The following is a 116,869-nucleotide window of genomic DNA, read 5'->3' as shown; positions in this document are numbered from 1 at the left end:
ATTGCCAGATGTTGTCTTCTGACCTCCACACACCAGCTTTGGCACTCACAGGAACGCCTACCCCCCTCCCCACCATGATAAATATTTTTAAATTTACAATGACTTATGAAATTAATTTTAGTAGATACAGAATTTGGGCAGTAAAAGCTGGGCTTGGTGGAGCCCACCTTTAATCCCAACACTCAAGAGGCAGAGGCAGGTGGGTTGCAGTGAGTTCCAGGACAGCGAGGGCTACACAGAGAAACCCTGTCTAGAAAACAAATAAACAAATGAAGCATTAACAAAAGGACAAAATAGAAAGTATCACATGTAGTAAAGTGAGTCCTTCATTTGGAACAGTGTATGTAACATCTGCGTGGGCATACTTTGTATATCTTGGTATGTGTTGCAGGAAGGGGGCCTGAGCGCCTCCTGTTTCATCTGTCAAGTACAGCTCTGCTTTCCTAGCCAGTGCAGGTAGAAATGTGTGCATCTTTGGGAAACTGTACTCTGTCCGGGGTGTGCTTTATCCACGGTATCTGATTTAGCTTCCACACGAGCTATTTTACAACTCCGTAAATTGCAGATTGTGGGGCGTTTACCCACCACCCCCACAGCTTCCCAGAGTTTTCTTGAGTGCGATCAGCAGGAAATATTAGATAGAAGGATTTATAGCGGAGAATCTTGCGGAGATAAACAGATAGAAAATAAAGGATAGCCTCGAGAGGGCCTGGAACCTATTTCAACGGGCCCCAACTGTCTCTGGTCCAGGGTTTTTATAGAGACGCCAAGGGGTGGAGCAAAAGACCTCCTCCCCCAGCACAGCCAAGTGCAGACCATCTCAGACACCTGCACTCAGGCCCGTGGTCCTGATCATCCTCTATTCGGACCTGCTGGGTAAAGCCACGAGGAACCCCAGAACGGGCTCCCACAGCAGATCACTGATAACTTTGCAGAATAATTCTTGTCTGCAGACATGCAGATCCTGCCCCTTGTGGCACAGTGGCCATCGGCTGCCCCCTGTGGAAGACACCGGTTTTGCCCTTTTGTGTACATTCACTTCAGTATTTCTGACGGTCAATGAGTCTGTTCTTTGGCTCTTCCTTGAATCAGTTATAGTATCTGCCTAGTTCCCTCATTGACTGAGTTAAATCAATTTTCAGACATGTTCATTTAAATCTGTATGAGTTGAGTTTTTTTTTTTTAATTCCCTTTTAACACAGATGGTGGTGGAGTGTTCCAGCATTAGGTGGTAGTGTCTGTTCAGACTTAGGTCAAGTGTAATGAAACAGGGCCCTCCACATAAAGGCAAGCTTAGGTGTTAGCAAGCCTGAAGGGCTTCTCTCTGGGTCAACTTTCTGCTGCTGCTTGTTAAGGAATCAAAAGGAGGGAAGGATGTCATTGGATAATGATTTGAATTCCTGTTCCATGACAGATCTTTGCTTCTATGACACCGGCGAGTACATATCTCCCTTTTACTACAGTTCAGAAAAATCTGAAGATAGAAACATCAACCACATAAATTAAAAGTACACATTCTCAGCCACAGCAAGAAAGAGTACTGACCTGAGGATCAGAACCTTAAGTGTGGACCCAGCTCGATCCCTAATTGTCAGGACCACCTTCACCAAGTCACTTGGTATCTCTGGGCTCAGATTCTTTTCCTTTACCTTTACCTCAAGTCAAGAGCCTTCTTTCTCTCTCTCTTTTAAAAGAAAGCATGCACACAGTCCCAATTTGCAAAGGAAGTCAGCCACTCCGGTCTCGTGAGGCATCTGCTTGGTTTCCACCCTCCCCACTAAGGTGGCCTCCAATTATAAGGACCCCTCGGAATTCTGACGATTCCATGTGCCACAGCTTGAGAGGCACAGAACCCTCAGCACTACGGCCTCCTCCTGACGTTATGATGTTACAGTCAGGCCTCCTCTTGATGTTATGATGTGACAGTCAATTATTTTGTTTCTGGGTTAAGCGTCTTTAAAGAGAAAAGTACTTTCCAGTTACACTGAGGCAGGGGGATTTCATGCTCAAGGTAAACCTGGGCTATACAATAAGATCCTGGCTCGTAAATTCAACGCCCCCCCCCAAAAAAAAGCAAGCAAGACATCCTTTCCCCTCTCCCAGCTGGTCCATCCTTTCTCCCTGGCCTCTCTCCACCCTGCAGGCTATCTCTATTCATCTCTGATCTTCAGAGTCCTTGTCTACCCTGGGTTCCCTCAATTTCTGTGATTCACAGGATAGCTTCAGTGCAAATATATCCACCGTATTCTAATAATCTAATTATCCGTTTTCTAACAAGGCTGAATATCCTGAGACAGAGGGTTTCATCCCGTCACGGCCTTTGCTCTCTGGGTCTAACGCAGCTCTGCTGGTCCTTTCTGAGCTCAGGACACTCTGCGTGGATTCTCTCCTCCATCCTTCCCCGCTCTGCCCTACTCCGACCTCTGGAACTTCGGGCTCACACCACACAGTCACTCGCCAGACAGTGCTACCCTGGGTACCTCACAGGCTCTTCAACATCAACAGGTCGGAAACCCAAGCCAGTCATCCTCACTCCTTCCTTGCGACGTCTCAATTTATCTGCTGCCAAGACAGAAATCCCTGATGCTTCTCTTGGCCCTATTTCCACTTCAGCCAGTCATCGCATCCTTTTAATTCTGCTTCTGACAATCCCTGACTCCGTCTACGGTTTTCCATTTCTGTAACTGTTGCTCAACTTCAGATCACATGGATGACATCATTCCGACAGCGCCCCTGGCATGCCAAGTGCTGTGAAAACACAGCAAAGCCCTCTGCCCACTGGCTCCTCTGGCGCTCACACCTGCTCTGGTTCTGACCCTAGCAATTCTGTTAGTTACCCCGTTCACGGTTAGAGGAGCTGAAGTTTAGAGAGAGCTTGCCCAGGCTGGCCAGCCTCGGAGCTGACATTTAGCCTGTCTCTCTCTACTGACAATATGGTAGCTCTTAACGTGGCATCACCCTGGGGACATTAACCAGGACTGCGTCCTTCCATCAGCCTTTACTTTTGACCCCTTTCTGCATATGACACCCGGGATTTTTTTTTTTTTAATTAAAGTCTTATTGTGTAATGTCCACTTAAAACTCTTCATTATGTTTCCTTTGCTTGGTGATCTAGTGCAAGCTTGCGACGGGGTCCCTCAGCCTTCCGTAACCTTCACAGCATTAAGCCTCTCTTTTCTTGCCACAGCCACCCTTAGCTTCATTATGCAATTTGAGGGCGGCACCTTCGTAGCATCCATCTAGACTTCGATTTGTCCTTTTCCCTCTGCCCAGGGGGACCCTTTCCCTCACCTCTTCCCCTAGCCAGTGCCTAGTCACACTTCAGTTCTCACCTCCAAGGAGCGAGCACACAGTGAACGGCTCCCATCCCAGAGCACAGTGTGCCTTCCTGCAGTCTGAGCCACTCTTGCTGGACACTGTAAATCCCTGTGGGCTTGTCTCTCTCTATTCCAGAAAAGCCTCAGGGAGGAGGAGGCTGCCTGACTGATTCAGCAGTGCCTTGGGGATACTCAGCAGTGATTTATTAGGGGGACACTCGCAGACAGAGTGAGTAGAAGTAAGGGATACAGGAATGGGCAAGGGTCCAGCCCCATCCTCATCCCAGGAGGGGCTCTCAAGCTCAAATCATCCTAAATGTGACCTAGTTGAAGTCAGAGGAATGAGATTTTGTTTCCTCCAGTTCCAACCATCGGTCACTGGCCTGGCTGCAGGGTGACCTGACAGAGTGTCTGTGGCGAGAGAGGGAACACAAGTGTCACTTCAGTGGGGACTCAAGAGTTCTTATCTTCAGCAAGCTTCTATGAAAGGGAGCTGTTGTAGAATATTGTTTTAAGCTGTTACTTTTGTTTATGCTGCATTTGTTTAACTCTGTGAAATTGTGTTACTGTTCCTGTCTAAAACACCTGATGGTTTAATAAAGAACTGAACAGCCAATAGCAAGGCAGGAAAAAGGATAGGCGGGGCTGGCAGGCAGAGAGAATGTGTGTGTGTGTGTGTGTGTGTGTGTGTGTGTGTGTGTGTGTGTGTGTGTAAATTTGGGAGATCAAGGAAAGAAGGAGCCAGAGAAGGAAGAGGACTCTAGGGACCAGCCACCCAACTACACAGGTAAGCCACAGAGTAAGAGTAAGATTTACAGAAGTAAGAGAATGGGGAAAGCCCAGAGGCAAAAGGTAGATGGGATAATTTAAGATAAGAAAAGCTGGCAAGAAACAAGCCAAGCTAAGGCCAGGCATTTATAATTAAGAATAAGCTTCCATGTGTGATTTATTTGGGAGTTTGGTGGCAGGCCCCCCAAAAGAGCAAAAACAACCAACAACATGGAGCAGCTTAGTGTTCTTAGCAGGCGGAATGGGTGCTGCCAGGTAATGGGAATGATCTACACATTGGCAGCCAGAATGCTTTTTGCCACATCACCCTCAATAGATGCCAAAGGAACAGAGCATGCATTCTTCATCCACACTCCAGCTCTCCTTTATGCCCAGCTTAACGATTTCTCTAGTCGATCAAATTCCCTCATTTTCCCAATCTTGACTTTTTTGGGGGCCTTTTGATTTTCTTCAACCTTCCCAAACTCTAAACACTTTTGAGGGTTTCCAATCAAGGTGACTCTAACTTCTTATCTTGTGTTTTGCTGAGAACTAGACAAAGCTGGGCAGTGGTGATGCACGCCTTTAATCCCAGTACTCTGGAGACAGAGGCAGGTGGATCTCTGAGTCCAAGGCCAGCCTGGTCAACAAAGCAAGTTCCAGGACAGCCAGGGCTACAGAGAGAAATCCTGTCTCAACCCCACCCTCAGCCCCACCAAAAAAAAAAAAAAAAAAAAAAAAAAAAAAAAAAAAAAAAAAAAACTAGATTAATGTGACCATGGTTATTAGCATTTCTACAACTTAATTCATTTTTTTAAAGATTATTACTACTTTTTATTTGCGTGTGTGTCAATCTGTATATGCATGAGTGTATGCCCTTGGAGTTTGGAAAGGGGTATTAGATCCTTTGGAGCTGGGGTTACAAGTGATTGTGAGCCACCCAACAGTTGAACTCTGGTCCTTTGGGAGAGCAGGAAATACTCTTGACTGCTGAGCCATCTCTCCAGCCCCAACTCAATTCAGTTAAAGATCTGACTGGTCCCAAGTCAGAACATTTGCAGCTTCTCAGAGAGAGTGAGATTGCTGGGGGCCAATTCATCATTATTATTATTATTGTTATTATTATTATTATTATTATTAGTGTGTGTGTGTGTGTGTGTGTGTGCGTGCGTGTGCATGTGGATGTGGGTGCATGTGTGTCACAGTTTGAGTGAGGAGGTCTGAGGACAACTTGTGAGATCCACTTCTCTCCTTCCACCATGTGGATTCTGGGGCTTAAACTCAGGTCATCAGACACAGTACCAAGTCTCTTTACAACTGGTCCCAGTTGAATCTTTCAAACCATTTGACTAGAACAGAATTACTCCACAAAAATCTCCATACACTTGGGTCCACACTAAGATATCTTTCAATTCTTCGTTAATTTGAGATCCAGGTGTCCTTATTCATGGATTCAACTACTGGTGACTCAGATGTATTCGGAAAAATAACTCTCAGTGCTGAACATGCACAGACTTCCATCAGTATTCCGTAAATAATGCAGCAGAGCATCAACTTGCGTGGCATCTACTTCGTATTGGGTGTTACAAATAATCTCGAGACGAATCAACAAATAGAACAGGGTGTGCATACTTCACACGCAAATACTATGCTCTTATGTAAGGGCCTTCAAAGACGCTGGCGTTGGAAGGGAGTTCCAGAAGCAACTTCCCTGTTCTGCTTCACATGGACTGTCCACAGGATGTAGAATCTCCTAAAGCACAAACTTCTATTAGCACATCTGTGAGGGCATGACTAGGTTGAATCAATGCCAGGGGGAAGACCCACCCGAAATGCGAGTGGCACCATTCCACGGACTGGCGAAAGCGAGCTGAGCAGCAGCATCCATTTCTCTGCCTCCCATCTGCAGGTGCCATGTGACCAGCGGCCTCACACAACTTCCTCTCCACCACAGACCTGAGCCAAAATAAACCTTTCTTTTTTTTTAAAAGTAGCTTTTGTGGGGTATCTTGCTGCAACAGTGAGGAAAAGTAGCAATTAGCTTGTACCCCTCCAACACTCAGCAAGCACTGAATACACTTTCCCTTGTCAAATGCTTGCCTGGAAGGGTTGGGAAGCTCCACGGAGCCACGTGGAGCGAAAGAAAGGATTTCACAAGAAGGATCTCTCCTCCAGTGAGCTTGTGCTCTCCGCTTACTTGTTTCTGTCTTTTGTTTTCTGAGACAGAGCTTCGGGTATCTCAGGCTGAAGTCAAGCTTCCTATGTAGCAGAGAATGGCCTTGAACTCCAGATCGTACCTCCGGAGTGCTGGGGTTACAGGTGTGCATCATCTACCTGGCTTATTCAGTGCCAGCATTTGATCTCAGGTCTTCCTGGCTGCTAGGCAAGCAATCTGCCAAGTTAGCTCCATCCTCAGCTTATTCCCCAGTGGCGTTGTCTTTCTGGGGAAAATCCAGATCAACCAGACTCAGTCAACTGTTGAGCCCCTGGGATTGGTTAAGAGCACGTTCTGCTCCTCCAGAGGACCAGAGGACCAGCTAAGGCCGCTCACAACTGCCTGGGACTCCAGCTTCTGAAGAACTGAGGCTCTCTTCTGGCCCCCGTGGACACCCCATACACACACACACACACACACACACACACACACACACACGCACACGCACACGCACACGCACACGCACATGCACACACAGAGAGACAGAGAGAGAGAAATCTTTTTTTTTTTTTTTTAATTATTTTTTGGAGTTGAAGTTGTAAGGTAGTTGTTGGGTCTTGTTCATCTTTATATAAAACTAGTAATATCTCACACTTAACTGTCACAAGTGTTTTCACATACAATATCTCATTTGAATCATGTGTGTGCACACATACCCTTTTTTTAAAGTGGAAACTGAATTCCTGTTCTCATTTTACAGAGAAGGAAACAGTTGTCTGGAGATCAAGGAACTCCCCTAGGGCTAAATAGCTGACAAATGGCAGGGCCATCACTCGAACCCAGGATTTCTGATGCCACATAGGAAGGTGTTCTAGAGAGCCCTGATGTGTAGCACAAGACTGTCACGCCATAAGTGTTCATTATCTTTTTGTTGAGTTGAATTGCCCATGCCTTGTGTTACTCATGGCCAGTGCTCCTCTTCTTCAGTGTACAAGAGGTAGAGGCTGTGTGAGCTAATGCATTGTTTCAGTGAGCTCAGAGACATTGCTTTAGTTCCCCCAAAAAAGTTGCTTTTGTCTCTGGTACCAAGTTTGGTTCTATGACCCAGGCCACCATCTTAATAGCCAGGATAAAGATTGGGGATTGGGCCAAAAAATTTGGAAGGAGCAGGGGAAATGCATCTCCAATTGTTAGGGAAAGGAAAAGAAAATCCTTTTATTGTTGTCTAGGAGAATTAACCTCAGGAGGCCCTAGGTGGACATTTGTGGAACTGAACTCCCAGAGTTAAGTGGATCTGGCCCAGAAAGACTTTCTTTCTCTTTCTTTCTTTCTTTCTTTCTTTCTTTCTTTCTTTCTTTCTTTCTTTCTTTCTTTCTTTCTTTCTTCCTTCCTTCCTTCCTTTCTTTCTTTCTTTGTTTCTTTCTTTCTCTCTTTTCCTCTTTCTCTCTCTTTCTTCCTTCCCTTTCTTTCTCTTTCTTCCTTTCTCTTTCTTCCTTTCTCTTTTTTCTTTCTCTCTTTCTCTTTCTTTCTTTCTCTCTTTCTTTCTTTCTATTCCTTCCTTCCTTCCTTCTCCTGCTGGAGAAGGTAAAGCCTGGAAAGACAGGAATGTGCCACACCTCTATCAGCCAAGTTCACATTCAGGACCCCAAACCAAACGCTCTACCGAGTTCTCATCTCCTTTGGCCTGTGGTCCTGATGCAGATGTAGACACTTGAAGACCAAAGAACTCTTCTCGTCACTGAGAATGTTGGTGCCACTCAACTTGGTGAGGGCCGAGTGACACGCCTGCTCTGCATCCTCTCATCTAAATGGCACTGGGTGCCGTTCATGACTGGGAGTCACGGGAAGCTCACATCTGTGTGGTATTGGGACAATCCACTGAGGACAAAACTTCTAATCTTCTCAGACATCTGACAAGTCCTAGGCCTAGGACTGGAAAGGGTGGCATGGAGAGGGAGAGAGGTGGAGAGAGGGGAGGGAGGGAGGTAGAAAGGAGGGAGAGGGAAGAGGAGAGACCAGAGAGATACAGACAAAGATGGACAGGGCATCTTTAGCCTGCCTTGTGGTGATATATTGTGTACCCTAATAAAATTTGCCTAAAGATCAGAGGACAGAATAAGCCATTAGATTAAACACAGAGCCCAGGCAGTGGTGGCACACACCTTCAATCCTAGCACTCGGGAGGCAGAGATCCATCTGGATCTCTGTGAGTTCAAAGCTATCCTGGACTACATGAGATTGACTCAGTCTAGGAGAGAAAACAGAGCCAGGCAGTGGTGGCCCACACCTTTAATCCCAGTATTTGGGAAGCACACAAGCCATTAATCCCAGCACTAGGAAGGAAGTGAGGTCTGGCAGAGAAAGGTATATAAGGGTGAGGAGACAGGAACTGAAGGCTGTTTAGGCTGAGGAGTCCTAGAGGTAAGATGTGCAGTCAGTGGCTTGTTCCTTTGTCTCTCTGGTCTCCCAGCATTTACCCCAATATCTGGCTCAGGGTTTTTTATTATAAGACCATTTTAGCAATTCATGTTACACTGCCTTCCACAGTTTGTGGGCCTCTTGTCCACAACTGCCTTTTCAAGTCCCAATCCTAGTATTGGGTGAGGGATCCACTGCTGACAGCCAAGCTAGACAGACCACCCAACCCCGTCCTGTCTTCCCCAAATGCGCCACTAAGAAGGGCAAGCAGCCACCTGGCTTGATCCTGCCCACAGGACTATTTCTGAACACAGACCTGGTTGAGTTTCATGCCACGCAAGTGAGATGTGCTCACAAGAACCTTGGGGGTTTCTACGGCAACCACAGGGCGATGGGCTTGAGGAAAACTGTGCGCTGAATGCGGAAGGGAGCCAGGCCACTGAACTTGGAGAAAAAGAGAGGTGTGCAAGACATACCTCAGGCCACTGACGGGAGCAGTGCGTGAGAGATGAAGGTAAGACAGAATTTCCCTTGTGAGAAAATGAAGGCCTTGAATATGGAGAAGGGAAGGAAGAGGAGGGAGAGAAAGGGAGGGTAACTCAGCAGTTCAGGGGGGTTTTAAAAAGTGCTCAGTGGGGCTGCAGAGACGGCTCCGTGTCTGGGAGCACTGTCTGCTCTCCCAGAGGACCCAGGTTCAGTTCCCAGCACCCACATGGCAGCTCACCACTGTCTGTAACTCCAGTTCCAGGGGATTTGACACCCTCACACAGACATGAATGTAGACAGAACACCACATAAAAAATGCACATAATTTTTTTTAAGTGCGCAGTTAGCCTGGAAGTGATGGAACACACCTTTAATCCTAGCACCTGGCTGGTAGAGGCAGGCAGATCTCTGTGAGTTCAAGGCCAGCCTGGTCTACAGAGTGAGTTCCAGAACAGCCAAGGCTACACAGAGAGACCTTGTTTCAAAAAAACACAGATAGATAGATAGATAGATAGATAGATAGATAGATAGATAGATAGATAGATAGATAGATGATGGATGGATAAATAGATGATGGATAGATAAAATAAAAAATTTTAAAGTGCTCAGTCATTCAAAACTTGGTTAAGCAAACCCCTGGGTCGATGGTGGTAGGCTTGTTCCTCTTGGCAAATTTTCTGGTCCTGAATGTCCTTCTCAAAGTGCAGAGGTGGCACTGGAAAAGAGAAAGGATAGAGGACATGGGAAAGATGAAGTGATGAATGCCATCAGTAATGCTAGGCAGACTCTCACATCAGCACAATTCCCAATTCCTGCCTCGAGGGTTCTCACACCTCCCCCAGGGCCTGTCTTCACAGACAGTAGAGATTTGAGATTCAGAACATGGGCTTTGGAATATCAGAACCAAGGGGCCCTGAGCCACTGTTTATGCGCTGGCCAATTCCTGTCGGACTAGCACTTTCCTTCTCTCCATCCTCAGTTTCCTCAGAACTAGAACTGAATACCGTGAAGGCAAGAGCTTCGTCTATCTGTGGATAAATCAATACATGTATAAACTCAGGATGGTACTCTCACTACTCCAAAGGCAAAGAGTTACAGTGCGGAAGAGCGTGGACCCTGGAACCTGACTGGCCTGGGACTCCTTGTGTTAAAGTGGGATCCAGGGACTGTGAGATGGCTCAGTGGTTAAAAGCACTTGCTTGTATCGGCATAACACGTGAGTTCAGTCCCTGTCACCTGCAGTGGAAGAGGAGACTCAGATCCCCCAAACTGCTCCCTTACCTCCACATATACCATGGCACAAGGGAGCCTATACTCACACACATATACAGTATGTTAAATTAAAAAAATTAAAAGCCAGGGTTCAGTCACTCCTTGTCTCTTTTACAGGTTAGATAGTCTGTTTCCTCATTGGTAACATGAGGACCATGGCAGCTCACCAAGAGTGCTGTGTTGAGGTTTAAGACACTCTACTATAAATAAAATGCATAAAACCATTATGTCAGCGGGGCTGACTGTCCTGAGAAGCAAGGCAGGCAGATCGCTGTGAGTTCAAGGCCAGCCTGATCTGCGCAGAGAGTTCCAGGCCAGTCAGGGCTACACAGTTAAGACCCTGTCTCAAAACAGCAGCAAGAACAAAGAATAAAAAATTAAAAAAAAAAAATCTGGAGCAGAGAGATGACTCAGAAGTTAAGAGCACCTGAAGCTTTTGCAGAGGGTCTGGCTTTAATTCCCAGCATCACGTGGTGGATCATAACCCTCAGTCCCAGGAGGTCCAATGCCCTCTTCTGGCCCTTGCGGGAACAAGGCATACATGATACACAGGCATGCATGCAGGCAAAATACTTACATACATAAAAATATGTACCTGGCTGTGTATTTTAGCTACTGTTGCTGTTATAAGGGACAAAACCCCAGAGAACTGCTCCCTGTCTCATGTTTAATCCCAGTCTTCTCAGCTATTACAGTGTCTCCCACTCTGGTAAACTGTAACCGAGGATTATTCGTTTCCAATAGAGAGAATACTTTTCAGCAGCCACCTCATGACCTGCCACATGCCAGCGCCCACTAAATGCAAGCCATCGCCATGACGTGTGAAGTCATTGTGACCTTAGCAGCCCTGAAAGATGATGGCAAAGCCAGAGGTTTGCCATCCATCCGTCCAGCTCAGCTCGGCGCAGGAGCAGGCAATGGGGGCGGAGGGAAGGAAGGATCCCCGGGAAAACTGCTGCTGGCGTGAACTGAATGAGCCGAGAGGGAGCCGAGCTGACTGTCATGTTCAGCTTAGCCGCAGGCTATAGAAACAGACTTGAGTAAGAGCAAACAGGAGAAAAAGCAGTACTGGGAGGCAGCACACCCTGGCTAGAACTGGTTGTTGATACACCAGACCAATTTCTTCTAGACAGTCACTTCTGCTCCTGGTCAGAGGGGCAGGTGCCATTCTTCAAGAAGATTTACGCTTCTGCTTCGGTGTTTTTTGTTTTTTTTTTTTTTTCTTTTTCTTTTCAGCACTAGCGTGAGGGGTGTGGGAAAAGGGAGAGCAGGATGCTGCTCTTGTTCTTGGGCTCACGGCCTCTTGCTGAGAGAATTCATTAGATACTAAGGCAAGACTGTTTATGATGATATCCTCAAACAGCTAACTGCAGCCAGCGATCAGTTAAGGCAGAGGAGACATCACTTCATTTGTTCATCCTTATATACATTCATTTACAGACTTGTGTGTGCACATGTATGTGTGTGTGTTTGTGCGCATACGCGCGTGCACGTGTGTGTGTGTGTGTGTGTATGCGTGTGTGTGTGTGTGTGTGTGTGCGTGTGCGCGTGTGCGTGTGCGTGTGCGTGTGCGTGTGTACTACAGAGCAAACCCAGGGCCTTGCACCACTGTCTTAGTCAGGGTTCCTATTGCTTCAATGAAACACTGTAACCAAAAAGCAAGTTGGGGAGGAAGGGGTTTATTTTGTCTTACACTTGCACATCACTCTTCATCACTGAAGGAAGTCAGGACAGGAACTCAAACAGGGCAGGAACCTGGAGGCAGGAGCTGATGCAGAGGCCATGGAGGGGTGCTGCTTACTGGCTTGCTTCCCCTGGCTTGCTCAGCCTGCTTTCTTATAGAACCCAGGACCACCAGCCCAGGGATGGCGCCACCCACAGCGTGCTGGGCCCTCCCCCACTGATCACGAAACTGAGAAAATGCTTTACAGCTGCATCTCATGGAGGCATCAACTGAGGCTCCTTCCTCTCTGATGACTCTAGCTTGTGTCAAGTTGACTCACAAAACCAGCCAGGATACCCACTCTTTGTGGTTTCATTTTGTGAAGGCCAGCCTTGAATTTGCCGTGTATCTCCGAGTGGCTTTGAATTCACAATCCCCCTGCCTCCACCTCCCAATTGCACAGATCACAATTCTGCACACCACACCTGAATTAAAAAAAAAAAAAAATCCTCACTTAATTACTTGAGCTAAGTAGTGGGGCAGGCCTGAGGAGCAGAGTGCTGCATTCCTGCCCTTTAGGAACCTGCGTCTCCCTGACATCCAGTGAGTCATTCCATGTGAGAACAGCTGCAACGTGGAGCAGCACGTGATCATGCTCTGTGAGGCCAGAGGTCTGTTTGATGTTCACATTCGGAGAGTGTCTGTCTGGGGAGCATCTCACTATGTATCCCCAGCTGGCCTGGAACTCACCTCGTAGACCAGGCTGCATTGGACTCACAGCATCCTCCTGCCTCGGCCTCTGAGAGTTGGGAATAAAGGCAAATGCCACTAGGCCCGGCTTGCGTTTTCTTAACTAATGGCCGAAGTGAGAGCACTCAGCCCACTGTGGGTGATGTCATTCCTGGGCTGGTGGTGCTGGGCTGTTAAAAAAGGTAGGTTGAGCAAGCCACACAGGGGACAAGCCAGTGAGCAGCGCTCCTCCTTGGTCTCTGCCTCAGTTCCTGCTTGGGTTCCTGTCCTGACTTCCCTTCGTGGTGGACCACTCACCGGAAGATAAACTTGAGTTTTTATGTTGTGGGATAAACTCCCTTCCTAGGCTGCTTTAGTTACTGTTTCTCACAGCTGTGGGGAGCAATCTAACACAACATGCCACTTGGAGAACAATGACAGAGGATGAAAGAAGCCCGAGAAAGTGAGCGGGGGCTGGGGGTAGGAGTTAACGTCCCACCAAACGCCACCCTGCCATTAATAGAGATCGTGTTTGGAGAACACTGCTAAACAGTGTTTAATAAGGTCTGGTGGCCTCCAAAGAGGACAGTAGAGCAGGGACACCCATCCAGACACTTCTGTAGTGGTAGCACAGTGTACACACGACAGTAGTACCCACAATGCACTGCTCCTTTGGTCCGCTGCAGCACGGGTCTATTGTGCCCATTTTACAGGTTTGGCAGCCCAGAGAACTTAGCAAACGCTAACATAAGAGATCACCCTGAAAACTTGGGTCTTTGCACCCCAAAGCTTCTAAGAGAGAAAAGAATGCCTTCTGCGCGTGTGTTCATACCCTCCCCCATCCCGCAGAGGGAGATGCTGCTCAGGGAATAAGGTGCTCGTAACATCAGAGCCCACAGGTGCAGGGAAGGCTGTCTTCAGAGGAGATTCCACGGGGAGACAGGGCTGCACCATCTGAAAGGATTCCTCTGGGCTTTGGAAGGGACTTCCCACCGAGAGCCGTTTCCAGGCACACCACCACACTGTCTTCCTTCCACCGGGTCCCCTGTAACTTCACTGTCGGGTGCCACATAAAGCCTGCTCCAAAAAAAAAACATCCTCTGATTCATGCTGAATGAATTCCTGGCATACATTGTCAGAACGTAAAAGGCAGGTGTAGCTCCCCTGATGCTTTGAGTAGGTACTTGTTCAAATCGTGTAGGCTCTCTAGGAACAGTTTCTCAAAGGAGTAGCGCGTAATTTCTCCTCTGTAGCAGTGGTGAGGGGGTGGATTCTGAGGAGGAAATACTGATGGAGGAGGCAGGGGGAAAGATGCCATCCTGGATCAGATCTGGGGAGATCAAAGGATAGGGGTGAGCCTCACTTCTGGAGATGGTAGGCTGGGGGTGGAGGGGTGGAGGTGGAAGGGTGGGGTGGGGTGGAAGCCTGTGAGGGGAGAGGAGAGAAAGGAATCAGAAGTGTGTGGGGAGAAGAAGCAGTTACAGATTCCCCAGGAGATAGCGGGAGTCCAGGCTTCCTGGCCCCCCATCATCCTCTTCAGGGAGCTCCATGTCTGTGGGGCTGCTCCTCTAAGCCCTCATCCCCCCATCTCCAGCCCTGCAGCACCCCTGACTTTTACCCTTCAGGTAGCAAATGCCTTCCAGCCTCTGTGCTGGTTTAGTCTCTGGGTTACCTTCCCGCCTCCTTTGTTCCGCCTCACAGATCTTCGCAATCAAATGCAAGTAAGTGCCAAATGCCCCAGCAGCCCTGACCTCCAGCGCCAACCCCCATCCCCCCATCCTCGGCATCCTTACTGCCTACAAAGGTAGACCTCAGACTCAACCATGCACCAGAATCCCTGGCAGGACACAATGCTTGTTTGTTTGTGTAGAGACAGGATCTCCTGTGGCCCAGGCTAGCTTCAAACTCACCTAGTAACCAAGGATGACCTTGAACTCCTGATCCTCCTGTCTCCACTTCCCCAGTGCTGGGATTACAGGCCTGTACCACCAAGTCCAGCTTATGCAGTGCCGCAGATGAAGCCCAAGGCTTCCTGCCTGTTAGGCACGCACTCTACCAACTGAGCTACACCCACAGCCCAGCGGAGGGCATCTTAAAAGAGCTGGGAAGTCCTCGGGGAATTTACAGGGCCGGTAGATACCCAGGTGATGCTCATGATCTGAAGACGCTAGCATTCACTGTCCGTTCACCCTTAGTCATGCTCTGGCCGATGCTGAGACCGCAGCTGAGGGTTTATGTGACACTGTGAGCAGGTTGAAGAAATGACGGGTCCTAGACCGTGTCCTCCACAGTACCTAGCTTATTCAGACCGGGCGCCCAAATCCCACCGGATGTGTCAAATCGCACGACGGGTTCATATTGATTTTTAGGCGCCGTTTGTGGCGCAAGGCAGTCTGCCTTCAGGAACCTTCCACCTTCTGTTCTGCCCTCCAGACCTCAACCAACTTCTAGGCTGTTGGTCTTTCCTTTTCAATGAACATATGCCTTCCTCAAATCCTAAGACTTCCCCCATCTGTCTATCAACGTTTATAAGTAATTCTTATAAGAAGTTTGGCAGAGGAGAGAGGCAGGGTAATCAGTCCCTGCAGAAGAAGGGTGGAAGGCCCCAGAAGGCCTAGCATTGTGTTGAATTAAGAAGAGAAAGATTTGAGCTCATTTAAATATCCATGGAGAGAAGCCAGGAAGGATGCTAATGTGGGAAAGAGAGACGGAGGCCCCTGAGGCGAGGGAAAGTGGGATCCAGAGTGGGGGGGGGGGCAGCTGCCAGGGCAGAGGCACATTGTCCCACTGCAGGTGTAAAAAGAAAAAGATGGGCTTAGATGCGGGAATAATGAGGCTGTAGACTGCAGGTGACTCCCAGCTCTAAGTCCCCGGAATTAAATTGCCATGGTGTCACTGGCTTAATATGTCACCTCTGCTTGGCAGAGCTCTAAGCCCCAAGAAATGAATCTTCCGTAAGAATCTCTCAGGCTGGAAGATGCCTGCCCGGTAGAACGGTGAGGACTTCCCAGTGGCACACAGTAGAGATGGGAAAGGAAGGATAAATACAGCCAGTGGTGACAGCGGAAGGACCAGAGCAGGGTCACGGAGCTAATAAGTGCTGGGGCCAGATTTAGAGTCTTGCTCAGCTTAACCCTCAAACTCATCCATCTGGCCCATCCATTTACACTCTCTGACCACCTGAAATCGCAGGGAACAGGCGGAAGGCAGGATTGAGAACAATCTTTCCTAACCCTCGGAATGCGAACTTGGAGTGCCGTGGCCCACCCCATCCACAGACAGTCCAGCCTGTCTCTGGGGGCACCTGAAAGTGACAAGGATAATAAGAGCTTTAACAATTTGCCAGATGCCTTCTTACCTGAACGGGCATGCAAAGTGCTGGGAGGAGGGCATGAGAACCCTGATCACAAGTGTCGACCCTCCTCTTCCTCCACTCCTCCTCACAAAATCATTGTCTTTATTGGGTGCCAGGGACCATTCTGTCTAATAGATATTTAATTTTAATTTTTATATGGTTGTCCTGACTCTAAAAGTAACAGATGGTCAGTATTCAAAAAGAAAAGACTCTAAAAAGAAGCACCTTCCTGTAGTGGGAAGTTTCTCAGGTCCCGCCTGCCCCGAGGTCTGGACAAATCTCTCACCTGAGATCCCTCAGCCGCTTATAAAATAATCACTCAGAGGCTTATATTAATTACGAGCTGTATAGCTATTAGCTGCAGCTTCCTGCTAGCTAGCTCTTTCATCTTAAACCAATCCATTCCTAGTCATCTATATGTCCCCACGTGGCCACAGCATTACCTGCCAGTCTGCTGGCATCTTGTTGCTCCTTTGGTGGCGGCTGGCTCTCTTCACCCTTCTTCTCTCTGTATCTCTGCTTGCATTTCCTGCCTGGCTGTAAGCTTTCTTGCTATAGGCCCAAACAGCTTTATTTATTATCCAATGGGAGCCACACATATTCACAGCATACAGAAAGAAATCCCTCAGCACAGTCCTAACCTAAGCTAAATGTGATGTGCAGAAGGAGGGAAAACACCACACTCAGAACTGGTTGGCATTCTGGCTCTCCTGACCGTAATTGTGTGGTCTTGGACACACAGGGTTCCCGTTCCTCTGTTTCCCTGTTGCTAAATGAAGACCATAGTGGCTTTTTTCTTTTCTTTTCTTTTTTTTAAAGATTTATTTATTTATTATGTATACAGTGAATGTTCAGCCTGCAGGCCAGAAGAGGGCACCAGATCTCATTACAATCTACAGATGGTTGTGAGCCACCATGTGGTTGCTGGAATTGAACTCAGGACCTCTGGAAGAACAGCCAGTGCTCTTAACCTCTGAGCCATCTCTCCAGCCCGGCTTTTTTCTTTTTAAAGACTTATTTTTATTTTCAAGTTACATGCATGAGTGTGTGTCTGTGCTTAGGGTCTATGTGCCCTGGAGTGCAGGTTCCTGAGGACTCTAGAAGAAGGAGTCACATCCCCTGGAGCTGAAATTACAGACAGTTGTGAGCTGCCCAACTTAGGAAATGAACTTGGGTTCTCTGCAATGGGAATAACAGTTCTCGGAAATTTTAAGTACGATGAGCTACATAAATTCCTGGGAACGGCACTTTGCACATGGTCAGGAATCAACACAGAATGGTCACTATTGCTATCATTGCGGATATTTCACACTGTTCTACATAGCCCGAATCTCAGCAGTAAGTAACCAATGGTAAAAGCTCATGGCACACTTTTTTCAGACCACGTGCTAGTTAGTTTTATATGACCTTGACACAAGCTACAGTTATCTGAAAGGGGGAAAACGCCATTGAGAAAATGGCCTCCATAGATAAGGCTGTAGGACATTTTCCTAATTAGTGATTGTTGGGAAAGAGCCCAGCCCATTGTGGGTGGTGCCATCCCTGGGCAGGTGGTCCTTGGGTTCAATAAGAAAGCAGGCTGAACAAGCCATGAGTGGGCAAGCCAGTAAGCAGCACTCCTCTATGGCCTCTGCATCAGCTCCTGCCTCCAGGTTCCTGCTGTGTTGAGGTTCCTGTCTTGACTTCCTTTGATGATGAACTATGACCTGGAAGCATAAGCTGAATAAACCCTTTCCTCCCTATGTCTCTTTGGTTATGGTATTTCATCAGAGCAATAGCCCTAAGACAGACTAGACTATATGTACACACACACACACACACACACACACACACACACACACACAAGTATTCACTTACCAAACATTATGGATTACTCTCAAAATGGTCCCATGGGACTGAGGGTATAGCTCTGTGGTACAGTGTTTACCTAGAATGTGCAAGAACCTAAACTCTGTCCACAAGTATGGGAGATTAAATAGGTAATCCTAGAAATACAGACATGCCATTCTGTCTTTGCCATACCTGAGATGGCCGCATCGTCACATCACAAATATTTAAAGGGGACCGCTAAAGGCTGCTAAAGTGTAGAGTGTGGATCAGCAGCTTTTTTTCTGTAAAAGACCAGTCAGGAAGAGTTGGGGCTATGCAGACCGTATGGTCTCTGTTGCAACTACATACCTGTGTGGTTGGCGCTGAAAGACAACCAGAAACACACTCAGACGAAAGAAAGCAGAGGCATTCCCATCAAACCTTATTTTTGGAGACTGAAATTTGGATGTCATGTAACTCTCCCATCACGAAACATCATTCCTTTGACTTTTTTTTTTTTTTCTTTTACAACCACCACTTAACAATGTATAAAATCTCTTTAGTTTTTAGGCTGTACTGTGCAATAGGCATCAGGGTGGATTTGGCCTGTGGGTCACAGGGAGCAAAAAACCTGGTTGAGGATCAGAGGAGCAAAGAAGACTCTCTACCTCCTCAGTGGGGAGCGCAGGGTCCCCACCTCCTACAAGAGCTGTTGAAACCCCCTGACTCAATTTCCACACCCAACACCGTAACCTCTGTGAAGGGTTTCTGAAACTTCTCTGATGAATTAAAAGCTAGTTTCTCCCCATTTCTCTGCACTTCTTTTCTGGTGCTAGAAACAATTGTTCTCCCAAATTCCTACCAGGCCACGGGCTCTACATGGTACTTGGCTTGGCCACCACCAAACCTCACTCTGGGTGCAAGAGAAAAGATCAAGAGAATCAGACAGAGAGTGAGTGGGGAGGAAGGAGGACTGTCTTAAGGAACCTCTCTCTCTCTCTCTCTCTCTCTCTCTCTCTCTCTCTCTCTCTCTCTCTCCTTTCTGCCCTTTATCTTCCCTTCCTTCTCCCTCCCTCCCTCTCTCTTCCCCCCTCCCCTCTCTAGGACACTCCCTTAGAACAAAGACACACTACCTTACTCATGGTAGCTCTGGCAGCAGTCCTGGTATAATGATTTCGAATAAGAGGGAATGGCAACCATTCAACGAATTAAATTCAAAACAATGCCTTTGGTTCAACTTTTAATGTATCTTTCATCTTTATGAATGATACACATTTCATTGCTGGGCAAAGGATGTGATGTCAAAGATAAATGTCCTTTTCCTGGCTTCAGACCCCTTTCTATTCTTATTAAACTGTCTTTCACGGAGATAATTGATGATTTCCATTTTGGGTGTCCTGAGGTCGAACAACCCCAGGTCCAGGGGAACTAGGAACACAGTTAGAATACTTTGGGAGTTTTTATTTCCTTGCTGTTTTGTAGGGCAGAGCGACATGAACCCTTGAGCCAGGCTGGGAGGAAATCCTCCTGTAAGTACCCATCTCAGAATGATGTTAGGCTGAACTCAGGACTTTGGCAGACCACTTAGGTGGAGCTCGTGGTCTGGGTAGCTGTATCCAAACAACCCTGAGAGACCTGAAGGGCCCAGATCATTCTGCAGTCCCTGTCCAGAGCTACTGTGAGTTCATGCCCACGGTGGCGCAGATCGACCAAGAGCTCTGTTCTGGCTGTCTCGTAGAACTGCTGGCGAGTTCCCTCCACGGTTCTTATACCTCCTCTCCTCGGGCTCCCTTGGGGAAGTCGCTTTGTTTACCAAAACCAGTCGCTCCCTCTGGTAGCTCTGCCACACCTTTCTGCTCCACTGAGCTGTGAGCCACCCACAGAAGCCGGTCTCAGGGAAAGAGCCTTACACACCCAGCCCATGGCGAAGGTGCTGTGCTCTGGATTGTGCCTGCCTTGCCTCAGCTAACAGCGGTAACCCTTCCTCGGGCGTTCTCCACGCTTCTTTTTACAGCAGAGAGAAAAGAACAAAATGGCTTTTCTGACCCACCAAAAAGCCCGTGGTATTATTTATCGTACATAATAAAGCGTTAAGAGCTTCACATTGAGCTACTTCAGACTGTACAACTGGGTCCGGTCTTCCTCGGCGGAGGAGCGTGGGTATGAAAGCATGCACCTGTCTGGTGATGAAATTTGCAAAACTCCAGATTGCTATTAGTTCGCCTGCTCAAATAGCGTTGCCAGCATGTGTCAACTTCACGTGGCTCTGGCAGATCTCTGTCCTTTATCTTTAGTAGGAATTAGAACTTAGCCAGAGCCTAGTTGCCCAGAAAGACAGCAAGATAGTAACTGCTTAGAGAAAAAATGATGTATCTAACTCTTAGGCTGGCGAATATTTTCCTTTTTGTCTGTCTGTTAACCGTGGTTCTCTGTCTCTTAGCAATCAGGAAGAGGCACACTGCAGCTCGGGTACCCAGGCACCTGGTTCTTCTACCTTCTACACTGCCACTTAGGATGCTCTTCACTGATGCGTAGCTTAACTGGGAAGAGAAGGCGAAGTAATACTTTGCAAGCCTAGAACATGAGTTTGAGCCTGGCGGTGGCAGTAGCGGCCTTTAATCCCAGCACTCAGGAGGCAGAGGCAGGCGGATCTCTGAGTTCAAGCCCAGCTTGCTCTACAGAGCGAGTTCTGGGACAGCCAGAACTACACAGAGAAACCCTATGTCGATAAAACAGACAAACGAACAAAAAGCAAAACACACCATGAGTTTGGCACCATGCATTTCCCAGACACTTGAAGTCTGAGGGGCCTTCCTGGGCCTTTGCACAGAATGTTGTTGAATACTGGCGTCCTTCCTCTAAGACACTCAACACAGAAAGTATTCTCCTTGAATATTTACTTGGCAGACTAGAATTCAAGGCAGGAGCTGAGGTCTCTCCAATCACCTGTGGTCACAGAAATCAATGACAACGTAAACAAGATGAAAAAGCAGTAGAGATCAGGGGGTTGGGTTCACACAGAGCCAAGTGTGAGTCCCTTGTATTTGTGAACTGTATGACCTTGGTCTAAGCACTGACAACATCTAACATTTGCTGATTACTTTGCATGTGCTGGGCACTGAGCTAAATCTGTCAGATGCATTCATTATCTCCTTTCATCCTTAAAATAATCCCATAAGGAAAGTGATATTCATTTCTTCATTTCACAAATGAAAAACTCAAAGCTCAGAAAGGTTGGGCAGTTACTCCAAAATCACAGACACCGAGTTTCAGAAACAAAATAGTAGACTATCCTTGTTGGTAGCACTCCTCTTAGAAGGGAGGCTTGCAGGCTGGAGAGATGGCTCAGAGGTTAAGAGCACTGACTGATCTTCCAGAGGTCTTGAGTTCAATTCCCAGCACCCACGTGGTGGCTCACAACCATCTGTAATGAGATCTGATGCCCTCTTCTGGCCTGCAGGCAGAACACTGTATTCATAATAAATAAATAAATCTAAAAAAAAAGGGGGGGGGGAGTTGCAGGGATTAAATGAGATATTGTGTAAAAAGAATTTGTCTATATACAGTTGGTGCCTATACCTATTACATAGTGTTCACTTTTGTTTATTTGTTTAAGACAGAGTCTCACTGTGTAACCCTGGCTGACTTGGAACTTGCTCTGTAGACTAGGCTGGCCCCAAACTCACAGAAATCCACCTGCCTCTGTCTCCCAGTTCTGGGATTAAAGGACTGCACCGCCATGCCAGGACTTAGATAGCATTCTTATTTTATACTATCTGCTAGCATTTGTACAGAGATTTACCATTTATAAAGACCATTTGTACAGTCAATCACTAGAAACTGGCTTAGAAACGGGAAAACACACACACACACACACACACACACACACACACACACACACACACGGAGATGGCTCAGTAGATGAAGGCACATGACACAAAAATACATAGTGGATCACACCTTTGGTCCGAGCACTCAGGAGGCAGAGGCAAACAGATCTACATGAGTTTGGGGCCAGCCTGGTCTACGAAGCGCGTTCCAGGACTGCCAGGCAGGACTACACAGTGTCTGTGTTTCTAAAAACAAACAAACAAAAACAAGAAGGCTGGAGACCTGAGTTCTGTCCCCCAAACCCACCCACTTAACCGCTGAAGGAGAGGGCCACCTCCACCAAGTTGTCCCCTAACTTTCACACTTGCTGTGGCAGGCATGGCCCCACGAGGACGTCATGTGCATGCATACACTCAAACAGGCACACACTAATAATAAACAAATAACTTTAAACTATAGCTTGGGTCATTTAGTTTGTAAATACTCTTTTAGTTCAGAACGCAGCAACCATGTCCAGTTTTCAATCAGCGTGTATATGTGTGTGTAGGGGGGTGGCTGTTTCTGTATAATATATCCCATTTATTACGAGGAGACATGGCTATTTTCTTATTATGTGGACTCTAGTCCTGTCCGCCTCTAAATTGCTTCCTTAGCCTGGGAAATCTGGAGAGTGTCTGTTGTTAGTTTTCTGCATGTTTCTCTCCTTTTTGTGAGATAGTTCTCCCTCCAGCGATGAGGGGGAGAAGGAAGCCTCGTGTGTCTGACACCCACATTCCTTTCCACGGCTAAATATATGCAGGGAGGTAGGTGTCGAATTATGAGTGGGCTTTTTTTATTTTTAAAGGTTAATTTATAAGCTGGGTGTTTGGAAATCTGAGGATTTCCCTGTGTTTTAAGTGGGACTCCAGTCCCACAGTAATCCTGGAGGAACCCATCCTCTATACCAGATGCCAAAATAGGAAACCCAATATGGAGGAAGATAAAGCTGGGACTCCCTGCTTCCTGTCAATCAAGGCCTCAGGGCTGAGCAAAGCTTACTGAGCCCGCACCAGGCACTGGGTTCAATCATCAGCACTGGGGGTGGAGATGGGATGACCCTAAGTTCAAGGTCAGGGTGCCATCTCTACAGAGTGAGTTCCAAGAGATCCCCCCTGCCCTACCTGCCCCCACCTTTTCGGTCTAGGTTTGTTGCAAATAAAAGATTGTCTTTACTTTCCGTAGCTCCTCAAAATTTGTTGCATTTCATAGTGTTCTTTCTCTCTCAATTATTTTGAGCAACCCCCACGTCAGACCTAGTTTTACACCAGAGGCTTCTAAACTTCCAAACTTCTGCTTGCTTTCCTGTTCTGTTCCTCTAATCTGAATGGCTATTTGTAGGAAAGTAATGAAATAATTCACACTCAAGTATGAATGGCTGGTTGGCTTCACTTTCTTCACAGGTATTTGCATTTTAAAAAGACTGTTTCCAATGCAAATGAATTTGTAATTGGTGAGAATCCTCTCTGGTGAAACACAACAAAGTTGCCAATGCCCATTAGGCAGAATGCATTTGTGGATAAAGCGAGCTGGGTAGAGCAGCTGACCGGCCACAGGGCACTAGCATCCTGTTCTCCTGCCCAAGAGTCTAGGGCCTTCGCTTTTGTAGGATGCTTAGCATTCAGAGATCTTGTGAAATACGCTTAGGAACATTCGTGCGTTGACCTGTCCCTGTACCCTCTGGGGTTCCCTTTCTCTCTTTGGAGTTGGCAGGGGAAGCCATCGGAGCTGGAGGCACTGACGCTTTGACCTAGTGCCTCCACCAACCAGTTCAGACCGGAGACTCAGCACACTCCGTCCTCTGCCAGGAGGGACTGTGGAAGAAATGGACAATTAGGGTTTTCCAGGGGTCCTGAAAAATCGCTGCAGGATGTAAAAGGACCCAAATATTAGGGTCATGATGGGTCTTCTCTCCTGCTCAGCATTTTGGTTTTCACTCCCTGTAGCTGAAGTCCAGTGGGGAGACAGCGGTACTCAAAAGATTGCCTGAGCAGCATCTCGGCCACCACTTCCTCGTCCAGTGACCTTAACAAGTTACAGAGCCTCCATGCCTCCGCCTCTTCATGCCAAAAACAAGCAATGAGAGTTCATACCTCATGGAGCTGTTTCCTGTGTGTGCATGAGTGTCTACGGGTATGTGTACTATGGTTGTACATGTATGCATGTGTGGATGTGCATGCTCATGTGTATGATGTGTGTATATGTGTGTGTGTTATGTGTATTGTGTGAATATGTATATATCTATGTACGTGTGTTCATGTGTACGCATTATGTGTGTGAACATGTTTGTGTTGCACGTGTGTGTGTTTATAGTGTGTGTGCGTGTACATGTGTGTGCGTGTATATGTGAGTGTGTTACCCTGTGTTATCACCACTCTTGCAGGCATTTTTTACTTTGTTTTTAATTTTGAAGATACTTTTTTGTTGTTGTTTAAAAACGGGAAGCTTTCCTGGTCTTAGGTGCCTCTCTCCATTGCAGGGCAGTCTGCAAATGGTCAGTCGCTGAAGGTTAAGGTGACCCTCTGTGCGATTGTTGTCTGGGAGGCGGGCAGTGAGTCATTGCCACTCTGACGGGCAGGGTGACTCAGTAGCCTGGTGGGGAAAGGTCAGAAGTTCCCCTGGATTCAAGTTAGAGGATCCAAACCCACGGTCCACAAAGAAACAGCATGCTTGTGTGCACAGCCAGTAGGCTTGGAGTGCCTGGATGTGAGGTACCCAGGGGCCTGAGGGCTCCTCCAGTGGGAGGACACGGTGTGGCAGGAGTGCTCGGCCTTCAGAGTCTCGGATAGCTCGGTTTGAGTTCCGTTCCTGCTTTACTCTGGGGCCTCAGACAGTCTTCACATTCTTTAAGTCTTACTTTAAAACGTACTTATTTTTATTATTTAAAATAATGTAATATATGTAGGGGGTGATTTGTATATGTGTGCATGTACCCAAGGAGTCCACAAGAGGGCATCAGATCCCCTGGAACTGGAGTTACAGACAGTCGTGAGTTGCCATGCCGGTGCTGAGAATAGAACCTTGGTCCTCTGGATGAGCAGCTCTCTCTCTCTCTCTCTCTCTCTCTCTCTCTCTCTCTCTCTCTCTCTCTCTCTCTCTCTCTCTCTCTGTGTGTGTGTGTAAATGTACATATATGTTGCCTGGCACGGTATTACCAACACACAGGAGTCAGAGACAGGTGGATCTTTGTGAGTTTGAGCCTTGCCTGGTCTGTAAAGCAAGTTCCAGGCTAGCCAGAGCTACATAGTAAGACTGTCTTAAACAAAAACAAACATATCTGTGAGTGGAAATGGTCTTAGTAAAGATGACCTCATGATCTAAATGCTTGGGAAAATGTTGAGAATCAGGCTAATTATCATTACTACCGCCATCCATCGTGGTTGCAAGTTGGAATTCAAATACACAGTTCCCAGGACTGGTGATAACAGGACCAAGCCCAGGGGGGCAGTGACAGACACGAATGTCTTTGTCACTGTTTCAGGCGGTGACAAAGCCATTTAGCTAGGGTTAAGTGTGTAAAAAGTCATGGTTATTTTCTTACTGCGTGTCTGTCAAGGGAGTAGTGTGGTTTGTGTCCACACAATTTCCATTTTGGAGAGGATTCTGGGGAAAGAATACAAGTGACCTTCATGTAAAAACGGAGCTCAGGCTTAGCATTTGTCGGGGCTGAACCTCCATTTGGGTCCTGGCTCACCGGGACGGCCATGCAGGCTGCACTCCATGAGACACCGAAGCTTGCTGGAGATATGGAAGTCCTGTAATCAGCTTGTCCCCTTCCGCTGTCCCCCAGCCCTCCTGAGCTCATGATTTCTATGTCCTTTGTTGTCCTCTCTGCTCAGTTTGGACCTTTCTTCCTCTGCCATATCGGTTACTCTGTGTTTCAGCCTATGGACTTCCTTTTTTTTTTTCCTTTTTCTTCTTTTAATTTTTGAATCAGTCTCTCTCTGTCTCTCTCTCTCTCTGTGTGTCTATGTCTCTCTCTGTCTCTGTCTCTCTCTCTCTTTCTCTCCCTCCCTCCTTCCTTCCTTCCCTCCCTCCCACCTCCTCCCTCCACACCAATCACATTCCTGTTTCCTTCTAGCCTAGTTCATTATCCTCCCTGGGTCCCCTTCATTCCTGGAAAACAGCTCACCCAGACTGCCCCTCTCCCTCCAGCTCATGCCCACCTTCCATACATCCCAGCAGCCTGGCACCAACTTCAGCATCCCACCTCACAGCTCCCAGAGGTCGCACTATGGACTCTGCTCCTTGCTGCTGCTCTCAAGGGTTTGGGTTGGGGGCAGGGGCTTAGTTTAAAAAAAAAAATATTATGGGCACAAGTTGAACCTACAGTTAAGTTTACTCCCACATTTCATGGTTTTATTTTAATCAGTGACTTGGATCTACGCTCTGTTACATGGCGAGAGACCACTAGATCCTTCAGGAAATAATAGGGAAGAAGCAGAAAGAAAAACAAAAAAACCAAAAAACAACAAAAAAGGAAAGACCTCCCCAGGGTCCACCCACCACATCTCCCCACTCTCCCAACTCCAAGGCCACGGGCCTTGGTTTTCCCCCTTGCTGGGTCGTTTATTCCACTCTTCCTGAGCTCAGACGGCCTCCGAGTCTGTGTGTGTGCACACTTGTGTGGCCACTGCTGGCCTTCCATGGGGCTCACCTCTCTACTGCCATTTTGCTGGGGCACCGGAGGCAGCTCCGTGGGGTCTTACTCCCCCTCTCTTTCTCCCTGCCCCCAACTCAGCCTGGGCTTTTTCCTGTCTCTTAACTCCACCAGTGCAGGAGCAACTAGCCGAGCTGCTGGCGTGTGAGTGAGCGAGTGTGAGTGTGAGTGTGTGAGTGTGTGTGTGTGTGAGTGTGTGTGTGTGCTCAGCTAGGCCAAGCCTGCAAGCCTGCCTGGCACTGGAGAGTTTTAGTTTGCATTCAGAAGAAAGGAGGAGGGGAGACAAGAGGGAAGGAGGAAAAGGTGGAGGGGGGGAGGAGTGGGGGGGGGGTGCGGAGAAGGGAGGGAGAATGTCTTGTTTGTGGCTTGTCAGCAATTGCTTGAGACAAGCTTCCATGTGTGAAAGCTACTTGGCATGAATGCCTGGGCCGTACCAAGTGTCACCGCAGCAAGAGGGGGAGACAGAAGAAAAACAGATCAGACCAGAGCAGACAATAGGCCCCTAAAGTGTTCCCCCTAAGTTGCTTTGATGTTGTCCTGGTGTCTTGATACCAGGAGGCCAGGGATTGCTGGAAAAGGGTCTTTTTTGTCTTCATCCACTTCCCTCCAGTTTCTGCAATGATTCTCCAGAATCTCTGCTCATGAAAAAGGTAAGCTACTCTAAGGATTCCTTCTTCTGTGGCAAGCTTGCTCGCCTGTGCCTGGAAGTGGGGGTCTCATTCCTGCGCTGCTCAGGAGGAGCGCTTGGGTCCTGCGATTGGAGCTGCTTCTGCGCCCCTGAAGTCTTTGCTAGCCGCTTAGGGCTGGGGATGGCCCCTCTTTCCAGGGAACCCCAGTAACACGATCAGTGCCTCTGGGTTGGTTGGGGGGGGGGGAGAAGGGGTGGAAGGAGAGGGGTGGGAGGAGGATGGGAGGGGGGAGGGTGGGAGGGAAAAAGGAGAGAGGGAGAGAAGCCGGGAAGAGAGGAAGAGAAGGGCAGAGCCCTGTTTCAGAGAAGCCCCAGCCCTGAGCCCAAGGAGGCCTTGCGAGCTCTGCGCTGTGCGTTCGCAGGCTGAGCGAGGCTGGCTGGAGCTGTGCTGAGCGACTGCAGAGATTGCATGGCGCTTTGTGTGTGCGAGTCTGCCTGTGGGTCTGGGTGTGTGTGTGGACCTCCCACACACTGCCCTGGAGTGCCTTGTAGCGAAGGGGAGGCACCCCAGTCCTTATCACCCAGCCCCGACTCGGAGGAAGAGAGCGGCATGGCCGGCCAGAAGGGTGAGCGAGAGGACTGCCCCGAGACATCCACAAACTTTTCTAGTTTCGGGGAATTCTCTGCTCCGAGACGCTGTAAGGGAGTTGTTGGGTGCCTCGGGGCCTCAGTTTACCCCATCTGTGAAAGCGGGAGAGCTGGTTGGGGATGCTGCACGCCTCCCTGGGGTGAAGCCAAACAGAGCAGCCCACTCCATGTAACTGTGTGGCGAAATCTTCAGGCTGGCCATGCTGTGGAATCACAAAGTGGAAGTGTGACCATTATTCCTGATTATCAGCGTCGTGATGATAAAACCGTCGTTAAAGACACCCTGAGACAAACAGACCCGCGAGCACAGATCAAGTGTCTGACCATTTCTAAATGGAACAAAACCCCCTTTCCACCTGTTGGCTTTCCTCCTTGCTCTGTGTCTTTTCCTTAGATTTATTGGCCGATTTGTACAGAGAATAGGGTGGGAGGGGCTGGGTTTCCCCTCTCCTCCTCCTCCGTACATACATACATTTATATTTTTAAAAGGTCAGTATAAGATTCTCAGAGGGAAAACGTGCCTCTTGTTAAAACCCTTTATTCAAGACCTTGTGTTTTCTGGCGCTGGCAGGGTGTGCGTGCTCATTTGTAAACTACCTTGGAGGTTAAAGATTTTTATTGTGGCTTTTAGAGATTAAATGAGATTTATTTACAATTGCCATTTATCAGAGAGTAAATATCAGCGTGGAGGGGTAAGAATGTGATGGCTGTTTATTCTCTGGTGGTTTGGTGGCTAAAACCTTTTGCTTTTTGAAGTGGTGTCTGGAGAACTGGGAGGAGAGAAGACTGAGATCGGTACCTAATATCCATCCTTCACATGTTTGTTTGAAAGAAAAAAAAAATGTCTGCTTATGTTTTTCAATTGTGGATTGCTTCTGCCTTTGCACAGTGATGGTATCAAAGCTCGCTGCTGCAGCCCTCTTGAAATTGGGGGGGGGGGGCGGTGCCTTACCTGGTTTTAGGGGTTTTTTTGTGACTCTGTCTTACTGCTTGTCAGAAGAAAAAAAAAATCTATAGAAGTCTGGGCGACTATGACTCCTTCCATCCTAACTCACATGTTTCTCAGACAGACTGTGATAGCCCGAGATGGAAGCAAGGAGCCACCCCTGGCTAAGAGCATTTATGTTCTTCCCACAGAGGCCTGGAAACGTAGTTGCTGGGTGTGGGAGAGGGAGAGAGAAAGGCATTAGGGGCCTCCATCTGGCAGGAAGGTCCCAGAACTTCTTTATTCTATTTTAATGTTTTACATCTTAAGACTTAATCGTCATCTGCTGTGAAGGCTGGAGAGCTTGCTATGATTTGTCTCTGGCAAGCTTCTGGGTCCAGACATCTTTTTTAAATGTGAGCATTTCAGAACGGGGAGGGGGAAGAAAGGTTGCTTGTCATGTTTTAGATGAGGGAGCTTGGGGGGGGGGGTGACCGAACCACAGGGTCCCAAGCCCCGTGAAGGTTGACGTGCCATCCACTCCAACCTCGTCTCCACACTCGATCTTGCACACTCATGAGTAGACATCTTTTCCAGTGCCACCCAATGCTCTGGGTTCAAGCAGCAGCACCCGGTGCCAGGTTCATGTCACAAGAAGACACAGACACAGGGGTCATCCATTGCGCCGTTGGTTTGCATCAGGCACTGTATTGCGGATGAAGGAAAAGCAAGGTGCCCATGCTCAGGCAGGGTCCAGTCTTGTTAGTATGGTCCACAGAAACCACAGAGTCATACAAACCACCATGTGGCCATTACAATGCATCGTAAAACTGTGTACATTTTCAGCCTCAACTCTACAACCAAATACAAACTGTCATTTTGTCTTCATGGTCGAGGTCCTGTCCCAGTCTCACAGAGCCCAAGGATTCTAATGACTGAAGGAAAGGCTCCCCAGCCCCCACACCCCATACACCCAGTACAGCAGAGACACCCAGAACATCTGCTAACCCTTACACTCGTGCTATTAAATAACTTCACACTTGTTGTGAGCCAGCCTATATAGCAGTCATTATCTGGGTAATTCACATTGGCTGTAGTCTGTTTGTGCTGGAGGACTGGAGTTAGCGAGGCCCTTGCCTCCCTTGACTTCTTCCATGGTTCCTGGGCTGCTACTAAAAAAGATTTAGCTGCAGGAAACTCCACGATTATCACTGTCATTTTGGAATCCCAAAGACAATATTGCAATCAAATGGTCTTTTCCACCCCCACGTGCCCCCCCTCCCTGCCCCCCTAAGAGCCAGCTTATCTAACTACAAGGCAACGTATTATCAAAAACCAGTTGAGCCAATCCCATTTGGGGTCAGGTTATTAAACTCCTACTGATTTGGTGGTTTGAGAAGTACCCCCATTCCTTGTTGCAGTCTGCCTCAGAGAGAACGCACACCCGTGACGCCAGTCACTTCCAAGGAGGAACTTAGCGCTCTTACTAGCAAGTCTTCTGCGTCATCTCTCTCTCTCTAGTACTCAGGGGAGTGTTGTCTTTGGTACTGTCAATCTTCTCCTGCTTTTTAAAGAGTAACTTAATGGTGTAAAAAGAAGACAGACGTGCCCCCACACACCTAAATCACAGGTTCGGTGCCTACACGCCAGGAACCCCCACACATTGTGTGGTTAAGTCACATCGTGGGCAAAACGAGAGTCATTTCAATGCACGCAGCCTTGTTACGCAGTGACGTGCTCAAGCCCACGTCGCAGCAACAACCTAAGTCAGGAGCTTGTCATGTCTGCCTTTGGAACCTGTGGCTTAGACCTTCTCTCCTCAGCAGGATGCTGTTGAGTCGATGTCTCTGATCATTTCCGGACACACGCTCCCTAGATGTGTCACTGGCTGTGGCGGTCCCTGTGGGGGAGGCAGCCTGAGCTGGCACTGGATAGAGTCACCCAAAGACAGTAGGGAGTTGAAGGATGAAGTAAATCTAGGTGGGAGAACGATCTAACGGGAAGCCAGAAAGCAGAGATACAGGTCGTCCCTAAGTCCAGGAGAATAAAAGTGAAGGCTCTTGGGACATTTTAAAAGGTCCTGGGTATAGATTCCTGTACACGCTCCTCTAGTCCCACTACAGGCAAACCCACACGGGGCGCAGAGCATCCCCTGAACTCACGAGCCGCAAATGTTGTTTCTGCATGTAGTTTCATAGAAGGAAATTCGTGGTTTTTCTCCCCACAAGAGATGTGATGTAAGCTATGAAGTGGCAACTTTCTTCGTTTCTGTTTCTTTTCAGCTCTGACATCGTAATGCACACTAAGACCACGGCTTAGTTCTCTCCTTTAGCAGCCCTCGGAGTTAAGTACTATTGTTAACCTCAGGTTCTAGTTAAGTAAGGTTCTTGACTCATCCAAGGACTCACAAGGCAACCCAGGGTAAGGTGCCCAGCCAATGAATTGTCCCTGTTAGGCCCGTGGGTCGTGACCCCTTTGGGGGTTCTAACGAACCTTTCACAGGGGTCATCTAAGACGGTTGGAAAACACAGATATTTACATTCTGAGTCATAAGAGCAGCAACATTACAGCTATGAAGGAGCAATGAAAACAGCCTTATGGTTGGGGGTCACCACAGCAGGAGGAAGTGTGTTGAAGGATTGAAGCGTAGGAAGGTTGAGAACCACTGTGTTAGTAGGAAGGTTGAGAACCACTGTGTTAGGCTATCTCTTCAGGAGACGAGAAACAGAGGACCACACCGTTCAGATGGGAGGCTCTGTGGTGACAGGGCAGAAGTAGCCTTAATTTGAGCATCCCCCTCCTTGACTTTATTATTATTATTTTTTTCTTTAAACAAAACAAAATTCTAGAGATTTTTAAAAGACGGTTTTAGATCGTTGGTCAGAGAAAGGGATTTCCAGCTCCGACTTAATAGTGACATGCTTTCTGTAAAGGACGTTGCACCAGCTTTTGGCTTTGTTTTGACGGAATCCCCATTCCCCCGTTCTGGATCCCTGTTGGAGTGAAGGATTTGGAACAAGTCATCTTTAAGGTTCCTTTCAGCTTTGCTAGCCGGTTGTTTTTCTGATTCTGTAAGAGGCTGACGTGACGGTCTAGTCATTTACATGATGCCCAATTCAAGAGCTAATGTCACCAAATAAGAAATACAGTGGGCTGTGTGGGTATCTAAGGTAAACCCACACCCGCATGTACATACAGACAAACTGTATTGACATTTCCAAGTGAAAGCACGTTAGGAAAGAGTGGGATTTTAATTTATGGATTGCAAGAGAATTTGCCAGTCAGCATGCAGGCACATGTGCAGGAGACTGAAGAACCATTTTCAAAAGAATAAGCTGTGTTGAATGCTCGTCTTCCTGTATAATAAGTATGAATTTAAAATGGACGGGCCCTGGGTGCATCTCTTAGCTTCACTGTTCTCACACGCTTTCTTGTGGTAACCGCGCTGTTCCCTTTTTGTATTGTGTTCACATGTTGTGTGGAGGATGCAAACGACCAGTTTAGGCAACTGTAGTACTGACGATCCCTGCCAGGCATTTCCACACTCTGCTCTTGGGCAGGCCTCTTGACAGCCTTTATCAGAAGGCAACTCTCACAAAAGGTCTTGTGGGGGACTTGCGGCTAAGTGACAGGTAGATTGTGTGTGTGCCTGCGTAAACTCTGTACCTAGCTTAGGGTATGAGTAACAAACGGTGTGGTGACTGAGATCCAGACAGAAAGGCTGGAGAACAAATGATGTGTCCATTCATCATGTCACCTCTGTGGGTCCTTCCGAGCACTACCCATTTAGAGTTGGATAAACCTTTGAAAGATATCATTTAGAATTTTTACATGTTAGCTCCTAATGCAATTTTTAGAACCCCAGAGTAAATTCTTCTGCCGTGCTTTAGGAATATCGTCTTGCTTGTAGCAGAGGAGCCTGTTTCAAGCCTGTGTTGACAGTTAGTAAACCAATGACTCTTTTAATTGGTCTTAATTTTTTTTAATCTGAAAAAAAATTAGTGTATAAGCTATAATTACTTTCTAACTCAGAAAGGGGGTTTTGAAGACCATGTATAATTATGTTTTACTTACTCTTTTATTCTACGATGTTTAAAATTCGTAACATTGGGTCTCTTGTTTATTTCATAATCATCCTAAAACATACATTATGACAGAAATGTATTAGTGACTTCAGAGGTAAGGAAGCTGGAATGGATTTATCAGCAAGCGTTTTAGGCAGTCTGATCGTGCTCTGTAGACATGTATAGCATGTTTAGTTGTTGACGGATGCTAATATGGTAATAAACAAAAAGGACTGTGTATCATTGTTGCTCAGCCTCTTTCTGATGAGCCAAGTAGTTACCAAGTGTTTTTATGTTACTCACTTGATAATTAAAAATACCTTGAAGTTTAAAGCTTTGGGAAGCTTTTATAGTTCCACAGAAAAAACATAATCACTGTTTTTCCCGAAAAAGAACCCAAACTGCCACGAATGGCATTTGGAAGGAGCCGCGTCATCACCAGCTAAGAAGGAATGCTTCTGCCCCCTGAGGTAGCTATCATGCTGTCTAGGCAAGCTCGACTTTGTAATGGGTGTTGGCTTGTGCAGCTAGGAGAGAGGTGTTCCCGGGGATCTGTGGACACAGGACAAGCTGAATGAATGGTGAACTTGCTTGCTCTCACAATGCCTGTTTGGTGGTTTCTGTCTATGTATGCAATGTACTCAAGTGTCTAAAGACTCAGGACTTGAACTCACATGTCAGGGCCCAGGATCTCTCTGCCTGGACTGTCTTCTGCTTTATCTTTGGCAGACTAGCTCCTGAATCATCATCAGGACTTCTCCTGGCATTTCTTCTAGCAAAGTTCCTAGACCCAAGCTGCTGCCTCCTGGCTGTACTACCGACGGTGGGCATGTACTCAGGCAGCCCCGAACTGGATTCACCCGCCTGCTCCTTTAGTCTGTTGTATCCTCAAGAGCTGGGACTATGTTCAGTCCCTGTACCGTAAAGCCCAGGGCAGGGCGGAACAGAAGAGGCCGCAAATCAATGCCGTTGAATGAACAAACAATTTGCATTGGAAGCAGCTTACTATGGCACCCAGGAGATGGATCCGTGGGAAAAATGCTTGCTGTGAAAGCATGAGAAGCAAAGGACCTGAGTTCAGATCCCCATCCCCAACCTGAAAAGCCAGACATTGTGACATGTGTCTGTGACTCTAGCACTGGGCTGCGGTGTGGGTGGGAGGGGTGGGGTGTGTGGAGACAGGTAGATCTCATAGGTTCGCTGGCCCAGCAAACTCCGGGTTCATTTTCAGGTTCTGTGTGAGACCCTGCCTCAAAAACTAGGTGGGGAGTGATAAAGGAAGACCCTTGACATCCACTTCTAGCCTCTACATGCGTATACATGTACCCTCCCACACGGGTGCATATACACATTCACACGAGAAAGGAAAAGAAAAAAGCTTATTAATAACTTAACTAGCTCAGTGTGGTGGCGCACACCTTTAATCCCAGTCCTGGAGAGGCAGAGCAGGTGGATCTCTGTGAGTTCAAGACCAGCTAGGACTGCAGAGTGAGACCCTGTCTCAAAAAAATAAAATAAAATAAAAAAGAAAGGAAGGAAGAAATTAATAATTTAAACAAATAAAAAAGTGATGGAAAAGATATAAAACCATGCAATCTTGTGTATACCACATTAAAAAGGGAAACGTTTCATGTGGTATCCATTCTTTTGTAAAAGAATGTTGCAAAGAATGAATTGCTCATTCATCCTGAAGTATTGGAAATGCCCCCAAATCTTTCTTTGTCTTATGCCAGGCTGTTTCTCATTCTTGAGCCTTATAATTCCTACTAAGAGTTTATTCTTTAAGTTATCAAAGAATCACAAACCACAAAGTGTGGTTACCTTTGCCTGCCTAACTCTTTGTAGGATCATTTATTGACATTCAGGCATAGCTAAAGAAGAGATGTTTCCCAAGAAAAGCTGGACAATCAGAAAAAAAAAAAATAAGGTGAATACCTGGCTTCCAGACACCTGGACCATCAGAATGAAGAAGGAATTGTGTGCTTTAATTTTCTAAACATGGATGTAAGTGCAGAACCCTCTGGACAGGGGCTTTTAGCTGCAAAGAACTGACTCACTCACGTCTCCTCAAGCAAAAGGGCATTCATGGTGAAGATGCTCACAGACAGGTGGGCATCAGAAGTGATGCCTTTCCAGGATGGTGCCAGCTCCAGGGACAGCCACCCGCCGTTCCCAGTGACCCTGTCGCTTTTCTGTCTCCTTTGGCCCCCTGTGGCATTAGCCTTTTGGCTTTATTACAGGGGCATCTTCTGATTTCGTAGCTTTTTGCTGACACCTAACTGTTGCTTGTTAGACTGGCCTACACTCCCATGTCCAGCTTCTGCTTGCCCCCTCCATGGTGTCTTGGTTCATAGTCTTCCCTTGTACGTTTCCTGATGGCTGCTTTATTCTCTCAGAGTTCTTTTTCCCTAGTGCACATTCCTGAGAATCCAGTTCGTCCCTTTCATCTTTTCTTTGGCACTCTGATAACCCTTGGTTGAGCTGTGCTTGTAGCTGTGCAGGGGTTCAAAGTTCTCCATAGTGTATGGAGGGGGGGGGGAGCAAAGCTGTTTCTGTTTGCTGTAAGCACAGAGGCCTTGTGGTGGAAACCATGGAAGGGCTCCCTTCCTTCCCATGTAGCTGGCAACAACACACTTGACATCTAAGTCCATTATGAGAGTCTAAGTTAAGAATAACCAGGTTATTAAAAATTAAAATGTTTCATCAGTGATAATTAGTGTAACTGTGATAAGAAGGTCATGGGACGAATAGCAGATTCATACCCAAGAATGAAACTGGGAGACAGAAGTGAGTTAGAGCTAGCTGGGGCTTAGATGAGTGATGTCATTGTTGTGTGCTTGTTCAACAACATGAGTAGGTGAGTAGTGAGCAAGAACATATGTTGACATGGATCCCAGAGGCTAGTTTGCAAAGCAAGCAGAACCCTGGAATTGAAGACCAGGGAAACAGAGGAATATTAAACTCCAGAGGGAGTTTGGGCCTGGGATTTCCTCCTGTGTGTTTTCTCCTACCCTCCCCTGGCCCTTCCCTTCATCCTTCTTGATCTGAAGTTCTGAACAACCTGAACTGGACTGGTCATGTGATCTTGGACTGTTTATTCTCTCTCCAACTCACTTTATTCCCTTGTCAAATAGGGACAATAATAATTATCTCAGTACCTTGTAATATGAATTAAATTAGATGGCACCATATATTTAAAGTGAGTAATATATTACCTGGCATTAATAGGTTCGCATTTGATTGTAGCAATTACTCTAATACCCAGAAAGGAAGGAAACGTTGATGAGATAATATGCTGAGTAAAATTTCACTTGTTACATCATTGATTCCTTAGAGCAATCCTGAGGGACTTGTGCTTCTCTTTATGAATGATAAAACAATAACAGTGTTGCTGGGAATGTAGCCTAGTGACAGAGCATTTGTCTAGCATATACAAAGCCCTGAGTTTGACCCTTGGCACCTCATCCCCAAATCACAAAATATAGTATCAGCAAAAGCTCCAAGAGTGAAAGATTATGCAAATTGAATGTTTATCATGTGCCAAATGGACTCATCTAAACCATCTCATCGTTGAGGATGCTGAGGTCCTGGACTGTAACTTGTCCAAGGTCCTAAACTAGGTGAATGATAGTCAGAGCTTCAGTGCATATCTATTTAAACCCAGGCACTCTGACTCCAGAAGTTTCCAGAGTTATGCATAACTGAGTCAAGGTACAGGCCTTATTAAGAGTGCTAGTTCAATTCAGACTCCCAGAGATGTCTGCTGACTGAATGGTAGACTGTGGTAGGCACCCCCTGAGTGTACGCCTGAATCTGAGTGCTGTGATACAAAGACAAGGACAGCTTTTGGAATGGGTACAGACTATTTTTAAAAATAATTTAAATATGTCAAAAATAAGGTCTCTAAGATCTGAAGAAATGATTTAACAAACATGTGAAGAATATCTATTGTACCAGGCCCCCCAAAAAATGAGTGTGACATTGTAAGGAATTCAAGACAAGTGGGTCTCGATTCCCCCACCCTTCAGGTACTTTCATCCTGGTGGAGGGAGACAGATAATCACACAACTAATTATAAACCACATAGCAATGGATCAAAGAGCTGCAGCAGTCAGGGGAGAGAAAGATTAATTTGGCGGTGATGAACGTGGTAGAGGAACTGGGGAAGGCTTCGTGCAGGAGATGACATTTGCAATTGTCCTTTGGGGACAACTGTGGAAGTACCAGAAGCTCCTAGAGTTGCCTTCTCCTTCACACTAGTGACTTTCTAAAGACAGTCTCCACTGGCTAACTTTATATCACAATACAGTAAGCACATAATATGCATGTAGCGTTTTCAAAGAGTAGGTTCTTTGAGGGAAAATGGAGAAATATCTACTCTTAATAACCAAATGACCGTAGTGGTGTTTCCCTGGTCTGCACTTACGCAGATATTTATTAGTGGGGTCAGAAAATGGAATTTTCCCTTCTTTGCTTTCAAGTGTGGGGCTCCAAAGCTGTGTGACAGCTGCCCAGGGCCCAAATGGTGTGTCAACCTGTTCTCCATGGCACTAAGGAAGTCCTGGAGAAATCTGGCAGGTCATTTATCTCTCCCTTCTCCTCCTCCTCCCCCTTCTTTTTCTCCTCCTCCTCCTCCTCTTCTTCTTTTAAGGTTTATTTGTGAGTGTTGTGCTTGCATGCGTGTCTGTGTGCTGTATGTCTGCCTGGTCCCCTTGGAGGTGAGAGGAGAGTTTTGGATTCTCTGAAACTGGCACTATGGGTGTTGGTGAGCTGCCGTGCCGTGTTGGTGCCAGGAATCAAACCCGGTTCTTCTTCAAGAGCAAGTGCTCTTAACCATTGAGCCATTGCTCCAGGCCCCTATTAATCTGTTCTTTGATTAGAGATTTTAGTCTGTAGTTAGAAATTTTCAATTTTCATCACATTTAACCCCAGTTTTTCTGGATTTTTTTAAAAGATAATACTAATTTAAGATATTCTGTATTGTCTCTCTAAGTATACTTGTGATGGCCGAACTGTGTGCTCTGCTTGTTTTAGGTTGTTGACAGAACTGAGTTGCTACATCTTAATCTAGTTCAAAGCAGCCACCATGTAGACATCTGCTGCATTCGGTCTCAGTCCACTGGCATATTCAGCCTTGCACTGTAAGACAGAAATTCAAGGGAGAGCTCCTGATTGGGTTGGTGGGTCCTCTGTTCGAGTCTCCTCTCCCTGAACTTTTGTTGATGATGTCCAAAGACCCAACTCAAGTGCCGTTTTTTCTCAATTCCTAGAGATAGAGGAGTTGTGGTACCAGGACACCCATGACATCTTCTACTCTCCTTCGAGTGACCGTAATAGCTCCGTGTGTTTACTACTACAGGTCACTCGGGGACAGCATAGAAGGGCTGGTGTGCTGGTTAGTTCTTGTCAACGTGACACAGCTCCAGGAAGAAGGAAACTCAACTGAGAAGATGCCTCCATTGAGTTGTCTATAGACAAATCTGGGGGGCATTTTCTTGATTAATGATTGGTGCAGGAAGATATTATGGGCAGTGCCATTCCTGGGCAGGTGGTCATGGGTTGCATAAGAAAGCCAACTGCTCAAGTCATGGGGAGCAAGCCATTAAGCAGTGGTCCTCCAGGCTTCCGACTCAGTTCCTACCTCCAGGTTCTTGCCCTGAGTTCCCTCAGTGATGGACTGTGACCCAGGATATGGATGATAAATAAGCCCTTTCTTCCCCAAGTTGCTTTTTGGTCATAGTGTTTATTGCAGCAATAGAAAACACAGAAGGATTTTAGGGTCTGTCCCCCTGTGTATCCCACAGACCATTAAAGGATAGCCCTGACTAGCAAATGATGCTCAAAATTGCTTATTGAGCTCAACCAAATTGAATTTTTTGCCTTTGTGGGCTTGGTTTGGGCACTGTAACCTGGATGTCTGGGCTTCAGTTCTCTTTTAGGGGAAGGAATATTTTAAGCCAGGCATAGTAGCTCATGCCTCTATTACCAGCACTTGGAAGCTAAGGCAGGGAAGTTACCATGAATTTGAAGCCAACCTGGGATACATAACAAGTACCAGGCCACCCTGGGCTACAGAGTGAGACCCTAGTTACAAAGAAACAAACGAAAAGAGTCAGTGATTTTAGGATAAAAGAGATAACACGCTGTAACCATTCGCTGTAGTGATTAATAAGCATCAGTAAAACAGCATGGACTTGGTGAAATTGCTTCCTTTGCTTGCTTTTGCAGGCAGAGTGGGAAGGCTTGATAAACTAACTGGCCCCTTCCATCTTTAATATCTGTGATTCTTTGAAATTTGATGTAGACAAGTGCAAGCTAATGTGCACCGGAAGGGACAATTGGAACAGCTCACACTCACTGATGGGCTCTGAATTACTCTACTTGTAAGTGCTCAGGAAAAAGATCTCAGATTCATTGTGGATTGCTCAATGGAGACATCTGCTCGCTGTGCAGCAGCAGTCAGAAGAATGAATGAGATATAATAGGCCGTATTAACTTTGAGAATGGAATAAAGAAGAATGCAGAAAATAATATAGTGCACATAATTTGGCATTGACTATTTCTGTAATTACAATAAAACATTTTAATGATATACACTGATGTTATGACTTCACCTTAGAATCAGAATTCAGCATTGGGTCCTTTCATTTCAAAGAAAACAAAGCAGAATTACAAAGGACCCAGAGAAAAACAACAGGCAATCTCCAAGACGTGCCAGGGAGTCTCCTGCGATGAGAAACAGAAAAGACAAGGACATTGTAATTTGGGTAAAGAGGGTGGGGTGGGGGGTGACATTGTATAAATTTATTTAAAATTAATGAAAGTTTCAGAAAATTGCTAGAGCTGGCTTCTGATTATCCTTGGTAATGGAGGTCAGAGACAGGCAGGATAATTGAAATCCCCGATTATCTCCAACCTTCATTTCGGCCATTAGTGATAGCATCCTGGACTAGCACAGTCTTAGCAAATGAACAAATGGAAGGCCCAACAGCCCAGGGGTTGTGAAGTAGACAGCCCTGAGAAAGACAGCCTGAGGTAGCAGGCTACCTGTGCACTATACCAACAGGAAGCCTGAATTCTGATCCCTGCTCTCTGTCCATCATCTGCACAACCTTGAGTGATGTGCTGAATGTTCATCCCCATGCCTAGGCTTGTTGAAAGAACTAAATGAGCTGGTTGGAAATGCTGGTGAGCTATACCACTCTGTGTTGAGGATGGCTGTGCCAGCTTCTAATTCGGTGTGTCAGCCTCAGGAGCTGGCATAGTTCCTAGCTCCTAGGTTTTACACTCCATAGCCCCATTCATTCAATGTCTTGCTTCTTATGCCCTTGGAAGGAGATTTCAAAAGATGAGTGAAAAATGCCCTTCATCTTCAGAAGCATCCTCCAAATTCCTATTCTCTGGATCCTGGGGAACCTGGAGAGAATTTTGCATATGTTTTCCTTTTATTTTAAGGTCATCTCACATAATCTTCCCAACAACCCAAGGCAGGGATCACTATTCTCCTCATCTTTCAAATACAGACACCAAGGTCTAGGTGACTTACATTAAAACGGATAGCAGTTACAGAATAAAGAGGACACCTATGCTGCTGGCCTCTGGGTTGACTTACAGAGTTTAGCACATGGGGTTATGTGACTCTGACTTCCCTGCTGAAGTCATAGTTTCATAGTTTCCTAGACTCTCCTGCTTTGTTCCCCAGTGCAGGACTCACCCTCCTCAAGCCCTGAGCCTTCTCCTCCCTAAAAGACCAGCATGTCTGCCTAGGCACCCCTAGTTGTAGTTCTTAACATATTATGTTCCTAAGTGTAGACAGAAGCTTTCTTGTCCCTCAGCACTTCTATATAAACACACCGAGGCTTATATTAATTATAAATGCTCAGCTGATAGCTCAGGCTTGTTACTAGTTAACTCTTACACTTAAATTAACCCATATTTCTATCTATACTTTGCCACATGGCTAACGGCTAGTTACCTCATTTTTTACATGTCCTGCTTTGCTAGGCAGTTGGCTGACATCTCTCCCAACTCTCCTGACTCCACCTTTTCCTCCTCCCATCATTCTGCCTGTGTCAGGCTGTCCCACACAATCTCTTTTTGCCCTGCTATCAGCCAATCAGTTTTTTTTTAATTAACAATGAGCATAATCCACAGCAGTATAGAAGTCCCTAAACCCAATTCAAATAATAGTTAGTGATTTACTTATACAAGTTAGTTAAACCTGGAGTCATACAAGACAATGGAACCATTCCTTAAGTCTTTATTTTAACTTAAAACATCCCTTGGGGTTTTGATGTAGGCCAAGGCTTTGTCTTTAGGGAGAACCCTAATTCTTAATCCTTGTGTAAGTCACAAGAATTGTTTTCTCAATCTTTTTTTATTTCTTTCTTGTTGTCTTCAAAGTGGAGTAATATCTAAAAGACATTTGAGAAACAATCAAGTTTTTCCAGATGTAATGATGTTTTACAGCTGGCTTTCCCACACTACTGACAGCACACCATTTATTTTTAATTGTGTGTGTGTGTGTGTGTGTGTGTGTGTGTATGTGTGTGTGTGTGTGTGTGATGTGTTGGGAGGGGTGTGCACATCAGTACAGGTGTCCCAGGAGGCCAGAGACATCAGATGCCCTGGAGCTGGAGTTTCAGGTGGTTGTGAATCATGTACCTTGGGTACCGGGAACTGAACTCTGGTCCTCTGTAGAGTAGGATGCCCTCTTAACCATTCTTCCACCATGCCAGCCCCTTAGCAACTCACTCTAAATGCCTGCCTCATACTTAAGAGTTGAAGACCTGCTTTCTTTTTTGCGCCTATATTTCATTATTTCAAATACATTTAATTAAATCATATAGCTACCATAATGCAAAGAACCAATGCAAATAGTCTGTAAACATGGGCTCTTGGTGAGCAGACAGCTCCTGCCAAGGACAGGTGTCCCAGGGTAGCCTATTACTAGCAGAGGTGGCTATTCACTGAAAGAGGCAATGGAGGCTACAGATGAATCAGTCACGTGTTATCACTTGAGAGTGCCCCTGCTCAGTATGGCTTCTGTTTCATGTTTCTACCCTGGAAGCTGAATTCCTTGCAGGTCTAACTTTCATCCCTGTAGAAGTTCCCAGAACCCAGCACCAGTGATGGGTATGTAGTGGGCCCTACCTGAACACGGACTAACCTACGAGCTAATGGGCCAAACCCCAACTCAATTTGGCCACTACATACCCTCTGGTAGGGATCCCAAGCTTCACACTGCTGTGCAGAAAGAGCTAGCAAATGGATTGCTAATGTTGCTGCAGGATTAGCTCGCATATATTTTTAGATAGCTAACTAATGTAAAGCAGATATTAAGGAGTGGATTCTGTGTAATATGTAATTAACCTAGGTAACTCACCAATATAAAATAACAGCGAGACAACACTTGGTAACATTTTATAAGGGATTAGGTATGTTCTTACGTGGGGGAAAAATCTGTACTTACAACACAGTGACTGGCTACAAAAAGCCTCTCTGATGATTATGTTCAGGGCCAGCCAGGTCAAGGAAAAAAAAATCTCCCCTACGGATGCATCCTTGCAGCATCCAGTTTATTATATGCTTCTGTGGCAAAGTGAAGCATCATGAATTGAGCGCAGGAGAGAAAAGTCAGACCTGAAGGATATTAAACCCGACAAAGACATTCTGTGGTACGTGATTGGTCGGTGTTGGTGATGGCAGACAGAGCCTGTTTCCCAAAATAAAACCAGATAACACATTTAGGCTTGTATTCAACAAATGAGTTTTAATTTGCACCAAAATATACTGAGCGAGCACAGTTGGAACATTCCAGAATGTTTACATGACCATAGGAAAAATGAGATGAGAAAGCATATACATAGTACATCTAAGTGTGCACACACACACACACACACACACACACACACACACACACACACACATGCCCATGCGTGCAGAACAGAATAGAAATGCTTGTAAGATAGATGGATGTGACCTTTCTCATCAGTTTTCCATACTAGGGATCTGCAGGCCAGTTTCACTGATTAGTTCTGGAGGACCTGTCTTTCCTTCAACAGGTTGTGAGATGGTGAAATTAGCATTGTACTGAGCACTCCTTGGGTGCCAGTCGGTATGTTTAACAAGTGGTAGCATATTCCTTTGAATATAAATTGCCATCTTTTTTTTTTTTTTTTTTTTTTTTTTTTTTTTTTTTTTTTGAGACAAGGTCTTTCTATGTAGCTGTGCCTGTCCTGGAACTCACTATGTAGACCAGGCTGGCCTTGAACTCACAGAGATCCACCTGGTTCTGCCTCCCAAGTGCTGAGGTTAGAGGTGTGTACCACCATGCCTGCTGCCACTGAGTTTTTTTTTTATAAGACCTACTGAGTGTGCTCTTGTGAAAGAAGACCACTACCGACTCAATTACACATGTGTTGTACACACTGTCCATATTAAAATGTGTGATTTTAAGTATTAAAATGTTGATTTCAGAGCTACTAAAATGTGAAAAATATGCATGTTAAAATAAATGAAATATGATATTTCATTTAATCCTCCCAACAACTGTAAAGTAGGGATGTATGTGGAGGAAGAAAGGGAGACTCAGAGACGTCCAGTAGTTTAAAGTCAAACATCAGAGCAGACATCAGAGCCACGCTGTGATTGAATCTGTCTCCATGGCCAGTTCTTTTTCACAGCCCCATGTCACTGACGGAACCACTCTCTTCCCAGAGCTCAGAGATATAACAACAACAACAAAAACACCCCCGTATTCCGCCAAGAGCATTTCCTTCTGGATCTAGCTCCCAAATATCTTTCCTCTGAGGAAGACTGAGCGACACCTGAGTCCGCCAGTGCTGTCGAAGGCTAGACGGGATTCTGAGTTCCTGGGGTCTCTTCTCCTGAGCTTGAACTCCTGATAATAACCGGGAGCCCTACAGAGTCTGTGAAAGGACCAGCAGGGACAGAGCCGCTTGGGCAGCTCCGTGCCCCTTCCGCAGGCTTTATTTTCATCTGTCCTTTGGTCCTGGTTCTGTTTGCGAGACACACGGTCAGTTTCATCCGTATTAATAATGCCTGGCCCTTCCCATGTTTGGATATGGGTGTGGGGGTCTCCTTATCACTCTCTGGGTGGTGCTCTTGAAGTTCCTCATAGACTGTTTTGCTGTCTATATTCCTTGTAAAAAGAGGCGTCAACATTGATGGCTGTGCTTCGCTGGAATAGAGCACTGTCCCTCACTTCCTTTAGGTACCGATTCTTCCCTTGGTGCAGCTGGAGAGGATGCTTGTTTTTCCAGCCTCTCCCCGGTGTGAGCTCTCTCTCTCTCTCTCTCTCTCTCTCTCTCTCTCTCTCTCTCTCTCTCTCTCTCTCTCTCTCTCCATATGCCACTATGTAGGCCATTTGGACTTTAGTCATTTATTTGTTAGATTGAAGTTGTTTCTGCTCTTTTCAATTTTTGAAATTAATTTTGTTAGAATTGACGTTTTATTTATTTTTAATTGTGTCTGCATGCACATTGAGTGCAGATGCCTGAAGAGGCTAGAGGATTATGATCTCCTGGAGCTGGAATTACAGGTGATTGTAACTTTTGTGTGGGTTCTGGGAATCAAATTCAGGCCCTCTGTAAGAGTCATATGCTCTCTTAACTTACACTGACCCTAGATTTGACATTTTGAGAGTCATTTGTTTGGGTTTTGCTTGCTTGCTTTTAATAGCCATTCTTCCAATTTTGTAGAGTTCTTTAAAAACATTTTTGCAAAGTCGGGTGGTGGTGGTGCACATCTTTAATCCCAGCACTCAGGAGGCAGAGACAGGTAGATCTCCATGAGTTCAAGGCCAGCCTGGGCTACAGAGTGAGTTCCAGGAGAGCCAAGGCTACACGGAGAAACCCTGTCTTGAAAAACCAAGACATACATATAGTTTATTTTTATTTTATGTGTATGAGTGTTTTGTCTGCATATATATGTGTGTACCATATGTGAGCCTGGTCCCCATGGAAACCAGAAGAGGGTGTCAGATCCCCTGGAACTGGAGTTACAGACAGTTCATGAGCCACCATGCAGTCCTGGGAATCAAACCCAGGTCCTCTGGAAGAGCAGCCAGTGCTCTTAACTACTGAGCCATCTCTCCAGCCCCCGGTTTTACAGCGCTCTTAAATGAGAATTTTCTAAAAATTCTGTCAACAGCTTAAGTGTCAGCTTGGTGATGTGATGCTTAGCCAAAGACCCTCCCCGATTTTCATCCTCTTATGACCTACCCAAACATGTCTTTTATAGCTTTAACCAAATCATTGCTATTTAAATGGAGCAGGGTGGGCTTGGGAAATAAGAAGAATCTTGTAGGTGTTAACTGACCGGATCACCGGATTCCACTGCCACCCTCACATCCTCTAGCCAGTTTGAAAGAACAATGGGTACCTTGTATCTCTGGTGCCACCATAGCCTGCTGAAGCCAGCGTGCATCAGGGGTGCCTTCTGACGTAGCTCGTGACAGCTCTCTCAGGACGCTGATAGCACCTCTGACCCCAGTACTCGCCTTCCTGCTGATCTCTCTGAGACACAAAAATAGCAAAACAGTTCTTGAAAAAGATTATTGTGGGGACTTACTGGGCTATGGAACTATAGTTGGGTCTGTAAAACCAGGAATTAGGTCAGGTGTGGTGGCGCACTCCTTTAGTCCCAGCACTTGGGAGGCAGAGGCAGGCAGATCTCTGTGAGTTCAAGGCCAGCCTGGGCTACATAGTGAATTCCAGGACAGCCAGTGCTACATAGTGAGACCCTATCTCAAAAAAAAAAAAAAAAAAAAAAAGACAGTAATTAGGACCCAGAGACGAACCTGGTAGAAAGCTGGTTACTAAACTCTTGGAAATAAATACATGCTCACATACATATTCAGCGGAACCTTCTAGAAATCAGTCAGGAAGGGTATCTGTAGTTGGATTTTTTGTTTTGTTTTTTACTCTTTGGGGGTCCATCAACTAGCTCCCAAATAAATACACAGAGACTTATTCTTACTCATGAATGCCTGGCCTTAGCTTAGCTTATTTCTAGCCAGCTTTTTTTTTTTTTTTTTTTTTTTTTTAGTTTTTCAAGACAGAGTTTCTCAGTGTATTTTTGGTGCCTGTCCTGGATCTTCCTCTGTAGACCAGGCTGGCCTTGAACTCACAGAGATCCACCTGGCTCTGCCTCCCGAGTGCTGGGATTAAAGGTGTGTGCCACCGCCTCCTGGCCTAGCCAGCTTTTCTTTTTTTTTTTTTTTTTTTTTTTTTTCTTTCTTATGGAACGCTTCACGAATTTGCGTGTCATCCTTGCGCAGGGGCCATGCTAATCTTCTCTGTATCGTTCCAATTTTAGTATATGTGCTGCCGAAGCGAGCACCTAGCCAGCTTTTCTTAAATTCTCCCATCTACGTTTTGCCTCTGGGCTTTTACCTTTCTCTGCGCTATATACTTTTCTTTCTTTCTTATTCGTGGCAGGTTGTGTGGCTGGGAGGCCTGGCCCCTGGAGTCCTCTCTCCTTCTCCTTTTCTTGCTCCTCCCTCTTTCTTATTCTCTCTGCCTGCCAGCCCCGCCTATCCTTTCTCCTGCCTTGCAATTGACCGTTCAGCTCTTTATTAGGCCAATGGTTGTTTTAGACAGGCACAGTAACACAGCTTTACAGAGTTAAACAAATGCAACACAAAAGAATGCAACACATCTTTGCATCATTAAAGAAATATTCCTCAGCATAAACAAATGTAACATATCCTAAACTAATATTCCACAAGGGGCATCCTTCACTAAGTCATGCTGGTTGAACTGCAAATTTCAGAATAAGTCACCGGTGTGAAATTGGAGAAGGGAAAATGAATGTAAGCACATAAACATCATCTATTTAAACAAGCTTATTGGTAGGCAAGAGAGATGTAGCATTAGATGGGAGTCCAAGGTAAGACATCTCACACCCAGGAAGCGTCAGACTATCATGGATCTTCTGGGCTGGGTATTTTAAGCTATTAAAAAGGAATAATAACAAGGAAGTCTTCGTTGGTTCTTTATTATGATTCTCAGACATAATTAATAACAGATGGCTTGCAACTAAACAATGTGCTAGAAGTATGTGTGATTCAATAGCAACAGGGGTATGGAGCTCCTGTCTTGCTCAGAAAAGGAGTCCAGATCTTTGTACAAAGGAGGGAAGCAAGCCTTGTTACTTCCCGAGGGGATGCCCACCCATCTTCTGCGGAAAGAGAAGTCTTTGCTCCGTGAAGCTCATCGGCACCTTTCTTCCCAAGCAAAGTCACTTAAGACAAATGAACCCTGCGCTCCATTGATTGAGGTAAACCCCAACACACTAATTCAGTCTTTCAGGGATGCTAATACAAGACTGAAGAGTCGGGGAATTAGCCGAAACTTTTATCCTTTTCTTTTCCTGAAAAGGATCTGCTCAACTCAAAATTAATTGCTGAGGAAAATGGTTTTACATTATTTCCCATAAACCCACCGAATTAGGATCGAGGGACCATGAGTAGCAGGAGCCACAGACACCGGAATCTGTGTCCTAGGGCACTGTGGGCACAGTGTGTAATTCTCTGCTACTCCCAGGTGGCCTTTTCTGACATCCACTCCGTGGAAAACAACGGAGAACTATTTCCATGCTTATTTGTGTCTCACCAGAGCTCTGAAAACACCACTGCACAGATTAAAAGGTTAGCCCTTCTCATTCCCTTTTATGATTATTCACAACTTTCTAAGATCTTCGAATTGAGCCAAGCGGCCCGAAGATGAATTCTAGGATCTCTTTGTCTATTCGTTCAGTTGTTCGAGGTTCATTCAGCCCGTGTTTATCAGGCACCTCCTGCATGCCACGCTCTGCTAGGTACTGACAGGCAGAAAGAGTGACCAAGATTCTGTCCCCGTCCTCAATAAACTGACTTAGGAGGAGAGTAAGACATGCACACAGACAACTCTAACACGAGGAAGAAGACAATAAATGCTTTAAGTAGGTTCAGGTAAAGTCCTGCAGGAGGTCCACATGTGATCAGCAAGAGCGGAGACAGCATCCAGGAGAGAAGGTGTCACTGGACTCTGGGGAATGCAGAGCATAGGATGCCGACAGATGGAACTGGGGAGTGTCAGGGCCGAGCTGAAAACCGCTCAAGTGCCAACAAGCCATGCTGAAGAAGGCCAAGTCACTACAGGATGCATGCCGAGGAAAGTGGACGAACTGATTTTGGATCTTCTCGGTGGAGGGTTAGAGAATTGCGTGCGGTTTTGGTTTCCTGGCTGCTGGAGAGCCATTTTAAGTTCTTGAGCAGGAGAGAGAACTGGAGCAATCCTTTATTCAAGGGCCGGCATCGGGGTGTTGGCCGCACAGAGGGAAGGCTGCACTCTGGACGCACTGTTGAGATACAGCAACAGATTGCCCAGGGGAGGGGTGGGGTGAGGTGGGGTGAGGTGGGGTGAGGCGGGGTGAGGTGGGAGTGGGGAGGCACAGGCAGGTAACTAGCAGCTTGGGGATGCTCTCAGGAGAATCCAGCCGAGCACTTGTGCATGCACATGAGTCCGGACAGAGGGTGGCTGGATTAAGAATAAGCTTTTTAAAAGGCAGAGTAGATCTCATTGTTCTCCCGCTTAACGTCCAAATGGCCCTCACTGCATTTAGAACAAAATCCAAACTCCTTCCTGTGGCCTAGCATAGACCCCGCACAGCCTGGCCGGGCTCTGCTCTCACCTCTTCTGTTAACCCCCAGTGCTCCAACGTCATCCACTCAAGCCTTTTCAGTCCCTCAGACGCTCCACGTTCACTTCTGCCTCGGGGCCTTTGCGTGTCTTATGCTGTCCGTGTCCATAGCCTTCCGCCCTCAGATCTTCATAGGGCTGGCTCTTCCTAGTCAGGTCTCCACTGTCACCTCTTCACGGAGGCCTTTCCTAAGGCATCATCTGTCACTCAAGGACGCTCCGCCTCATCAGTTCCCTTTCTATTATTCTTCACGGAACTTATCCTACACAATCTGCAGTAGGTCAGCATTTAAGAGCACTGACTGCTGTTTCAGAGGACTCAGGTTCGATTCCCAGTACCCACGTGGTGGCTTACAACTATCTGTGATTCCAGTCCCAAGGAGATCTCACACCCTCTTCTGGCTTCCACAGGCAATGCGTGCACGTGATGGATGGACAGACATGCAGCGAAACACTCAGAAACATAAAATGAAAATAAATGCAAAAAACAAAAAAACCCATCAAGCGTAGCACACACCAGATACTTGATAGCTGATCAATGGCTGAGCAAGAAGGAGCTAGCTGTGTGTCAGGGAGCCTGGCTCGGCATCCGGGTCTAAGGAATATTCAGGGAAACTAGGCAAAAAATACTTGCATCCCAGGGCTAGAACTTGGGGGGAGGGGGAACAAAGTTTGACACCATTGCACAGGAAGATGAAAAGTCAAGAAAAAGCCACCCACCTGCCCCAGGCAGCGATCCTACCAGCAACCGTTTAGAACCTGCAGGGCATCCATCCACTTTCACCTTCGATATCCAAGCCAAAGCCCTTTGTCTTGCGGGATCTTTTCCATACTACCTTGTCTGAAAGTAGCTTCTGCAGGTCCCATTTTAGAATCCACAAGAATCTGCAGTGCCTAGATGGTGTAAAATATTAATAACCACCACTCACAAACACAGTATCTCTCCATTAATGCGTCCCATGACCATCTGAGACGGAAGAGAAATGATCCCCTGCTCTTGCACTGGAGGAAACTAAGACTCGGACGTACTAAATCCTTCCAAGAGCGGCAGGTCTGATGTTCAAGTTCAGCCCCTGGTGGCCCCAGAGCCGTGTGCTTACGCCCTGCGCAGCATGCTCAGTGCGGAGGGGGACAGACTTTCCCTTTTGATGAGACTGTGACTTTTGGAAACAGTCAGAAGCCTTGGGACACAATCTGGTTCTGTGATCTCTCTCACGGGAGTCACTGGCTCAGCAGCCAGACCAAAGGACGCAGGGAATGCTGGCGTTTCCACGAACAGCTGTGCGTAGTGCATGGTGAGGACTTAGTTTTCACATCTCCTCTCACAAGAGACAAAAACAATTCTTGATTTCTTCAGGCTTCAGTCATCTGTCAGAGGGCTCTCTTGTCCCTTGCCTTTCCTCGTGTTTCCCGTTCTTATATTTAAGCATATTTTATAATGTGTTTCCACGAAGAAAGGCGGGGGGGGGGGGGGGCGGTTTGGGGGCGGGGCTTGGAAGTCACCTTCTCTGTGAAAGAAAGTAGAGAAAAATGAAGTCTAGAGCTTGGTTCAAAATATTCCTTTCACACTCTTTGAAGTCTGTGGCCACAGGCAAATATGCGAGTCTAGATTTCCCCGTCTGTAAAATGAGAGACTGTTACTTGTTTTCTGCAGCACGGAGCTATGTTGAGGCTCAAGCCACACCCCAAGGAAGACCTCCGCAGGGCATAAAGTTCTGTATATTTGCAAAGAACCTATCACCCCTGTCTTCATCACAAAATGTGAGTGTCTTCTTTAGAAGGCCTGAAACAGTAACTGTGCTCTGTTTGTAAACTACCTAAATCAAACCCATCCCTGCCTACATTCTTTGCTCCAAAACCATTCTCAGCCCTTTACCGTCTTCTTGGAGCTTCGTTCCTGGCCACCTGGCTTAAATAAAGTTGATGTTTGCCCTGTCTAGTATGGTGGACCACATAGAGCCATTTAAATGGAAAATAATTAGGATGAAATTAGATATTAAAAATCAGTATCTTAGTCACATTGCCTTTATTTTAAATATTGATATAGCCTAATGTAGTCCGTGACTACCGTATTGGACAGTACATGCAGGAAATATGTCCACATTTGTGAAAAATTATATTAAATAGACCTTTGGGGATTTTTTTCAAATACCTTTTTTCAGGACCTTATACCTATAGGGAAATTCAACACACTTGTTACTCAGTTGACAAATACCTTCCGTTTACTCCTAATTAGCCACTTTTTCTCACAAAATCCTGAATAAAAGCAGCTTAAGGAAGGGCTGTTTGAGGGGATAAAGTCCACAAGAGCAGGAAGATATGGCGGCAGGAGAGGCTAGTACAGTAAGTACCTGGGCAGTGAGTGCTGGTCACAGTACATGGGCAGTGAGGAACAGACACGTGAGTGCTGGTCACAGTACATCCGCAGGAAGGAGACACATAAGTGCTTGTGTGGGCTCCTTTCTCCTTTTGGTTCTTTCTGGGACCTCAAGGATGGTATCACCCACATTCAGGGTGGGTCTCCCTTTCAATTACCGGCACACCCAGAGAAGTACTCTTCTAGCCGACTCTAAGTCCAGTGGAATTAACAGTCATAATCAACCATCAGGACTTCTTTGGCTTTTTTAATTTATTGATTTTTATTTTATGTACATCGGTGTTTGAACTGCATGGATGTCTGTGTGAGGGCATCAGATCCCCTGGAACTGGAGTTACAGATAGCTGTGAGCTGCCATGTGGGTGCTGGGAACGGAACCTGAGTCCTGGAAGAGTAATCAGTGCTCTCAACGGCTGAGCCACCTCTCCAGCCCCAACCATCAGAACGTCTTAAGAAAAACAAGTTTTTCTACAGTAACAAGAGTTGGAAGGGCCTTAGCTATTGTCTCTTCCAACATCCTAACGTTTTAACACGAGAAAACTTAAGCCTAAAGTGATGAGCTTGCCCGCTCCATCCCATACACCTCTTCACTGGATCCCACTACTGTTTTGGGTGTCACTGTGAGTGGCAGAGGTTTCTGTCCTTCTTACTGGACTCCTAATACCATCTGCTAAGGAAGAAACATTGCCTGAGACAGCTCAGGCTGCCTGCTTTGCCGGCGGACATTCTTCCTCACGCCTGGCCACTACGGCTGCTGAGCTCATGCTGGAAGGCGAATATGCACCCCCTTGGCATTGGTGCCTCCGGATTCATATATGCCTTGGAAGGCTGGCTGCTTAGGGACTGGAGTATTCGGTGACTCAGACCTGGGATTAAGTTCCCAGACCCAGCTCCATCCCCTGGGATTGGCCTTGCTCCCTTCCACACAGAAGTTTAAATCATAAACTAGGGAGTCTTGACACAAACTGCCAGGACGTTTGGGGTGGGGTTGCTGTCCCTCGGGAACACAGGTAGCGTGGCTGTAAAAGGCTTTTGTACATAGATCTTGGCACATAGTAGGTGCCTGGTGGATTTCATTCTTTTCTCTCTGGCTGCAGCTACCTCCGCCGGGATCCTCACCAACTGCCTGTCATTCCAGGGTGACCAACACAACACTTAAAATTGGTTTTAGTGGCTAAAATCCCAAATTACTGTTTCTTAAAATTCTTATCCATTAAAGTAATCTCCACTGAGAATCCACAATCAAATGACCGGTGTACTAATAGCAGTAAAGATGTGAGAGCCAGGCATGGTGGCTCTTAAGAGACGGAAATGGGCAGATCTCATTGGGTTTAGGGGTAGTCGGGTTTATACAGTGAGCTCCAGAACTACATAGAGATGACTTGACTCAAAATAAACAAACAAAAATAAAATGAAATTCAAGTTTATCCTGAAGACTTCCAGTGTCTTGATATAAAAACACATCAGGAGAGAGAAAGCGCAGTATGTTAAGTAATAAATACGCTGGAAACATCACTGTGTGGTTCCTCTAACCTTCCAACAGCCATCTGGACCCAATACCCGTAGGGCCCATCCTTCGGGTGAAATGGATGCTGGGACCTGAGGGAAAGTGACTGGTTACTTGAGGGTGGAATATACGTACACACAGGGCAGAGTCCAGGCTTGGGAGAGCTGGTTTATTCAGTTGGGAGAGGGGGCTCCTGAAGAGTCAAGCTTCTTGAGGTGGCGTTCCTCAGAAGGAGCCCACGGAGGTGACAGGCTCTGGAGCTTAAGGGCCACTGGTTATTGTCATTTCTACACAAGCCCAGCTGTGAGCTTCGTGTTTAAAATGGGGATGGTGTGCGTGTGTGCTGATTTGGGGGGAATCCACAACACACGGAGGGGTTTTGGATACCCGAGACTATTGCATCAGATGCCCTATTACCTCATCTTCTACCGATGCTGGTGTGTGTGGGGGGGGGGTGGGGGGGGGTGTTAAATTAGGCCCTGTGGGAAATAGAGGCTGTGGGGTTGGGAAGGCCCAGAAGGGGCCAAGAACCTCTTCCTGTGTGGGAAGGATTCCCACTTCTGAGCTGATTGTGCTCACGTCACAAAGGAGTATCATATTCTGGTTTTCCTCCTTTTAACTAAGAATATTTAAAAATCTTACTTTTAAATTGTATGTGTAGAGGGGGTATGTGCACATGAATGCACATGCCCCAGTGATGAGCTGCAGGATGCAGGTGCTGGGAACCAAACTCTGGTCCTCGGCAGGAGGCCACCCCCTGAGCCACCTCTCCACCCCCTCATCCCATTTTTCTCTCATTTTTTTTTTTTTTACAAAAAGCCAACTGTTCCTAGCCTTCCCTCTCTTGAACCCCACTAACTCCAACAAGTGGATTTTTCCAAACCCACTGGCTGTGTTCTTATAAAGGTGAATTCATAGACAATATGAAATTTAGAAAATAAGCCGGGCGGTGGTGGCGCACGCCTTTAATCCCAGCACTCGGGAGGCAGAGCCAGGTGGATCTCTGTGAGTTCGAGGCCAGCCTGGGCTACCAAGTGAGTTCCAGGAAAGGCGCAAAGCTACACAGAGAAACCCTGTCTCGAAAAACCAAAAAAAAAAAAAAAGAAAAAAAAATTTGTTTTTTGCAGAGAAGTTTTGCTGTTGTTTCATTTCCTTAACCAAACCAAAGATTATCATTAATGCTCCTACTGCAATAGCAGTAACATCTGCAGGTTTAGGAAGAGGCCTCTACCCTCGCCTGCGTTTCACAAGCATAGATAACTTCCAACATACCCTAATTGAGCTGACATTTCACACATATTTGGTCTATGCCTAAGGGAAATTTAGGAGGGAGAGACAAAATGGAATCCATTCATTTATTTCTAAGTCAAGTCAAAGCCATGTGAAAAATATTTCACTTGGAAAAAAAAAAAAAGATCTGCTCAACAATTAATGGTATACAAGTCTTTTTTTTTTTTTAAGCAACAAGCTTGTCAAATAACTGATCCTCGTATTAATGCCTAACTCTGGGGAAGAAGGAAAGTGTGTAGGGAAATAATGAGACCAGACATGAAAGCAGGCAGTGTTCCTCCACAATGAAGCCTCCAGCACTTCTTGCCCTGGGAGCCCCTACCGCACCTCACCCCCCTCCCAGCCACCCCCGCAATCTCAGGAGCCAATCTCTTCCCTCCTCTGAACGCAGAGGCCCCTTATCTGAGAAGGTGGTGTTGCTGGTGACCCAGCAGGTCTGTCTGCCTTTCTGCTCAGCCGCTGGCTATCTGTCTCAAATGGAAGGGTCCACCGCAGCCGACAACCACACTTTGAAGGTGTGTGCAACCCACAGCCGCCCAGAACCATCAGTGGCCTAATGTGCGCTCCTCTCCGAGGCAGGGCCGGCTGGCCCTTTCCTAAGAAAGCGTTTGCGGATCAAGCTTTAGATATGCTAATGAGTCCACCTCCCTGGCCAGTGCCTTATCTTTGCAGAGAGTCCAGGTTGTTTTCTTAAGGCCTTGTTATTTCTCTAACAGACCTAGGACGGCGGTGCTTAAGGGCAGAGCACTGTGGTCAGATCATCTCCCGGAGACGTGTAGCCTCCAGAAGCGTAAGACCCAGGAGAGTCAATTCCCCCTAATAACTGTCTTTCTCTGTTGGGGGAAATTAAAGAAGGACCAGGCATGAAGACGATTCCTTTTCATGAATGTGAAGACTCCGTGACATCCTGGCGATGATGGCTGGTGGAGCCTGTGGCTGGAAAAACCCAACCAGGGCTCAGTTTCAGCAGACCTTCAGCGCTTTTTATGTCAGGTGTTCTGTTCAAGGTGTTCTGTCTGGCTGGAGAGACCAACTTGAGAGCCATCATGGTGAGCAGCTCCGCAAATCACCCACAGAGAGCATGTTGAGTGAGAAGAGAAGTCTTAGGGTGGAATTTGGGGGAACCCGTGATATTTCATTTAAAAGGCAGAAGCTGAGAAAAAGATGAAAGAGGGGAGAAGTATAAAAAGACAGTGTCCCTGGAGTTCTGGCCAGAGGCACCGGGAAGTCTGTGGTGCCAGCCTTGCAGAGGAAGCAGGCAAGACGCAGGCTGGAAGGGACCTCGTAGGCTGGCCCATCTGAAGCCATTTGTGACTTTGGCCAGAGCGGTTTCTACAGAGTTCAGTGGGTGCGCTTTTGCCTGGTCATCTTTCAGGTACAGGGACTACATTTTCCAATTCTTATGTGTGACACCCCTGGTTGCCTAGTGGTTAGGACTCAGGGCTCTCAAATTCTTCCGTGTGCAACTACACTTTGCTCCCTTTCCTCATCCTGGCTCTCTGCCTCATCCACATCCTCCGTGAACTCATTCCACACTGATTTCTAATCCGTGACTCCTTGGCTTCCCCACAGGTTTCCCATAGCTTTCACCACTGCCCCATTTCCCTAACGCCTTCATGCCTCGTGTGAGTTCCAGACCCCTGACAGTTATCCACGGGCACCTCAACCTTGATCTCCCACGGGCATCTTCAGCAAAAAATAAACAAGCCAAACAAAACCATGAAAAGACGCCTCCTTCACTTTATTTTAGGCGGAGAGAATCGCCACCTGCACTCCCTTCCCGGTTAATTAATCACAGCAGCCCTCACGCAGTCCCCCAAGGTAAAACCCTTCACTAGCCGAGTTCTTCCCCCCCCCCCCTGATTTCTACATCCAAATACTCTTGAGAAGCTGCTGAATTCATTTACCTGAGAAACACCTCCCAGCTCATCGTGTTCTTTCTCTGTCTAGCACTGCGCGCCTCTTGGAGGACATACTCCACCTTCCTTTTGATCTGTGTGTAATCCTAGGACTGTGCCTGGCATCCTTATCAAAAGCTCATCACAGGTCGGCTGAAGGAATGCGGAGACCTTTGGCTGTTTGGCGTTCCCTTTCCTTACTGTCCTCTACTTGTGTCTCTGTCATTCTGCTCCCTGATCTGCCTGCCACCTAGCTCCTTCACATTCCCGTCGTGGGTGACGTGCGACCTTTGCCGGAAGAAGATTAAATGCATTGAACTAACTACTTCCGAATTTTCTCTTCCTTCGTCCTCCAGCAGAGAAAAAAATAAACACTTCTCCGATAAGAATGACACACAACCTACTCTTCAGGGGGGGTGGAGGTGGGGGACAATCCTGGGAGGGACGTCACTCCTTGGCCAGCTGATCATATTCCCAAGGTCCAGCCAAATGGAGCTCAGAATAGCCTGGCGTCAGCTGAACAAACGCATAAACGCGTAAGCAAGTGTGTAGATGCCGAGGAGAGTTTGAAAAAGACCCTGTGTCAAAGAACCAGTGGCCCACCGTCACTGAGGACACTGTTTAGGAAGACCCATTTCAACATTGAACCTTCGGTTAAAGCTTTTTAGTAGGGAGAGCCCAGCCTATCGGTCCTCAGATGGCTGTAGATCCTTACTTAAATAATACTGAATCATACTTAATATGGAGATCATACTTAAATAATAGTGGATGATAGTTCTGGGACAGACATGAAGAAACCAAGAAACCTGCCCCCTTTGAGACTGGCCACATGAGGGGGGGGGATAGAACAGCCAGGACCTGGTTAAGTTAACCAAAAATTCTCCCTTAGGCATGATATGCTGTGTTTCCGAGTATTTCCCCAGCCACCGAGGCCCTCTGCTCCCTGGCAGGTTTTCATGGTATGAGAAGCCAAAGACCTTAGCTATATTAAGGAATCAAAAATGGTACATTAAGCCTCTGTCTATGCACCAGAGAAACGAGAGCTGGGAGGATGGCTTGATGATTCATCTTATAAAAGGTTTCCTAATTTGCCAAAGGAGTTATTTATTTATTTTTTTCATGCTCTTTAATTAATCACCTAGTATATTTTAAGGCCAGTTCCTGAGACAGCTTCCTGCCCTCTTTCCGGATTCCTTAAAAGCATGCTTTTCTAATAAGACAACCCAGGGTGCTCTGCGCCCAGGTACCTCACTTGTCACCTCTGTCTGAAGGATGTGGAACCAACCTTTGTGGAGAGCAAAAAAAAAAGTGGGGGGTAAAAATCCTTAGTTCCCATTGGTCTTCACTTGTACAAATCCATTCCTAAGGGGGGAAAAAACCCTCCAGAGGTCAAGAAGTTACTAAGAACAGCATCGTCCCCCACGGAACCATGCAGCAAAGATTATATATGTGGGATGTGTGTGCATGTGAGTGCAGGCACACGTGTGTACCTGTGTATCTGTGGGAGTCTGGTGCTAGGACTGGTATGTCCGGCTGTTTGTATTGAGGGAGCGTGCTGTTCTCCATAGACTGGAGCATGTATCAGACACACAACGAAGACTTCATACCTGATAAATAATGCAGGCTTTACCAAGAGCAAAACTTAAATCCCGTCAGCTACAGGTAGGGATGAGGGCAATCCCTGGCGATGGTGACCTGGAGAATATGCTATGAGTGAGGTTCTGCCCCTGGACCTGGCATTTAGGAGCAGTGGAGGCTGTATTTATTTTTAAGGTATTTATTGAGGTCTCAGCTTTCTTACCTTGAATGGGGAGTATTGTAAAGATGAAGTTTTGAAAGTTCAGGTAGAACAGTCGGTCAAGTATGTGACTTCTTCAAGTTGTGCAGCTGCTTAGGGAGCAACCTAAAAAAGCAGCCAGACTCCAGAACTCAGTGCCACGTGCCTTTTGCTCTAGGCCAGAGCTCTGGGCCAGAAAAGAATGCAGAACACCATTCAAGCGGAATTTAGTTCAGAACTGGGTATTATTGTGCCCTTGAAAGGGAAGCTAAAAAATTGTTACTCATTGATAAGTACCATGCACCAAGCATTACCCTCCACTCCATGCCGGAGGTGTTATTCATCCCTTGCCCTGGAAATGCCCCCGGGATACTATTATTATCCCTGTCTTATAGAGGGAAAGTAAGGGTTAGGTAGCCAAAGAAATGTGTACAGACCTCAGTTTGTCTGGCCGAGCACAAGCCCGTGTGTACTCTGCCCTGTGGGGGACAGAGAAGGAATGTTGACACCGATCGCCTAGAACTGCAGGTAAACCGGAGCCAGAACAAGGCTGCGTCAAATAGCCCTTTGCCACAGGCAATCTCTCGGTGGCTGCTGTTTTCAACACATTTGTGGAGGCAGATAGTATGCCTGGAGCGGATAGAGCTGGTTTCCCTGGGTAGGGGAAGCTGGGATGATAAATGAAGAACCTGTCACCATCTCACCCAGAATTCCACAGGACAAACTCGGAATGCACCTTGATGTCAAGCAAAGGTGCTTCGTTTTCCAGAATGGAGAGCCAAATAGTCCAGGAACGATAAGATCACCCTAGTTTTTCTTATGAACTCCTAGAAGTCATCTTTGTTGGTATAAATGAGATCATTTAGCCTAATTAGTTCCAAGCTTAATTAGCAGTAATTATCCCAACATGGGAGTAATATCCGAGCAGGAAGTGCCGAGTCCTCCATTAGATAGATCTCTAATTGGTGTTACAATATTGTAATTAAAGCGTGTTTGTACGCCTGTGCCGCAGCACGCGATTTGTTTCATGTCTGATTAAACAGGGAGGAGCCGCAGCCTTTGAAGGGGCCAGAATTTTAGATCTGATTCATGGAACATATTAACCCTGTGACTAAAGCGATTTGGGGACCTGCTTTTGTGGTCAAGGTGAGCGTCCCTCACAGGCCAAGGGCAGGGTGAGGGGAGGATGATTCTCCCATGGTCTGCTCAGCCCTCTCTCCCATGATGCAAGTGCAGGAAAACGGAAGTATTCGCTTGGAGGGTCACTTTGTGAGTGTTGCGAGTTTTTTAGAGAAGATTCTCAATATAACTCAAAGAAGGCTGTGCAAAAGTGGTAAGGACAGCTGTCATTTACTGAGTATTTACGACAAGCCAGAAGCTGTGCTGACTGCTTTTTCAACACTCACTAAATCTTCGGAGGGACCTGCCCCCCCCCCCCCAGATAGCTTATTATAATCCCCAATTCAAAACAAGGACCGACCTGAAAAGGAGGAAGTAGCTTTCCCAGGTGAATTCTGGGTTATCCCCAGGAAGGGATAACCCTTCAGGCTACTTCTGACTCCCAGACCACATTATCTCCCCAATATAGACCAGGTTACCTCACCCATGTAGACCAGGTTAGCTCTCAAATACAGACCAGGTTAGCTCCCTGATACAGAACAGGTTAGCTCACCTATGCAGACCAGATTAGCTCCCCGATACAGACCAAGTTAGTTACTCCATACAAACCAGGTGAATTCCTCCATACAGACCAGTTTAGCTCATCCATGTAAACCAGGCTAGGTCCCCAATACAGACTAGGTTAGCTAATGCATGCAAGGTAGGGTTAGGTAGGGTTTTTACTGCTATGAAGAGATGCCATGACCACAACAACTCTTATAAGGAAAACATTTAATCTAGATGGTGGCTTATAGTTCAGTTGCAGTCCATTAGCATCATGGTGGAGAGCATGGTGGTATGCAGGTAGACATGGTGCTGGAGCTGAGAGTCCTACATCCTGCAGACAACAGGAAGTGAACTGAAACACCGGCTGGTATCCTGAACATATATGAGAGCTCAAAGCTCAGCCCCACAGTGACACACTTCCTCCAACAAGGCTATCTACTCCAAATAGCCACACCTCCTAATAGCCACTCTCTATGAGATGATGGGAGTCAATTACATTCAAACTACCGTACCAGGTTAGCTCCTGCATGCAGGTCCTTGCAATTCGTTTACACTCTTTTTTTTTTTTTTTAACTTCTCTATTTTCCCCCACAAAACCATGGCATTTCTGCCCCATTCCTTCCTCTGTGTCCAGAACCTAACAATGTGCTAGCAATATAGTGATTATTGAAAATATGAAAGCCAAATTCATGGTCTGTCTCCCCACCCCCCACATACTAGTCACCTGCCTTATTAGGTTCAAACCCAGGTGACTGGTGGTTTTCTGGTCTGGTTTCCATGCTTCCTTTTGTGGGAAACAAATCTAAGGTGGTATTTCTGGGTAATGCAAGTATAATAAATATACATCTGGGGCATGGGTGGGAGAGTGGAAGTCTCACCTTTGCAAAATGCCGTCTTATAATCTTTTAGTAGATCCCTTAACTCCTCATTTATGTTTATCTGCTTAATGCTTCAACTTTATGCTACAATTTAGGGACGTTTTTTTAAACCCATATCTAATAATTGGTAATTGAATCTAATAGCCCTGAGAGAATTGGAATAAACCAGATAGAATTGATGTGTCTTTGCACATCCCTGGAGTCGGCAGATTCTTTAAATGTACCTAGCACTCCAAACCCATACTTCAGGCGTCCATAACAATGGTTCTGACACATTTCAAGAGTGTTTGGTTATTATGATCAGTGAAAAAAAATTCTCAAGCATTTTTTCTACATAATTTTGCTAACTATTTAAATAAATATGTTACCTGATGCATTGTGGAGGAGTAAGAGTCAGGCTGGATCAAGATGGAGGCAACTGGCTTTAGCGTTTGGAAGTCACTGCTCTTAATTTTTTTTTTAATTATTTAGTTCGTGTGTGTGTGTGTGTGTGTGTGTGTGTGTGTGTGTGTGTGTGTGCAAGTGCCCATGTGCCATGGCGTGTGAGTGAAGGTGGAGGACAACTTGCAGGAGCTGGCTCTTGCTTTCTCCTTGCTGAGTCGAATCTCTCCTCTCTCTGCTGCTGGGCTGTGTATCCCAGGCTAGCTGGCCATGAGTTTCCATCTCCATCTCCCATCAGCTCTGACATCTCCATCCTCCCCCATCTCACTACAGAGACACTGGGGTTATGGAGGAGGAACTTCGACCACATCCAGCCTTTTAGGTGGATCCTGGGACCACATTCAGGCTGTTAGGCTCAAGAGTGAGCACCTCTACCTTCTATGCTGGCTCCCTGACTCCAAATCATTGCTGTTTAATTTTGGTCCCCACTGAAATGTAGGGACGAGGAAGCTCAATGATAGTTTTTGTTTATTTAAAACATTTTATTTATTTGTTTTATTATGTGTTGCTCAGGATGCTCCCAATCTAACCAAACAATTTTGCTTCAGATTTTCAGGTAAATGGGACTATACTTGTGCACTACTATGCCCATCTAGAACTACATTTTACAAACAATGTATAATGAAATCTGGTGTATACATAAAATGGAATGCTATCCAGCTCCAAGGAAAAATTAAATCACAAAATTTTCAGAAATACTGATAGACTTAAAATGTGCAATATTAAGCAAGGCCACATTAGCTCAGAAAGGAAAAAAATCGTGCATGTTCTCCCTCATTACGTGAGTCCTAACCTATATTATACACATGTGTATAAGTAAACATATAGGTAGCTGTAATACAACATTTAGGAAGGAAGACAAGAAAGAATAATTTTTAAAAAGACAGGAATTGGAGAGCTGGCTCAGCAGTTAAGAGCACTGGCTGCTCTTCCAGAGAACTGGGGTTAAATTCCCAGCACGCACATGGTAGCTCACCAAGGTCAGTAACATCAGTTCTAGGAGATCTGATGCCCTCTGCTGGCCTCTGCGGGCACTGCATGCTCCTACTACACATACACGTAGGTGAACACTTCTACAATCAAATCAACAACAACAACAAAAAAAGACAAAATGCTTAGTAATGAACTCACATATGCAGTGTACTTCCTGCAGGTCACTTGAATGCTCTCTACAGGTATACTACATTGTCACTGCAAAATGCCTCCATAAACAGTGACGCCCACCTATGATTCCATGAGGGGCTGTCCCCCTGCTGGGAGACCTGGCTTTTCAATCATACTTCACACTGACTATTCCTGCAGGATGCAGTTCTTTGTGAGCACTACAAAACTTACTGCATTTTATTCTTTAAACGTAGATTTTAGCTATTCAAACTATAGCGGGGAAAGACTGTCATAAGTATGCTTAAAATATGTTTGAAAACTCCGAGACGATCCGGGAATGCTGATAGTCAGAGAGTAGCATGCCAGGAATCTGAAAACACCAAGAAACTTTTTGTTTTCACTGAACAGTATGATTCTGAGTTGTGTCGTTGTTGATGAATAAGCATACTTTTAAATTAAAAAAAAAAACACACTTAAATATATAAAGATTAACATCTTCGTAGAGTTCTGGAGAGATGGCTCAGCAGTTAAGAGCACTGACTGCTCTTCCCGAGGATCTGAATTCAATTCCTGGCAACCATATGGCGGCTCACAACCATCTGTAATGAGATCTGGTGCCCTCTTCCGGCATGAAGTTGTACATGCAGATAGAGCACTCGTGTGTGTGTGTGTGTGTGTGTGTGTGTGTGTGTGTGTGTGTGTGTGTGTGTGTATACTTATATGTGTGTATATATACATTTATATAAATTATAAATATATTATATATAATAAATCTTTTTAAAAATATTTTAAAAACCATCTTAGTAGATATATACTTGCCCAAAGTATTAAACTCACAAGCAAAGTAAAAACCCCTTCCTCCATTACATAAGCAGCTCCCTATAATCTGTATGAATGCTGATACATGTTTTGGTCAGGGGCAGTATAGGGTACTGAGCCCTGGGTTTCTCACAGGCAAGCCCTTAAGCACTAGCTCACATCCCCAGCCAAATCTAAAGGTATTAGCTTAGCTGGGTAAGGAGCCCAGGGCCGCTGCCTGCTAGATACGTACTGGGTCACTGAGCCACAGCCCCTGACTTTAGATGAAGCATCATGGTTCACACTGAACGTAGAGGTAAATTAACTCACTCTCTAGTCTGGGCAAAAACAGAGAGTGAGAATGAGAAACTCATTGTATAGAAACCAAAATCACAAAAGCGCCTAAAGACAATTTTCTTGCATCACGATCCTGAACCATGGTGGCGACACTTGGTTTCTAGGGGTGCGTTTAGATCCAGCACTAATGAGTAAGAGGTGCTGCTGCATTGTGACCGTGGCGTCATCCAGGGCGGGCTCTGGATCTGCCTGGGGTTTGTTTTGACTAACGTCGTTGAGATGATGTTTCTCTCAATACCAGCAGTCATGAGGCTGAGGCGAAAGGGGGGGATCAATGTTGTCACTTCACTGTCTCCTGGTCCCTTGTCGTTGGAGGAGTGAGGTGAGAAACTGAGGACGGATCTCACAAACTGTTATGACAGAAGAAAAGTGTCTTATTTACACAGAGGGCCTCATCATTGCTTCATTTTATGGGGCCAGCACTTGATGGGTCCGTAAGAAGCCCAGAAGTATGCACCAAGCTTCCTGTGACAATTACATGAAAATTCGATTGTTTTTTGTTTTGTTTTGTTTTGTTTTGTTTTGTTTTGTTTTGTTTTGTTTTTGGCTCCTGAATAACCATGACAGTAAAACAATTAGATTTGCATTTTGACAAGTGACAAAGTGGGCTAAAGTCATGGCAATGTGAGCATCTCATGACACCCAGGCAGCACACTAGCCAAGGTCGTTGTTGGCTTCTTGTAGTTGTATTTAGGATTTACTGAGCCCTGCAGAGGCTAGCCTTGTAGAAAGCTGGTGTGGTCTGGTGGTCCTAAGTTATTTCTATCTCGCTTTATTTATCAAATACCCTACCTGCTATCTCTGTGGCTTTTTGTCTCACCTGTGGCTCTCCGTGGATGGAATTTGACTCTACAGTCTGATATTTCTATTGTAACTACGGAAGACTCTCACAACTGGGGGGGGGGGTGAATGCAGCAGAATGTTCTGGAAGCCTTATTGCAGTGACAATGTAGTATACCTGTAGAGGGCATTCAAATGACTCAGATATTTTAAATATTCTGTTCCAGTGTGTGCACAAGTTTATTTTGTGTCTTAATTTTGGGCTTGGACGATACAACTGAAGACTGGAATAGAGTGGTACTGGTTTCAGCTATACACTCTGTTTTTCAAAAAGGCCAAGTTTTTGCTTTGTTATGCAGACCTTGATTTCTGTTTTTGTTTTACTGAGACAGGGTTTCTCTGTGTAGCCCTGACTGTCCTGGAACTCGCTCTGTAGACCAGGCTGGCCTTGAACTCAGAGATCCGCCTGCCTCTGCCTCTTGAGTCCAGTCCTGAGATTAAAGGCGTGCGCCACCACTCCTGGCTCTAGATCTTGAACTGCTGTCCTAATGCTACTTTTGGAGTTTTCTGAGTCTAGCATCTGAGCTTTTTAAAGATATATGTACTGTGTGTGCTGTGTATGTGTGTTTAAATGTCTTCCTGACTCCAGTTCTAAATATGACTACAACCAATACAATGAATAAAATCTTAATATCTGTAGGGAGGGACTGTATTGGTCAGAATTCTGAGAGAGCACATATGCATGTCAAATGGGGGCTTATTAGATTGGCTCACGTATGTAGTTCCAGGAATGGCTGCCTCACACTGGAGAGGTCGAGGATCCAGGAGTTGCTCAGTCTACAAGGCTGGGTGACTCAGCAGTCCAGATCAGGTGTTAAAGGCCTGGAGGATTGTTGCTCTTCTGTCTGTACTTCTGTCTGTACTAACTTCTGTCTGAATCCTGAAGAAGTTAATTCTAACATGGGTGATGGAGTACTGTGGCCTCAGGATAGATGAATTTGTCGGTAAGAGTGAGGGAGAATAGGCAAAATACAGTTTCCTTCTTCCATGACCTTTCACATAAGCTGCCGTCAGTGGCCACTGCCTGAATTTAGGGTGGGTCTTCATGGTTTCAAACACACCGATCAAGAAAAATCCCTCCTGGGAGTGAGTGACCAGCCACTTGTTTTGTCGGTAATTCCAGATGCAGTCAAGTTGACAGCCAGTATCAGCCCCCACAGCCAAGCATTTTAAAAATGTAAGTTGGTTCCCCCACATCACACACACCCCACTTTCACTCAAATTAAATTTAAAAAACTTCCCCCTCCGAGGACTTAATACAGTGGTTCTCAACCTTTCTAATGCTGCGACCCATTAATACAGTTCCACTCCCAACCATAAAATGATCTCGGTGCTACTTCATAACTGTGACTTTGCTACTGTTATGAGTCATAATGAAAATATCTGATATGCAAACCCTGTTGGGGGCAGTGACCTACGAGTTGAGAACTGCCACCTTAATGCCATTTGTATTCTTTCTTTAGATTAGTTTATTAATTATGTATATACAGTGTTCTGCCTGCCCGTATGCCTTCACACCAGAAAAAGGTGCCGGATCTCACTATAGATGGTTATGAGCCACCATGTGGTTGCTGGGAATTGAACTCAGGACCTCTGGAAAAGTAGTCGGTGCTCTCAACCACTGAGCCATCTCTCCAGCCCACTGTTGGTATTCTTTCTCTCAAGTTATATTCCCTCAACATTCCTAGGCAGTAGTAGTTGTTGTTGTTGAACAGAGCCTCTAGGTAGCCCTGGTTGGCCTGGAACTAAGAGATCTGCCTGCCTCTGCCGTCTGAGTTCTGGGATTAAAGGTGTGCACTCTGGGTTTCAGCTCCAACTCTGACTCTGGCTCCGGCTCCGGCTCCAGCTGGATTTCTCTGCTGTCAGCTTTTCCCTCATGCTGGCTAATGGTTAGTTACTCCTGTAGCTGATAAATTTGGACAGCTGTCTTTAGAGCAGGGCCTGGCCATGAGGTTCCCTGGCCTTCCTCCCCTCTGCGTCATATGCTTTGGGTATATTAGGCATTCCAAAGATGGCTCTTGAATTGAAGAGAGTGTCTGACAATCCATACACATCAGTTTCTCGGGCTTCCGGCTGAGGAAATCTTTCTGGAAAGAGCTCACTAAGACTTCACATTCAGCTATGTTTCTGAGCCCCTGGTTTGTGTCATACTGCAAACATAACTTATTTTCTTGTTTGTTCGACTTACTCCTTCTAAAGTATAAGGAAAGGACCAAGACCTGAAATTGGGAAATATGGTTCCATCTCTGCTAAGTTACTGTGAGTCAGGGGATGGTCACTCAACTCCATTAGGTTTTAAATTTTAAAGTTTTAATCGGAAAGACAGAAGGAGAGGCAGGGCCGGGAAGGACCAATATGTCTAAGGTCCTCTCTAGACTTGAAAATTCTGATTTTTAGTTCAATCCCTAGTACGGCTGGAGGGAAAGTTCTGATTTAGGATATATTGGTTGCCTGAAGGGGTCATAAACCTCTCAGAAGCAGACTTCTTTTTCTGCCAGTTGAAAGAGAAATGCTCTTGACATAGATGATGCTTAGCAGATTCCTCAGATCTGACTGCCGACCTACCCCTCTAGGAAGGAAGTTACACCAGAGGATGGGCCTCTTACGGGCGGGCCCTGCTATCCCAAAGGGCCTCTCAGATCCAGTCTGGGGAAATGCCAGGCGGCGGGGGCCACCTCCGTGTGACTCACACGCAGGGGCACACCTAAGAGCGGTGCCTTTCTAAGTAGTTGTGTTTATGGTTTGTGCTGCCTTCCCCAGTAAGATCATTACCTGGCAAGTAATGAGAGCTGTGTGTGATATGGTTGAAATCCTGTCCCTCGCCTGAGATGGAGAACTCACGTGATGCTGAGTGGGGCCCATTATCCCAACAGCACACGCAGGAATGCTAAGTCTGGCAGATATTAACCGGAGAACGGCGGCAGCCGGCAGGAGACAGGCTTGCCACCTTGTCACGTTGGGGCGTTTTCTGGTTTTCCTTTCCTTGGCTTGAGCATTGGATTCACTTCTTTCATGCATCCTTCTTGCTCTTAGGAAGCAAACACAGCCCGGCCCGTTTCCTCCATGCGTCTCTACCTAGAAATCCTGATGTTCTCATTCATTTCAGAGCAGAATGTGTTTCCTCTTTTCACTAAATGATGCACAATCCGCTTATTCATCCTCTTGCCACTGCGCCCCCGGCCTGGGTATTGAAATCACTCCGAAGAAGACGCTCCTGCAGGCAGCTGTGCATAAAATAGATGAGCCAGGAGAACTGCTCAAAACCGCCGCTGTGTGCTGGAGAAGCTTTCCTGGGAGGACCAGACGCGGAGGACCGCCTCCGTACGGTGGGGGAAGCAAGGGGCAGTCGAGAGGGAAGAAAGCCCAGCTCACATCTCAATGTATAAAAAGCAAACGCTGGGAGGGGCTGTGGTTGAGGTTTAAACCGCAAAGGAAATGAAGGACGTGACCACTTTACAGACTGTCCTCTGGCCACCTCCGGGGCTCTGTGAGATCCGGGCTGCCTCTAGGAAAAGCTGCTCACCCCTTCCCAGCTCCACAAGCACCACCTACAGCCGTCTGTGGTCTTACAAAGTTTAGACTTGAATTTAAAGGGTAAACACGCTATAAAGTACATCCGTTTCCATACCTGTTGTCCTAAAAGAGAAAAGGAAAGCCTTGGAAGACTCTGGGAATGAAGGGGGAGGAAAGTCCTCTTCCCCGTGACCTCACAGTCGCCCCTCTTCATGTCAACTCTCCCTTGTGACTGTTTTGACTTAGCAAAGGTTATTAGTAGTTCTGGTCCTTTTACTGAGGGTCTATTGTGTGCTGTGAGTTTTTTGTTGTTGTTTTGTTTTTTTTGTTTTGTTTTGTTTTTTTCTTGTATTACTTCTGAGTAGAAGGTGTTATTACTGCTCCTGTTTTTTTATATGTGAGAAATTGAAGTGGAAGAAAGAAAAGAAGGGAGGAAGGGAGGAAGGGAGGAAGGAAGGAAGGAAGGAAGGAAGGAAGGAAGGAAGGAAGGAAGGAAGGAAGGAAGGAAGGAAAAAAAATCCAGTAAGTCATCCTATGACCTTGAACTTTGTGCTCCAGGTGTATCTGATGGTAACACAGTGCTCTACGTTGCCACATTCAAATCTAGTTTTAGAAGTATTTCGGGCATCAGCATCACATCCTTGAAATTCAGCTTTCAAATCTGGATTACAAAAATGACTGCCTGGTGTGACAACCCCTTAGTCCTCTTCATCGGAGACTTTCAGAGCTGAATGAAGTAGTAGATGCACACGCATCCTGTCGCCTGGTGTGTAGTGAACTCCCCCAAACGATCGATACCCAAACCTTCCCTGCGCGTGTTCCCCTTCTGAACGAGTCTGTGAAATGCTAAATTGCTTAGGAGAGCCCTCCACTCCCTAAACTGCCCTCCCCCCTCCCCGCTCCTCTCCCTCTTGAGAAAAAGGGACACACATCAAGGTCTAGAGGACTGTTAACCGCGGGAAGAGAGAAGCCATGCTTCTCTACAGCGAAACAGAAGAGTTGGCTGTTGGATTCCATCCCTCTGAAGTCTGAAAGGGGGGTTATTTGGGTTCTATTGTTCCGGTGTAGGAGGAGTAGGAAAAAGAGGCTTCCAAGTCCCCCAGCCTCCCTGTGCTCCGGACCCTGGACCCTCAGGAAGCCCTTGGTTCAGGTCGCTTGTTCTGGATGCCTTCACTGAAGGGCCGCTTGCAGATTCCAGGCCTCAGCTGCTTTTGATCAGGGCCACTACCCAACCCCCGCCACCACTACTTCTGTGGTGATTTTGCATGAATTTTAGACCCTGGTGACTTTCAGTTGCCTGGGTCTGGTTTTCATTGCAGTTTTATCAGGATTGTACATCTAGGTTGAATTTGAAAAGCTTTTCTTTTTTTTTTCTCCCCGAAATATTCTATACCAACTTCTAAATCTGGATGTTTCTCCAGATCTTTTTTTTTTTTTTTAAGATATAATATTGGTATGTTTTCCTGATCACAAAAGTAGAAGCCATGTACAGTAGAGAATCAGAACCGTAAATAAGTAAGTAAATTGAATTTGAAAAGAACTTTTTAAAAAGAACTCCTGAAAAGACTAAAAATACAAATAACTTGAATTGAAAAGGAGACGGAAGAAAACGACCTCTCCGAGTATGTTTGCAAACTGGCATAGAGAGGTAAATATATTTTTCTGTCCTGACTTTTTTTCAGGTGGTTTTGTCCCGAGCATTTTCTTGCGTACCATAAAGATTCATATCTGTATAATATTTCATCGTATGAATGTACTGAGGTTTAATGGTTCGAGATGCCTGTGCATAACATTCTGACTGCATTTCCTATTTCCTTTTGCCTTGTAAATTTTCCCCAGAAAAAAAAAGAATTATTGCAGCAATTAGGACAAGGAAGATGAACTTGAACTTTTTATTTTAAAGGATGTTTGTACCCGGTTGCTTCATTGCCAACAAGCCTGCGAATGGCCTTTTTAAAGCCTCTCTTGTAGATATGGCCAACTGTAAGGGCTCAGGCGGCTGCTTGGGTACAGGGGTTGTCAAAAGAAGGCCCGAGGAGCAGATCTGTCCCGTTTGTGCGTGTACAGCGCCTGAGCTACAGACATTTTTTCACCTGTTTACATGCTTAGCAAAATACGAAGGGAAAGTAACATTCCAGAACATAAAAGTGGTGTGAATTTCACGTCAGAATGTCCACGAGTGCAGGGTATTTGAAGCTCAGCCATATTTCTTTGTTTACATACCATCTTTGGTTGTTTTTGCTACAAAGACTGTGTGACCTGCAAGCCCCAAAAATAATCACTACCAGCCCTTTACAGAAACCAGTTTACTGATTTGTGCCCAGGTCTGCAATCTTCAGCACCGCATTTGAAAATGTCCATTCGATAACACGCGCATTAGGTAGAGTGCTGGCCTTGAATGTGTGCAGCCCTGGACTCGAACCCTCAGCACTGTATAAACTGAGTGTGGAGTCTTTTGCTCCAGTCTTGGTGCTCTGGGGGGAGAGAAGTAGAGATCGAGTGTTCGGCATCATCTTCAGGTAGACGCTGTGTTTGAGGCCATTCATTCCTGCACTACCTGAGACGGTGTCTGAAGAACAAACAAAAATTTACCATGTGTTCACCACGTGCCAAGCCCTCATGGGAAATAAAACATGGGGATATTTTCTTGGTTATTAGTTACACGCTTTTTCATAAGTTAAAGTGATATTTTTCTCGGTTAACATTCTGTATGAAATGTTAAAATTAGACTCAGGCCATTTGTCTTTCATTTGTATTTTTCATCTTTTTCGGAATTCTTTTCTTAAGACTTTAAAAGTTACGTGTATTTATTTATTTATTTCTGTGTAGGTGTGCATCCCCACGTGTATGTGGGTGCACACATGCCATGGTGTACACGTGGAGGACAGAGGGCAACTCTTGAAACCTTTAAAACGCGAGCTTCAGAGCGGAAACTCAGGTGGCAGCAGGTGCTTCTATACGCCGGGCCATCTCACCAGCCCAAGAGTTCTTTATAGACTAAGACGTTAATTAATTTTCAGTCACGCTTCTTAGAAATGCTTTGTTCCCATCAGGTTCTCTGCCTTTTAATTTTGTGATATTTTCACGTACAGAATTTCATATGAAATAAAATCCAATTTTTTTTTCCTTTGAGTTTATTCTAAGAATCTCCATCTATCCCTGTGGCCAAGTTTATATAAATATGTACCTATATCCTCTTCCTTTTATTTTAATGGATTCATTTCCATTACATACTTAAGTCTTCAGGTGTGGAATTTGTGTTGTATGAGATCTTAAATTTGCTCCTGAACAGGAGAGCAATTGTTCCAATATTATTGTTGAGTAAAATGTCACCTCTGCTAAATTCTTATTGTCCTGTGGTATGTTTCGGTTCCACATTCCAATGATTGTCAAGTGTGTAAATGTGTGTGTACATAGTCATTGCTAATTCCTTGTGACAGCCACTTTATTTTTCTTCCTTAGGTCTATACAAGACAGAGGCTCTGGCTAGAACTTGGGATTTATGTTTAGTTTTTCCATTCCTCCCATGTGGGAGTGTGGATGTTGATTCTGATTCGTCCATTGTGATTGTGAGTTTTGGCAGCGACATCCTCTCTCTTGGTCAGTAAGTCAGGAATGTAGTATCAGTTTATCTCTGAAAAGTACACAGACTATCAGGAGCAGTCCTCCCAACCCAGAGAGAGAGCAAGGACCAGATCCCCACATACTTGAACCAGGAGCCGCAGGCCTCCTTCCTAACCACTCCAGGCGATAAAGGCTTATGCTTCGTAACCTCACAGGTTAGAGGTTTTCTGGCCCAATAGTATCAACCAGCATAAAAAGAGCAAGTCTCAGGAAGAGGCTCCCAGAAGAGCCGTTACATGGTGCAGAGCCCCTAACCTTCTGTTAGCGGCTCACCCCAACCTGCCCTTGCTTCGCAGTGGAGTTATTTCATTTACCAGGTGTGAAAATTGGATTTTACCACAGAGAAGGGGAGTTATTACCTACCAGGTCTGCTCTTCAGGGAAGCGGAGCTTGTGGTGGGATTTATTAGAAGAGCTTTGCTATGCGTGGAACTTATAATTAGAGATGTGTTCCTTCCTTTAAAACTGGATTTGCTGTCTTTGCCATGATAGTCGTGGATCCTTTTTGGTTTGTGTTTTTTCCTTTCCCTGCGTTTCTGTCTGACAGCCGTCTCCCCTTGTAGCCTGCACGCACTCTACCTAGGGTCTGAATATTTTATATGACACCATTCTGCCAAGAGACGGACCTCAGGGGCGTGACAAAGAGCGCGGCGTGGAGGTGGGGACTGCCTACTGTGTGTCTGTTGACATTAGTGGTACTGAAAAAGGAAAGGGATGATAAAGTAATGTCCATGTTAATTAATTGCTATATAGTCTAGGACTCAGTTTGATGAAGGTATTAGGGTCACTCTGAGACCCTCTAATGAGAGAACTCAAATCAGGAGTTTAGATTTAATTACCTGTTGTTAGAGTCTATATAACTCAAAGTTAGTACCTGGTTAACTACATTTGCTCTTTAAAAAGACACCTTGTTTACAATCTTGGTGAAGGGGTGGCTGGATTTATTATTGTTTAGCATTTCTAGCACACTTCGTTCTTGCTGAGAGCTTTAAACTTATTTATGTGTGCGTATCAGTTGCTCTCTGCAGCATTCCCAAGAGATGAGTGGGTGATACGCTTTTTATCATTGCCGGGTTTTTACAACAAGAAAACAGACCAGGCGCTCTTGGGAAGAAAAGGGGCAACTTGCCTGAGTTGACAGCCCTCAGCTCCTGCCTGCCCTCTTGTTAGGGGACCCTTGACAAAATGGTAATAAGTCCAGCCTGTGTCCACTGTCCTTGTACCACCTGCGCCCCGTCCTGCATCCCACTCATTACAGTGGGATGCTCACCCCAAGTCAAAATTATGGCTTAGGGTGTTCTCTGTGGTGAACACTTCCTGCCTAACATACATCATCTCCCCCCCCCCCACCTTACTCCCCTGCTTTCCTCATAGAAGCCCCAGGTATTCCCAACACCCATCTCAACTCTCTGACGTTACCTGTGACTCAGCTTCCCTTCGCGCTTCATTGCCCAGTGAGGCATGGAAAGCTCGTCAGCCTGCTGTCATCCTTCCCTTCCTCTGTTTCCACAATGTAGCCCCCATTATCCTTACGTGGGTTCGTGGGTCCCCACACACTGCATCCTAAATTGGCCAGCTCCCTTAAGTCCTGTTCTGGCCGTGGTCCTTCTGCCCCGCCCCCGCCCCGCCCCCGCCCCCGCCCCGCCCCCGCGGTGTGTTATAAGTGCATCCTTCCTGTTCAGCCCACCTTTCTTTTCAACACAGAGCAACGAGAACACCAGTGGAGTTAGGCAAGCCCACTTTGCCCACAGAGGGTCTGACTCAACAGATCTACTCTGCCGCCGCCCCGCCCTCCCATTTCCCCAGTCACGAAACTTTCAGGTGGACCACCCCATCTGTGTTTTGGGGACCCCCACAGTGCTCTGGTTCAGTTGATACCTCATCTCATCAAGCCCGGACACTCTGCTCCCAGCCCTGTCCCAACTTGTTGAAATTTTTCCCATGCTAAATGTAAGGACAAATCATTTATCTCCTGCTCCCGTAAGAGCCTTCTGATTGTCTGGAAAGGGAAGGATACGAAGCACTCCACGTTGGTGTCGGTACAGAGCAGTCCCATCTCTTGTCCAGCTCCCCACTAACCGGAAAACCCCAGCTTCCTCAGGATAGGCCCCTTAGCATGCCTTCAGGGACTCGACTGGATCCAGCTCACTTCTTTGACACATTCACCTCTTCTCTTTCCCGGAATCTCGAAGTCACTCCCCCTGTGTTTCCTGTTCATCCTCAACCCTGGGCAGTGAATTTGGAAGGCTTGCATTCTGAGGACCTAGCACAGGCCTAGCACGGAGTCCAGACTCAGCCCTTCTAGAACACAAACGGAAATGCTTGCCTTGTCTTCCCAGCCATCTCCCGCAGAGCTGACTTTGCTCTTTGCAAGTCTGGGAAAGCAGGTTTTTCTGCTCTGTCTCTTTTGAACCTGTTTTATTTCCCCTGCTAGACTGCAAACACCCTTGAGGGGAGGAACAGAGGAGGATCGATGGGCTCCCTATCCCCAAGCCTGGATCCTTCCCCGTGGCCGCAGGTCAATAAACGCTTGTTTAATTGAATTGTAGGATGCTGCGCTCAGCTAGCTGCTAAACAACCCCATTTAAGGGGTTAACTAATAACACTCAGAGAAGTTCTTCTCCTTCGGGGGCATTTGCATTTTAATGGGAATCTTAAAAACCCAAAGGGAATGTTCTCTAATGGTGGGATCTCAGGCGTTGGGAAAGGCTTTTTTTTGGTAGTAGTTTAGGATGGGAACCAGGAAAGGTCCCTCTACCCCAGGGTCATTGAGGGCGTATGTGCAATGGGACCCCAGTCTTGTAAAGCATATGAAAAGAATTCTTTTAAGCGCATATAATTAAACACATACAATTAAAAACTAGTTATAATGAAATACAATGGTCTAAATAGACAAACAAAATTTGCAATATAATAATATTTATGCTTCTTATTAAGGCATTAATAAAGTCTATGGGCAGGTCCAATAACTACTGTAATATTGTCATAGTGATAACTAGTTATGGTATTTGGATTTTCTGTGATTTTATTGGATAAAAAAAAAAAAACCTAGACTGTTCATACTACCTTGGTCTGTTGTTATTCATCTGGGGTGAGGGTGGGGGTTGCTGGGAATCCAACCTACAGCCTCATGCATGCTTAGCAAGCCCTCTGCAGCCCCAGCTCAGTTACATCTCCATGACCGAAGGAAGGGAGTTGCCCAATTCACCTCAAAGTCTCCGAGTTCCTTCTGGCTTCAGAGTTCAGCGCTGGGACAAACAGCTGAATCCCAGGGTGGTACAGCAGGCAGCCATCTTGGTGATTGAAGGCTGAGGGGGGCCTATCATTCCATGGCTGAGGGGACACTCTCAAATGCTGGCGTGATTACTAGTTTGAGTCTAAGTGTTTGTATAGTTCTGTTTTTAACACCAAAACACAGAGAAAGGTTTTCAATCCATTCCAAGTTACCCTGTATAATTGAGAAGTCCAGGCAAATACCAAGACAGGCTCCTAGTTAAGAACTAGGACTCAGTTCTTGCCTCTTGAAACAAGGGGAACGGCATATACTAGGCCTGGGCGGACCTCCCCTCCCTCAGGTGATAACCAAATAAGGACAAAGCCTGGGACTTGTCCAGATTCACCCAAGAATGGAAAAGCTATAGCCTTAGCCCACTCCTGCTAGCCCTAACCAATTAGAAACGTACTAATATGATTGGCACTTGCGTAAGCCAATCCTAGATAGAACGAGCTCATTGCTTTTAGAGTTCGCTTAGTTGTGTATAAAATAGCCTGCAAGCTTTTCTTGGGGCGGGGGGCGGGGTGGTCACCATTTTTGCCTTTGTGTTGAATGTGTGGTCCCAGCATGCTGGTACCTTTATTCTCGTGATAGCAAACGCTCTTGCTGATTGCAGGGTGTCTGGTGGTCTTTTACAGGACTTCTCGAAGACCCTAACAGTGGGTCTATAAAATAGTCGTACCTCTCAAACATTTACTGACAATTTATCATAAAAATATATTTTAAAACAGTTCTTTGATATGCATATAATTTTACCATTTATTAAAGATGAAAGCAAATTTGCATACTAATGAGATGGATGTGCTTGCTTATTTTTATATGGAGAATTAAATCCTGATTGAATATTTGATACTGCAGGATGCAGAGCCTCTCTAGTGCTTTTCAGTGTTGGTCAATATGTTTGATTTTATGATTGTCAATGTTGAGAACGTCACATCCTTAAATATTTAGTATATAATGGCAGAAATAGGTTTAAGGCCATTTTCGAAATTCTGTCCTAGTCCCAAACCCAAATTCATTTAACGGCTTTTAGAAAACTCAAGCCACTCAGACAGGAGGTTTTTTAGAGAGTGACATACTTGGAGCCCAATGCACAGCGGAAGCAAACCTGGCAGTGGTTCTCTTCAGTTTTACCAGGCGCCCTGACAAGTACTGTGCTGTTTAGGAAGAAACCACATGAGTTACTAAACCGCTACCAGACAGATTACCAAAGAAGACAATCAACTAGAGCACATTTTTTTCCAAGTTATCGTCCCAAGAAAACAGCAAAATACACTTTTCAAAGTCTGACAGATTTAGTTACTCAAATTAGCCTTTAATCTAATCCCAGCACGAAGGAGGCAGAGGCAGGAGGATCTCTGAGTTTGAGGCCAGCCTGGTCTACAAAGCGAGTTCCAGGACACACAACAACAAAAAGTTATTAAAACTAAAATCTTGAGAGTATAACAGACCCCAAAACAGAATGAAAACACTGTGAACATTCACGTCTTTGTATTATACATAAATGGCTTTCTCTAAATGTTTCCGTATAAAAGCAACAGATAATCTGTACAGTTCTATCTCTCATGCAAGCAAAACAGATAATATGATTTTACTAAATACGTGTGAAATTAAGGGCATGGACTAAGGGAAAACATGGAGTTTCTTAAACCAAATACACTAATACAATAGGGCTCCAAGTGACGCTAATTTGGTATTTACACGCTGAAGAATGTCAGTAGGAAAATATGAAAAGTCTTTGCTTTCCACAGACCATTATGTTCCTACAAGATCAGAAATCTTTGTGTGTGCAAGACAACCCATTGAAGTTCATAGCATACGATTGTCTCGTCAGCTGAGTTATTTCAAGCACCTTTTAGTGGTGTGCTGTGATATGGGCAGGGCAGACTGAGCATGTGTTGTGCTCACTTGGGCTTCTTACGCATTTGATTTTTGAAGTACTGTTGATTGTTGTCCATTTAGAAATCTTTCACTATTGCCAACGTTTTTGTGATACCCCTCCTCCCCCAACTTCCAGCTGTGCCACAGCAGGCCACAGCCCACAGTTCAATCATCCCGGGCTTAACGGATACAAGTAAAATTTAATAGGAGCTGGGTACATTGTTAGTAAGATGTTGACACTGTCTTCTTAAAACTCTGTTGTTATTTATTTATTTATTTACTTGTCATCATGTGCATGACTATGTGTCTCTGTTTGGTATATGTGTACATGTGTGTACAGTTGCATGTGCCTGTGTATTCGTACAGAGACTAGAAGAGGCCATTGAGTGTCCTCCTCTGTCACTCACCAGCTATTCCTTTGAGGCAGGGTCTCTCCCTGAACCTGGAGCTCGGGTTTCCTCAGCTAGGCTGGAAGACAGCACACCCACTACAGACCTGAGGTTAGAGGCAGCACAGACAACCAGCACACTGGCTTGTCATGTGGACGCTAGGATCTGGACTCAGGTCCTCATGCTCGGGCAGCCAAGTGCTCTTACCTACTGAACCATCATCTCCCAGCCCTTAAATCGTCTTACAGGTGGCGGCAGTGAGGTGTTACCTGTGGCGTCTTCTTGATCTCTTGCGTGCCTTCCCTTCTGGGGAGCTCATCCAGATGTCACCTCTGGTCTCCAGCTTCTGCTATCACCTCCCAGGGGGTTCTTTTCTTCCATGTCCAATAGTCACTCGTAATTCTAAATTTTAACTCTCTTTCTTCCTTCCTAAATCACCTGTGCTTTCCTAAAAGAGGCCAGTTCCTTGTGCTGTCATTTATATTCTTCCATCAAGTAGCCACCCACCACCGTCATCATGTGGCTCTAGGACCTTTGCTTCCTATGATCTCTGTAGGTAGGGGACAGTTCAGTAGATGACTGCATGCCTAGCACACAGGCCAGGGTTTCATCCCCACACTATCCCCCTCCAGATTCCTGTTGTGGTCAGTCCTCATTCCCCCCACACTAAATCACTTTCTGTATGAATTCTTTTCTAGGCATTTCATGTAAGTGAAATCAAGTAACATGCAGGGTTTGGTTTGGGTACCTCACATCTTTCGTTTAGCACAGTAGTTTTGAGATACATTTATACTCTAGTGTGTCAGTGATTCATTTTTTTAATGTACAGATATACCACACTTGGTTTATCCATACATCAACTGAGCATTTAGTTTGTTTCTTCTTTTTTACTGAGAATAATGCTGCTGTGACTGCTCACAGGCAAGTTTATAGTATGTATTTTTACTTCTCCTAGGTAGAAACCTAGAAGTAGAATTGTTGGGGCACGTGGAAAACATGGATTTAACTTTTTTTTTTCCCAAGACAGGATTTCTCTGTATATAGCGCTGGCTGTCCTGGAACTCACTCTGTAGACTAAGCTAGCTTCGAAGTCAGAGATGTGTGCCACCACCACCCAGCCAGGTTTAATTTTTTAAGAAACAAGTGAACTATATTCAAAGGTGGCTGCGTTATTTTACATTCCTATACAGAAGAAGGAGAGAGAGAGAGAGAGAGAGAGAGAGAGAGAGAGAGAGAGAGAGAGAGAGAGAGAGAGATGTTTTTACCAACACTTGGAATTGTCTGCTTTTCATTGTAACCACCCCTAGTTGGTATGTGGTGGCATCTCACTGCAGATTGGAGAATTTTTCAGCCCTTCTTTTCCTGACCCCAGCGCCCCTGTTCTCCCAGTTTCTAAGCTAGAAATACAGTTTATGCTCGTCCTGCCCCTCGTGCCGTCCCCACTGATGAGAGCTGCTATCTCTTTGCTCTCGGCCAGCTCCAAAATGTCCTCCCCTCCCTCTCGCGGTCGGCATCCTTTCATACCCAGGTATCTCACCCTAGATATATATCTTGGCGGCTTTCCTTGCCAGTTGACCACTCTGCAAACCTCCCTTCCCAAAGCGGCAGCTTAATAGTTAGAATAGCAACAAGCCAAGAAAGGGCAGGTATGGGTGTGACACCAGGGAACTGTGCGCATGCTCAGCCGCAACCCTCCAGCGTCACGTAAGCTAGTCCTGTAACTTCTCAAAGCCCAGTGCTTTCATTAACCTCCCTGAGCCCCCATTTTCTCCTGAGCAAAGTGAGCTAATAATAGAAGCTGAGATATAGAGTTGTTCTCTAATAGAATTAGCTCAGAAAGCCCTTAGCATGATACCAGGTACAAGGAGAGCACTCAAATCGGCATTGGCTTAGAGTGCTAATGACTGTCTTCTTAGTGCTTCTTAGGAGCTAGCCATCTCCTGGTCCTGGCACATGCTTTGCATCAGGATCACACGTGTACACGGGTTTCCCTTGCTCAAGGGGAGGCAGCTACAACACGGGTCTTGCCACTAGCCTCACATTTGAGTCTGGACCTCTGTGCTATTTAGCAGCTGTGAGCCCTGAGCAAGTTATTTACCCTCTCCAGACTGGTTTGTTCATCTGTAAAATGGGTACACAATTATAAGTCACAGCCAGAAGGAAGCTATAAGGAGGCTGTTGCACAGTGTTGAGTCAACTGTGACCTTTTCATTTCTTTTTTTTTATTAACAATGTATCTTTTTTATATGCTTTCCCTAGATTGTTTCTTTTAATTAATTCTCACTATATCTTTAAAGAGTTTTATTTTTTTTTTCTTTTATGGGTATGTGTATAGTCTTTGAGGATGCATGCCCTTGTGTGCAGGTGCCCTTGGTGGCCAGAAGAATGCATAAGATCTCCTGAAGCTAGAGTTGCAAGTGGTTGTGAACCACCTGAAATGGATGCTGAGAACCAAACCTGGGTCCTCTCTCTGCAGCAAATGCTCCTAACTGCTGAGCCACCTCTGCGGCCCCAATTCCCGTTATATTTACCCAACTGCACTCCCCAGTGACCCCACCACGTGTCCAGACAGAGGCCACAGTGCGGATAGAGCTGGCTCTGCCTCAAACCGACTGGTTTGAACCTCAGCTCCACGCTTCAGCTTCAGGCTTTAGGACTGCCACTTACCTTTCTAAGAAAGGTCCGTCTCCCACAAAGCAGTTCTGTGTACTAAGTAAGATCATGTAAACTGTTTAGGCTTGGGCTTGGCCCGTGTGACTGCTCTGTGAATGGCAGCTGCCACTCTGATCATTTCTAATGCACTCTGCCATTCCTATTTTATGATTCACAGCTACTGTGAGTTTCCAGTGTCTGACATGCCCCTTGTCTGTCCCTCCTGGCCATCCTTTCCTCCTGCGTCCACCAAGTCAGATTCTTACAAGGCCACTTTAACCTCTGGCCCTTCAGGAAACTGTCACTCCTTCCCCGGACTCTTGACCCATGGTTTGTTTTTCTTGTCTCTGGAAGCCTGTGGTTTTCAGCATGCTTGTGATTCAATTAAGGTCTTAACTGTTATTAAACATTTTTTATTGTTGCTTCCTCAATTGGGCGATAAGATTTCTTCAGCTTCTCTTGTACTCTCCCCCACTCCTGCTTAATTTAACACAAATGATCAATGATAAAAGATCAAGCACGTAAAGTAATAAAAAATTTAACACAAGGTCATTGGTCATCTGCATAGTGCCCTCAATTCCTATGAATCAACACTGATCCTGCCCAAAATTGCTTATTCTCAAACAGCACAACGTGGAGAAAGGGGGTTGATGAAGTCTCCCCAAATCAAGGTCAGAGCTGTTTGAGTTGGCAAAGCCTGCCTTTTTGGGCACCAAAGATCTTGTTTTTATTTTCCTCTGACTTTTTGGTGTCTCTCTGTAATTTCAACCCCTTCCTCCAATCCCAGAAAGGCTACCCTCGAAAAGCCCTCGGAGCATTTGCCTGACTTCAATTTCTGAGGAAGGACCTCTTGGTTCCAGAGCTAACCTTTTCTTTCTTCCCGTAATATTCCTTTGGTGCAGTCTGCAGCTACGGAGGATATGACTATGGCCAGATAATTTCTTAGAATACAGCAGGGTTAACCCTGTATTGTGTTTCCCTCAAAGGCTTGGGGGAGTGATAGCTTATATCCAAAGGTATGAATTTCTAATGGCAGAATTAAAGGAATGTGCCAGGAGCATTAAGGAGATCTCAATGAGTGAGATTGTGTACAAGCATAAAGGGAACATTGTGGGGGATTTCTTGGTGACCCTAAAATCTCTCCCTCTAGCTCATCCCACTTTGGACAATCTGGAGATAACCAAACATAGCAATAACTGGCATCTATTGGGTAGTTATTTTGTCTTGGGCACTGTTTGTATGCAGCCACTCATAATCATTTAGTCCCACAGCGCTGGAGGAGGAAAAATATCGTTACTCCATGCCACGAGGCCTGGCCTAGTCAAGTTCTTTTTCTAAGGCCCCAGCTTACCGATGGCAGATTACTGGGGTTCAAATTCAGGCGGTCTGACAAGAGGCTCTCCACCCAGAAGCAGCTCTCACCAGACAAGCACTGGGGAAAGCCGAGGAGCACACTCTATGAGGAGAACCTAGAGGCCGTCATAGCAGACAAGGTGCTGTCCCTCTGCTGTGCCGGACAGTGCATGGAGCGAGGTGCTGGGTCAGCTGCCGGTCTGAACCAACCTGACCTTCAGTTTGCCCCAGATGCCTCCACCTCAATGAAGCAGGGTGGACTTAGCCCTTCTGCCGTCAAATAGCGGATCTTTTCCAATTGCCATTTTGCTTCTTTGCCTCTGCACTGCTGTTTATTCATCATCCATCCCCTCTCTTGCTTTGTGGCTATTTATATACATTGTCACACAGCTGAGCCCTTGCCCACTACCGCATCCTCTGCTGCGCTGACTCCTACGCATTCCTTAAGATTCTGCGTGGATATTTTTGCATTAAGTCTCCTGTCTACCTAGATACATCTCTTCTGCATGCACCCAGCAACCCAGTATTTATCCGTATCAGTTATTATAATTGATCGTAAGTGTTTATTTATCAGTATTCCTAGGTAGGTAGACTCCCAGTTCCCAACATCAGGAATAAAAATGCCTCATATTTCCTTTTTGATTTTGATTCTTTAGTATTTTGCACGAGGCACACAATGGGCACTTACTCAACATTTTAATTTTTAAATGAATGAATTCCCCAAGTCTGATGAGCCTCAAACACAGGATTGCACATCTAAATCTTTTTTTTTTTTTGTATGTGTGATATCTGAGTATGCCCTGCATCTAGTAGATGCTTGATAAATATAGCAATGATAAATGATTCAAAAACAAAATAGGCATACGAGTCTGCTCTGAGGTTTGGGGGTGGGGAAAAGGGATGTACAGTAAGAGGTTGGTGTTATTCAAGGTTGCATATTTAGGTGTTTTCAAATTGGTGATATAAAGACCTGAAATGAGTGAGGAAAAGGGGGGGGGGAGGTTACCTGAAGTTTCTTGGCTAAAAAGTGTAGTTTAATATTCAGTATTCAGGTTCTCATAGCTATAAAGTTAGTGTTATTGCTGTTACACCATATTGTTAGGCTCTTAGAGTAGGTGGGCACCAAAGAACCAAGGTGACCTCAGCAGTGAGACTTGACTAGAGTCTGTATGGACATCTTTAGAAAGTTCTGTGGGGAAAGAGTATGTAACTAATTGACAAAGGGGGAAACTGGAACCAGGATATCTGTCCAACAGTCCCGACTTGTAAAGAGAAAAAAAAAAAAACAACAATAAATTGGTTACAGGAGGAGTTTATGAACACTGGTGACTAGGAATATATGGAATAGGAGGGGTAGAGTCAGAATTATTCCCAAGGTTTGGAGCCCACATGAAAATACAGGGAATTGAGAAGGGTGCCAATTTTGAAAGATGGTGAATTCTGGTTTGACTCTTCACGGAGACAAGCTGAGCAGCTAGAAATCCAGCATCAAATTCAAGCGAGGCCTGAACTAGACCTTGGTTTGCTGATCCTATGCAAAGAGGGGATGGCCAAGCTGGGGAGAGCAGGAGAGGGAAGAAGACCGAAGAACCAAGGACCAGAGGAAGTAACCGCCATGGGGGGCGTGCAGAAGAGCCAAAATCAGTAAAGATGCAAACCCAGAAGAGCAGCCCCTTGGGAGGTGCAAACAGGAGGAAAGGGCCGGGGTGGGGAAATCGGTGGTGGTGGTCGATTTGGCAGCTGGGTTAGGCTGTAGCAGGAGGCTATTTCAGTGACCTGGCTGGAGAATTTACAAATAAGGAAACTACTTGTCTTTTGAATGGCTTTGGAGGAAAAGAAAGGGGAAGAGGGTATCACTTTAAGATGTTACTGAAGCCGGGTGGTGGTGGCAGCGGCGGCGGCGGCGGCGGCAGCGGCGGCGGCGGCGGCGGCGCCCGCCTTTAATCCCAGCACTCGGGAGGCAGAGCCAGGCAGATCACTGTGAGTTCGAGGCCAGCCTGGGCTACAGAGCAAGATCCAGGACAGACACCAAAACTACACAGAGAAACCCTGCCTCAAAAAAACAAACAAACAAACAACAACAACAACAACAACAACAAAAAAGATGTTACTGAAGAAAGAGACAAAAACCAAACAAAAGGCAAAATCTTTGCATGGTTCTCCCAAGCAGCGTAGGAGCAGTACAGTTGAAGATCGGAATCCTTTCTTGGGAAATGACGCCGACAGCGGTGAGAACATATGAAGGGTAATGGGTAATAAGTGATGACGTTCCGTTAGTGTTTTGCTGTCCCAATTTCACCTGGGATCCGCTTTCTGCCTTAAGAGTGTGCCGGTGCTGTCTGGCAGCCCAACTGGAGAAACGAAGGACAGACACACACAGGCAGTAGTCACTTCCACTGCTGGGATGGTGGGTGGTCAAGGGTTCGAGGGAGGCTGCTTGGCTAAGGCCAGCAACCTGCATACAAACCACGGTAGTTTCGCCAAGCCGAAACAGTGGGGCAACAATTCCAGAGAAACGGAAAAGAGGTTGTTGGTGTGAAATGGGAAGGGCCCAAGAGCAAAAACTAAACATGCGTAGATAAAGGACAAGATCCCTAAGAAAATGTCTGGAAGGTAATCAAATGAAGTAGTAGAAGCGTCCAGAATCGCTGCTTGGGGAAGCAGTTAAAAACAAAAAAGTGGAATAACAAACTAGTGGGAATTGACAAGGAGAGGACGTGGGACTCTGAGGACAGGCTTGAGGAACTGGTATGAAAACCAAGGTTGTAGTTCTGTGGTAGAGCACCCACTTGGCATGCGTTAGTGCCTAAGTTTAAAACTCAGCAACGCAGGGATGGCTCAGCAGTTAAGAGCACTGCTGTGCTTCCAAAAGACCCGGGTTCAATTCCCAGCACCCACACGTTGGCTTAAGATCATATTTAATTCAAGTTCCAGGGGATCCAACTCTCTCTTCCGGCCTCTGAGGGCACCAGGCACACACATGGTGCCTAGACACACGTGCAGGCTAAATATCCACACACACAGTTGTTGCTGCTGCTGTTGTTGTTATGTATGAAGATGAGGGGCTTTGGGAAGAAGCGGTTGAAGCACATGGCACTCAGGTTGCCCCTTGTCAGGCTGTGTAGACTACAGTCAGATTGGAAGAGGTGAGGGGGACCATCAGCACCGCGCCGGCCACTTAGAGCTTTGGAACATGGCAGGCTGAATGCCACACAGCTGAGATTGCAGGGAGTAGGATGATGAGGCCGTACGGGTTGGTGCACGGAATAAAGCAGGGTGTTACTTTCTCGGGGGATCTGCAAGTCACCTCCGAGAGAGCTTGCGGTTAGGATGATTCGATGCCCACTCTCTGCAGAGTGCTGGTGGCTGCCTGGGAAGGTGCAGGGGGGAAGGGGTTGGGGACACAGACTCCTGCTTCATGAAAAAAAGACAGTTAGCCCTTCACTTTTCAGGCAGGGAGAACGCTCTGAGATTCTTCCGTGGACTTTCTTGGAGAGCTGCTTCTCCTTCATGGCAGTCTGAAAAGTGGTATCTGGACTACCTCACCATAACACTGGGCAAGTGACAAGATGCCACTCCAGTCACCCTGCATTTTCTGCCGCCATGGCCCTCAGCGGCATTCCCTCAGCATCGGAATTCACTGATTTGGAACAGTGAGGAGGACGGATTGGTCCTGATCAAGCCCTAGCAATAAACCTATGGGTATGCTAAGGGCCTTGACCATGGCAAGAGCTTAGGAACTCCTGGAACCCTGACACCAGCTGGCTGAGTGCCTCAGGCGTTCATAGTTTTAATTCCAGGACTCCTAAGGTAACTAACTGCCTGCTCTCTCCTACAGTCACTTGTAAATACTGCTGGGAACGAGCAGTTCCTAGTAGCTAGGACAGTGCTGTGGGACACTGGGTTCAAACCTTAGCCCCTCATAGTCAGTGCAATCTTGGCAAAGCATTACATTTCCACATCAAAACTGTTATCTGAGAGGCTGGAGAGATGGCTCGGTAGTTAAGAGCACTGCCTTGTTCTCCCAGAGGACCTGGGTTCAATCTCTAGCACTCACATGTTGGCTCACAGTCTTTCATGACTCTGGTTCCACAGGATCTGACAGACACCCTCTTCTGGCCTCTGTAGGTACTGCACACACGTGATGCACAGACATACAGGCAAGTAAAATACCCACACATATACAAAAAAATAAATTTAAAAAATATTATTAAAATAACTTGTCATCTGAGAAACAAGATGGATTCTTCTCAGTTACAGGATCTAGGCTTGCGTATTAAAAACTGGGGAAACAAGAGCATTTGTCCCTCTAACTTGAAAATAGGTGTCTATGGCTGGGCAATGGTGGCACATGCCTTTAATACCAGCACTCAGGAGGCAGAGGCAGATGGATCTCTGAGTTCAAGGTCAGCCTGGTCTACAGAGTGAGTTCCGGGACAGAGAAACCCTGTCTTGAAAAACAAAAAACAACAACATCAAGAAACAGAGAGAGAGAGAGAGAGAGAGAGAGAGAGAGAGAGAGAGAGAGTTCAGAAAGCCTGGAGACAAACTTAAATAAGACCGCAAATGCGTGATCCGTTGAAGAACTAAGAAGTCCCACTTGCATCATCCGGGCATGGAGGCCACTGCATGTTTATCGTCCTCATGAGAAGAAGCAAGACTCAGTGAGAAATTTCAAACCTGGGTTCTGAGACGCTGTTATTTCTAGCAGTTTTACCACTTGGAGGAAGGAGGCTTTCTGAGAGTTGCTGGAGTAGCAGAACCACCATGAGACTTCTGTTTACAAGAAGCTTGTAGAAGGATTCTCCAGTATCCGTTAGCGTTTATGCATATAGAGTGTGTCAGGCCCTTCCACACCAAAGGCAGGTCTTTGTCCAGTGAGAGGAGACGTGTGGAGGTTAGGAATCTCAGAGAGCAGATACTCCAGTGAAAGAAACTATTGAGCGGAATAAATTATATTTTAAGACCACATTTCTGTTCTGTGTGCAATACAGCTGAACTACTATTACTGTGATGCTAACCTTTACATTTCCTGCTTTTTAGCCTGCTTAAGGCATTGATGCTACTGCTTTTATCCCAGTGTTGTGTCTGTGACCATCTTCATTTTACTTCCGAGTCAGTAAATAGTTGTGAACTTTAACTCATGGCTGCCTAGCAAAAAGCAGTTAAGGCTCTTTTTCTTTTTTCAAGTACATTATTGTCATTGTTTCTTGTTTAGCTGCTGACTAGTAGTGACCTGAACTGGAATACCCTAGTTGGGCTGGCTAGTTTTGGGTCAACTTGACACAAGCTAGAGTTATCTTAAAGGAAGAAAAACTACGTTTGAGATAATGCCGCAGTAAGATCTGCTGTGGGGCATTTTCTTAGTCAGTGATTGATGGGAGAGAGCCCAGCCCATTGTGGGCGGGGCCATCCCTGCTACTGGTGGTCCTGGGTTCTACAAGAATGTAGGCTGAGCAAGCCAGTAAGCGGCACCCCTCCATGGCCTCTGCATCAGTTTCTGCCTCTATGTTCCTGCCCAGTTAGAGTTCCTGACTTCCTTCAATGAACGGTGATGTGGAAGTGTAAGCTGAATAAACCCTTTCTTCCCCAGGGTGCTTTGGTCGTGTGTTTCATTACAGCAGTAGTAACCCTAACTAGGAAAGTATTTTCTTTTTAGGGATACAGTCTGTATGGTCTGAGAACCTTTTACTTACATTGGCAACCCCAAATGTCTCTTGCACATTTCTGGTTTGGTTGTCTTTTCTCATATTTATACCCGACCTTCCCTCATGCCTCTTAGCTATGTTGAATCTTATGTCTAAAGCCAGATGTTGACAGCTCCCCCACCCCCATGTTTTTTTAATTTTTATTTCTTATTTGGACTCCTTCGTTTGCTCTCAGGTTTATATTATTTAGATCTACCTGACTCTTTAAAATGTATAAACTCGGTCTCAATAGAACAAAAAGAGAAAAAAACCTTGCCACAGTTGTTCAGATTCTAAGCCAGGGAGAAACTATGGAAACCCACAGGGCCAGAACTTCGTTCTTTTAGGGCCCTCTGTCTGTCTGTCTGTCTGTCTGTCTGTCTGTCTGTCTGTCTCTCTCTCTCTCTCTCTCTCTCTCTCTCGGTTTTTGGTTTGATTTTTTTTCTTTTTTCTTTTTTTTGGTTTTTGGAGACAGGGTTTCTCTGTGTAGCTTTGCGCCTTTCCTGGAACTCACTCTGTAGACCAGGCTGGCCTGGAACTCACAGAGATCTGCCTGGCTCTGCCTCCCAAGTGCTGGGATTAAAGGCGTGCGCCGCCACCACCCGGCTTGTAGGTCTCTCTCTCTCTCTCTCTCTCTCTCTCTCTCTCTCTCTCTCTCTCTCTCTCTCTGTTTTTGGTTTGGTTTGGGGTTTTTTTGTTGTTGTTGTTTTGGCTTTGTTTTTTTTCTTTTTTATTTCTTTTTTTCTTTTTCTTTCTTTCTTTTTTTTTTTTTTTTTTTTTTTGGTTTTTTGAGACAGGGTTTCTCTGTGTAGCTTTGGAGCCTGTCCTGGATCTCACTCTGTAGACCAGGATGGCCTCGAACTCACAGAGATCCGCCTGGTTCAGCCTCCCAAGTGCTGGGATTAAAGGTGTGCGCCACCGCCGCCCAGCTTTTAGGGTTCTCTTATACCACCCTTTACAATAGCACTGCTCCTTAAAGGGACACCACAAGGAAAGTTCCCTATTTTATAGACAGAAAAACTGAGGCCCAAATGGCCGTCCTGGTTAAATCCACAGGCAACAGAAGAACAGATCTATGTAAGTCTTTTGGCTGTGTTGCTTGCATCCACTTGCGGGGAGATTATGTACCTTCTCAGATAGACAGAATTCATTCAACTGTGTTAGAAAAGCTCTGGACCAGTGCACACACAGTTGCAGAAACATCTTTAAGATAGACTCCGCAAAGTACAAATTCGAAGATTAGTGGGGTTCCGTGGGGGCGGGCAGACAGTAACGGCGGCTGGTCACGGTAGTAAAACCAGCCCCACAAAATAGGACTAGCCGGCCTCTGAGCGTTAAAGCACGATGTGAAAAAGTGTCATCTAATGAGCTCACACTCACTTCACTGGGGATAGTGCTGAGCGTACCGGCTTCGAATTCTCTGCAACAAAGCTCTTCGGAAACGTGAAGGGAGTAATCCTGTGGGTGGGAGAAAAGCTGGGGGCCAGGGCCAGGAGGTGCCTGCCCTCTGGGGACCCTAGGTCGTGGTGGCCAGGCGGGGCGGGGCGGGGCAGGGCCCGAGGTGTGAAGGAGACCTTGCACTAGCCACTGCGCCTGCAGGACCCCAGAGAGTCTGCTCTGCCCAGCAGGAGGAGAGTGCAAGCCGAGGGGGCCCTGCCCTCCAGAGGGAAGAAAGCCTGCCCTGGCCAAGGGAGAGCCACCGAGCGGCGGCTGGGAGGGCTGGTGGAGCCAGGGCGGAATCGCAGCACAGAGGTGGCGTGAGGAGGTGGCAGGAAGACCGGGGACTAGGCCCGGACCGGAGCGGCGGGAGAGAGGGAGCGAAGACCGGTTCCTGCGGCGGCTCCAATTAGTTTCTGTCAAAGATGGCCAAATCCCACTCTGCCCTTCCCCCTTCCGCGCCTTTTCTCGTCCCCTCGGGTGGCTCCCGGGACTGCGGGAGGCCGTGGGGAGCCCGGGTGAGTGAGCGTCGGGAGGAGGGCGAGGGAAGGAAGGGAGCCTCCCCGCCGCACCGCCGGCCCCGCGGGTCCTGCGGGAGGATCTTGTAGTTGAGAAAGAGGGTTCTGCGGCTTTAAAGCGGGGGAGTGGGCGTCACCGCGGGGGGACCCGGTGACTAGCTGGGGCGGGGCGGGGCGGGGCGGGGCGGGGTTATGCAAAGCAGGAGGCGGTGCCGACAGGGCGGGCCCTCGTGTAGCGCCGGGGCGGGGCTCCGGGTGGGCGGGGCGAGGGCGGCTTCTCTCGGGCCAGGCCGGGGAGGGGGGCGGTGGAGGCCGCGGCGGGCTGGTACCATCGAGCGCCTTCGGGGAGGGGGACGGGTTGCCATTCCCCCCCCCCGGAGGGGGCGGGCCCTGGCGGCGGCGGCGGCGGGGCCAGGGCCCCATTCCCCGCCGGGCGGGCCGGGGGAGGGGCGCGCCTCCGCTCGCGTCCGAGGCGGGGCCCGCGGTACCTTTCGTGGCGCGGTGCGGCTCGGGGTGGGGGGGGGGAGGGCCGAGGGGAGGGGGAAGGGGCGGGCCCGGGAGGGGGGAGCCGGAAAGGGGGAGGCGCCGGCGGACAATGGAGCCTATGTGTGCCTGCGGGAGTGGGACGGTGCCGCCGCCGCCACCGCCGCCGCCTGGGGGAGACGCTGCGCCGCCGCTGCCGCTGGCCCCGGCCCCGGCCCCCCGGGGCTGAGAGCAGCCCGGGACCGCAGCCCCCGCCCGCGCCCGCCCCCTCCCCGGCTCCGGCCCCCGGTAAGTGGCCCCGGGGAGGGGGGAGGGGCGGGCCGGCGCGGCGGGGGCCGGGTCCGCGTGCGCGTGTGGCCGGGGCGGCCTCCGGGGGGTCGGGGCGCTGGCTTGGCGAGTTGAGTCTGGAGGAACCTGTTGGGGGAGGCAGGGGAGCCTCCGGGAGCTGTGGGAGAGAACCCGGGGCATCTCTCGGGGTTTTAGAGGTTGCGTCCCAAAGCTGTGCTTGGGAGAGGTTACCTGAGGCGAGAAGACCGTCTCGGGGGTCCTGGGATGGAGGGGCGATGGAAAGGAGAAGGAGCGCGAAATTAGGGGTTTCTGGTTGAGTGTGGTGGGGTCTGTAAGACCCCGGAGATGCGTAGGGGTAAAAGGGACTCCGCAAGCCAGTGACTTGTTGAGGGGTTGGGGGAGGTGAAAGCCTAGAGGAATGTCTGAGTTGTAAAGGGTTCCAGCAGGTGAGTTGGCCATGTCTAGGTCACTGAGTCATTGTGGGGGTCGTAGAACACACCAGTGATTTTCAGAGTGGAGCCCTAGACGCTGGCTGGCCTTTGAAAGTTGCAAAGACTATTAAGATGTCACTGGTAAGTGTTGGGTGAGCTTGGTGAAATGGGGATACCCTAGGAGTTGGTTGTTAGTCCAGAGGGAAGGAAGGACAAGGCCCGTAATAGTATTGCTGGGGACCTTATGTTAAGGTTGCCAAGGATAAGAAAGAAGTCTTGGATTCTGTCCTCCAAGAGCTTTGGTCTGCTGTGGGAGGTGAGGAAGAGCGTTCTTGTAAGTGTTAAGAGTGATTCCGAGGCTAAACTTGGAGTCGGGTGGGGACTTAATAAAGTCATTACCACAGGGTAGAGAAATGGACGAAAATATGTGTCTGTGGAGGAAGTCTCCAAGGCAGAATGCAATTGATGCAAAGTTAGACTTTAGTTAAGGCAAACACAAGTCAACCCCTGGCAGTGACTTCAGTGGGAAAATGATGGAGTGGCCGTGTAAAAAGTCAGTCTGATGTAGTATTTGTTAGCATTTGATGTATTATGGAATTAAATGCTTGTTGGGGTGACAGAGGTTTGGGCTCTTGTGTAGGAACACAGAGTGCTGACTTAGTTAATAGCAGGTAACAAGGGTAAGTAAAATAGTTGAGAAGTGGAACCAAGCGGTGTGGGAGGGTAAAACAGTGTGTGGAACCTGTGACTGGAGATTGTTCAGTATGGTTGTCTTGTTGATTTGAAAGTTTTTGACTGGACGATAGCCATCGGGAAGTTTAGCATTGAAGAAATTTTTGTGTGCAGCTCTGAGAGTCCTGGGGACCAGTAACAAAGTCCTCTTTCTTCTGTGGATAGAGATGGAGTAACAAGAGGGTCTGTTAGTCAGGTGTTACAGACATGCTTTGAGGAATGAGGGCTCCATTAACGGTGGGTTTGGATAAGTAGAAGAAATGTGGAGGTGTATGTATGGCACTTGAGAGTTTTGTGACCTAGAGGTTTGGTATTGAGCCATGAAAGTCTTTGTAATCAATGTGCTGAGTATAATAGTTTCAAAATATATGATAGATGGATAGGAAAGTCATTGGCCTGAAGATGGAAGCAGAAAGTCTGTATAGCTTTCTATTTATAGAGGCGCGTACCATGGAACTGGTTCTTGAGCAAAAGGAATGTTTTGTTCTGGATTCTAGTTAACCAAGACACGCAAAAAAGGACTTATATGCATTGGAATTTTTTTTTTCCTATGGGTTATTTCCCCTTGACCTTCAGAAATGTCTGCTGCTGTAAACCAAAGAAAAATGCTCTACAGTGTGTAGGGGAGAGACCCAGAGCTTTCACGAACATTGTTAACTGGCTGAATATTGGATCGCGGTGACCTGGTACCGTGGTAAAAATCCTTGAACTAGGGATCAAGATGTTAGCTCTCTGGTTGACTGACTTTCAACTTTGAACAGATCTCTGGTTTTCTTGCTTTCCTGCCTGTGGCAATGGTGATGCTGCCTCTCTAACCACGCGGAGCTACCTTTCAGCCTAGCAAGTTAATGCCTGTCCGAAAAGTTCTTTGAACACCTCTGGATGAGAGATTATGTAGCACAAGTTTTTTTGTTTTTTTTTTATCCTATTTTTAACTGTCTCACTAACAGACCAAATTCAATTTTTGTGTAATTATGGTAATATGTTTAATCAAAGAACAAAAGGGGATGTTTTGGTCGGTTGTGTGAATTTAGGGTTTTATATTAATTTTGAAAGAGAATACCTCCTTTTAGTGTGCAGTGGCAAGACAGTACTTTTGATGGTACTTGTAAATGTGGGAGCGAAAGTCAGCATGCCGAGTGAGAAAGTAGATGCTCTGGGGTTGGACTGGGCTACAGGAGCCTTGTGTTGTGGCCTAAGGCATATTCCTTGGTTTCTTGGCTAGGCCTCTTCAGCCATGAGATAGTGTGGGTAAAATGCCTTCCCTCTGTGCCCTCAGGAATAGGATGAGAGAGAGAGTAGGCTTCTTAGTGTTTCTGTATCCCAGTACCCTGGCACTCGAGTGATATAGGGTCCCACCTGAGAATGTTTCTTAAATGCATGAAATAAAACACATAGAAGTACAAAATGAGTTGTCAAAATGTTCGAGGTGATATGGTAATGTGTCTGCTGCTTTGTAACATACTGAATAATGTCTAATGAGACTGTGATTTTGAGTAGTGATAAGGGAAAAGTATGTGTCATTATGTCAACGTATCTTCAACAACTAATGTGACGTGAAAAATGTGCGGTGGTACTTACTGTTGGTGGCACAGTCACAGCATTGCTAATCTTACACCCACTGCTGAAGGCTGTGCTAACTTCATTACTTAGAGATTAGTCAAAATGATGATCTGTGTTATCTATCCCCTGAAGACTCCAAGCCACTCTCCTGTCCCAGGTCTGTGGACAGACTCCTCGGGAGCCATGAATGGTGGAGTTAAGAACTACCCTAGACCAACTGATTCTGATTTTTTTTTTTTTTTAAGCTCGTGATTTTTGAAAGTTAGCTTAAGGCTGCTTATATTTTGGGTTTTGTGATATTTTTGAGTATCTCCATCGTGTTAAGAACAGGGACATAGAGACCACATGAAAAGCCAGAGACCATTTTGCAGTCTGTAATGGCCATTCTTGGTTGTCGAAAAGGTTAGAAACAAGAATTGAAAGGACGCTTTTGTGCCTGGTAGATTTTCCTTTTCCACGTTCCCTGGCTGCCATTAGCACAGGTAGTTCCCCTGTGGGGTAGATTGGCAGTCCCTTTCTCTGACTTGGGTCTAAAGTTTTGTTGAGTTTGCCTTCTTGCCCCATTGCATTCTTACCATTTCTTCTTCCAGGTGTCCATTTGGCCTCGGCCCGCTGGGGAATGGGTAGTTTTCCTTGGAATCCGTGTGAATTTGAAATGAACTTTTCCTTCCTTCTTATCGTAGGACTGCATGTGGGACTAACTGGTGTCACTTGGCTTTGACCTAAACACTCCTGTGTGGTGGGGTGACAGTTCTCCTCCTCTGTCCATCCCTCCCTGCCCCAATGTAGAAGACAGGGCAGAGCGGACAACTTGAAAGGTAAAAACCTCATCATACACTGGAACTTCTGTGAATATGTTGGATTTTTTGTCTCTCTGGGGTTTCTTGTAATGTAAAACTGGACTGCTATCTATTCTAGAAGTTTCGCAAAATGAAAGTCATCAAGTCAGATGCAAGTCAAAACTACAGATGCCATTGCCCTGGGTGATCTGGGGCCTTTTGCTTGACTCACCTCGGAAAGCCGAGGAGCAAGGCAGACAGTGAGACATAGTATTTATCATGTCCCCTTGGGTTTGCGTGACTATGAGCTAGGAGTGGCAAGCTCACTGTAATACGTCCATCAGCCCTCCGTTGTTGGTCTTTGGCTGGGTACCAGGTGTTGAGATGATGATTGACACTGTCCTCGGGGAGTTCCCTGTCTAACCATAGCAGTGATAACTGTTTTCAAAGTGTTAAATGGAGGGAGTAGAGTTCCAGGGGTCCTGGGTGACATGTATGGGGAGCTGACAATCGAAGAAAATTTCACAGAAAAGGGATATAGGTGGCCATTATTCTTAAGGATGATAGTTAGAATTGACTTTGAACACTTGAATTTTGTCAGAATTCTTTAACTTGATAAGAATTTCTGTTTTCTTAAACGTTAGTAGCCACTGGAGGACAGTAGATGCATTATGCCCCATGAGTACTAAAAGACACGATACTGTCTCGTGTGAACTGAGGTTTTCTGCGTGTGCCCACTGAACCATTTGGCTCTCTCTCCGTGCTGGAGAGAGATCGGCTCTCCCTTTTGTGTGCTAGAAGAAGCTGTTGTGTTGTTGGCAGCCAGAAGTTGAGAATGAGCTAGGAATGGAATCCTAAGGCCTTCAGTTCCACGTTCTAAGCATGACACCACGCCTTTTATGGAGTAGTGGTCATAGCATAGAAATGAAATTTGTTAAACATGACATAGTTCTAATAAACTCGACTTTGCAGAGCAGGGGCAGTGGGAAAGCGTCATGGGGAGAATTGAGGTTGGAATTTTGATTCTGAGCTCAGTCGGATTAATTTGTGAGTTGACTTGGAACTTTGCTAATCCCGTAGCGTGCACTTTCAGAGATCCCTAAATAATTTGGCTCTACAGCCTGCTGGAACTCTGCTCCCCTTGCCGTCAGAACACTGTGGCTTCTGCAGTGAGGTGGTTCAGCCAGGAAGACACCTGTGCCAAGTCGGATAGTTTGAGTTGAAGCAACAAGACCAGAACCCCTATGGTGGAAGGCGAGGACTGATTCCCACACCTTTTCCTTGCACCTCCACCCGTGGCCCATGCACACATGTCCCAAATAGATAAATAAGTGTAATTTCTTTAAACTACACATTTTTGGTAAAGCGTTATCATTCTCAGCTGCCGAGGTTGACGTTGGAAATCGTTCACGTAGCCAGCTTTCCAGGTCGGCATATCACTTTGCACACACACACACACACACACAGTAGGCATTGAATGAAAGCGAGTTGGTTCAGTCCTAAGCTCCTACCGAAGTTTGGAGATCCATTTTCTTGCCAGCCTTTGCCACACAGAGTTGCGGGTGTGCAGAGAGAGTAGCTACAAGTGACCCTCAGATGGTAACTTGAGAAGCACCCTTGGCGTGTTGTCTCGGCGCACTTCGCGGTTAACCTGTAATCTCTATACTGGTGGGAAGTGGTAGAAGCAGAAAACGTGAGCTTTCTTTTTCTTCCATGAAATGCCTGGAAATTTCAAAGGAGAAAAGTTGATTTTATCTGCACTCGGTATCACTCCAGCCACTGGAAACAGAATGTGTAGTCGGGAAGGAAAGAAAGCCGCAAGGGCCTTGAACTATCTACCAGTTCTACATACATCCTAGACAGTCGGAAGTCGCTTCTGTTTACATGGGAGATGGCGCCCTCCTCTTTGAAATCCTAGAGGAAATGGGAAGCTTGTTTTTCTCTTGTTATTCCACGACTGTCACATCGATACCGTTGACGTTTTCAGGTCTATTTAGGAACGCTCACCCACTTGATTCTCTTCTAGGTGAGGGTCACCTTTGAGGAAGGGACTCCCGACTCCTCACCCCCAGGATGAACTCTGCAGTGTCGTGACCCTTGGGGTTTGGGTGAGTACCCTTGGCTGGTAGCGTGAAAACGTGTGCCTGGCTTGGGAATGTGATCTTTGTAAAAACCTTTAGCTTTCTCTCAATAGTTGATGTTTTTTCCTTCTATCATTCAGCTCTGTCCTCCCTCCCCCTCATCTCTGGCAACTGCGTTTCCCTTACCTATTTCTGAGTTCAACTTGTTAAATGTGTGTGAAATCATATAGTATTTGCCTTCCTGCGCCTGGCTTATTTTATATGTCCTCCAAATTCATCTGTGTTATATATAACAGGGTTACAATGTTTGTTAAGGCCAAATAGTCCCAGTGGGGAAGAGGGGTTCCTCATCGTTTTCGAATCTATTCGGCCATTGAGAGCTGCTTAGATAGATTCGGTGTCTTAGCTATCGTTAAGAATCGTGCAGTGAGGACTGGATGTGGTGGCTCACGAATTTATTCCCAGCACTGGGGAGGCAGAGGCAGGTTGATCTCTCTGAGTTCAGACTATATTCTATATAATAGAGAGTTTCAGGCCAGCCAGAGCTACATAGTAATACCCCATTCTCAAAAATAAAAATAAATAATAAAAATAAAAAAAGAATTCTGCTGTGGTAATACCTCTTGGACATATTCATTTCCTTTTCTCTAATAGTAGTTTTTGAACCAATACCTAATACTCTGAGCGTCATAGTAAGTGGTAGGAATGGAAGGATGAGGAATGTCAGTCTTGGTCCCGACCTTCATGGAGCTTATAGTCTGGTGGGAAAGATGACTGTTTCACGGTGATCACATAATGACCTCTACAATTAGGGAACATGGAGGGAATTCTGTGCGGCAAACCCAAGGGTGGTTTTAAGGCAGTGGTTCTCGACCCCTTTAATACAGTTCCTTGTGTTGTGTTGACCCCCCACAACCATAAAATTATTTTGCTACTTTCTAACTAATTTTGCTACTGTTATAAAACATAATGTAAATATCTGTGTTTTCTGGTGGTCTTAGGTGACCCCTGTGAAAAGGTCATTGACTGCCCCTAAGGAGTCATGACCCAGATGTTGATAACCACTGTTTCAGGGGTCCTTCTCGGAAAAAGAAATGTTTAACCTGTGACTTCATGTGAGGTGAATGGAAGAGAGATGAGGAAACCAGAAGGGAAATAGTTTTGGAAGGAAGACTAAACGGAGGTGGATAATTCGTGTTCGTTGCTGTCGGTTTTGAGACGTCCGGGGAAGCGTCAAGTAGCCGTGGTGCTTGCAGAGTCCAGGCCGAGCCAGCTGAGTGAGTCTGGGAGCTGTTGGCACGGCAGGAGAGCTCACTGAAGGAGAGAAGAGAACCCAGCACAGAGTCCTGTGGGACTCGGCGCCTTAGAGCTGGTTGAGAAGGGCCTCCGGGGACGCTACATAGGAGGAGTAGCCGGAGAGAGCGAGAGAAAGTGCAGCTTCGAGAAGGAAGGAATTGCTCACGGAACGAGCTGGGTGCAGCTTCGAGAAGGAAGGAATTGCTCACGGAACGAGCTGGGGTGTCCAGCCTGTGGCGTCAGGTTGACGGTGGCATCGTCTGTAGAGTCCGAGCTTGAGAACCAGAGTGGAGGGGTTTCCGATTGAACAAAGAAAGTCATGTCACGTTTTCAGTAAGGTTTTCGTTTTTGTATTGGGCCACATTTACAGCAACCGTGTACATGCCTGATAGATGATGGAGTGAGGTGTCAGACCAGTGGCCGGGATGACCCCCACAGAAACAGTGGTCCTGTGATCTGGAGATGGAAGTTAATTCCATATGGTGAGCGGTAAATGGCAAGAGAACATTGTGTCTCATGTCACGTTCATAGAGAAACTTGACTCTAAGGGGAGAAGACTAGATTGGTGTTGGGTGTGCTTTATTTATTTTTGTACATTTTCTCTCTGGTCTGTGTGTGGCTACATGTAGCTGCGTGTGTGCCATGGCTCATCTGTGGACAACCCTTGGGAGTTGCGAGTTGGTTCTCTCCTTCCATCTCACTGGCCCTTCTTTTTTTTGGGGGGGCGCGTTGGAAGGATACTACAGTGGGTTTGAATGGTAATTGGCAATATCTGATGGACATGGGAAGTAGAAGGGATGGCCAGAGAACAGAATAAGAGCCCTCAGCAGGCAGAGTGACCCTAGGCATGAGCCAGACCACCTGTTGGTGGACTGAGCTTTGAGGAAAAGTAGTTGGGTTGTGTTATTTGTTTTGAATATAATAAAGCAAAAAGGGATGAGTAGTACTGGGAAAGAGATTTGCAGGTTTAGTGATTGTGATGTCATACTTGGTAAAATGTCTTCTTCCTATTAAGTACTAGCCAAGACCACAGACAAGAATCACAGCACTCAGGCCATGGGGGCAGGAGCCACAGACAGGGATCCCAGCACTCAGGCCGTAGGGGCAGGAGCCACAAACAGGGAGGAATCCCAGCACTCAGGCCGTGGGGGCGGGAGCCACAGACAAGGATCCCAGCACTCAGGCCATGGGGGCAGGAGCCATAGACAGGGATCCCAGCACTCAGGCCGTGGGGGCGGGAGCCACAGACAGGGAGGAATCCCAGCACTCAGGCCATGGGGGCAGGAGCCACAAACAGGGATCCCAGCACTCAGGCCATGGGGGCAGGAGCCACAAACAGGGATCCCAGCACTCAGGCCATGGGGGCAGGAACCATAGACAGGGATCCCAGCACTCAGGCCATGGGGGCAGGAGCCACAGGGATCCCAGCACTCAGGCCATAGGGGCAGGAGCCACAGGGATCCCAGCACTCAGGCCATGGGGGCAGGAGCCACAGGGATCCCAGCACTCAGGCCATGGGGGCAGGAACCACAGACAGGGATCCCAGCACTCAGGCCATGGGGGCAGGAACCACAGACAGGGATCCCAGCACTCAGGCCATGGGGGCAGAAGCCATAGACAGGGATCCCAGCACTCAGGCCATGGGGGCAGAAGCCATAGACAGGGATCCCAGCACTCAGGCCATGGGGGCAGAAGCCATAGACAGGGATCCCAGCACTCAGGCCGTGGGGGCAGGAGCCACAGACAGGGATCCCAGCACTCAGGCCGTGGGGGCAGGAACCACAGACAGGGATCCCAGCACTCAGGCCATGGGGCAGGAAGATTCCTGCAAGTTCTAGGCCAACCAGAGCGACAGAGTGAGACACTATATTAAAGCGAAACAAACAAACAAACAAAACAGTAACCCACAAACTAGGGCTAAGGGGAGAGGACGATAGAAGGTAGACAGCATATGGAGAGCATATGAGGTGGAACCCGCAGAAGGAGCGGTGAGCTGGCTGCAGAGCGGTCCTAGTCAGAGCGAGTTGGTGAAGCGCTGTGACGGACTGACTCCCCTTGCCTGCACACGGCACTGCAGTGGGAAGAACACCCACCCCAGCGGCGTGGGTCAGACACCAGCTCCACCACTAATGGAGCGAACAGCGAGTCTTCATTGTTGAGATAGGGTAGTAATAGCCGTCTTGTGGGGTTGCTGTGAATGAGCTGGTACGTGTATGAAGTGCTTAGAACAATGCCTGGGGCTTAGTAAACAAAAAATGTCGGGTTTCTGAAGAAGAGGAGGGAGAAGCATGGAAGTAGACCTGAGGAGTCTTCCTTTTAGAGGGAAGTCTGTCTCAGGGTGTGAGGATTCTGTGCAAGATCCCTTCCAGTCCGTCACCTGTTGGAGAGTCTCGTTCTTTGTGGCTGTCCTAAGACATTTGATGGGCTTTGCTCAGGGTTTGTACTCTCAGAGGCAGGCTAAAGCTAGGCATGACGTCTTTGAACGCCTCTCTTCTTCGGTTAGGAATTAGACGCCTAGACTCCATTCTCAACCCTTCCATGAGGCCTCGTGTTCCTTTCAACCCTGTTCTGTCTGTCCATCCACAAACTAAGGTTAAGGGAAGTGCTTCAGAAAGGAGAGCTGGGGTCTGAGAGCACTGATTGGCTAGAGAAGCCATTTGTGCCTGTGAGCTCTGGTTCATTCGGGTAGAAAATACCTGTCGATCAAGGTCGGGCAAATTGTGAGAGTTAGAAATTGTATGTAGAAGTACTTTGAGAATAAAAATGTTTTATGTTCATGGCATCATTATTAGAAATAATCTTTGCTACCAGCTCATCATAAATGCCTGGCGGATTAATGAGGCAATTTGCTATTTGTGATGTATTTTGCATTTCTTGGGAAGAAATGCGCAGCACAAAGGCCAGGTGCTTATTTATATTTTCTGAGGAGCTGCAAAGTCACAGAGGACCCAAACTCTATCCTTGGAACACCATGCTGAGTAGTACAGAGAAACCAGAGAACTTACAAGAAGGTTCTCGTCTGCAAAGAACACAGTCTTCACAGGGAGGAGATCTACACAAAGCATTGTCAGTGCCGGGGGCTGAGCACTGGAGTGTGATGCAGACAGGAAGCACCCGAAGTTACACTCGGGTTAGAGAGCTGATAACTGCTTTCCTTTCCTTCGGCCTTGCCCGCCCAGGATTCACTTGCTGCTTCTACTTTACCGATAGTTACGATTTTTGAAAAAGGATGTAAAAAATGGTTTATGATCTTAACTCATCACATTTGACAGCCGTAGTCCATCCTATGGTTTAAACTGTAAAAGAAAAAAGAAGGTATTAGGGGATAGGAATACGACCTTAAATGTAATTAAGATCAACGTGGTCTTTAGAATTCTGCTTCTTGAGGCCAACATAGAGCCACTCCAGAGTATCTTTCCTAGTTCTCCTTCCTGCCTCCTTACTAAAACCGGAAAAGATTCGTGTCTGTACTCAAAACGTCATACATTTTCCTCACTGGCCCAGGTAAAATAGTTGGGACTATTGGAAATGCCTAACTGAAGGGATTGTGCACTTGGTGTTACCATACCACCATGACTTAATTATAACTAAGGCACCTCCTGACTTTAGTCAGGTCTCTGAGAATCTCAAAATCCGTGTAAGGTGTAACCCCTGAGCTGTCTCTAGCTCCTTTGACTTCTATGGCCGCTAATCCTTCACCGGACACTCCCTCCTTCAGCCCCACACTTGGTCAGCAGGAGAGCAGCCTGTAGAGGAGAGGGAAGAGCAGGTCACGGGGGTTACAAAAAGATGCTTGTGGAACTCTGGGGGGACCCGTGACGTAGAGTGTATACCATGGTTCCCTCCCCCACTGTCTGGGCTTCCCTGAATAAAGGGCTTCTTCATTTGTTCCATAGCTCGGTTTGGGAATATTGTGTTGACCTTTCCGCTTCAAATTAGCCTTGCAAATTGGCTCAAAAAATACCTTAGCCTTCAAAGGTGCTCTTTTGCCTTCAAACCTGTGGCTCATTGCCATGCTTGCCCATGTCCCTGTCACTGAGGTGAGAACACAGGTACAAAGTCTGCATAATTTAATAGAAGGATCATGGAAATCGGGGGCAGAACTGATAGTATTGGTATTAGCTTAATGTTTGTTTCCAGAAGTGTCTCCTTCAGTGCCCGTCACCCTCAAGCCCGCTGAGTAAAAGCATCGATAATTTGCTATGTGGTTTGAAGTTGGGGTGGGTTTGTTATACATCTCTTCCATTGTTGGCCACCACAGCCCAAACACCAGAGGTCAGCGCCCTCTGGTTTGAAGGCATGATTTCAAAGCATGATTTGGAGGAGGAGGAGGAGGAGGAGGAGGAGGAGGAGGAGGAGGAGGAGGAGGAAGACAACCCAAACCCATTGAGACTTTTATATTCAGAAATAAACACAAGGGAGAATAAATGGCTAAAAATGAAATCCTTTTCTGTCCTTCAGACAAAGGCTGCTTGGATGGGAGCCCCGTGTGCTGATCAGAAATTCTTGGTCCCCTCCCTCCAGTTGCTTGAGCACGAGAGCTGGTGGCTGTGACATGGCTGTCCCCCTTCCCCTTGATCCAGTGGGAGCTGCAGCACAGCCCAGATGTCTCTCGTCGTGTTGATCCTGTCGAAAGGCTTGTTCGGTCTTTGTCTTTCTCTCACCTTTTTCCTTGTGTGGTCTTTTCTTTCCTGTAGTGTGCCCTGGAGATGCGAGATTTTCCTTTGGCAGCAGGAGGCACACACCCAGAGGATGCTGGAACTTCAGGGAGGAAGGACCCACTTCCACAGCAGAGAAAAACAAAGAGGAAAAAGGCGAAGCGGCAGCCAGCACTAAGGGACGTACCAGGCAGGCAGTGGGCAGCGGCCTCTGCTCCCAGCAGCTACTTCTGCTGTAGCCCGAGAGGAACTCGGGGAGCCCGTCCCAATTAGTGACCGAAAGCTCAGGATTTCAATCAATGCATTCCAGTAACCCTAAAGTGAGGAGCTCTCCATCAGGAAACACACAGAGGTAAGGGCCTGTGCCTCGCTGCATCTCTCAGGGGTGGCACATGGACACCACACACACCTCTCGGTGGATCAGTGTGGGGTGAGAAGCAGAATAGTCCCAAGTGGAAAGAAAGAGGCAATGTAATGGCGTACTAACAGCTGCTAGCCAGCCCCGAGGCTGCCATTTCTCCGGGTTGCTCTCTCAGCCACCATCCCCGCGTCTCCCACCTTTACCGCTTCCCCACCCCTTGCAAAGCACAGCCACAAGGACCTTAAAGTCCAGCCAGCACCATCTGAGGAAACTGAGGCAGAGTGATGAGGTCTTAGAACTAGCCCACCCAGAGCCTCTGCTGTGTCTCTTAGTTCGCAGGCTCTTATCTAAAAGGATGTTTTCCGTCTTCCCTGGGGGCGGTGGTTGGCTCACCCTTCTTTGGTGCTGTGCTGCTGCGGGGAAGGGTCTGGATGCTGGAGGACTTCCCTGACCTGGTGACACCCACGGGTTTTCCTTCTGCCCTCCTGGGCCTGCTTGCTTGTTCTAGCAGGGGAGCTAGGCTTTCATTACAGCTGTTCCTCGTCGTCAGCCTGGGGGTGGTAGTATTTTGATCTTAACGATGTCTGTTTGTTTACTCTGAGCTAGTCTTAGAGTGAGAGTCACTTTTCTATGTACATAGAAACGGTTGTCCTTTATTGACAGAAGCCCTAGAGATAGGTCCCCATGTGACTCTAGTGTTCCTGAGCCCTGGAGGCCATTCTGTTTGATCTGTGGATAGCTCCAGGATGGGGGCCAGAGTGGCGTGGGCAAGGTGCAGTGTGGGGTGGTTATTTAGCATGCAGGGTCTCCTTAACCCATTAGGGAAACACTGGTTTGTGCCGACCGTATCTGCTCTCTGACCTCTTTATTATTTGTCTCTTTTAGTAGCCCTAAGTCAAAGCAGGAGGTGATGGTCCGTCCCCCTACAGTGATGTCCCCATCTGGAAACCCCCAGCTGGATCCCAAATTCTCCAATCAGGGTAAACCGGGGGGCTCAGCCAGCCAATCCCAGCCATCCCCCTGTGACTCCAAGAGTGGGGGCCATACCCCTAAAGCCCTCCCTGGCCCAGGTGGGAGCATGGGGCTGAAGAATGGGGCTGGAAATGGTGCCAAGGGCAAGGGGAAAAGGGAGCGAAGTGTTTCCGCCGACTCCTTTGATCAGAGAGACCCTGGGACTCCAAACGATGACTCTGACATTAAAGGTATGTCTATAAGCTCTGTGAGACTCAGAGGGAAGTAGCTGTTCCCTGGGGAAGGCTTCTGACATTTCCTAGAGGCCAGAGGCTGCTGTCACTCAAGTGGGAGAGGAGGTGGCAGATTCAGGAACCGTCACCCTTAGGAGAGACCATTGCTTTGCATTTTTCTCCTCATTAAAGAAGAGTCTAGAACACCTCGCTGAGGCTTTCTTGCTCTTGAAGGTGCATGCGGTTTGGTCAGATGTTTTACGGTCCTGGGCCGTGTTCATAAGCATATTTCTGGCCCGTGTGACCTGGTCCTTCAGTCAAGCTGGTAGCTGCCGTTCTGCCTGTGGCCCACTGGAGCAGGTTCTCTGGCATGCCCTCCTCTTGGAGAAATCCTCCACTCTAGACTTGGGTTTTGTGTTTGCTGGTTGCCACTTTGCCAGACTCATAGACACAAGGGGAAGCCTTAATGGCCCTGGCGCTAGTCCAGAGCTGTCACAGCTGATTTCAGTGTGGCAGGAATGAGTGGCTACCAGATGTGGTAGAAGTTTGGCAGGCACCACAGTGTAATGAGCCAGGAAACGGTATTGGTGTGGGGCTTTAGGCTTTTTCCTTCCTACAGTAAAACTTAAAATAAAAAATAAAATTAAATTAAAAAAAAAAAAAAAAAAAAAAGATCTTAGGAGGAGGCCAGAATGGGAAGTTACTATTTAAGAAGTGAAAGTGAGATTTCCCCAGCCCCAAATGAAAGTGAAAACCTGAGTAGTTGCTCCCTGCCTCCCTCTCTTCCCTTTCTCCTTCCTTCCTGAAGTGTTCTCGGGGTCCTGTTACAAATCCCAGCACTCGCCCGTCACTGGGGGTGCAGTCAGCAGGACAGACAGTTGTCATCCTTAAGAATTTGACTGCACCTAGAAACCAGTTGTTAGACCATCTGTATGAATGTGATAAATGCCAAAATACCAGAAGGGGACTATGAGTTGGATTAACAGGGGCATCCTGTCATGTCTAAGAAGTTTCAGAAAGGTTGTCAGGAAGGAAGAGCATTTATGCTGGTATGTGTGCTACAGACATATGCTACTATGTGCACTATAGACATGCTAATATGTGTACTGTAGACATGCTACTATGTGTACTATAGACATGCTAATATGTGTACTGTAGACATGCTAATATGTGCACTATAGATATATGCTAATATGTGTGCTGTAGACATGCTAATATGTGAACTATAGATATATGTTAATATGTGTGCTACAAACATGCTAATATGTACACTATATTCATGCTAGTACATAGGCTAATATGTGTACTATAGACAAAGGCTAGTAAGATGTGTACTACAGACATGCTACTGTGCACACTATAGACATATTAGTACGTACACTATAGACAAAAGAGAGGATGGGAGGAGTCTATAGATTGAGTCGTTTAGGGAAAAACGTATTTGAGATACTGGAGTAGAAGAGATGTTCTGTCTTAGCAAGGAGCTTGCTCTTGAAGTTTTCCAGGTGCATTTATGTTGTGATGCTATAAAGACTGATGGGAAGGCTGGGGGCGGGGCAGTTGATTCTCTCTATGACAGCGAGTCTTTCGTTCGTTTAGAATGTAATTCTGCAGACCACATCAAGTCCCAGGATTCCCAGCACACACCACACTCCATGACTCCATCAACTGCGACAGCCCCCAGGTCTTCCACCCCCTCTCATGGCCAAACTACTGCCCCAGAACCCATACCTGCTCAGAAGACTCCAGCCAAAGTGGTGTATGTGTTTTCTACTGAGATGGCAAATAAGTAAGTTGGTGGCTGTATGTTAGTGTTGAGCATGCCTTGTGTGTGTTGAGAGACCAGAGTTCTTATTCTGCTGCTCTGTGCTAACCTTGCTTTCTCGGCTGTGCTGAGAGAGAATGGGGTTATGTGAAACATGGGTTGAGTGTACAATGTACACTTTTCTGCGATTTGTGTGTTTAAAAAAAAAAATTCCACAAGCAGTAAATGTCTATGCTAGAATAATAAGAAAAATCTAAGGAGAACACTCTCTGAATTCAGCAAAAGTAGCTCCTGTGAACAGTCCCAAGTGGTTGATGAAGCAGTCAGTCTTCATTTACTTATCAAGAATACTTTTACACATTTCACCTGCCTCCTCCTCTCACAAGGTACAGCGTGGATCTTCACAGTCCTATGCTCTCTCTGGGTTTTTGGGGTTCCATGTTGGCCCTTCCTAGTTGGTGTTTGAATGAGGATTTTCTGTAGAACACCTAAGTGGATTGGACTGAATCGAAGATCTTCAGCTTCTTAGTTTTTTTATTGTTCTTTTTTTTGTTGTTCTTTTTTGTTCACTGAAGTGCCTCTGTGGCAGTTCGCTCGTGGCCGCTTCTGACTTCAGATATTTGATGGTAAATGATAAGCATAAATAATGAAGTGTGTTTCCTTTGATTTCTTCACGTTCAACATTCCTCGTGGTTCTGCAGACGCCATCCAGAGCCTTGGAAGCCCAGACCAGGGTTAGCATGTCTAGGAACACAGCTCCCGGAACAGAAGCAGGTGCTAGTCCGTTGTCTCTTGTGTCCCTGCAGGGCTGCAGAAGCTGTGCTGAAGGGCCAGGTCGAAACGATCGTCTCTTTCCATATCCAGAACATCTCCAACAGCAAGACAGAGAGGAGCACAGCCCCGCTGGTATGTTGTTTACGGTTGGAAGAATGGCATCAAGGTTCTGCGGTGCCTGAAAAGAGATGATGCTAAATTAATCGATGGCGCAAGCAGCGTTCTGGGTGTTAAGGGTGGGATCTTAGGCTTACCATCCGACTAGTCTCTTCTACCAGAAGAGGCTGAAGAACACGGTAGACAGAGACAGCTCAACCTAATGACACCCTAAGCAGAGTCTGGTGACTCTCCAAATGATTCTTATTTGTTTCAAATCAAGGCCCATTGAGTGTTTTTGTTTTTTTAAATATTTTGTGTGTATGAATGTTTGCCGGCATGTATGTCTGTGAACCACGTGCCTGCTTGGTACCTGAGGAGGTGGAGAACCTCCATGTGGATGCTCGGAATCAAACCCAGGTCCTTTCCAAGAACAAGAAGTACTCTTAACCCCTGAGCCAGCTGCTTTTTAATTGCTTCATATTTTCAAAATTACAGTAAGTCTGTTTCCTGCCTGGATCTTAAGCACCCAGTATAAACTACATTAGAGAAAAAGTATGCGATGTTTCTTGTAATCATATATGGTTCCACGTGAAATCAAAGCCCACAGGTCGTGTACCAGATCCTGGTGTCAGGTTGAGATTTCAGAGTTCTAGAGCAGTCCCTGCTTTCAGAGAGCATCAGGTCCAGTCCTGGGGTGAGTCGTAGACATGAAAAAAAAGTTGACTGACAATAAGTGATCAGTTATAATTCAAGGTAAAAATAGATAGCATCTTGTCTAGTTTGTGTATCAAAGAGGACTCCATCTCCAGGAGACAGCAGCACCTGGGCTTTCCTAAGCTCAGAAAAGGAACCCCACACTCCGCATGCCCCTCTGCTGTTTCGTGGTGGGGGATGGGTAAAAATCCCTGGTCCTGCAGTGCACTGGGAATGTTGCAGTGCAGTCCACTGCTTTACTGACTTAATGACAGGTCCTAATACAGCTGTCACCTCCACCTTCGCTCATACTAAAATGACATTGGAATAGGAGTTGAGGAGGGGACTGGGAAAGACTGAATGGTCTCCTCTGCTGTGGTTGTTTTATGAAATCGGTGCCCACCTGCAGCAGACTCATCCAAACTGGCAGCAAAACCAAACTTGAACTAGCAGCTAAGCAAAGGTGACTTCCACCGAGGAATCAGACACGGAACATGCTTTTGATAATTCAGAGACGTACATATGCAGATCACAAGCAAACACACCATAGGCACTTGTAAATATGCATTTATGTATGAAGCAGACTGCATATGCATAGCTACACATGAAGATTCATGCACACATTTACACACAGACAAACATTCCAGCTCAGTTGAGAGCGAGAAAATGGACATCTTCCAAACAGAGTGTCCATGTTGTCAGTGAGCATGCTTTTATCTAGGATGTAGTGTAGCAGTGGTCCTTAATAAATGATAAGCAGTCATCCGACCTGTTAAATGGGGCAGCCTTGTTGATTGGAAAAAACAGATCCAGAGACACTGTGTGCTAGATAGTCTCAGGTTTCTCTACAGACACTTCCTGCCTGCAGATTATCTTACTCCAGCCAGTATATAAACTCTTATCAAATATGGAATCAGTGATCACAAACTGAAACCAGAGACACCAGGCCCGTGGAAACTCCAGGAGGAAGTAAGCTGGTTGTCACTCTGCCCAAGGAGACGTTGACATGGAGCAGCAGCCCCCCCCACTGCTCTGGCTCATTGAGCACAAAGCCACAAGTGACTTAGTTTCTCTTTCAGTTGGAAACATCAGACCTTTTGGTTGATATTGAGAAGTCTGTATAACCAGGGAAAAGGGAAAAGGTGTTGGACATAACCACCTACATACCGAGAAACGAATCTTTCCCTAAGTCAAAAGCACATGATAGACGTGGGATCTCAAACTTGTTCCTCAAAATAGATACTCGGAGGTATTCAGTAAAGTAGCTCTTGCCTGGCGCATGTGTGAAGTTATTGAAGCCTAATTTTCAGGGAGGGAAAGAGGGTGCTATTTAGCATAAGGTTTAAGAAGGAGAAAAACACAAACAAACAAACATGTTTCCATGTCCAAAAATGGGTTATCCATGGACAGTTTGAAAGGCAGTATCAATCTGGATTTATGTTATTGGGACACAACTTTTATATCTTATCTCTGTAATTGCCCTTCTGCTCAGTTCACCACTATGTAATACAAAGCATCTTATTTGTCTTCAGAACACACAGATACCCACCCTTCGGAATGATCCAAAACCTCTCCCACAGCAGCCTCCAGCTCCCGCCAGCCAGGACCAGAACTCTTCCCAGAATGCCAGACTGCAGCCGACTCCGCCCACTCAGGCACCAGCACCTAAGCCTGCTGCAGCCCCGCGTCCCCTGGACCGAGACAGTCCCGGGGTGGAAAGTAAACTGATTCCTTCCGGGGGCAGCCCTGCCAGCTCCACTCCACTGCCCCCGGACGGTACTGGGCCAAACTCGACACCCAACAATCGAGCGGTGACCCCTGTCTCCCAGGGGAGCAACAGCTCTTCAGCAGATCCCAAAGCCCCCCCACCGCCGCCAGTGTCCAGTGGTGAGCCCCCGACGCTGGGAGAGAACCCTGACGGCCTGTCTCAGGAGCAGCTGGAGCACCGGGAACGCTCCTTACAGACGCTGAGAGATATCCAGCGCATGCTTTTCCCTGACGAGAAAGAATTCACGGCAGGACAAACGGGGGGTCCCCAGCCGAACACTGGGGTTTTAGATGGACCTCAGAAAAAACCAGAGGGGCCGATGCAGGCCATGATGTCTCAGTCCCAGAGCCTAGGTAAGGGACCTGGGCCCCGGACAGATGTGGGAGCTCCATTTGTCCCTCAAGGACCGAGAGATGTGCCCTTTTCTCCGGATGAAATGGTTCCGCCCTCTCTGAACTCCCAGCCTGGGCCCCTTGGCCCCGACCACCTGGACCACGTGACTCCCGAGCAGATAGCGTGGCTGAAGCTGCAGCAGGAGTTCTACGAAGAGAAGAGGAGGAAGCAGGAGCAGGTGGCTGTCCAGCAGTGCTCGCTCCAGGACATGATGGTCCATCAGCACGGGCCCCGGGGAGTGGTCCGAGGGCCTCCCCCTCCGTACCAGATGGCCCCCAGTGAAGGCTGGGCACCCGGGGCAGAGCCGTTTCCTGACGGTATCAACGTCGCACATTCTCTGCCCCCGAGGGGCATGGCTCCCCACCCCTCCATGCCAGGCAGTCAGATGCGCCTTCCTGGGTTTGCAGGAATGATAAATTCTGAAATGGAGGGGCCCAATGTGCCCAACCCGGCATCCAGACCAGGTCTTTCTGGAGTCAGTTGGCCAGACGATGTGCCAAAAATCCCAGATGGCCGAAATTTCCCTCCTGCCCAGGGTGTCTTCAGTGGTCCCGGCCGAGGGGAACGGTTCCCAAACCCCCAGGGCTTGTCTGAAGAGATGTTTCAACAGCAACTGGCAGAGAAGCAGCTGGCTCTCCCCCCAGGGATGAGCATGGAGGGCATCAGGCCCGGCATGGAAATGAACAGGATGATTCCAGGCTCCCAGCGCCACATGGAGCCAGGAAGTAACCCCATTTTCCCTCGGATACCAGTCGAGGGTCCTCTGAGCCCTTCCAGGGGTGACTTTCCAAAAGGAATGCCTCCACAGATAGGCCCTGGTCGGGAACTTGAGTTTGGGATGGTTCCTGGTGGGATGAAGGGAGATGTCAGTCTGAACGTCAACATGGGATCCAGCTCTCAGATGATACCTCAGAAGATGAGAGAGACTGGGGCAGGCCCTGAGGATATGATGAAATTACGCCCTGGTAGCTCAGACATGCTGCCTGCCCAGCAGAAAATGGTGCCCCTGCCATTTGGTGAGCACCCTCAGCAGGAGTATGGTGTGGGCCCCAGGCCATTCCTTCCCATGTCTCAGGGTCCAGGCGGCAACAGTGGCTTGCGGAATCTCAGAGAACCAATTGGGCCCGACCAAAGGACTAACAGCCGGCTCAGTCATCTGCCACCACTACCTCTCAACCCTTCCAGCAACCCCTCTAGCCTCAACACAGCTCCTGCAGTTCAGCGTGGTCTGGGGCGGAAGCCTTTGGATATATCTGTGGCGGGCAGCCAGGTGCATTCTCCAGGCATTAACCCCCTGAAATCTCCTACAATGCACCAAGTCCAGTCCCCGATGCTGGGCTCGCCCTCGGGGAACCTCAAGTCCCCTCAGACCCCATCACAGCTGGCAGGCATGCTGGCAGGCCCAGCTGCTGCCGCCTCCATTAAGTCCCCTCCTGTGTTGGGGTCTGCTGCTGCTTCGCCTGTTCACCTCAAGTCTCCATCACTTCCTGCCCCATCACCTGGATGGACCTCCTCTCCCAAACCTCCCCTCCAGAGTCCTGGGATCCCTCCAAACCATAAAACGCCCCTCACCATGGCCTCCCCAGCCATGCTGGGAAGTGTAGAGTCAGGTGAGTGTGCTTACATCCTCACCCTTGTAGCTAGAGGTTGCTAGAACCCCGAGTTTGTGTTTTAAGAAAACTTAGGTCTTCATGGTATAGTCAAAATTGGTTGCAAGGTGCATGATTGTCAATACTTCATAGAGTTATTCACAAGTGTCCGTCCGTCCGTTCCTGGCAGAGTGTGTGAGGGGCCGTTGAGAGGCATGAAAACAGTACCCTTGTTAGTTCCCTGAATAATGGGCATTTTCGCCTGAGGACATGATGGTGAAATGGAAGGTTAACAGTGGTTAAATGTGGCTGCCTCCAGTGCCGCAACCGCTCACTTCAGGGGGTTGCTGTCCAGTCAAAAGAGGGAATATAAGCCCAACCAGAGTGAGGGGCGCTGCTCTAAGGCCTAGGGGGTCCTGTGAGTATGTATCAGCTGCAGAGACGGCACAGCTCCTCGGTGACCTGCTGCAGTCACATCAGCTGCAGCTTGTTACGGTGTTTTCTTCCGAGGAGAGGCTCTGGCTGATGAGGATGTTTTCTAAATGGGTCCGAGGCGGTCAGGGAAGTAGCCCTGGGGTGTTAACTACTAGGCTGGTGCCATCTCCACTTGAGAAACACTAGAATCAGAGTAAGGCAGGCGATTGACCCTAGAAAGCTCAAATATCTCTCCATGGGGTAACAGTTCACTAGCGCAGTCGGGTGGAACAGCCAGCCACCTCAGACGCGGTTGTCGTGAAAATTAGTAAGAGTCCGTGCAGAGGGCTGGGGTTAGTACCTGAGGTTAGAGCACAAGCCTGTCTTCTAGGCATGCAAATACCTGAGTCAAATTCTAAATTATGATTGGCCAGGGAAAGAGCTCTACTTGTTTCCCATCCTTCATGAAACAGCTGTCTGAAGGTGTCTTTCCCCCAAGCTTTAACTAATATTTCTAGCACATTGCTGGCATGTCTGTCTTCACATCTGCTGATCCATCACCTACCTCTCCATCACACTGTGGTCCCCCTCTGTACACAGAGCTTGACTGGAAGACTGATGATTCCTGTCCTAATAACACTGCCCTGGTCATCGGTCTTGTTTCCAGCCTTGCTGGGTCCTAGCCGTAGCACCCAGCACCCTTCAAGAAGCATCTAATTCCATGCCTACGTTTGCCTTATTTTGCTTTGTTCTCTTAGGTGGGCCCCCACCTCCTACAGCCAGCCAGCCTGCCTCTGTGAACATCCCAGGAAGTCTTCCCTCCAGCACACCTTACACCATGCCTCCGGAGCCAACCCTTTCCCAGAACCCGCTCTCGATTATGATGTCGAGAATGTCCAAGTTTGCAATGCCCAGTTCCACCCCCTTATACCACGATGCCATCAAGACCGTGGCCAGCTCTGATGATGACTCCCCTCCAGCCCGTTCACCCAACTTGCCATCAATGAATAATCTGCCAGGTAAGACATAGAGCTGGAGCTGGTCCTAGGTAAAGCGGCAGCTTCGTCAAGTGTTGACCCAGCAGCTGAGCGCCCACACAGATGGAAGTTTAACAAGTGGAAAAGTCCACCCTCTCAATTTCTGTAAAACTGCCGTGCCTTGACGAGAGGGGTGCTGCTGGGTCAGTGTGGTCCTTGTCAGAAGGAAAGGTGGGTGCGGCCTGTTGTAGTGGTGATCTTGTGGGGGGTGCACTTTGGTTTGGGTTCGGCAGCAGTACCACAGAGCCTCTTCCTTCCATCTCCAAGTTCCCAGGCTGTTTTTCTGGGAAGGCAGCTTCAGCTCCCGGGTCCTTTCCTCACGTTCTGTATGTTCTCCCTCCCGTGTGCACTCCTGCCAGCCTCGCTAACAGGAAGTGACCTGCAAGGGTGCCTCTGAGCAGCAGGGAAGCCATGACTTTCTAGCCATGAGTATCTGGCTCCGCCTTCATCCTGACTGTTAGGCCCGCTGTTGGTTCATGGTAATCGTAATGGTTCGGGTTAGGACGCGCTCTGACTCTCGCAGCCTCCCCACCACCAGACTTGGTTTTCGTTCCCTAGCGAACAAATCCTTCCTTACGTCCCCTGAGTCTGCAGCACTGTTCCTTGTCCGTAAGTTACTGTTTACTAGAGGTTTATAACCTGGCGCTCAAATACCCTCTTTATGGCAATACAAAATAATACTAAATTCCGACTGGAAAAAAAAGACCTGTTTGGTTTCCTTCTTGATATTTGCGTTACTTGAACTTAGAGACTGGTGAGTCCTTTCTCCGAAACGGCCTGCACTTGACCCTCCCAGACAGACTCTGTCCTTCTGTGTGAACCGGCTCCAGTGAAGAAGACCACGCTCCTTTGAAAGTTAACCTTTTCAGAGAGCACGTCTTCCATGCTGTCTTAACGCACAGTTAAAGACTGGACCACGTGTGGCCTGGTCCCCAGTGCTGCTGGTCCGCGTGCTCCAAGTGTGTTACCAACTTTTGGTGACAGGGATTCTGTATTTTCTTGGCACAATGTACATTTGGTACATAATAATTGTTTTGTTAATGTTTTGTTAATAATTGTTTTGTTACAATTTTTGTGAGTTGCTTTTGGTTGAGTTGATTCCTTTGGTATCTTTATTTTTCTAGGAATGGGCATTAATACACAGAATCCTCGAATTTCAGGTCCAAATCCCGTGGTTCCGATGCCAACCCTCAGCCCGATGGGAATGACCCAGCCACTTTCTCACTCCAATCAGATGCCCTCTCCTAATGCCATGGGACCCAGCATACCTCCTCATGGGGTCCCAATGGGGCCTGGCTTGATGTCACACAATCCTATCATGGGGCATGGGTCCCAGGAGCCTCCAATGGTACCTCAAGGACGGATGGGCTTCCCCCAGGGCTTCCCTCCAGTACAGTCTCCTCCTCAGCAGGTTCCATTTCCTCACAATGGCCCCACTGGGGGACAAGGCAACTTCCCAGGAGGGATAGGATTCCCAGGAGAAGGCCCGCTCGGTCGCCCCAGCAACCTGCCCCAAAGTACAGCAGACGCAGCACTTTGCAAGCCTGGAGGTCCAGGGGCTCCTGACTCCTTCACTGTCCTGGGGAACAGCATGCCTTCGGTGTTTACAGACCCAGATCTGCAGGAGGTAATCCGACCCGGAGCCACCGGAATACCTGAGTTTGATCTCTCCCGCATTATCCCCTCAGAGAAGCCCAGCCAGACACTGCAGTATTTCCCTCGAGGGGAAGTCCCAGGCCGAAAACAGCCACAGGGTCCTGGACCTGGGTTTTCACACATGCAGGGGATGATGAGCGACCAAGCCCCTAGAATGGGACTAGCATTACCTGCCATGGGAGGCCCCGGGCCAGTAGGAACTCCAGACATTCCTCTTGGTACATCTCCATCCATGCCAGGCCACAACCCAATGAGACCACCTGCCTTTCTCCAGCAAGGCATGATGGGACCTCATCACCGGATGATGTCACCAGCACAATCTACAATGCCCGGCCAAGCTACCCTGATGACCAATCCAGCTGCTGCTGTGGGCATGATTCCTGGCAAGGATCGGGGGCCCGCTGGGCTTTATACCCACCCAGGGCCTGTGGGTTCTCCAGGCATGATGATGTCCATGCAAGGCATGATGGGACCCCAACAGAACATCATGATCCCACCACAGATGAGGCCTCGGGGCATGGCTGCTGACGTGGGCATGGGTGGATTTAGCCAAGGCCCTGGCAACCCAGGAAACATGATGTTTTAAGCTGCTACGATTGGATGTTGTCGACATGAGATTCCAGGTCCTGTGAGCTGCTCTGATGGAGTTCAGAAGTCCTCACTGTTGGTCACGCAATAGGAGAAGAGCGACCCGGGGCTGCTTTGGGGGAGAGGGAACCGAGAATGTATGGATTTACCGGAAAACAAATTATTCATTTAATCAACAGGTGTGTTTTTTTTAAGATTTATTTTTTAAAAATTATTTTTGTGGACTTGGGGATCCCGTGATGGCACCTGCTTTGGGGAGTCTGTAGCCGTGTTGGAGAAATGCCATCAGTCGTGTGTTGCTCCATTCTCGTGTGTGTTTACGTCTTCGGACTGGCTTCTCCCGGAATTCTTTTCTGTTCTTGACTTTTGATTTGGGCTTTATTTTTTGGGTGTGTGTGTGTGTGTGTGTGTGTGTGTGTGTGTGTGTGTACTGTACTATATTGTAAAAGGGATTTTAGCAGAGACTTGAGTCTTTGGGGCAGAGGAGAACAGGAGTGCTGGGCTGTTTACTTCAGATGGAAAATCCATCTCCAGACCTTGGACTATTTTCTCTCAACTCCAGTGTATAGAAAAACCAAACTACGACCTCAGAGCAGAGTATTCATGAAAAGCACAAAAAAAGGAACTACGTTCAGCGCGGGGTGGGGGGAGGGGGGCATTTTCTTTTTAAAAATACTGATGCTTGGGTCCTCTGTTCTTCAGTTCCCTGCCTCTCCTCTCCCGGTATACATACCCACCCTCACGGTTCTCTCCCCGCCTCTCCACTCCTCAGTTCCTTGGTTAAGTGTGTTTCCTTCCCTGTGACCCTGCTGGTGACCCTCAGCTCCCCGCCCCCCCCTCTGCCCTTGGCAGCTGCAATACCCGGGCTCTCTGGGGGGACACTCCAGGGAGGCCTGGCCTCTGCCTCCGATGCCCTCCTTGATGCCCTCCGCCTCTCTCCCCTCAGCCTCCCCCTCCCCGCTGTGCTCTTCCGCCCACCTTGTTTCTCGTTCTCCTTTTCTTAGGAATTCCCAAGTGAATTTTATTAATGTGGGAATGGAACCAATGCTAAAAGCTATCCAGGATTCTGTTTTTGTTTTCAATTTTGTGTTCCTTCCCTTTCCTCCCTCTTCCCATGCGTGAAACGTTCTGTGTAATCTTCATTAAATTTGGTACAAAACCACTTGCCAGAGCTGTGGTGTCAGAAAAATAAATATATTGTTTCTTACAAAACGGAACTGCTTTTTTGTGCATTTGGATTCCTGTTCCTTTAGTATGAGACGTATTGGTTGCTGTATGACCGGAGTCCTCCTGTTGGAGTCAGCGGTAGAGATGGGGAAGAGGACCTTGCTGTCAGTGACCATTCCTTGGGGAGGTTTTCACCTGTTCTGTTCTCAGGAAATCCAGTCAGAGCCGAAGAGCGACCCTGGCCTCACAGCTGACCTTTCCCTCTAGAGCGAGAACTGGTCCTCACTAGGGTCCTGGGTGAGAGCCAGCAAACCGGTGTAGATCAGTTAGGAAGGCCAAGGTACATCTTTAGTTATTAAATAAGCGCTGAGCCCTCCCTGGATCTCTCTGGGGTAAAATATCACCACACCTACACATCCTGTGTTTTGACTGTCCACAAGATGGCGCGGTCCCTTCTGCCCACCCTCCTCTCCATCCAGCTGACCACACTCAGTTTATGCACACTCCACTTCCCGCCACACGGGCCTGGAACGTCAGGGTGTATCCTGCAAGGTGCACTTGGAGCTCACTCTTAGATTCCTGTGCAGTTGATTTTGTTCTGGTGTGTGTGTGTTTCTTTCGAGTTGTAAGCACTTGGAGCGCAGTGAGTGGGCGTCTGTGTGTGCATGTTCTTAGGTGAGAGAAGCTGAGCCAGGAACAGCAGGTGCGGAGTTAGCTGCCGCCAGACCTGTACAAATTAGACTTCGCTGGTGTTTCACACTCGGTTGGCGGTGAAGGCTGCTCTCTCTGACAAGAGCTTCTGAAAGCGCTTCGTCTTCAGCTCCAGCGTCTGTCCGCTCAGTAACACTGGAGCCCCAAACAACAAAAAGGATGTGGACCTTGGGGAATCCACACTGCCAGTCTCCTCAGCATGTGCTTTCCTTTGGGTTTTGGGGTTTTTTTTGAGACAGGGTTTCTCTGTGTAGTTTTGGTGCCTGTCCTGGATCTCGCTCTGTAGACCAGGCTGGCCTTGAACTCACAAAGATCTGCTGGTTCTGCCTCCCGAGTGCTGGGATTAAAGGCGTGTGCCACCGCCGCCCAGCTTTTCCTTTGTTTTTTTAAGAAGACCTATGAAATATGTCATCATCATCTTTACAGATGGGGCAATCGAACCCAGTTTAGGAAGTGACCTAGGCTGATCTATTCTGTTGATGTTGGATAATACATTTTTATGTTGTAGAGACATTAGGCTAGGAAACTGATCGTGACTTGTGACCTCAGCTGCCCTTGTTTCTGATGTTTCTGGCCCTGAATTATATAGTGGAGCACTGGGTAATAAGCATGGGGACCGTGAGATAAAACTTGCAAGAGACACTGATCAGCTGGTCTGGCTGGGGCATCTCCACTCCTTACTGCATAATCTAGTATTGCAGTCCCAAGTGGAATTTGGTTCCATGGCTACTGTTCCAAGCAGGGGGTTGATCTAAAAGCAGATGTTCACTTGGAGGGGCAGCAAGGGATGGGTCTCTAGGTGTGGAGGCAGCCACGGCCTGCTGGAGCATGGTGGGTGTGGCACGCCTCTCTTGCCGCCCCCTACTGGAGAACTTGGAGTGGTGCAGGTCAGCGTCCCCATTTCAAAAGCGGAGTTCCAGAAGAAAAAACTTGTAACTCTTTCTTCCTGTTCCTCATCGGTATCCCCCAGCCACACTTCATCACAACTGTCTTTGATAAGCCAAGTTTATGTGGGGTTAGGTGTGATTTCTAACTTATTAGGATTATTATAAAAGCACACTTTTGAGAGACTGCATGTGGAAAACTTAACAATGCAGGGCTTTTTAAAAAGCGGCGGCAAAGGTGTACTAATGGAAGAAGAATAATAGCATTCTTAATCCAGAGGTCCCGTGTTTCCGTTTTCCCCTGGGCTCCACATACTGTTGAGCTGACCGTGGCTGCTGTGGCTAAGCGAAGCAGCAGCGCTCCATAGCGACGCTGAGGCCTGCTCTCTTGATTTTTCGCAGCCAGCAGCCAGGGGCACCCTGGGAAAGATGGCTGCTGTGTTCCATTTGAACTCGTCTCGGTGTTAGTCATTTCTTTTTCCTTTTCTGAGTGCTTTGAAAGGGCTGACAGGAGAAAGAAGGCAGCCTTAACCCGAGGGCTTATTTACTTGGCCCACCCTGACAGAGCACCTACTGTGTGTCTAGAATTGCGCCGACTCCAGGATAAAGCAACAGTGTAAATTTGTTACAATACAACACCATGACCGCCGCAGAGAAAGTGCAGGCGAAAAAGGAACAAGCAGCCGGAAAGGAAGTTTCTTCAAAGGAAAGGTGATCTTTGAACTGACTCCCGGAGGAGGGAGGTTTCCTGGAAGACAGCAAACAGCAAGGGACTATTTGAAGGGAGGCGACGCGGGGAAAATGCCCAGGGAGAAGGGCTGGATCCTGCAGACCCTGGTGTGGCCCTCGAGGACTTGGAACTTCAAGTTTTAAGCAAGGAGGGCTTGGCGGTATTGCTCCGAAGTTAATTGACTTCACAAGGCTGGGGTTTGACGCCCAGCACCATAAATAAGTCTTAGGCAAGGAAATCGGGTGATTGGATTGGCTTAGGAAGAATATAAAGCTGGGTGTGGAAGACAGGATGGGTGGGGGAAGAGCCACGGGAAGACGGGAAACCTGCTTCTACAAAATCCTTCAATATCTCTTCTACTTCAAAAAAAAAAAAAAAAAAAAGAAAGTCCCATTTCCCCAGTTCTTCAGGCTTCTTGTCCCTTTCTTGTTTTTAGCTTTTCTGTAATTTTTTTCAACATCATAAACTTGTGTTTTTAAGAAAAGTAATGGAATCTTAGCTTGTTGGTAGACTCATAATGACACCTTTAAAGCAGATCATTAATAATACACAAAATTCAGTGTGTAGACACTTCTTATTGGAGGGAGCTAAACGGGGAAATAATGTGACGAGGGGGATGCACTGTAAGGATCATAATGTACTCCTCCACCTAACACGCCTGTTAGACAGGACTGCTCCCCACCCTCTGTGTGGGTGACCACACTTCAGCTCGCTCTGGGCTCTTGGCTCTGCTTAATTGTGCTTGGCATCTGACGGGCCGCGCTAGCGAAGGTGAGCGGACCTGTGAGCCTAGACCAGGAGTGACTGCCTCGCGCATACTGGAAACACGGGAAAGCTCAGTGATGTCACCAAACACAAAAGAGCAGGTGTCTCTGGCAAAAAATTCTCCTCCAGGGCCCCAAGCAATTCTGAGATGTCCCACGGTGTCAAAGCCGAGGTTCGAGTCCGGCTGGGAAAGGAGAGTGCAGCTCTTAGCTTGCTTGCCCAGGCTGGTGCCGGTGGGGGCGGGGGCACC

The 116,869-nt window shown here is 47.1% G+C and overlaps 2 protein-coding genes and 1 non-coding gene across 9 annotated transcripts; 2 read left to right on the top strand and 1 right to left on the bottom strand.

Annotated features, from left to right (window-relative positions):
* Positions 1-26,947: 26,947 nt before the first annotated feature.
* On the top strand, positions 26,948-100,314 carry LOC143273918 (uncharacterized). 5 transcript variants are annotated; one of them, XM_076574627.1, is made up of 4 exons: positions 26,948-27,149; positions 91,911-92,045; positions 94,033-94,114; positions 100,081-100,314. In XM_076574627.1, exon 4 carries the CDS (start codon positions 100,093-100,095, stop codon positions 100,312-100,314), a length of 222 nt encoding a protein of 73 aa, XP_076430742.1. In that variant the 5' UTR covers positions 26,948-27,149; positions 91,911-92,045; positions 94,033-94,114; positions 100,081-100,092. The 5 variants fall into 5 exon arrangements, with proteins under 5 accessions (XP_076430742.1, XP_076430744.1, XP_076430743.1 ...); XM_076574629.1 differs by lacking the exon at positions 26,948-27,149 and adding an exon at positions 87,441-87,730; XM_076574628.1 differs by lacking the exon at positions 26,948-27,149 and adding an exon at positions 88,313-88,501.
* LOC121830576 (U6 spliceosomal RNA) lies at positions 46,023-46,129 on the bottom strand. Its single transcript, XR_006073793.2, has one exon. It is a non-coding gene; the product is annotated as a U6 spliceosomal RNA (small nuclear RNA).
* Positions 100,253-113,579, top strand: Bcl9 (BCL9 transcription coactivator). Of its 3 annotated transcripts, none has more exons than XM_016001160.3 (7): positions 100,253-100,393; positions 101,288-101,382; positions 103,186-103,375; positions 104,158-104,257; positions 106,450-108,688; positions 109,840-110,100; positions 111,243-113,579. In XM_016001160.3, the coding sequence occupies exons 1-7, from the start codon at positions 100,341-100,343 to the stop codon at positions 112,358-112,360; spliced, it is 4,056 nt and encodes a 1,351-aa protein (XP_015856646.1). In that variant the 5' UTR covers positions 100,253-100,340; the 3' UTR covers positions 112,361-113,579. The 3 variants fall into 3 exon arrangements, with proteins under 3 accessions (XP_015856646.1, XP_015856645.1, XP_006982663.1); XM_016001159.3 differs by having other exon boundaries at positions 101,288-101,604; positions 111,279-113,579; XM_006982601.4 differs by having other exon boundaries at positions 101,288-101,604.
* The last annotated feature ends 3,290 nt before the right edge of the window (positions 113,580-116,869 follow it).

This window comes from Peromyscus maniculatus, chromosome 6 (assembly GCF_049852395.1).
Source record: "Peromyscus maniculatus bairdii isolate BWxNUB_F1_BW_parent chromosome 6, HU_Pman_BW_mat_3.1, whole genome shotgun sequence".
Classification (NCBI taxonomy): domain Eukaryota; kingdom Metazoa; phylum Chordata; class Mammalia; order Rodentia; family Cricetidae; genus Peromyscus; species Peromyscus maniculatus.
The sequence above is the reverse complement of the archived record's forward strand: the minus strand, read 5'-3'. Positions and strand labels throughout refer to the sequence as shown.

What these genes read in the sequence shown, in the direction of transcription:
- Bcl9 (XM_006982601.4), top strand. Translation starts at nt 100,341, where the DNA reads ATGCATTCCAGTAACCCTAAAGTGAGGAGCTCTCCATCAGGAAACACA. An exon ending in CCATCAGGAAACACACAGAG is followed by an intron (nt 100,394 to 101,287) that starts GTAAGGGCCTGT and finishes TGTCTCTTTTAG; the next exon opens with TAGCCCTAAGTCAAAGCAGG. An exon ending in GCTGGGAAGTGTAGAGTCAG is followed by an intron (nt 108,689 to 109,839) that starts GTGAGTGTGCTT and finishes TTGTTCTCTTAG; the next exon opens with GTGGGCCCCCACCTCCTACA.
- LOC143273918 (XM_076574627.1), top strand. Translation starts at nt 100,093, where the DNA reads ATGCGAGATTTTCCTTTGGCAGCAGGAGGCACACACCCAGAGGATGCT.